Here is a 131,826-nt window from a genome sequence, read left to right as displayed (position 1 = left end):
TAGTGCACAAGTGCAGTACAACGAAATGTAGGCTTGCGGCTCCCGAGAGTGTACATTTAGATTAAGACATTTAAACATTCAACATACATTTGGCTTGTAATATATTAACATAAACATAACCATAATAAAGAGCATTGGCAGATGTGCAGGCTTTAGAGTTTATTTGTGGAGTTCAGTAGGATGACAGCCCTGGGAAAGAAGCTGTTCCTAAATCTGGTCGTACGGGTGCGAATGCATCTGTAGCGTCTCCCAGATGGCAGGAGGTCACTGATGCCTTATTACCTTTGTTACTCTCTGTCCCTTCCTGACCTACTCTGCTTATTTTTACCCAAAACTCTACTCTGCTCTAGTGCCTTGACATTTCTCTCGCTGCTTTTAAATTTACTCTTTCCTGAATCTGCCCATCCCCCTTCATTAGTTTAAAGCCTTATCTACTGCCCGAGTTACTCGGTTCGCCAGGATACTGGTCCCAGCCCGGTTTAAGTGGAGCCCGTCCCAATGGAACAGCTCACTCTTTCCCCAGTATTGGTGCCAGTGCCCCATGAACTGAAACCCCTTCCTCCCACACCACTCTTTGAGCCACGTATTTAAACCTCTAATCTGTTTGTCCCTATGCCGATTTGCGTGTGGCTCAGGTAACAATCCAGAGATTATTATCTTTGAGGTTCTGCTTTTTAATTTGGATCCTAGCTCCTCAAACTCCCTCAGCAGAACCTCATTCCTAGTTCTACCTATGTCGTTGGTTCCTACGTGGATCACGACAACTGGATCCTCCCCCTCCCAGTTCTCCTCCAGCCGCGAGGAGATGTCTTTAACTCTGGCACCAGGCAGGCAACACAACCTTCGGAACTCTCGGTAACGGCTGCAGAGAACAGTATCTATCCCCCTGACTATACTGTCCCCTACCACAACTACATTCCCTTTCACCTCCCCCCACTTGAATGGCCTCCTGCACCATGGTGCCATGGTCAACTTGCTCATCCATCCTGCAGGCTTTTCCCTCATCCACACAGGCAGCAAGAACCTCATACCTGTTGGACAAGGGAAAAGGCTGAGGCTCCTCCAGCACTGCACCCTTACCTGCTTGAGTTGCAGTCACACCCTCCTGTCCTTGCCCACTAGCCAGACCTGTACCACTACCTAACCAAGGGGTGTGACTGTTTCCTGGATCAAAGGTAACTCCCCATCCCTGATTCCCCGCAATGTCTGCACCTCAGACTCCAGCTCAAAAACTCCGAGCTGAAGTTCCTCAAGAGGTAGGCACTTACTGCAAACATGGTTGTCCGGGATCACAATGCTCTCCACAAACTCCCACATGCTGCAGTTGCGGCACGCCGCCTGCACTGCCATCTCTATATGACCTTATTTTATTTTATTTAATTTAATGTAATTTGTAATTAGGTAACTTAGTTTACAGTGTAGTTTCTTGACTACTTACTTGATCTAGACAAAGTTATGGGTACTGAAATTGAATGTCTGCTTGTAACACAAAGCACTACAAATAGTTTAGACAAAAAGCAGCAACTCCTTACCCAATACTTACCAGAAATTCCCACTCTTTCCATTTTCCCAAATAAAACATTCTGTTTAAGTACACTCCGTTTTAATCTTGCTCTGTGCTCTGACTGTATAAAACGTACTCGCTATGTAATTGCTATGAAACTGTCTATATTAGTATAAAGCCACTTAGACCGACATTAATGAATTTAGTTAAGAATGCCTGCTACATTATTCTCAGCATGGAAACTTGACAGTATTAAATTACAAATTGTAACGCTTGTTTCATTTTGTGATGTATTATCTGTATATACAGGTACAGGGTTACACAATTTTACTGCAACAGTGCAATGCACTTGTGGTATTCAGACACTTATCAACCGGCAGAGGCATGACCAGAATTGATAACCTGGTCAGGAAAATGGGGCAATAATCCTGATTCTAAATGTTACATTCCAACCTACTGGGCTCCAGAACAGCAGAAGCTAAATACAAACTAAAGTGGTCATTCTGCCTATTTTAGCTCATCCATTCAGCCAAAACAAACCTTACAATTCATCCCCCCCCCTCCCTTCTGTCATCCAACTGGAACTTGAGATTTTCGCCTCCACTACCCTTCTGCATGTTGATTGTTTTTGGTGTGACGATGCTCCTCTCGAGTGACTTGACCTTTTACCACATTTAGTCTATACACTTTGTTCTGATTCAGCAGTGCCATCAAGCAATACCTACCGACCAATAATCTACTGACTGACATTCCGTTCCGATTTTGTAAAAGCTACTGGGCTCCAGACCGCATCACAACCTTGATCCAGACATGAACGCAAGAGCTGAATGCCAAAGGAGAGATGCGAGTAGCTGCCCATGACCAAGGATGACACAAAACAACCCTTGCAACATTGAGGTTGAGGGCTGGGCAAAGAGAAACCCTCTAGTGGCTGGAATCATACCTGACACAAGGGAAGATGGTCATGGTTGCTGGAGGTCAATCATTGCAGCCGCAGGACATTGCTGCAGGAGTTCCCCAGGGAAACCTCCTCTGCTCAACTATCTTCAGCTCCTTCCATCCTTCATAAGGATAGCAGTTGAGTTGTCTGCTGAAGATTCTACAGCATTCAGCTCAATTCATAATTCCTCCAATTTTGAAGCAGCCCATGCCCAACAGGACTTTGACAACATCCAGGATTGGGCTGACAAGAGGCAGATAACATTTGTGCCAAATGAGTGCCAGACAATAACCATCTTCAACAAGAAAATGCTCAATACATCCCCTGACCTTCAGCAACATCATTATTACTGAGTCCTTCACCATTCACCTCTTAGGAGTCACCAGTGAGCAGAAGATTAACTAGACTAGCCATATCAACACTGTGCTACAAGAAGACATGGAGGCTGAGTACTCTATGACACGTGACTCACCTCATGACCCTGCAAAGCCTCTCCACCATCTACAAGACTCAAGTTGGGGCTATAATGGAATACTTATCATGGGCTTTGATAGGTTCAGCTGTAACAACACTCAAGAAGCTTTACACCATCCAGGACAGAGTGTTTTGCTTGATTGGCACTCCTGCTACGTACTTAATATTCATCCCCTCCATCACTGGCACGCTGTGGCTGCAGTATGTACTATCTACAGGATGTACTGCAGCAACTTAACAGGGTTACTTTGACATCACCTCGCTCGCCTGCAATCTCTACCACCAGGAAAGACACAACAGCAATGTCATCAGAATACCTTCATCTCCTAGTTTCCCTTCAAATTATACACCATGGTATACATATATATTGCAATTCCTTCATCATCGCCTGATCAATATGCTGGAATTCCCTAGATAAGACGATTGTAGGAGCACGATCATCACAAGGACTGCAATGGTTCAAGAAGAAAGCCCACCAACACCTTCTCAGGGCAACCAAGGATGGGCAATAAATGTGGTCTTGTCAGTGTCACCCACATGCCAAGAATAAATTTTAAAAAATGTAACCTGTTCAGTGCTGAGTCTACTGTCACCACCAAGTCTTTTTTAGTTTCATTTTTAACTAGCTGTGTACCATCCATAGTTTACATATGGCACCCATTTTACTTCCAATGTGCAGTACTTTACAGTGGTCCATATTAAGTTTCATCTGCCACTGATCTGTCCAGTTACAAATTTAATCCAGCTCATTTTAGAGGACGCTTCCTCATATTGACTGCCCTCTTAATTTAATATCACCTGTACATTTATAAAATTGCATTCAGTTTCTGAATTGGTCAATGATATAGTTTGGAAACAATAGGAGTCCCAGCAACTATTGCTGGGACTCCACTCAGCACGTCCCACCATCCTGACCCCTTTTCCCCGAGCACATATTCACTGCTTTTTTTCCTTCAGACAATTTCTCATCTATATTTACTTTGAACTCCTGCTACTTTCAACTTTTGTAGCAGCCTTTCCTGAGGAAGTTTATTAAAAGCTTTCTGGGCTATGTCATATAGTTTTTGTTATTTCCTCAAAAAAGTAAAGGAAGTTGGTTAGGCACGAACTCTTCGAAACCCATTTTTTGCTATTCATTTGCTATTATGATAATCCTCAAGTTTTCTCATGAATCGATTTCATTATATTAATAGTTATAGATGTAAGATTAACAGGGTTGCAGTTGCCTGGATTAGTTTATCGCCTTTTTAGATTAATTTTGGATACAATTTTAGCTCGTTTCCAATCCACCAGAACTCCCCAGCATTCTGGCTTCCTCATGATGACTGCCAACACATCATGAATCTCATCCCTTGTTTCTCTTAGTACCCCGTGATAAATATCACCTATCATCAAAAATTTAGCTGTTTTAATGTCTTTAAATCTGTCTAGAATTTCCATCTTGTTGATACCGAAGTCCTTAAACCTGGTTAGATTATCCCTGTTCATAGAAGGAATATTACTTAAAGGGTGAATTTCCTTAGGGCTTCTCCACTGTAAACCAGGTTTCCACCAAAGTTATGGTGGCAGAGGGGCAGAACCCAGAGGAAATTCACCCCATAGTCTTTTCTGTGAATACGTCAAGGAAGTAATTGTTGACTATGTTACCTATTCTCTGTTTGTCCTTGGTTTTGCCCCATTAGGATCCTCTGAGTTCTTTACCCAACCTGACAGTCCTCTTGATGCGTTGCTATTTTACATTTAGTTTTGAATTTAAAAAGAAAGAGTAATCCAGGTACAGGTACAATCCCATTTATTTGGGTAGCTTCTGCAGATATGCTCATTTTCAGTTATCTCTTTGCCCTTCTCCCCATCCTTTTAACATGTATCTGAAGTTTCTTATATCTTTTCAGGTGCATCCTTTCTCTCTCCGCACTTCGTGCAGATGATAATTCAAAGGATATATTCTCGCTCTTTCTTGTGTCATTTTTGTCTTTCTCTTCTTTTCTGCTTGTCTTTCATCATCTTTCTCTCTCTTCTGGTTCTCTCTTTTCTTTCCTACTATTCTCTCAGTAATCTTCATCTTCCACGCTCTCTTCTGTCCTTTCAAGTGAGAGATGTTAGGTGGTGTGCCAGGGAAGGCGGCATTTTTTGGTAGGGTGCTAGCCGGGGGAGGGATCTGGCCAGTGCTGCAGGCTGACAGGTCATGGGTGCCTTTTGCATCATTGGTGAGGAGAGGGATTCATGGGCTGCATTTTCTGCTGGTAATTATGAGGCGCTGGCTTGGGAGGGATACTGCCATGAGTGAGAGGCAGTAGGAAGGAGAGGCAAAGGGTGAGGTTTCAGAGGAAATGTGTGATCAGGAACAGACAAAGTAGGAGAACGAAGGAACGCCCTAACTGGCAATTGTCCTTTGAAATATGTGGGCGCAATTACCTAAAGGGCTGCCCCAGACTTTAGGGAAATCGCCGTTTTTAAACTGGAAATGTGTTAGGATACAGGAGCTTCCATTTAGGGAATCCTGCCCCACACTTCAAAAGCTGGTTCTCAATTAAGGCCAGGAGCCAGCTTTTGAAGTGAAGTGTAGAGTCCAGAAGGTTAAGAGCTGGGCTGGAACTGAGGTATTGGGCTCATAAGCTGCAGGTACAACTGGACGTGGGACAAGAAGGAGCAAGCCAGAGAACCAGGATAGTTCGGGGGTAAACGGGAGAAGCAAGAGTCAGTGACTGAAGAGCAGGGCCAGACCAAAGTATTAATTTAGGACAGAATGGGGCCAGAGGCCTAAGTGCAAAGGTGCTGGGGCAATGGCTTCTCTTTGCATCCCCACACCATTACCTCTGTAGTCCCACAAGGATCTATTGTTGGACCCCTCCTATTTCTCATCTGCACAATGCCCCTTGTCGACATCATCCAAAACCACGTTAGGTTCCACTGATATGCTGAAAACAACCAGCTCTACATCATCATCACCTCCCTCGACCCTTCCACTGCCTCTGTGTTGTCTGACATACAGCTCGGGAGGAGCAGAAATTTCCTCCAATTAAACATTAGGAAGACCAAAGGCATTATCTCTGGCCCCTGCCACAAACTCTGTTCCCTAGCCACTGATTCAATTCCCCTCCCTGGCCACTGCCTCAGGCTGAGACGGATGGTTTGCAACCTTGGCATCATACGTGACCCAGAGCTGTGCTTCTAACCCCATATCCTCTCCATCACAAAGACCGCCTACTTCCATCTCCGTAATATCACCTGTCTCTATCCCTGCCTTAGCCCATCTGCTACTGAAACCCTAATCCATGCTTGTGTTACCTCCAGGCTCGACAATCCCAATGCTCTCCTGGCCGGCCTCCCATCTTCCCCCCTCCATAAACTTGAGCTCATCCAAAACTCTGCTGCCATTCACCCTGTGCGCGCTGACCTACATTGGCTCCTGCTCCACCAACGCCTTGATTTTAAAATTCTCATGTTTGTGTTCAAATCCTTACATGGCCTTGCCCCTCCCTATCTCTGTAACCTCCTCCACCGCTACAAACCTTGGCGAACTCTGTGCTCCAACTCTGGCCTTTTGTGAATCGCCCAATTCTTTCACCCCACCATTGGTGACTGTACCTTCCTCCACCTGGGCCCTAAGCTCTGGATTTCACTCCCTAAGCCACTCTGCCTCTCTCTCCTCCTTTAAGATGCTCTTTAAATCCTACCTGTCACCCATTCTAATGTCTCCCTCTTTGGCTCGGTGTCAATTTTTGTCTGATTAAGCTACTGTGAAGCGCTTTGAGACATTTTCCTACGTTAAAGGTGCTATATAAATGCAAGTTGTTGATGCTACTGGGAATAGGGAGAAAGCATCCTGCCACCTACTGGTGGTAGGCCTGCAACTACATGACAGGTAAATAGGATTTTGTCATTAAAGATGTTGTCATGCTCTTTCTCCATTATAACATGTTGGCATCAACGAACAATTTTAAAACTATAAATGTTGACATAAAAATCATGACAATAGGAAGTAAGAGTAATGTGGACAGCAAGTGCAAACCATATGCTTTTAATATATTATATAAATTGTTACATCACAGGGACAGGAAAACACTGAATGCATTTGTTGCATCTTAGATATTGTTTTATTAAATCATGGTACACAAAGGAGTTTGAGTACCTTAAGCTATTAATGATATAACTGTCTGGCCTTCATCAGCTCCAAGCTCTGGCTGGTCATTCCAATCAGAACTTCAAACTAGTCAAACAAAGACGCAAGTCACCAAAGTTAGCTGCTGTAAAAGGATTGGTTCAGAGTGCAGCTCCAGCTCTATTGGTGTTTTGTGTAATATTCTTCACATTTTCCTCATCCTGTCAAAATTAATAGCTTCATTGCTCCAGATGATAGTGGCAGATTTCCTTTGTCCTATATTATGGTAGTGACCTAGTTTTGTTAGATAACCCAATTGTCTTGCCGCACTGTTAAAATCCTGGACACATATTTTAAAATTCATATATACAGAAGAAAATTGATTGCAATTTTTTTTGTAGTGTTCTGAATCACTATGTCCAGAAAGCCAGAAATCCTGCCAATCTCTAAATGCCATTCATATTTCTGCAGGAATGATTAACATTTTGCAGGCAAAAAGACATATCCCCCAATGGGGACAGCTTAGAAACTTAATTAAACAGTGATCAGCAAAATATCTCTTCCATGTCCCCTCACCACCCCATCCCCCCCAAAAAAGGAGCACAGTGTTCAAGTAGAACAGTAACAATAATAACTATTCCTGCCAGAATGCAACTGTAGGGTAACACAGAATAATTTTGCAGTATTTTTCTTAAGTTTCGTAATGTATTTGTATTACTATTGACTGCAAAAGCTCTCCTGAATCACACAAAACGTGTAAATGCCATATAAACAAAACACAAACAAAAAAATAAAAACATCCCAGCCATTGACAGGAAACACTCCTAATTCTTTTATATTGCCAATTAGGATGACAATTGCAGTAATGCCAACTCTCGCGAATTAGTTATGAGACATGCAATGTTAAATAAAAATTTACCCCAACTCGCGAAGGATGGTAATAATGGGTAGGATTTTAAAAAGATTTTTGTAAAGCATTTTCAGATGCAGTATTCAATGTTCCCCCTAATTTTTTTTTGGGGGGGGGGTGCGTGGCCCCTTTAAGGGGCTGCGTGGCCCATTCACAGTTCCACGCGAAATTTAACATTGCAAAAGCTGGTCCTGGGCTGCGCGGAACCGGCAGAGAGTTTCGTGTCCACGCAGCTTCAAGGGAACGTTGGCTGTAATATAGTTTTTGTAAAGAGCTGTTGTTAAGTCCGTGAATGATTGAGACACGGACTAGCAGGAGAGAAAACAAACACATCTTTACTGGTGAAAGGCATAAACGAAACTAAACAACAGAGACTCTCTAGAGCCTTTTATACAGGGGTGGTCACTGCCAGTACTGCAGTCTGAGACCAGTTATTCTCTTAAAGGTACATACACAACAATTCCTCCCCTTTTAGATAAACAGTACATTACATTCATTTAACAACTAAATGATAACGAATTACAATCACAATTACTGTTGCTAGATACATTGGTTAAGTTTAAGCAATTATAAGTTCAGTCTTTGAGGAGGCTTCCTGATTCTGTCTGGATAACGCCTCTTTGGGGTAACAGGTTCTTCTGGCAATGTTGAGTCGGAATCAATGTCGTTGTTTGGTTCATCTGCTTCCAATATTACCGGTTCTGCGGTAGCTGCAATTGGAACGTCGATTTCATTACCAGGTGTATCAGATCGTGGTGTGGAGTTGACATTTTCCAGTGACTCTAGAATCTGGTCAGCATGGCGTCTTACAATGCTCTCCCCAACGTCCACGGTATACATGAGAGGTCCTTGTCGTGTACAAATTGTTCCTGGCTGCCATTTCTCAGTGCGGTAGTCCCGGGCCAAAACTGGTTGCCCCATCTTAAAACTCCTGGTCGGCCTTTCATTCATATTCTGAAACTGCCCGTTCTCCACATCTCTTCGGACGTTTGGCTTAACCAAATCCAAGCGGCATCGTAGTCTTCGATTGAAGAACATCATGGCTGGAGTTTGGTTGGTAACCGCATGTGTCGCATTCCGGTAGGCAAACAAGAAGTTATCCACCTTGTGTTGTAGGGGTATCTCTTCATTACACATTGCCTTGATAGCCTTCTTGAATGTTTGGACAAACCTCTCGGCCAATCCATTAGTGGCTGGATGATATGGGGCAGATGTGTAATGCTTAACGCCATTGTTCTTTAAGAACCTCCGGAACTCTTCAGACACAAACTGTGGTCCATTGTCAGAGCAAATCTGTTCAGGCAGCCCATTCCTGGCGAATATGGTTCGTAAAACTGTGATAGTTTTTTCCGTGGTGGTTGAGGACATTTTTATTACCTCTGGCCACTTTGAATGTGCATCCACCGCAATTAAAAACATCGAGTCCATGAAGGGACCAGCAAAATCAATGTGCACCCTTTGCCATGGAGATGAGGGCCACTCCCATGGATGCAGAGGAGCTTGTGGTGGGGCGCTTTGGACCTTCTGGCATCCTGCACAGCTCTTGGTCATCTCTTCGATTTCTCTATCGATTCCCGGCCACCACACAAACGCTCTGGCTAAGCTCTTCATTTTTACCCCACCCAGATGACCCTCATGAAGCTCATTGAGCACTCTATCCGTCAACTTAGGTGGAATTACTACTCTGGATCCACACATCAAGGTTCCTCTGCACACTGACAGCTGTTCTCTTCTCTGCGAGAATGCTGGCAGCAGTGGTTCGCCATGTGCTGGCCATCCCTTCACCGTTAAATCATAGACCCGTGATAGTGTCAGGTCATTCCGTGTTTCCTTTTCTATGTTTGCATTCGTCACAGGAAGACATTCGACTATGGTCGAGTGGAATAACTCCATTGGATCCACTGCAAGGTCTTCTTCTTCCACCGTTGGCAACGGTAGACGTGACAATCCATCAGCATTTCCATGCTGTTTAGTTCCTTTGTACTCGATGTCATATTGGTGTGCCCCTAGGAAAAGGGACCATCTCTGCAGCCGTTGTGCTGTCATTATCGGTACGCCCTTCTGAGGGTTGAAAATGGAGACAAGAGGTTGATGATCGGTTAGTAGAGTAAATTTTTGACCGTGCAGATAGTGATTGAACTTCTTCACCCCCCACACTAGGCTGAGGGCCTCTCTGTCAATCTGGGCATAGTTACGCTCGGCAGAAGTTAACGAGTGTGACGCAAAAGCTATCGGCCTCTCCAAACCATCAAGAAATTTATATGACAGTACCGCCCCAATGCCGTAGGGAGACGCATCACACGCCAGCCTGATTGGCAGTGCTGGGTTGTAGTGAGCCAATACTTCCTTTGAAGTGATTAAGTCCTTACTCTTCCGAAAAGCACGCTTACAATCATCGCTCCATTTCCATGCTACCCCCGTTCGTAACAGGGCGTTCAGTGGGTGCAGAATTGTTGACAAATTCGGCAAAAACTTATGATAGTAATTCACCAACCCGAGGAATGACCTCAGTTGTGACACATTTTCAGGCGTTGGGGCCTTAACAACCGCTTCAATTTTGTCAGGGGACTTATGTAACCCCTCTTCATCAATCACGTGGCCACAATACGATATCTGTTTCTTAAAAAATTCGCACTTGGGGCGGTTGGCTCGCAGCCCATGTTCCCGTAGTCTAGTGAGCACCTGTTCTAGGTTGTTAAGGTGTTCACTGTCATCTTCACCTGTTACAAGGATGTCGTCCAAGTAACACTGAGTCCCCGGAATCCCTTGCAGGACTTGTTCCATCGCTCTTTGCCATATCGCCGGAGCCGATGCTACTCCGAATACCAATCGATGATACTGGTAAAGACCTTTGTGAGTGTTTATCGTGAGATACTTCCTAGAGGACTCTTCAACCTCCATCTGCAAATATGCTTGTGCCAGGTCAATTTTTGTAAAACGCTTTCCTCCAGACAGCGAGGCGAAGATGTCTTCTATCCTTGGAAGAGGATATTGTACTGTGCGAAGGACAGGGTTCACCGTCACCTTGAAATCCCCACAGATGCGAATCTTCCTTGGCTCTCCGGACTTATTGCTTAACGTTTTCTTCATGACAGGAACGATGGGTGTCGCCCACTCGCTCCAGTCGACCTTAGACAACACGCTCGCCTTCTCCAGATTCTCCAGCTCTGCCTCGACAGCTGGGCGAATTGCATATGGTACCGGTCTCGCTTTGAAAAACTTGGGAACTGCATTCTCTTCTATTTTTATCGAGGTGGTTACGCCTTTAAGCGTGCCCAGTTCTTGTTGAAATACCTCTTTGGCGTTAGCTAAGATTGTTGACAATCGTCCAGGAGTGACGTCTTCATCTTTTTTACCGTCCACCGTCATTGCATGAATGGAATGCCAATCTAAGTTTATCTTCCTGATCCATTCCCGTCCCAATAACGGTGGTCCACCATTTGGCAGTATGTAGAGATACAATTTCCGTATTTTCTTGCCATTGTATTCGACAGGCACCCTTATTTTTCCTCTGGGGTATACTTTTTGCCCTGTATACGTCGTCAAGACGATGGATGTCTCTCTCAAGGGTATGTGTGAAAATAGCCGCTCGTAGTCTCGTCGATTCATGACGGTTAGCGCTGATCCTGTATCCAATTCCATTTTAACTTGGGACCCTGCTATCGTGAGGGTGACCCAAATGGTTCGGTGATCCTCTTTTGCGATTACATTGTGAAGTTTGAGACAGCTTAATCTCCTGTTCTCGGATTCACTATCGCTCATCTGGTCTTCGGAACTACTGTCCGTCATCTTTTATACTTTCTTGTACGGTTCCTTAGTAGCCTTTTTGTTGTCGCTGGTCTTCTTCCCAGACCTACAAACTCATGCAATGTGTCCAATCTTCCCGCATTGTCTGCATATTTTGTCTTTGGACCAGCAGTCCTTCTGGTCATGGTTAGTTCTGCCGCAGCGATAACATTTTGCAAATCCCCGTGTCATTTCGTGGGTGCCGTATTCCTGTGGTTTTTGTTGAATTTCTGCAGCTCCCCTGGCTGCTGCTTCATACGATACTGCCACGCTGAAAGCCTTATCTAGCGTCAGCTCTTTTTCTGCGAGTAACTTCTTCTGTGTTCCTTCACTCAGGAGTCCACAGACAAATTTGTCCCGTAGGGTATCTGCCAGTCCTGCTCCGAACTGGCAGTGCTTTGATAGCTTGCGTAGTTCCGTAAAATACTCAGCATTGCTCTCATCTTTGTGCCGAGTTCTCCTGTGGAATTTAAATCTTTCTGCTATCAACAGCGGTGCAGGGTTTAAGTGTTCCTGTAGGACAGCAACAATTTCGTTAAAACTCTTCGCCTTCGGTTTGGCTGGAGTAATCAGGTCCCGCAATAGGCCGTACGTTCTAGCGCCCACTAAGTTTAACAATATCGATGCCTTTTTCCCCTCCGCTATATCGTTAGCCTTGAAATATACCTCGACTCTTTCCACATACGTGGTCCAGTCCTCTAATGTATTATCAAAAGCAGTGATACAGCCAGTCTTCGGCATCTTGCAAATCTAAAATGGCGCCTCCCGCGCTTTGCCTTCTTCCCCGATTTAACAAAATGGCACCTCCCACGCTTTGCCTTCTTCCCCGCTGTTGTTAGCGCTGCTTTCCACGGTTTCTTGCGCGTATTCTTTTTCTTTTATTATTTTCCCGTCGTGGAGCGGACCCTCTGGGACACTTCCCTCCCTCTTCTGAGGTCCGAACGCTGCCCAGCTTCGAAGCACCGGCTCCACCCTCTCTCTCTCTCTTTGCTTCCCGACTCGCTGCCCGGCCCCGTTGAAAAGCCACCCGATCGAGCTTCAGCCCGCCGCAGCCCAGGAAGGATCAGAGCACTACCTGCCACCAGCCCGATTAGCTGGGAAACCACGGACCGAGGAACCCAGCCTGGCTCTGGACAGTCTCTCCTGCAAGTTTTTAAATCGATGATTGACGGTCGACGCCCGTTTCTCGAGTTTCAATGGCCTCTTTTTTTTTCTGGCTCCGACCTTCAACAACGTCATCGGAGCTGCTGCTGAGTTGCAGGTAAGTTCGTTTCTTACTCGTCGCCAGTGTTAAGTCCGTGAATGATTGAGACACGGACTAGCAGGAGAGAAAACAAACACATCTTTACTGGTGAAAGGCATAAACGAAACTAAACAACAGAGGCTCTCTAGCGCCTTTTATACAGGGGTGGTCACTGCCAGTACTGCAGTCTGAGACCAGTTATTCTCTTAAAGGTACATACACAACAGCTGTGACCTGTTAGTGATTAAATAATGCCACTAATGAGGTTTATAAACCAAAAAATACCAACTCATGATTTCTTACCAAAACTCCTGATTTTTAAGCGTTTGTCTCCTGATTTATGAGAAGGTGGGCTTGGCATTATTGCAATTGTCAGCAACGAGTTAACAAGTGCCCCCTTTTTAAAGGGCCACCAAAAAATCAACTGTGCATTATAATTAAATTAAACATATTAAATTTAAAGTAAAATATTGTTCTTGGCGAGAACGATGCACTCCAGCCCTCCGGTCGTGGAACAGGATACACCTTTAACTGCAATCAATACAACTGAGCAAGTTATAAAAAGAAGCACATTGCTTGGGTGTGGCAAACTTTGCATTATAAAGATTGTCTTCGAAAACAGCCAGCTCCACAATGTAGCAGGAATTATTTCTCAGTTTGAAATGCAATGATTGCACCCTGCAAGCAATTGCCCCGCCCTGAAAGCTGCTGGGATTGCCGCCGTTTTGCTCCTCGTGATCTGAGTGCGGCTCTGACGGGCCGGGCTGGGCTCGGTTCGGCGAGTGCGTGGGTCTCTCAGGCCCACTGGTTCGGTTCGGCGAGTGCGTGGGTCTCTCAGGCCCACTCTTGGCCCTGGTTACGATGGCGCATAAAAAGCCGCTGAGGAACCCCTATTATTTCTTCATGATGGAGAAGATCCCGGAGCTGAGGCAGAAGGGAATCGAGGTGAAGGGGCTGAAGGACGCGGTCCCGCTCTGCAGCTCGGCCTGGATGGTAAGGATGCCGGCCTGGCCTGGGCGCCCCTACACTGCAGGGACTGGCCCTTCAGAGTGAGGAGGAGGAGGGAGGGAATTATCCCTGCCCCCATTTTTCATGCTGTATGATTTTGCCATTCCCATTTGCAACATTTTATTTTTCCTGCCTCTTACAAAAGTACAGGATGTTCTTTCAATTCCTTCCTCCCCTCCTAAACACCCCCCCCCCCCCTGTCTCTGCACCTGCTTAATATCTGTTACATCTCCAGCTTTTTCCAGTTCTGATGAAGGGTCCCAGACCTGAAACGTTAACTGTTTGTTTCTCTCTCCATGATGTTGCCTGGCCTGCTGAGTATTTCCAGCATTTTCTGTTGTTATTTCTGAGTTACAACAAAACTGGTTGAAAGCTGAGCACCAGCTTCAAGAAAAGCTGACCACTCCACTCCAAAAAAAAAAAATACTGAATCAAGACCAGTGACCCTGCTTCAAAATGATTGAATGTTAAATTATTTTTTATTTCATTGGATTTCAGGCTTTTTATTGCTGTTTTGGGATTACATTCAGGTTTGTTTTCCTGTGAAAACTGAATCCCAGTGTTATGATGTGTGATAGGAAACGTGGTTGCAATGGGAGTGCTTTGGGACATGGACTTAACATGACTTCGGCTGCACTATACCTAATGTTCCATCATGGCGGGGAGAGGATATCTAAAGACCACAAGTGCAATTTTGGCGGTGGGAATTTAGGATTTTTTAAAATGAAGTCTAGTGGTGTAAAGTCTATTTTCTAGGTGCATCTGAGGTGTATAAATATTTATATGTTGGTGAATTTTCCAGCATTTTGAGTGTACTCCGATTCTGCCATTGGGTTTTCAGAGTTAACAAAAGTGGCAGCAACACTATCTGCTGGACACTTCCCTTTGCTCTGCTCCTCATCAAAAACTTGACGTTTAAAATTAATTTAAAGGTGGATTTCATTTGAATTAGTTTGCCTCCTTTTGTGCTTGTACCTAGTATCTGTTATTTCCCGCTCACCCAGTAGGCTCCTGTCTTCGTGTGACGTACTAAGCAGTTGGAGACCATTTATTACTACAGGTAGACTATCCTTTATCCGAAAACCTCGGGACCAGCCGTGTTTCGGTTTTCGGAAAATTTCGGATTTCGGAAGGTATTTTATAAGACTGGGAAATTTGTCGGCGGGGGTCGGTCCGCGGGGGGGGTAGTCGGGGTCGGCGGGGGGGGGGGGGAGTCGGGGTCGGCGGGGGGTCATCAGCGGGGGTCGGGGTCGTGCGCCACTCTGGTCATGTCGTGCGCACGATTTACGCTGAACGAAAAAACCTTCGGTTTTTAGAGGGTTTCGGTTTTCGGAAGTTCGGACAAAGGGTAGTCTACCTGTATTTGTTGTTGTGGTTGTCTGATGTTGCAGAGGAGCCACTTCCAGTTATTTGGTGCCCTGGAAACTCATTACAGTAAATTCATTTTAGTAACATAATTTGTTGATGACAGCACAAAGCCATCCCCAAGTGATAATTGGTAATAAACAGTTTACAGGATTGGTTGGGCACACCTAATTTTGTTGAAGCAAAATCATGACACTGGAGAAAAAATTACATTATACCTTTGTGTGTTTGTAGTTCTCTTTCTTGCTAATCCTACATGTGTGTTTTTCTGTCTCCATGTGCATCTTTTGGTTCTGTGTCTGGAAGTCCCTCTATATATCTCTGCCACATTCTCTCCCTCCCCTTGTGTTTCTGCCCTCTTGCTCCCCCGCTCTCTTTTGTCTGAACTTGTTCTATCTCTCTTTCCTATCTTGACATAGCCTTTATTGAGAAGGTATGTTATAAGTGCCTTGAGCATTTTAGAAAGCTACCAGCAGAGCTAGAAACCTTGTTCGAGGAGCCACTATGACAACCAAGCAGATGGGTCCAAAATAGTGAATTGGCCGTTCTGAAGGCAGAGGGTTGGCATCTGTTACATTTTGCTGGCATTGCCAAGCACTGAGCTTCTCAACAAATACTGAGCTCTCTGACTAGTTATAGTTTAATGTCAGAAGGTGAGGATGCCATTGTCGCTTCTGACCTGCCATTAAAGTAACCAAACGTAAGTTTTTAAATGTGTATAATTTGCAGATGATATGAAACTTGGAGGACCAGTGGAATGAACCATACAAGTTTAGGCCCTTGTGTCTGTGATGGCTCTATGCTAGAGATATCCAGAACTAATCCCACTGCCTTGCTCTCTTCCCCAGCTTTTCTACTTCAAATATGTATCCAATTTTCCACAAAAAAGATTCGGTAGTCTTTGTCTCAACCATCTCCCTGTGACAAAGTGTTCCATACTCCAACAATTGTGGGGCAATGCTTCTTCCCTCCCCTGCTTCCCTCTACTCCCGCACATTGGTTCCATTATCCCCCACCCTTTATTCCTGCCTTAAATGAAAAATTCAAATTGGTCTCGACCAGCTATTTGCAACACCAAAGGAGATCGACTCGTTATAAAATAAAATACAACAGTAATTTCTGTTTCTAACTGTACCTCACACACACTAATGGTAACATTTTAGGCTCCTGCAGTCCAACTTTTGCTCAACCCTCACGACTTTGAAATAGATTTTGTTTTCCATTTATTGGTCACATGACTCAAGTTTGAGATGACAATCTTTTGGTCATAAAGGGTCAATTGGGACTTTGCTTTTAATCTAGTAATATAAAATCTCGGGCGGGGGGTGGAAGGGGTGGGAGGAATCCAGTGCTCCCACATGACAGCTGTCAAATGGATAAATTCCCAACTTTTTTTACATCAGTGTTTTTAAAAACTAAGAGAAGAACATGGATATTGCAATCTCTATACAGTGCTAATTGTATTTACTCTTTATTGAAGTCACTGACTGCACTGGAAAAAGAGAAGTTTGCACAGATGGCCCATCAATGGAAAGACAAAAGCAACAAGGCATTGAGCAAACCTACAAGAAAACAGGTCAGCGTGTTTTTATTGTTACCTTTGGAGGGCCGTTATAATAAACTACATTTTACAGGATGAGATTTACATTCCCTTTTTCCTGCCTCCACACCAGTTTTTTTTCTCCTGATTTTTAGCCATAAATTTGGGTAAATTCTAATTGGAGAGTTACAAAAGGTAATTCATTCATGGAGGATAAAGGAGATGTTTTTTAAAGTGTGCTTTTCCCCTCGCTCTCCTCCAAGCTTGCCCAATGTCTTGAGGAGTAACGGCACTGACTAGTGTAGTACGGAACCAAACACAACAGAAGGTTCCAGGTTCAGTTTCTGGTGTATGCTGACTGAGCTGGTCTAGTGTGGCTAGTAATTGTGACACTGCAGTTAACTCAGCGGTCACCGGCTAGGGAGGGGGAAGTTAGCTCGGCTTTCCTGTTCATCATCACTCTTCAGTGACTCCTGCTGAAATGTATGCTTGTCTGGACATTGAGTGGGGACAGAATTAAGGTTTGTTTGTGACACCTTCCACAGCTGAATATCCTGCAGACACACTATGCTCACGCATGAAGAATGGTCACTTGGGCAAAGTATCCACAATCCCCCTACCACTGCTAATCTGAATTCCCCTTCCTCAGCACTCCCTCCCTCTCCCCTCTTCCTCTCCCCTCTCTCTTTCCACCCGGCCCCTCCCCTTTCCTCTCCCTACGCCACAGATTAGTTCCATTATCTCCTACCCATTATCCTTGCTTGACCTGAAAAATTGAAATGGGCCTTGACTACCTGTTTGCACCCAAACAGGAGCTCGATTTAAAATAAATAAATAAATAAATAAAATCCAACACTACTTTCTATTTCTAACTGAAGGCAGCCTGTACCTCACACACACTAATTGTAAAATGTCAGGTCAGACTTTTTCACTCAACTCTCATGACATTAAAGTAGATGTTGTTTATATTTTTTTTCATTTATTGGTCAAATGTATCCTTGCAGAAGTCAGTGCCTTGGGATTAATTTTTTTTTTTTTTAAATCTTTCCTTTCTCCTCTTCTGATACCATTTGAATGCGACGTTGGAAGTGAGACCACCGCAAGAGGTGGGTTTTCACCCCATATGCTATATTTTGACTGTAGTATAACTGCAGCTCATAGAAAATGACTTTTAAAGTTCAGACATGAAGTTTAATGTCTGCACAAGTGACCTACTTTACTGTGTATGAATTTCTAATGTTAGAAAAAGAGATGATTATTCTGTCAACTCTCTCCAATATGAAAAAATGTAAAATCAGTTGAAGGCCGGTGAGCGCAGCTATGTACCTTCATTGAAGTATACAAGTACAGGGCTCCACTTTCTCTGAATTGAGTGGGATGAGTGCCATTTGCCCCATTTCCAGAAATGCTACAGATAATTGCAATGCCTGGTATAACTAGCCATTTGTCTTGACTGACATTCGTACCTCCCTGGAATAGAAATGTACAATGTGAACCCTGCAGACTGAGTGTAGCTTGCCACCTGTGTTTTCACATGGGGATGGTACACAGACCAGCAGGTTTTCCAGTTAGAATGAAAGTGATCAAAAAGGAGTTTTGGGGGGTGCGGGGTGGGGGGAGAGGAAAGTCAAAATGTAGTGTTAGTGGTGAAAACCCACCTCTTGCGGTGGACTCGATTCCAATGTCACATTCAATTGTATTAGAAGAGAAAAGTAGAAAAGGAAAGGGAATCCTAACTTTGAAAAGCTTCCTTAAAACCTAGCTCTTTGACCAAACCTTTGGTCACTTCCACTAATTTTTCTCCTAATGCTTTCAGCATCTATTTTTGCCTATGAATAGAACCCTGGGATGCTTTGTTAGGCTAAGAGAGCTCTAAGTGCATTTTGTTATGTATTACTGCACCTAATTAACATCATGAATGGGTACCATGGTGTCTGAGCAGACGATGGTTTTTGTGCCAACTCTCACCATAATTTGTTATTAATTTCTCTTACAGTTACAGAACCCCACATTCCCTGTAACAGCAAGGGGAATGTGCAATCCACCTACGTCCTGGTCTAGTGATGAAGGTATGCCACTTCATTAAATATAAGAGTTGCGCAATCTGATTTTTACGTTTAAAAATAAAAGCTGTGTTTAGTTTTGCTATTATAGTGCTCAATAAGCATATCTCCTTTTGTGATTATAATGCTGGGTTTTGACCCTGTAATAGAAATTACAGTGTAACATCACAATTTTATCCAGTGCTAATCATGCTTGGTCCCTGATGAATAGTTGAAGGCATTGCTTGATGTTACACAAAGCTCGGGTTCAATTTCCAATATGTCCCGAGTTAGCTGAGCTCAACAGGAGCAGGGGTACTGCAAATGTTCTCGGAGAGACCAGGGAAAGGATTTGTGAAGTATTAGTGATTTTGAAAAGTGCTTTCCACAGACTGTAAATAGGCAAATGCAGTTCCATTATTCAAGAAGGGCAACTGAGCCATACCTGACAACTACAGAGACCGTGGCCCTGATTTAGTGGTCAGCGGCGAAGAAACGACGCTCGTTGCTGGTGGGGGGTGGGGGCCAAAAAATCAGTCCACAAAGTTTTATAGGGCTCTAGAGTGCAGACTTTCCCTATTCTGACTTCACTTTGAATTTAGCGCCTTTTACAGGGGATCTGTGGTGTCCAGCAAAAGGGCAGGCAGCAGGTTGCCTAATTAGCCAATCAAATTGAAGAATTCTCAGACGCCAAAGTAGGAAGTAAAAAGCAGGGAATATAAATCACATTTCAATCATTGCACGGAAAGCGAAATAAAGATTGAGATATGCACATGGGGTTAAGGGAGAAATGTAAATATCAGAACACAAACTTTAAAAACATTTTTTTTTTTTTTTTTTAGTTAAATCTGCAATTTTTAAATCTTCTGAGGGAATGAGACTCCACACTTGTAAAATTAGATTTCAGGGCCAGTGAGGTTGTTCAGCAGTAATTATGACTTAGTATATCGTTAAAAACTCAGTTACTCTTGATTGAACAAGGCTTAGCTTTATCATTGCTCCTTACAGCGAGAATAGTGTGTAAGTAGTTAAAGTTCACAACAAATCAGTGATTTCTAGTTGATTCCATCTGCGAAGACGGCAGCAGCGTACCCTGTGGAGGGTTTCACTGACAGCAACTTCTGGATTTCTGCGTTAAACTGCGCATGTACAGATGCCAGAAGTTGCTGTCAGTTTTACACAGTAATGACGGAAAGCGCTGACAGCCTTGTCGTTATTACTACCACAAATTCTGGGTGACTTCAATAATTGGAAAACTAATGTAATCAATAATTGGAAATAAAATGGTTATCAAAATAACCTAACAAATAACAGCCAACGTGGCTTTGGAAGAGGTAGATCTTGCCTGAACAACCGCCTAGATATATATTTTTTGATGAGGTGACATCCAAAATTGATTGTGGTTGTGGGGGGTGGGGTGGGGTTGGGGGTGGGGAGGAAAGAACCAACTAAATAATCTCCAAAGAACATTTGATTAAAGTGTTGGCTGAGAAACCCCTCTGTTATGAACTCTGTCAATGGATATTAAAGTTAACAGCTGGATCTGGGTTAGTACTGGCTAAAGGGAAAAAATAGACTAATTGTAAGGGGAAGGGTATGTAGAAGATGCTGAATGAGGAGCTAGAATATGCTGAGGGGGAAGTTGAGAGAAAACTTGGATTTGGCTGATGCATCGTTTACTGTGACCAAACAATATGAGGCAGCAATAAAAAAGTGACTAGGATGCTAATTTATACTGCCAAATCAGTTGAGTTTAATTACCTAAACGTCATACTAAAGCTGCAGAATGCCCTCATAAGGTTGTATCTGGAGTACTGCGTCTGGTTGCTGCAACATAGAGGGCCCTCCAGGCCGTGGGTGGAGTACGGGGGAGAGGAAAGAGTCTGATTCATAATGTAAGAGGGAAGAGCTGCGAAGAATGGCTTATGAGCATGAGCTCTGAATCTAATGACGATAGGGTTGGTGTAGAGGAATGGTGCCGGGGGAGGGATTCAAGTTCCTGGGACATTGGAACCGGTTCTGGGGGAGGTGGGACCAGTTCAAACCGGACAGTTTGCACCTGGGCAGGGCTGGAACTGATGTCCTAGGGGGAGTGTTTGCTAGTGCTGTGGGGGAGGGTTTAAACTAAAATGGCAGGGGGTTGGGAACCTGAGCAGGGAGACAGAGGGAAGGGAAACGAGGATAAAAGCAAAAGATAGGAAGGAGAAAAACAAAAGTGGCAGTCAGAGAAATCAACGGTTTCAATCAAATGTGGCCACAGTAAATAATAATTCAAATAGGTCCAAGAGTGTTAAAAAAACAAGCCTGAAGGCTTTGTGTCTTAATGCGAGGAGCATTTGTAATAAGGTGGATGAATTGGCTGTGCAAATAGAAGTAAACGAATATGATTTGGTTGGGATTACCGAAACGTGGCTCTAGGATGGCCAAGACTGGGAACTCAACATCCAGGGGTATTCGATATTCAGGAAAGATAGGCAAAAAGGAAAGGGAGGTGGGGTAGCATTACTGGTTAAAGAAGGGATTAACACAATTGGAATGAAGGATGTTAGCTCTGATGATGTGGAATCTGTATGGGTAGAATTGAGAAATACTAAGGGGAAAAAAACGTTGGGAGTGGTATATAGACCTCCAAACAGTAAGGCGGAGGTTGGGGATGGCATTAAAAGGGAAATTAAAGAAGCGTGCAATAAGGGCACGGCAGTCATCATGGGTGACTTTAATTTACATATAGATTGGGCCAACCAAATTAGTTACAATACTGTGGAGGAGGAATTCCTGGAGTGTATACGGGATGGTTTCCTGGACCAATATGTCGAGAACCAACCAGAGATCAGGCCATCTTAGACTGGGTATTATGTAACAAGAAAGGATTAATTAGCAATCTTGTCGTACGAGGCCCCTTGGGTCGGAGCGATCATAATATGATCGAATTCTTCATTAAGATGGAGAATGAAGTAGTTGACTCAGAGACTAGGGTCCTCATTTAAATAAAGGAAACTACGATGGTCTGAGGAGCGAGTTGGGTAGGGTTGATTGGGGAATAGCACTCAAAGGGTTGACGGTGGATAGGCAATGGCAAACATTCAAAGACCGAATGGATGAGCTACAGAATTTGTCATTCCCAGTTTGGCATAAAAATAAAACAAAAACGGTGACTCAACCGTGGCTAACAAGGGAAATTAGGGATAGCATAAGATCCAAGGAGAGGACATATAAATTGGCCAGAAAAAGCAATAATCCTGAGGATTGGGAGCAGTTTAGGATTCAACAAAGGCGGACAAAGGGATTAATTAAGAAAGGGAAAATAGAATATGAGAGTAAGCTTGCAGGGAACATAAAAACTGACTGTAAAAGCTTTTATAGATATGTGAAGAGAAAAAGATTGGTGAAGTCAAGCGTAGGTCCCTTGCAGTCAGAATCGGGGGAATTTATAATGGGGAACAAAGAAATGGCAGACCAACTAAATACATATTTTGGTTCTGTCTTCACAAAGGAGGACACAAATAACCTCCCAGAGATGCTGGGGAACATGGGGTCTGATGAAAGGGTGGAACTGAAAGAAATCAGTATTTGTAGGGAAATGGTGTTAGGAAAATTAATGGGACTGAAGGCCGATTAAATCCCCAGGGCCTGATAATCTACATCCCAGGATACTTAAGGAAGTGGCCCTAGAAATAGTAGATGCATTGCTGGTCATCTTCCAGAACTCGATAGACTCTGGAACAGTACCCATGGATTGGAGGGTAGCTAATGTTACCCCACTATTCAAAAAAGGTGGTAGAGAAAAAGCGGGGAATTATAGACTGGTAAGCCTGACATCGGTAGTGGGGAAAATGCTAGAGTCCATTATAAAAGATGTAATAGCAGAGCACTTGGAAAGCAGTGACAGGATCGGACAAAGTCAACATGAATTTACAAAAGGTAAATCATGCTTGACTACTGGAATTTTTTGAGGATGTAACTGGTAAAATAGATAAGGGCGAACCAGTAGATGTTGTGTATTTGGACTTTCAGAAGGCTTTTGATAAGGTCCCGCATAAGAGATTAGCGTGCAAAATTAAGGCACATGGGATTGGGGGCAAGGTATTGAATTGGATAGAGAACTAGTTGGCGGACAGAAAGCAAAGAGTTGGAATAAACGGGTCGTTTTCAGAGTGGCAGGCAGTGACTAGTGGGGTACTGCAAGGATCGGTCCTAGGACCCCAGCTGTTCACAATATATAATGATCTGGACGAGGGAATTGGATGTAATATCTCCAAATTTGCAGACGAGCCAAAGCTGGGTGGGAGGGTATGCTGTGAGGAGGATGTCATGAAACTCCAGTACGATTTGGACAGGTTGGGTGATTGGGCAGAAACATGGCAAATGCACTATAATGTGGATAAATGTGAGGTTATCCACTTTGGTGGCAAAAACAGGAAGGCAGATTATTATTTGAATGGCAATAGATTGGGAGAAGGGGAAGTGCAAAGAGACCTGGGTGTTCTTGTGCACCAGTCGCTGAAGGTAAGCATGCAGGTGCAGCAGGCGGTTAAGAAGGCAAATGGTATGTTGGCCTTCGTAGCAAGAGGGTTCGAGTACAGGAACAAGGATGTCTTGCTACAGTTGTACAGGGCCTTGGTGAGACCACACCTTGAGTATTGTGTGCAGTTTTGGTCGCCTTACCTGAGGAAGGACGTTCTTGCCATGGAAGGAGTGCAGCGAAGATTCACCAGGCTGATACCTGGGATGGCAGGAATGACTTATGAGGAGAGATTGTGTCGATTGGGCTTATACTCACTGGAGTTTAGAAGATTGAGAGGGGATCTCGTCGAAACCTATAAAATTCTGTCAGGCCTGGACAGACTAGATGCAGGAAGGATGTTTCTGATGGCTGGAGAGTCCAGAACCAGGGGTCATAGTCTAAGGATAAGGGGTAAGCCATTTAGGACTGAAATGAGGAGGAATTTCTTCACCCAGAGAGTGGTGAACCTGTGGAATTCTCTGTCACAGAGGGCGGTGGAGGCCAGTTCATTAAATATATTCAAGAAAGAGTTGGATATATTTCTTAAGGCTAAAGGGATCAAGGGATATGGGGAGAAGGCAGGGACAGGGTACTGAGTTTGGATGATCAGCCATGATCTCATTGAATGGCAGAGCAGGCTCGAAGGGCCGAATGGCCTACTCCTGCTCCTATCTTCTGTGTTTCTATGTTCTTGTGAGGATGAAATAAAATGGGTTGTTTCAAATATGATTTTGATAAAGTTAACACATTTAACCAAAAACCATGTATCGATGGGCTTTAAAGACTTTTTCAAAATGATCAAACTTGTTACAATTTACATTACAGGCACCACTTGCCGTAAGTAGAAAGTACTGAACAATAATTGTAACATGAGAAAAATGGTATTGGGATTACTTTACTCTTTGGTGATCATCATAAGGATGATCCTAGGGAGATGAGCTGTTTTCATGATGGTTCAGTGGCAGTTGTAACTTGAATATAACATTCCTCAGGTAACTTTTGTGAGATTTTAAACTTGATTGCCTTAATTATAATTCTCAATTTTACATCGGATATACGGCACAGAAACCGGCCATTTGGCCCAACCAGTCCATGCTGGCGTTTATGTTCCGCTCGAGCCTTCTCCGGTCTTTCCTCATCTAAAGCTATCACCATAACCCTCTATTTCCTTCTCCCTCATATGTTTGTCCAGCCTCCCCTTAAATGCATCAAAATATTTGCTTCAACTGCTCCCTGTGGTAGCGAGTTCCACATTCTCGCCATTCTTTGGGTAAAGAAGATTCTTCTGAATTCCCCATTGGATTTCTTGGTGACTATCTTATATTGATGGTCTCTAGTTATGCTCTTCCCCACAAGTGGAAACATTCTCTCGGTATCCACTCTTATCACAACCTTTCATAATTTTAAAGACCTTTTATTGGGTCACCCCTCAGCCTTTTTTCAAGAGAAGAGAGACCCAGCCTGTTCATCCTTTCCTGATATGTATACCCTTGCATTTCTGGTATCATCCTTGTAAATCTTCTCTGCACCCTCTCCAGTGCCTAGCATAACTTCCCTACTTTTCAGTTCTATCTCTCTAGAAATAAACCCTAGTGCTTGGTTTGTGCTTTTTATGGCCTTGCTGACCTGTGTCACAACTTTTAGTGATTTGTGTATTTGTACTCCTAGATCCCTTTGTTCCTCTACCCCACCTAGACTCGCACCCTCCAAGTGATAAGTGACCTCCCTATTCTTCCGACCAAAATGTAATACCTCACATTTATCTGTGTTGAGTTTCATTTGCCCATTCTGCAAGTTTATTAATATCCTCCTGTAACTTGTTGAAGTCCTCCTCAGTACAGGAAACTTTGATATCCGGCACTGACGGGACCGAGCTGTTGCCGTCCCATCAAAACTGCCGGACAAACCAGCGCAAATGTTGAAACATACGGAGCTCCGTATCTGGCAACAAACCCAGCTTCTAAACAGTCGGCCGTACCTTGCAAGCGTCTCTGTAGCTTAGCAACAGCTTCAGCGAGACCTTGCAGAGCCTGACTGGTGGGGAAAAAAAAGCAACGAAAAGAAAAAAAAACTAACGAAACGGCTCCTGATTTTTGCCGGTGGCTCGAGCATTCCGGACAGTTAACCTCTGGATAAACCAAATTTTCCTGTATTGCCTCCCCCCCCCCCCCCAAATTTGATGTCATCTGCAAATTTATAAATTGTGTTTTTCATTCCTAAGTCTAAATTGTTAATGTAAATTGTGAGCAGCAGTTCATATTCACAAAAATACATGGCTATAACCTCTTCACCAAAGTGAACAATAATTCAGATACTGGATGTCATCTTTTCGTGTTACCTGGACCTCCTGACACATTGGTATTGAACTAGCCTTGTTCATCTGCGTATTTAAATCAGTTACTGTTGAAATGTGTTTTGTAATTGTGACTGGTTATTGAAACAGTCTTTATATATTTTTTATTATCTTGATGCAACATTCCTATAAATGGTGTGTCATTGTAAAATAATTCAATTTAGCTTAAAAATAGCTACCTTGCGTAACATTTCTATACAGATAATGATGAAAATCACAACTGTTTTTCCCTCTCCCAAAGGGGTTTGTGATGAGACTTTCCATTTTGTCAGTTTTCTGAGCCTGGCAGATCTTCCCCCAAGCTGTGAACAACGCTTTCTGCCTTGTGAGATGGCTTGTGTTAAATATTCAATGAAGAATGGCATTATCAGTGAGTTTCATTGCTTCATTGATCCAGGTGAGTAACAATGCACTTTGTTCCGTACTTATGGAATAAGGGAAATGTAGTCTTGTTCTTTGCCATAGTTTGGGATGAGAAAAGTTTGCTTATAATAGATTTCTCACTAACAGGGATGGTTATACCATTATTGGATAATGAAACAAATTGGGGCTCGGGAACTAAAACCGGTCATTTTATACATTTATATCCAAACCCACTCCTCTGCCAAGTACTGTTGTACATTAGTCTCGTGGTGGAAGGGGGGAAGTAAACATTGCTCGCATTCTGCTGTGCAGTACAACATTCCATAAGGTTTTGCTTTATAAATCAGAAGTAACTTGTGCATCTCCTGCAGTATTGCTTATGAAACTATGAGGGTATATTAGTTCTAAGCAACTCCGCCTTGGTGAATGGCGTCACCGTAAGTAGATTTATATATATTTTGCGGTATTCTGTAACCACAACTATTAAACCTGTTTAATTAGGCCTTGGAGGGAATGGCTGGGCCTCGACCTGGGCACAGCATTTTGGTGGGACTGGACTTGGGCAGGGATCAGAGCACTTGGGTGGGTCTCTGCCAGCAATTGTTCCACGTCTCCGAACGCATGGGGTGGGATCCTGCTCTCTCCAGGAGAGACGGAGTAGGAAGAGCAAGTGGCCTAATGAATGAGTCTTGTGGGGTTGGGATCAGATAATGGGGAGATGGCTGTGGGTGGAGACTGTAGATGGATGCTATCTAGGGAGGCTGAGGAGTAGGGGCTGGGAGAGAAATTAGGAATTGGTCTGTGGCAAGTCTAACCAATAATACTAATGTTTGTGCTTTTTGCGCACACCTGTTGGATCACTAGAAAGTGACGTACTGAATGTGGCCATTAAGTGGCTAGAAGAGTGCCCAAAATATACTTTATAATAACTCTCATGGACTTTAAAAAAAAAAAAAAAAAAAAAAAACCTCTTGTGGAAATTGTATTGCATAGTTACCAAGCTCAATTTGAACATAGTAATGCTGTACTTCTTGGAGTGAAGTGCAGAATGGAAAATGCATTAGACAACTTCAAGCTATGATCTTTACACTGGTGGGCAATTGACAGAAGATATTTTTTCCTAACTCAGCTCTTGGTAAAATTGCTGATATGTGGGGAAGCTTTTCTCTGTACAGTTCAAGAAATATGTTTTATTTTATTATACATGGTGCATGAAGTACATCTTCCCTGATAGTGATTTGAAAAAAAATCTCACTTTAATTTATTGCTCAACCATGGCAACTAGTGAACATGCATTTAAAACTAAATCATGTGGCTGCTTGCCATTCTTCAGCAGATTGCTCTTCATTTGAGCATAAGAGTGGTGAAGAGGGTTATTCTTGGCAGTCATCATGTGATGTGTTGCTGCTGCAATTGATTTACTGCCACATTACTTTTTTTTGCTGGGGTAACAGGCCTTTCAGGATAGTGGATTTACATATGCGTTAATTAAACATGGGTAATTTTATAGATTTAAAATTTATTTTGAAATATAGTGGTTTGTTTGTGGTCAATGAATTAGGCAATTGTAAGAATGTTGTTTCTTGCACATTTAGCTTTTGTATATTATTAGTGCTTCAAGGAAGAACTGATCCTTTTATGTAGTATTTATTTATTTTTAAATGGGATTTGGAAATGAGAATTGAAGCCAGTAATCTGTGTGTGTTTTTATATGGACTGTAGAACTATGTAAAATTGATTTTCTTACCAGGCATGTAGAAGTCTTCTATCCTTGTTGAAATCGAAGGAGAATTTTGGCTTTAAACCACCATGATGTCCCAATTCCTAACATTTTCCTGAAATTGTTTTGCAAAAATAAAAGTGCAAATGTGTACTGTCTACTACACAAACTCTTAAAGTTACTTATTGTTCTTTTGTTTCCTCCTCTCCCTCCCCCGTCCCAGGCATGATCCCGTGTGGTTTTCGGTACCATTGCCAGGTATCAAGTAAGTAATTGAAAATTCCTGTGTATGAAATAATTGCTATTTAGGTAAACATCTATAGAAATTGCTACAAGATAGAGATTTCCAGGTTTACAGTTAAGACAAGAAACCAGGATGACTAAATAATTAATTGCACCGATTGACTCGGAATCTGTGCATACTGATTAAATAGATGAAACCCGAGTTGCTTAAGTGTTTCTATGTAAGTATGAAATACAGCCACCAGAATTCACTTTAGCTCTATTCCTATTATAGTAGAACCTGTCAAGTTCATCATTGTGGAAAGAGTGTATTTATTTGCTTTGATCCTAGTATAGTGTCCAGAGGTTTGTATTTTTACTCTAGATTTAAAAATTATTTACATAAAGGCTCTTTTTGCAGACTGGTAGAACAGCACTGGGAGTGAGGAGTTGAAGCACATTAGTGGAGGAACATGGTAATTTTATATGGCATGGTGTATAAATTTGGTCAGGCTGGAGGAATGTTGGTGTACTTTCTAACAACGGTAGTCCAAAATCTATTGGGGATGAAATTCATCTTAGCTTTTGCCCATTTTGCTTTACTGCCAAATTGGCAGCCCGTTTTACACCCTGCTGGATTTTCATCAATTTGACTACATGAATAATGGTTGAGTAACATTGTATTCTTAAATCCCATTTCCATTGCCTGGATAGGTTGTGGAAGCCCTTCAGCAGAGTCCAGCAAGGGTTCTGAGAATTTTAGTGGCTTGCTGCATCATCTGTAATTTGGCCTCTACAAGGGGATTGGGTCTGCCATCTGCAAAAACGGAAAGAGAAAGAACATCCCTGATCATGATGAGAATGACCAGGAGAGAGGGGAGCATGCCAGCAGCACGGGCCATTAGGCAGGAAATCATCAACTTTTTCCACTAGAAAGAGTGCATTGCACGTTCAAAACACAAAAAAGCCTTGATTATCCCTTGGTCTCATAACCGTTACCCAACTCCGATACCTCTTGATCTCCTTTCTGAGACAGTACTTGCAAATATGAATTGCCATATAATAAAGATAACAGGAAGCCTCCATTGAAGTAATACATAGACACACTGAATTGCCAAGTATTTAAATTGTTCCATCTAATTTGTCCATTCATTATGCTTTACATGATTATTTCTCATCATCATGACTACCAGTTTTGCCTAAAAATCTTTTCATGTGTGACCCTAACCTCTTAATCCTATGCAATACATCCTTAGTGTTAGGAGATTGATGTTTGTGGCTTAGATTGTATCAATGGACTGTATCAACTCGAGGAATGAGGTGACAGCGATGCTGCTGTTCTTGCCGAACCTGCTTCTGGTGTCATGTTGCTTGTGCATCCAGTGTCTGCTGGGCTCAGGCCAGAAATGCCTTCCTGTGCTGGCATTTTAGGAAGCTCTATTGATCCGGTTGCATTGTTGCTATCATGAGCTATTGCAACTTTGACCACTCCTTGTGGCCCATGGGCTCAGTTGGGCTGCATGAGACCAGGCTGAATAGTCCCAATTAAGTTCTGAAAGCCCTGAGCTAGGGTGCTCTTCAGGTCATCTATGGAAACAGTTGTCGCTGGCTCTCTGAAAGCATCAGTTGCCCTCTACCACCTCACATCTGGATCCAGCAGAAATCTGTTGGATTGCTACAGTTTCAGGGTGTTCTTCATCTCATGGAATGTCTGTCATGATGCTTCAGATGCAGTTCATGGACTCCTTCAACTTATCCACTATCTGCAACACATGAGAGGAGACTGCATGCCTGAACCTCACCGCATCCTCTGACTTCTCCATCGGCCTCTATGTCTGCCTCCTTGGTTTGTCTGCAGAGGAGTTATTGAGCTTCTTGCAGTTCTCTGGTCTGATGGCTGCCGTTTTTCTATCTATTGTACTCCTTTGCCTATAATTATACACATTCTTCTTTGCAAAGCAAACAAAAATTTAAACAGGCTACTGCCTAATTTACAATTTTATTTCATCCAGATGTCTGCAGACATTCTGTTCTAATTATTTTGGATGCAGGCAATGCAGCAAATTTAATTCTTTCACTCAACAACGGCAGGAAATGTGATATGATCTAGTGGAATGGTAGGGGTGGCTGAGATGGCACTGACTGCCTGAGTCACCTCTTCCAAATTGCATATATCTCCTTTTTTAAGAACGTAATAATTAGGAGCAGGAGTAGGCCATATGGCCCCTCGATCCTGCTCCGCCATTCAAAAGATCATGGCTGATCTTTGACCTCAACTCCACTTTCCTGCCCTATCCTCACATCCTTTAATTCCTCGAGTCCAAAAATCTATCTATTTCAGCCTTGAATATACTCGACGACTGAGCATCCGCAGCACTTTGGGGCAGAGAATTCCAAAGATTCACAACCCTGAGTGAGTGAAGAAATTCCTCCTCATCTCCGTCTTTAAAAGGCCAGCCCCTATCCTGAGACTATGCCCCCTAGTTCTAGATTCTCCAGCTAGGGGAAACAACCTCTCAGCATCTACCCTGTCAATCCCCCTCAGAATCTTATATGTTTCAATGAGATCACCTCTCATTCTTCTAAACTCCAGAGTATAGGCCCAATCTACTCGATCTCTCCTCATAGGACAACCCTCTCATCCCAGGGATCAATTTAGTGAACCTTCGTTGCACTGCCTCCAAGGCAAGTATATCCTTCCTTAAATAAGGAGAGCAAAACCGTGCACAGTACTCCAGGTGTGGTCTCACCAGAGCCCTGTACAATTGTAGCAAGACTTCCTTACTCTTGTACTCCAACCCTCTAGCAATAAAGGCCAACATGTCATTTGCCTTCCTAATTGCTTGCTGTACCTGCAGGCTAACTCTGTTTCTTGTACTAGGTCACCCAAATCTCTCTGAACACCAACATTTAATAGTTTCCCACCATTTTAAAAAGATTCTGTTTTTCTATTTTTCCTACCAAAGTGAATAACCTCACATTTCCCCACATTATACTCTATCTGCCACCTTATTGCCCACTCACCTGTCTATATCTCTGCAGGCTCTTTGTGTCTTCCTCACATCTTACTTTTCCACCTAGCTTTGTATCATCAGCAAACTTGGATACATTCACTCGGTCCCTTCATCTAAGTCATTAATATAGATTGTGAATAGCTGAGGCCCAATCACTGATCCTTGCGACACCCCACTAGTTACAGCCTGCCAATCTAAAAATGACCTGTTTATCCCTACTCTCTGTTTTCTGTCTGTTAACCAACCCTCTATCCATGCTAATACCTTACCCCAACCCCATGTGCCCATATCTTGCTTAACAACCTTTTATGTGGCACCTTATCGAATGGCTTTTGGAAATCCAAATATACTACATCCACTGGTTCCCCTTTATCTACCCTGTTAGTTACATCCTCAAACAACTCTAATAAATTTGTTAAACACGATTTACCTTTCATAAAACCATGTTGACTCTGCCTAATCATATTATGATTTTCTAAGTACAGGAAACTTTGTGCTATCCGGCACCGACGGGACCGAGCTGTTGCCGTTCCCTCAAAACTGCCGGACACTCCAGCTCTAATGTTGAAGCATACGGAGGTTTTCATCTCCGTATCTGACAACAAACACTGTTGCTTAGCAACAGCTTCTAAACAATCAGCTGCAGCTGCAAGCGTCTCTAGCTGAAGCTGTTGCTATAGCTACAGACCTTGCAGTGCCTGACTTTGGTGGTGGGGGGGGAAAGCAACGAGAAGAAACGAAAAGAAAAAAACGGCTCCTGATTTTTGCTGGTGGCTCGAGCTTGCCAGACATTTAGCCTCCGGATAACACACAGTTTCCTGTACCCTGTTACCACTTTCTTAATAATGGATTCCAGCATTTTCCCGACGACTGAAGTCAGGCTAACTGGCCTGTAGTTCCCTGTTTTCTCTCTTCCCTCCTTTCTTGAATAGTGGAGTTACATTTGCTACCTTCCAATCTGCTGGGACCTTTCTTGAATCTGGGGAATTTTGGAAGATCACAACCAATACATCCACTCTCTCTGCAACCACCTCTTTTAGAACCCTAGGATGTAGGCCATCAGGTCCAGGGGATTTGTCGGCTTTTAGTCCCATTAGTTTCTCAAGTACTTTTTCTCTACTGATATTAATTACTTTAAGTTCCTTTCTCTCATTAACCCCTTGATTTCCCACTATTTTTGGTATGCTTTTTATGTCTTCTACTGTGAAGACAGATACAAATTATTTGTTTAAAACCTCAACCATTTCTTTGTTCCCCAATATAATTTCTCCTGTGTCAGCCTCTAAGGGACCAACACTTTTGCTACTCTTCCTTTTTACATATTTTTCTGGGATTTCCTTTTCCTAGCCTTTCACTTCTTGCCCATGTCTCCACAATATCCATCATTGCTTCAGAAAACCTTGGTGCTTTGGCCAGTGCAGACTCTCCCAATGTTGCTTCTCATTCTGCCATTGCAATTCTTACTTGAATGCTCTCTTTTCTCCCTCTTCCTCATTTGAGAGTACAGGCTCTATCTTGCGCTCTCTCCTAATTGAAATGCTGTAGTTAGAGGCGTGTGAGCTGCTGCAGTGAGTCTGGATTCTCCCCCCACCCAGCAGCTGAGGACCAGTCAGGAGCAGGATTCCCATTTTCCACACAATTATTTCCCCCCCCCCCCCCCCCCCCCGGCCCGGAGAAAAATGCAGTCAGATGCTGGTAGGATCCCATGGACAGGCAGAAGGCCTGGCACCTTGGCACCTCTCCAAGTACAGGAAACTCCAGGAAATATGGCAGCATGGATAGGAAGTTACTTAAAAAAAAAAAAAAAAAAATAGTAAAGTGAGAGTGACCGAGTTAACATTTCAGGTCGACGACCTTTCGTCAGAACTGGAAAAAAGCAGGAAATGGAACAGATGTTTAAGCAAGTGTAGGGGCTGGGAAAAGGGGGAGGGGATATGTGGAACACTCTTATGTTCCAGTCCTACTCGTGTCCCCTCCATCACTTTTTTCCGGTACATTGATGACTGTATTGGGCCCGTTTCCTGCTCTCGCCCTGAACTAGATAATTTCCTTCACTTTGCTTCCAATTTCCGCCCTTCCCTCATCTTCACATGGTCCATCGCCGACCCTTCCCTTCCCTTCCTCGACTTCTCTGTCTCCATCTCTGGGGATAGGTTATTGACAAACATTCACTACTAGCCCACTGACTCCCACAGCCACCTGGACTACACTTCCTCCCACCCCGCTTCCTGTAAGGACTCTATTCCATTCTCCCAGTTTCTCTGTCTCTGCTGCATCTACTCTGACGATGCCACCTTCCATACCAGTGCTTCTGACATGTCTTCCTTTTTCCTCAACCGAGGATTCCCCTCTACTGTGGTTGACACGGCCCTTGACCGTGTCCGTTCTATCTCCCGCGCTTCTGCCCTCGCCCCTGCCCCTCCCTCCCGGAACCACAGTAGAGTTCCCTTTGTCCTTACCTTTCACCCCACCAGCCTCCATATTCAATGGATCATCCTCCGCCATTTCCGCCACCTCCAGCGTGATCCCACCACCAAACACATCTTCCCGTCACCTCCCCTTTCAGCATTCCGAAGGGACCGCTCCCTCCGCGACACCCCTTCCCCTTCACCCAGCGCCTTCCCGTGCAAGCGCAGGGGATGCAACACATGCCCTTATACCTCCCCCCTTCCCGCTGTCTAGGGCCCCAAACACCCCTTCCAGGTGAAACAGTGATTTACTTGTACTTCTTGCAATTTAGTATACTGTATTCGTTGCTCACGATGCGGTCTCCTCTACACTGGGGAGACCAAACGCAGATTGGGTGACCGTTTTGCAGAACACCTCCGTTCGGTCCGTAAGGGGGGCCCCGAGCTTCCGGTTGCCTGTCACTTTAATTCTCCACTCCACTCCCACTCAGACCTCGCCGTCCTCGGCCTCTTGCATTGTTCCACGGAAATTCAGTGTAAGCTCGAGGAACAGCACCTCATCTTTCGATTAGGCACTTTACAGCTTTCTGGACGCAACAGAGTTCAACAATTTCAGATCATAACCTTGGCCCCTATCATATATATATATATATATATATATATATATAATTTTTATTCACACTTTTTGTCTGTGTCTTTTTTACTTCTCTCCCACATGGCAGCTGTCTTTCATTCTGCCAGCGCAATTTACACTTCATCTAGAGCCATCCTTTTGTTTCTTAACCGGTCCCATTACCACCTCCTTTTTGCCTTGAATATTTCTTAATGTCTCTTAAGCTCTCCTGCCTTCTATCCTATCACAGACCTTCCCTTTTGTTCTTTCATCCCCTCCCCCCTTTCCCAGCCCCTAAACTTGCTTTAAAAACCTGTTCCATTTCCTGCTTTTTTCCAGTTCTGACGAAAGGTCATCGACCTGAAACGTTAACTCTGTTTCTCGCTTCACAGATGCTGCCCGACCTGCTGAGTATCTCCAGCATTTTCTGTTTTTATATCAGATTTCCAGCATCTGCAGTATTTTCTTTTTGTAGTAAAGTGAGAGTAGTGAGAATTTAAATATCAAATGGAATTTAAGACATAAGTGCATTGATACATTTCAAGATGGAAGAATAATAAGATGGATTTTGCATTCGTTAAGGAACGGCACTTGCTGTTCACCCTGCTGATAGCTGCCCACAATGAGGTCACCGGCAGAGCAGAGACTTCCTGCCATTGGGTGTCTGATCCAGCGTGGCACCTTCTACAGGGATCTGTGGTGTCTGTGAGCAGGACAAGGAACAGTGAGGCTCTTCAACCAATCAGATTGAAGAACCCTCACTGAGCCATGCAGAGTCCAAACCAGGAAGTATAATGCAAAAAATATAAATTAGGTTTAAATTATGTACAGAAAGTAAAATAAAGGTTGGGAAATACAGATGGGATTAAGGGAGAGAGATAAAAGAGCCAGGCAGACTTTATATTTAAAAAAAAAAAAAAAAAATCTCCAACACTAATTTTCTTCCGAGGGAATGAGACTCAACACTTGTAAAATGAATTTTTCAGGGCCAGAGAGGTCATTCAGCAATAATTATCATTTATCACACTTAAAAACTCAATTACTCCTGAATGCACAAGCCCTAACTTTCAGCCATCGTTAGTGGGGAACTAGTGGGCAAGTACCCCAAGTTTACGCCATTGCAGTCATTTCAATGCCGAGTCTATCGGCAAGGACTGTAGCAGCGCACCCTGTGGAGGCGCAGGGTATCTGTGATAGCAACTTCTCGTTTTCTGCGTTTAAATGCACGCCAGAAGTTGCAGTCCGATTTACCCCATAACAGTGAGCACTGATAGCATCACCATTATTATTACAGCAAAATCGGGGCCAACGTCTTTAAAAGTGGGAGGACAAGTTGATGATGCTGCTTTTTTAAAAAAAAGGTTAGTGAGATCCTAGGTTTTAAAATAGAATCATAGAGGACAGAAGCAAAGAGGCAATTGGTTCAGTTGCAGTTAAAATTGTGTCCAGTTTTGGGCTCCTCATTTTAGGAAGAATGTTGAGGCCATGTTCCAGGTGAGTCAGTAATTAGAGGGCGTACATTTAAGATCATTCAAAAGAACAAAGCAAAAGATTAGGTGAAATTTGCAGAAGGTTATTAGGATGTGGAATGCTGTACCAGAAATGGTAGTGGAAGCAGAAGTTTTAAAAGGGAAGTGGAGAAATATTTTAAACAGAAAAATGTAAAAGGGTATGCGGAAAGGGCAAAGGAACAGGACTAAGTGTATAATTCTTTCATAACGATGCCACAAGGTGCCCTGCTGTGCTGTAAATTTCTATGATTCTGAGACCGGGAAAATTCCTGTCTCCCTTGGTTGACTTTTATTTTCAAGTCCATCTTACACTGATACCAAATTGAGCCGTAATATAGAAATAAAGCTACTCCAGTATCAAAAGCTTTATTATTGTAATAACTTTACTAAATTTAAAACCTAAAATATTTTAAGTAAAACATTTTAAATACTTTTCCCCCTTTTCCTCTTCTCTCCCCTTTCTGATCTTTCTCTTACTTTAATTATACTTTTACTATTTCTGACTAATATACCTTATTCTAACTATTCTGTACCTTTTTAAACTTGAAAGCACTTGGCTGTTTTTCTGTCTCCCAAGTTCCAGTGTCTATTTTAGAGGTGAGACCAACATTGGAACAATTGGCCTTTGGCTGTAAACTGTCTTCAGGGTCAGTTTTTCTGCCAATTAAGTGCCAGAGCTTGATTGGAAATGGTCAAAATAAATATTTTTAGAAATTATAAAAGTTTTCAGTTCATTGTGACATAGAATGGAAAAGCAACAGGAGGAATCTTTGGCATGTCACTGTTGACTAAATCTAGGTGACCTTGTTTATGTAAAAATAAGCTGATACAATAATAAATACATTTCCTTTGCTAGGTGGCGCCACTCACAAAATACCACTTTCAAACTTTGAACTTGCAAGTTCCAATTACAGTGAGATCTTTCAACAGTTCGTCGTGTTTCTGAGGCCAGTAAGAAGCAACGGTGTCCTTCCAGTTTACTGTAAGGTAATACTGATATAATTTTGCATGGGAAAATCCCACTTTTTTTTACTTTAGGAACTATCTGTTGCCATATGGAGGGGGAAGGTTGAGTTGCAAAGACCAAGCTTTGCTCCTGGTAGCCTCATGAGAGCCATGTGACTTGCTTATCACATTAGTCCTCAGTAAGAACATTAGCTGTTGCTTTCTTCAGGGCCCTTGTTGCTAATTTCATTTGATGAATTGATTGCTCAAAAACATTGTAATTTGAGTGTCTCTGTCCCTGTGGACCCTTTTGGAAATTTGTTGTGGCCTGCCAGAAATTTGGTTGAGACCCAAAATCAATTTTCCTCGGTACCAGGCAGAGTGGATAAATGACAGTGTCACTGGACATTGAGACTCTCCTTGCTTCTTCAATAATAAGGTATTAATAGCAATGATGAACATTTATGTGTTGAAGTATGGAAAGTCTGTTTTACAGGTGGGGGAAGCGTCCTGAAAGACGGCAACTGTAAGTGTGGAAACTCTATTACCAGGACATTCTTCAAATAAGGCTGCCAAATTAGTACACTAATTGATATTATACACGCTGCAAAAGTACTGCAGTAGTCTACTGTTGATGCAATACACTGGCTAGTTCATCTTGTTTGTTCATGTATCTGGCTGGCTGGAATTTCCATAGTTGCAGGAGGACTTCCAGGCAAGGTAACTGAAATATCCCTACAAAGGGAATGTTTCTTTGAGAACTAGGTTGAGGAGAAATTGGAGCTTTTTAAGAAGTTCAGTCATGCCAAATATGGCCAAAGGGAGCACGCAGCTGGAAGTATTTTTTACTTTGTGGAAAATGAATGAAATAAATTCAGCCTTTTATGCCCTTGCACACTATACAGCTATTATCTAACAGTGCACACACTCGTGGAAGGTACTCGATATTGTAAGTTTCAAAGCAGTGAGTTTTCTTGTTCTGATGTGAAGGTTTAGCATCAGATTTTGAAGATTTTGAGCATTCAGTCCCACTCTGATGTTTGCCTGGGCAGTCCATGCTGCAGTGTAAGTGATGCAGTCTGTAGCAGATCTATTTCGAGACGCGACTGCCAGGACACAAGGGTTTCCTTCATCCCAAGAGGCTCATACCAACACACAGCAGTCGGCAACATCGCACACTCCTGCCACTGTGGAGTAGCATCTCGAAGAAGCAGAAGGCTAGGAGTATCTGTGTCATACACAGTTACCTGGTAGAACATGTTTAATTATTAAATAGCTGGTATCACTAATGATTTTGTGTGCAGAGCGTTCTTGTAAACCAAGTTTCATTAGGTGGCATGAAAGAGATTTATGAGTTGTGTGGAAAGCATATGGCGTGGAGGGCCTGGGGAGATCTAGACAGGACTATAATTGAGTAATTCAAGTTAAAAGCCCCTTGAATGAGAGCTACTCAAATGGCTCTTGCAGCTAGTGACAGATTCAGTTCTGTAGGCTGCTCCTCTTGCTCAGTCTTTCCTCTGGGATCTCATCTTTTCAAGGCTACATTATGTAGCAGATTATCAAAAATATTGAAACTTTAAGCCAAGATTGATCTGAATACTTGAAGCGCTCCTTTGGCATACAGGTGATGTACTTAATGATTACCCTGACTGTTCCATGCACCTTACTATACCTGTGCTCAGCTCATGGCCCAGGATACCACAGAGGAGTCATGGCTGCAGAAGCTAGTCTTGATTACTATGGGGCTATCCTGAGATTTGCCTTTGTGGATTAACTATTGGTGGCTTTGTAGAATGGTTTAAAATGAAGGCATTGTGACACTTGCCTGTGAAATGAGCATGGACTTTTCTCCAAAGACTCAGTTGAAACAGTCTAAAAAGGAGTTAAAGATTTCACATACTATTATCAAAACAGTTCAAAATAAGATGGATATCATTGATTATCTGCTGCGCTATTTTGTTTCTATGCAATTAAAAATCGTGTAAATAAATTTGATCACTAGTTTTAGCCTGAACAATATAATTTTACAATTTGGTGTTTGCCACTTCTGGAGAGGATTGAAGTATATGGTGGGAAGCCCATAAAACCTCTGCTGTGAATTAATTCAGCAGTAATAGGGTAACTTAATCCCGGGGTAATGCTGCTCTCGTTTACTGCAACACGAGAGTGTACGTTTCGGATCACAGATTCGCAGGACTGCCTATGGAACCTGCATTTTGCTGTGAACATGAGAGAGTGTAAGTTGGGGGAGAGATTCAATTGAAACAAACTTACTAGACAGAGTCGACTTCTAATATAATACAACAGGTATACAGACCTGCCACTGGGGAGAGCATTAATACAAAGAAATGTTAACGGCTAGACAAATATTAAACCAGATTATTTATCATTCTGCAACTGCTTCAACAAACTCCATGTTCTGTAAGGAATCTTTACTACGTATAGCAATTGGTGCATTTCAATTATACGCAAGATGCTTTGAGCTGTTTTGAGAGGCCTGAGATGCTGCATAAATGCAGGTCTCTTTTTCAACTAGTGAAACCTGTTTAAATTAGCCTTTACCAAAGAAGCAAAGTTAGTAAAGATTTCACCTTCACCTGAAGAGTTTGTTATTGAAATAACTACATGATTAAGCATGTCTTCTGTTTTCCTTTCCTCTGATTTTATAATCCCTGTACCCAATTTTACTGCTGGATCAAGCAGGAACTATAATATCGTACATAGTGCCAGAGACATATCAATTGTCTCTCTCTGAATTTTTAACTGAAAATTAAATTGTTGATCAATTGGTTCTAATTTATCTCTGTACTTTCCACTGATATTAGTCAAGACACTTGATTGAGCACTGGCCTGGCAGTTTTGGTAGAGAAAGGCTATTCATGTATAAGCTTGTGTGTATCTTAAATGTTCAATGTTCATTTCTTCAAAATTGAAATCAGTTTATTTTCAATTCTAGTTGGCTGAGTGCTTCAAAGTGAATTGGTGTCTGAACTGGTTAGCCAGCAAAGCAGGTACGTTATTTATTGTATTTTTCTTACCAATTTATTTTTTAGACAAGTATGAGAATATATTTATCACAATGAACAGAAAGACCTTTATTAGAATTTTCCTGATTTGTAAGATTCAAAACGTTATTGCTTTTGTTCTTGTGATTTATTGAATTTTCAATTTTAACATGAAAAATTCAACTGTGCAATTAAGGGTTTTCTTGGGGAAAGCTAGTACTAGTTTAATTGTGGTTGTGGGGGTATTTCCTGTGAGGAACTAATAAACTGTATATATGTGAGCAATATGCATTGTAAGTTAGAGAATATAAACTGCTAGGGGATACAGATGAGTAAGCAGTGTTGAATTCCAGATATTTTGCCTATGAAATCTTACAGTATAATCCTCAACTTAAAAGGAGATGAGTATTATATGTTAATTGTGCTGCAATTTCTGTGTCAATGCACAGAAATAGAGAAGAATCTAGTTTTGAGGCCACTGATCTGTGTGTGATCTGACATTTGTCAAGTGTGTCATTTTGATGGCTAACACTAGCTTTAACCTGTGCAAAACCATCTTTCTGAACTTCATTTTAATCTTTACAAGACCCAGGGAGCCCTCAGGATTGCTTGTACATCTCTAGTGCTAATAAAACATTCAGGACAGCGGCTTATTACTGACAGTAAAAAAATTCACCAGCCAGAGTACTAAGATGTGTATGCAACGGTTTTTATCCCCAGTTTGAGTGGTGTGCTGTCTAACTTGGTGCACCATTCTAAAATTCTTACTGGTGTCAAACTGGTATGGTAATGTTACCAACGTGGTGGGCATAGAGCTGGAATTTGTGGTACAGGAAACTTTGGTTCATCCGGAGGTTAACTGTCCGGAATGCTCGAGCCACCGGCAAAAATCAGGAGCCGTTTCGTTAGGTTTTTTTTCTTTTCGCTGCTTTTTTTTCACCAGTCAGGCTCTGCAAGGTCTCGCTGAAACTGTTGCTAAGCTACAGAGACGCTTGCAAGGTACGGCCGACTGTTTAGAAGCTGTTGCAACAGGGTTTGTTGCCAGATACGGAGCTCAAAATCTCCGTATGTTTCAACATTAGCGCTGGTTTGTCCGGCAGTTTTGATGGGACGGCAACAGCTCGGTGCCGGATAGCACAAAGTTTCCTGTATCTTGATAATTGGAAAAAATTATACATTTGCAGAATCTGATTTGATTTTTTCAAAGTCCCAAATTTTATGCTTACCTGGCTATTAACATACGTTGCCATACTGTGGTACAGCAAAAGTGGCACAGCACTCATATAGCGCCATTAATGTAGAAAAACTTCCCATGATGCTTCAGTTGTAAGGAATGAATGGATGCCAAGCTAAAGAAGGAAAGATTGAGGCATGACCTGAAGTGTGGTCAAAGGGGTGGGTTTTAAAGAGGGTCTTAAAGGAAGAGAGGGGCACAGAGGCATTCATTGAGTGAATTCCGGACTGTGGGACCTCGGTGACTGAAAGTTCGGTCGCCAGTGGTGAATTGAAGGGTAAGAGGTAGTTTGACTTTCACGGCACTCCCTTTCAGTTGAGGAGGGCTCTTCCAAAGTCCAGAATTTCTTTAACTCATTCTTAACTTTATTTCTTGTTAGTTACAGAGGTCTCTTTTATGGATGCAATGTACCTTATGGTTGACCACTTCTTACAGAATATCCTATATTTGTGCTTTTTCCCCATATAAATTATTGTGGTGGCTGAGACAATGTTCCATTGCTGACTTCAGCGTCAGTCAATTCCCTAATTTTATAAATTTTTATAACAGGCAGTAGCACTCCAGTGAATGTTTTTGAGCTGGAAGAACTGATCGTGAAACTTTACGAGCACAAACTAAAAGAAAAACCTTCAAAAGCCAGTGTGGAGAGAATGCTGGATGTAATGGTTTGGGATTATGCCTCTAATACCAGGTATGTGCATTAAAAAATACACCCCTTTAAATTACATTACATAAGAATATAAGAAATGATAGTGAGGAAAAGCCATTCAGCCAGGTGTAATGAGGCTCTGGTGTAATGTGTCCGCTGTGGCTCAGTTGGTAGCACACACGCCTCGGAGTCAGAAGGTTGTGGGTTCAAGTCCCACTCCAGGAACTTGAGCACAAAAATCTAGGCTGACGCTCCAGTGCAGTGCTGAAGGAGTGCTGCACTGTCGGAGGTGCTGTCTGTGCTCTCGTGGATGTAAAAGATCCCATGGCACTATTTTGAAGAGGAGCCAGGGGAGTTATCCCCAGTGTCCTGGCCAATATTTATCCCTCAACCAACATAACAAAAAAAACTGGATTATCTGGTCATTATCACATTGCTGTTTGTGGGAGCTTGCTGTGTGCAAAGTGGCTGCCGCGTTTCCTACATTACAACAGTGACTACACTCAAAGTGCTTCATTGGCTGTAAAGCGCTTTGAGACGTCTGGTGGTCATGAAAGGCGCTATATAAATGCAAGTCTTTCATTCTTTTCCCTCTTAATCTGCCATCTTGAATAGTTCTGCTCTTAAATGGTTAATGGCTGCTCTCCTTATACACAGTCCCAACTTATTCTAAGTTTGTGAAAATGCTCCTAAAAAGGGCATGCAGCATTATTCTCCAAAGTTAGGGCCAGACTGTTCTACCACTGGGTTCTGGATAGGAAGAGATTTAAAGATGCAACCAAACACCCATTGGACAGCAATAGGATGAAAATGCAGGATATAAGTGCCTCAGTACTTTATGAAGATCAAAGAAATGAAAAATTAATTTGAGGAAAGGATGCTCAACTTTCTCGAACTCTCAGCACTTTTAAGGATCAGATTAAGCCCACTTCCTGATCCATGCCACAAACTGACTTTCACTGACTGGGGAGAATCATAAACTACACACACAATTCCATGTGATCTCCCCAGTGATTTGTACAAAGCTATAAATCCCTTTGCCCTTCTTTAAACTAACCACTTAATTGATCAAGATTCTGTTTAATGCTACATCTGTTCGTAATCCTTCAGTGTCTCATTAGCTCAGGGGTCAGCAATTATTTGGGCTGAAGGGTCACTTAACAAGTTTTGGTGAGCTGTTGAGGGTCGCGCACCAATCACGAGGTCCCGTGCAGCCCGCTCACCAGCTCCTGCTGCTGGAAGAGATACTGCGCATGCAAATTTTTAAAAAAATTAGAGGAAACATTGCATAAACATAAACATTGCATAAACATAAATTCAGATAGTAGTTAGATACTATCTTAAATACACAAAATGTAGTGTAAAATAGTAAAATCTTCCATTATTAAATGAAGTGATTGATTGATCATGTTGTACTGAAAGTCTATGTGGCTCGAGGCTTCCGATGTGAGAGGTGTTCTCTTTTCAGTGTGCTGAATACGGGAACCTGAGGCTTCGTAAGGCCTGAACTACAATTGCAGCCATTACCTGGAGTCCTTGTGCTCCGGGATCCACTCCTGTGTCTAAGACGGTGATGAGAACTCCCCTGCTGTCGTACTCTAGGGACCGGGAGTGGAGCAAACCATTCTTTTTGCCATCTAAATAGTATTGTATATGTAATTAGTAATATTGGAAAATAATATTGTTTGAAAATTTATTCCTACAATGATGTATTTTAAAATCTCCTGCAGTAATAGAACTAGCATTATATGTGATAGCAATCAGAATGGCAGGATGAATGTCCTAGTGATTGAGTGTGTCTCATTTGTAGGTTTACATTATAATATTTAAAACTTAAACTGACCATAAAATGTAATGTTATTCATATTTGAAAAAGAACTGATTACTCACATTTGCCAATTATTGCCTTCCATTTGCAGCGTTTAAAGACTTGGTGATTGGTGCAGATATGATGCAAGGTTTTTTTGTGCAACCTATGTAACATATAGAATTTTTTGCAGTTTACTATTTCATTGGATTAATTTGTCAAGAGGATTGTATATACATATAGTAAACCCATATCTGTTTTGGAGAGCAAAGACGCAGCGCCAGTCTCTTCGGTTAAACTAAGAGTTGTTGAGATGAGCAGCCATGACTCAACGGAGGAGGAGCGCACACAGCAGTGCCCCCATCAGCCAGCGATGAGCGGCGGATTTGGTGGGTTTTTGAAAAGTGGTTCATGGAGCCAGAGCAGGAGAGAGCCGCAGACATATGTTAGTCTGGCTCCAAGACACAAAAGGGAAGTAGATCTGCAGCAGACATATAGCAGCAGTTCTGCAGTTTTTTTAAAAAATTGCCCCGGTTGAGTGTTGTAGCCTACTCCCAGGCCACAGTAACCCTGAGCAAGCTCTCCTAGGGGACCCCTTGCTAGACTCAGACGACTGTAGCTTAAGCTCCAGCAGGCCGGATAGAATGAACTAGCGGGCTGGATTTTGCCCAACCCTGCATTAGCTACTTAAGAAACACTGAATTGATATAAATATTGAATATTGAAATGCTTGTTGATCGAACTTTGGAATGCTGAGTTTCTGTTGAGATTATCTCAACAGCAGTCTCGTTTTTAACAACTAGGCCTTGCAAGTCCTCATCGACTCTGTAATGGAGCACTGTAAGGTTGTATTTGGTTGGGGGAACAGCCCCAGAATGCAGAGGAAGACACTAGTATGAAAGTATGCACATATCCACCCACTGATTATGCTCATGTGCACAAAATTGTGTCATGACAATGCTGTACTGATGCAGATAACTGCTGTACTGTTACAATTAAGTGTGCTTGTTTATTCATAATGTACTACCTGCCAAAGAGCAGTGTAAACAGCCATGCAGTTAAAACCACTCAATACAGCACTGTCAGCATCAATAACTCAATCTGTCACTAACACAGACAACACCAACTGTATTTTTAAGATCGTAGTGAAGTTGAGGATAAAACAAAAGGTGAGGCACAGAGCAGTGATGAGGAGGTAGCAGTAGTGATACTGGTGGTTGATGGGCCAACTGATGCATGGTGGAGTTCCAGCAAGCTAAGAACACCTACTGTGTTGTGTGGGGTAGAGACTTCAATGAGCCTGTTTTTAAAATGAAGACTGGCACACCAACAGGACCATATTGAATAGCCACCTACCTTCTGTACAAGAGTGGAAGGTGGCCAGGGTAGTGTGGGTGAGTTTAACACCCAAGTATGTACTGCCATTTTCCATATTAGTAATATTGGAGCAATGGTTGTCTGCATTGTAGTCTGCCATTTGACAACAAGACAACATCAGTGGCACCTGCAGTGAGGCCATATGGCACAAACCAAGCAGGAAGGTGTGATTCCAAGACTTCATACATGCTCACTGTTCTATGCTCAGGCTGATCATTGAGGATGGTGAGGAAACTCCCTCTAGCAGTGATGAGCCCGGAGTAATAGAGGAAAAGCTGCCTGCACTTGTTTCAATAACAGGTGCTTCAGAAAGTAATGAGCCCATAGCAGCCCTATGAAGGGGATGTCCGCACTGATGCAGGTGTATTAGTGTTAATTGCAGATACAGGTAGTGGGCCTTCTGTATTGCTCTAACTAGTTAGTTAGCTATGCAACCACCAACAATACTATTCAGGTAGAGGAACACTAGGAATAGGGCATATGCACAACAAGCACAGAAAAGTTCTTCAAACGTAAGAGGCAACATATTAGGATGACATTAAACACATACACTGGTATCACTGCAATTTAATAAAGTTAGTTAATTTTCACTAGATTTTTCTTTGTCATTCACTTATGCAGAAAAGGTGTCAATTGTTCAAAAAGCAAACCAGTTGCTGCGATGATGTCTGGAAGGACAGTGGTGTCCTTCACTGTTACCGGAAGTGCATTGCAGATGGCTCACTTTCCCTTGCAGGTCTTTGTAGATCAGCTTGTACACATTCCATTGAGAAATAAAAACTCCACGGGAAAAGTGATCCATCCATGGCTAACTAAAGAAGTTAAGGATAGTATTAGATTAAAAGAAGAGGCTTATAATGTTGTGAAGAATAGTAGTAAACCTGAGGATTGGTAGAGCTTTAGAAACCATCAAAGAATGCTTCTACAAGTATGTAAAAAGGAAGAGAGTAACAAAAGTAAACGTTGGTCCCTTAGAGGCTGAGACAGGTGAAATTACAATGGGGAATAAGGAAATGGCAGAGACTTTATACAATTATTTTATATCTGCCTTCACAATAGGAGACACAAAAAGCATACCAAAAATAGTGTGGAACCAAGGGGCTAATAAGAGTGAGGAACTTAAAGTAATTAATATCAGTAGAGAAAAAATACTTGAGAACCAAATGGAACTAAAAGCCGACAAATCCCCTGGACCTGATGGCCTACATCCTAGGGTTTAAAAAGAGGTGGCTGCAGAGATAGTGGATGTATTGGTTGTGATCTTCCAAAATTCCCTAGATTCTAGAACGGTTCCAGCGAATTGGAAAGTACAGGAAACTTCGCGATATACGGGACTGAGCTGGTGCCATTAGATCAAAACTTTCGGATAGACCAGCGCTAATGTTGAAGGATACGGAGGTTTTCATCTCCGTATCTGACAACAAACACTGTTGCTTAGCAACAGCTTGTAAACACTCGGCCCGTATCTTGGAAGCGTCTCTGAAGCTGTTGCTAAGCTACAGAGACGCTTTCCACAGCCTGACTGTTTTATAAAAAAAAAATTAAAAAAAAAAAAAAAAAATGCTAGGGGAAGAAAAAAAAACTAACAAAACGGCTGCTGATTTCTGCCGTTAGATCGAGGTTTCCGGACATACAACCTCCGGATAAACCAAAGATTCCTGTAGCAAATGTAACCCCACTATTCAAGGAAGGAGGGAGAGAAAGCATGGAACTTCAGGTCAGTTGGCCTGACTTCAGTCATCAGGAAAATGCTGGAATCCATTATTAAGAAAGCGGTAACAGGGCACTTAAAAATCATAATATGATTAGGCAGAGTCAACATGGTTTTATGAAAGGTAAATCGTGTTTAACAAATTTATTAATAGTTTTTTGAGGATATAACTAACGGTAGATAAAGGGGAACCAGTGGATGTAGTATATTTGGATTCCCAAAAGGCATTCAATAAGGTGCCACATAAAAGGTTGCTACGCAAGATCAGGGTTCATGGGGTTGGGGGTAATATATTAGCATGGATAAAGGATTGGTTAATGGACAGAAAACAAAAAGTAGGGATAAATGGGTCATTTTCCGATTGACAGGCTGTAACTAATGGGAATAAAGACAGAAAATGCTGGAAATACTCAGCAGGTCAGGCAGCATCAGTGGAGAGAGAAACGGAGTTAACGTTTCAGGTCGATGACCTTTTGTCAGAGTTCTGACAAAGGGTCATTGACCTGAAACATTAACTCCGCTTCTCTCTCCACTGATGCCTGACCTGCTGAGTATTTCTGGCATTTTCAGTTTTTATTTCAGATTTCTGGCATCCGCAGTATTTTGCTTTTGTGTAACTAATGGGATGCCGCAAGGATCAGTACTTGGGCCTCAGCTATTTACAATCTACATTAATTACTTAGATGAAGGGACTGAGTATAATGTATCCAAGTTTGCTGACAATATAAAGCTAGGTGGGAAAGTAAGCTGTGAGGAGGACATCAATAGCCTGCAAAGAGATATAGATTATAGATACGTTAAGTGAGTGGGCAATAAGGTGACAGATGGAATATAATGGGCCAGAAATTCGTGACCAAATGCGTGAGTACGGTCGGGGTACTCGCGCATCTGGCCGTTGGAAATGCCGGCGTTCAGCATGCACAGCGCATGCGGGGAACGCCGGCATTTCCAGTCCTCGGAACGAAGGGGTTCATAGGCACAGCGCGTGCGACTGCACAGGCAGCGCTTGCGCAGTGAACTTCGTAGATTTCATTCATGGATTCAGTGAGGGTAAGTCCTTACAAGTTACACTTGAAAAAAGCAGGTGTAAAGTTGTTCCAAGGCTGCGGAGGAAGATATATTTTATCGTGGAGCTTCTGAAAGGCAATATTTTTGTTTGGGAAAGGGAGGGAAGTTATTTTAAGAAATTTTAAGTAAGTTTTAAATTTAAAATTTTTTTAAACGGGTTTTCAGAACGGTAGGTAGAAGGAGCAATTGTGGCTGTGTGAATGGAATGTGAAAATGAGTGTTCTAAAATGAGTAATGTAACATTTCCAGCACTTTTAAGAAAGAAACTTTTCATCAGTAATAAGTAATTATGTATGTATGTCCGCATATATTCCTTTACGTATATGTATGTATGTTTTATATTCCTTTACTTATGTGTATGAATGTATGTTTTTAATTATGATTTTCCAATAAGTTACTTTCTCAGTCATAATTAAATAATACATTCATACACAAGTAAAGGAATATATACATAACACGCAAAGGAATATATACAGACATACATACTTTCAGAAGCTCCACGATAAGAAATATCTTCCGGAGCAACTGTGCCCATGCTTTTTTCATGTGTAAGTTGTAAGGACTTGACCTCACTGAAAGCATGAATGAAAGCGGCGAATTTTACTGCGCACGCGTTCTGCCTCTGAACCCCTTCGTTCAGAGGACAGGAAATGCCGGTTTTCCCCGCATGCGCTGTGCATGCTGAAAACCGGCATTTCCTCCGGCCAGACGCGTAAGTACCCCGACCGTACTCGTGCATTTGGAAGGGAATTACTGGGCCAACATTTTACATGTCAATAAAATGAAAAATTTAACAATTGCACGATTTGCCCCCTCGCATCTGCGACTGAGGGTCCAAGGAGGTGCATTGCGCAAGAGGTCATCGTCGTACATATCCTCACACTGTTCCCTTTCGGGAACTGTATGAAGTGGTGGAAGGATTTATGGTCGTGATTAACGCTCATTCTGTGACCGTAACCATCTTTGAACCAGGTATTAGGGTGGTTAGTCCTATGGCGTGAGGGTTTTACGGGCTCCCACCCCCCATCTGAGGGGGGGGGGGGCCGCCCACACCCACGGACGCAAGTATCCCGCTGGATGTCCACCCAGAATTTATAGTTGGAGCTCCGACTCCACTTGCCGGGACTGTCTGGAGTGGGGTTCGAAACCCTACTCCTTCTGGCCCAGCGGCGGGGATGCTTACTGCTACGCAAAAGGCCCACTCTGCACAAAAGGTGACACCCATACGTTTCCTGCGCCTTTTTCCCTCCCCGTGACTGGAGCCCTATGCTGCCACTTGAAAGACCAAGCTATCATCTGCCCTTTTTGCGGCGCCTTTGACTTCTCATTACCAATGATGAGCAGGCGCTGCGCCTCCACCTCCTTGAGGAGATTGCTGAGGTCATCATCAGTTCAATTGTGAGTTCTTTTAATGCCGTGAATTGTGCTCATTCCAGCCATTTCACGTTGCTAATCGGATTGGGCCTTTGGCATAGCGGTAGGATCCCCGCCGCTGGGCCAGATCAGGGTAGGGTTTCGAACCCCGCTCCAGACAGTCCCGGCAAGTGGAGTCGGAGCTCCGGCTCTAAATTCTGGGTTGACCTCCAGTGGGATATTTGCGTCCGTGGGTGTGGGTGGCCCCCTCCTTGTATAGCTTGTGGGAGCCCGTAAAACCCTCCCGCCATAGGACTAACCGCCCTAATGGCTGGTTCAAAGATGGTTACGGTCACGGAATGAGCGTTAATCATGGCCATAAATCCTTCCACCACTTCATACAGTTCCCCAAAGGGAACAGTGTGAAGACACGTATGACGACGACATTGCTAAATAAATAAATGGAATTAAAAAAATTCTTTTAGGGCTTTTAAAAGTCTTTAAATTGCTTTAATTCTGTTTAAAACTACTTCAGATTCTTCAAAATAATGTAAACATTTTTAAAAGTTTATAAAAGTTACCAAAATCTTCAAAAAACTTCCAAAAACCTATTTAAACTGCTGCTTTGCATGTAAAAATGCTTAGCAGCTTGGCAGAAACATTGGGGGCGTGTCCTGTGAAACGGAGACCTCAAGGGGCGTGTCTCAGTTGCACTGCACGCTCCTGGCTTCGCGCTGGCTGCACTCCTGGGCGGCGTGACGTCATACGCTGCCCGGGATTCTTCTTTTTGAAACACGAATTCCAGGCGTCCCTGGAGGTGATCGGCAGGCGCGTCGGGTAAGTGCAAATCGGGACCTTGCACGCGCGGCAAGCCCCGTTCACGAATTTCTGGCCCAATGTTAGGGAAATAATGAGGTTATTCACTTTTTGGTAGGAAGAATCGAAAAACAATATTTAAGTGGTGAGGAGCTATTAAATGTTGGTGTTCAGAGAGATTTCGCTGTCCTCGTACAGAAAACACAAAGCATGCAGGTACAGCAATCAATTAGGAAGACAAATGGCATGTTGGCCTTTATTGCAAGGGGGTTGGAGTACAAGAGTAAGGAAGTCTTACTACAATTGTACGGGGCTTTGGTGAGACCACACCTGGAGTACTGTGCACAGTTTTGGTCTCATCTGAGGAAGGACATAAATGCCTTGGAGGCGGTGCAACAAAGGCTCACTAAATTGATCCCTGGGCTGAGAGGATTGTCCTATCTGAGGGAGATTGACAGGGTAAATGCTGAGAGGTTGTTTCCCCTGACTGAAGAGTCTGGAACAAGCAAGGACTGCAACATCTATTCTTTCTGAGTAATAAAGAACTTCTGTGTACTACTCAGTTCTGCTGGATTCTCCCAGGATGTTTCTGGTCACCTAGTTTACTAATGCTAGGTCTGACCTGCAGTACATAACTTTTCAATTTATGCAGCCCCAACTAACAAAAATGAGCTATTTTCCTCACTTTACATTAAATTTAATTTACTAATGGAGGATAGGAATGATCAGAGCACTTCTAAACATGGATCAATAGTCCATTGGTGGTTTCTACCTTCATTTCACTACTTTTTACTCCAATTTGTGGTTTGCTAAAATTAGTGCAGCTGAGAATTTCAACACTTTTTATCCCTGCAACTAATTCGATGGATATTGGTTTCAAAGGCTGAAAAATACTTGTTTTGAAATCTAGCTTATTGACAGACTAAAATGTATTAACTGACACTTCAACATGTCGTAATATTATGTCATTTAAAATGTTGAATAGTGTCAATGTGATTCTTGGGACTTTATCATGCCTACAAATGTTTACCTTTTTCTTCCCCCCCCCCCCCCCCCAGGTGTAAATGGCACGATGAGCATGACCTAGTGTATTGTGCATTAGCAACAACCAAGAAATATGCGTAAGTGAGATCCTTACATTTTCTCTGGGAAAATTGCTGGTTATAAATGTTCTTTGTGGAATGTGGATAAGGTGGTCAATAAAACTATGACATTGTGGGAGCTTGTATCACTTTAACAACATTTCAGTCAATATCCCTGTACATTCCTTTTCCCATGCCCTGTATTAGTGGGGCATTTTCAATTTATCGCCTACATCTTGCAGCAACCAATTGTACCTGATTCCTATTTGCGAGAGGACATTTCCTTTTATGGTACTGCAACCATTTTTTGCCAATGATTTCCTCTTCTAATAGTTGCATCCAATATCTCTGAATCATGACTCACCAGGAGGTAGAAGAAAGCATCAGGTGCTGCATTTTCCTCAGTTTGAGAAATAGTGAATAACCATTTAAAATCAAAAGTTACACCTGGCTAAAAAAGCCAGGGAGTTATGCAGTTTATTGGTGCGGTTGAGTAATTCGGTAATCTGTGCCTGCTATATAAGGCACGACAGTAAAGTTGCTAGAATAGCTTTGAAAGGCTTTTTGTTTCCATTCATAGGCCTATACCATGCCATAGCAATTCTATGGGTAACAGTAGCTGTGATGGAATCATGGATTTCAGTGCAGCACCTGCACTACTCTAATCATTGCATTAGGCTACTTTTTGTGTTGTACCCACAGTGCATTGCATCATTCTTCGTGAATGCACAGGTAGCTTCCAGTCAAGGATCTATCGTGCAGTGGTATTTGAGTAAAATGGAGTGGTTAAGATGGCCACAAAAAATAGATATGCACTATATATTTGAAGCAGATTATTGATCATTTTTACTGCTCATTTTAGGTACTGCATCAGTGATTCTTTGGCTTCCATCTATGAATTTGAAATTACACCAGCCCATATCCCAAAAAAAGAGCTGTCGTATGGCACGAAGTTGAACCCTAAAGTATTAGTACTGGATCGTTACTACCAGGTATTCCTTTAATAGTTTCAACTACTCTGGGATTATATTTTTCTGATTTAAAGTTTTTTTGTGGTCAAGTACATAAGAACATAAGAAATAGGAGCAGGAATAGGCCACTTGGCCACTCGAGCCTGCTCCGCCATTCAATAAGATCATGGCTGATCTAAGGCTCAAAGCCACTTCCCAGCCTGCTCCCCATAACCCTTCACTCCCTTATCTTGCAAAAATTTGTCTATCTCCACTTTAAATGTATTTAATGACCCAGCCTCCACAGCTCTCTGGGGCAGAGAATTCCACAGATTTACAACCCTCGAGAGAAGAAGTTCCTCCTCATCTCAGTTCTAAAAGGGCGACCCTTTTATTCTGAAACTGTGCCCCTGAGTTCTAGATTTTCCCATGAGGGGAAACATCCTCTCTGCATCTACCTTGTCGAGCCCCCTCAGTATCTTATGTTTCGATAAGATCACCCCTCATTCTTCTAAATTCCAATGAGCATAGGCCCAGCCTGCTCAACCTTTCCTCATAAGTCAACCCCCTCATCTCTGGAATTAACCTAGTGAATCGTCTCTGAACTGCTTCCAATGCAAGTATATCCTTTAAATAAGGAGACCAAAACTGTACGCAGTACTCAAGGTGTGGCCTCACCAATACCCTGTACAGTTGTAGCAGGACTTCCCTGCTTTTATACTCCAACCCCCTTGAAATAAAGGCCAACATTCCATTTGCCTTTTTGATTACTTGCTGCACCTGCACGCTAACGTTTTGTGTTTCATGCACAAGGACCCCCAGGTCCCTCTGAACTGTGGCATTTTGTAATCTCCATTTAAATAATAGTTTGCTTTTTTATTTTTCCTGCCAAAGTGGATAACCTCACACTTTCCCACATTATACTCCATCTGCCAAATGTTTGCCCACTCACCTAGCCTGTCTATATCCCTTTGCAGATTCTTTGAGTCTTCTGCACAACTTGCTTTCCCACCCATTTTTGTATCATCCGTAAACTTGGCTACATTACACTCGATCCCTTCATCCAAGTCATTATTGTAAATATTTGGAGCCCCCGCACCGATCCCTGTGGCACCCTACTAGTTACCATTTGCCAACCAGAAAATGACCCATTTATCCCAACTCTGCTTTCTGTTAGTTAGCCAATTCTCTATCCATGCTCTGTGAGCTCTTACCTTATGCAGTAACCTTTTATGTGGCACCTTATCGAATGCCTTCTGGAAATCCAAATACACCACATCCACTGGCTCACCCTTGCCCACCCTGCTTGTTACATCCTCAAAGCACTCCAGCAAATTTGTTAAACATGATTTCCCTTTCCTAAAACCATGCTGACTCTGTTTGACTGCAGTATGTTTTTCTAAATGCCCTGCTACTGCTTCCTTAATGAAGGACTCCAGCATTTTCCCAACGACATGTTAGGCTAACTGGTATATAGTTTCCTGCTTTCTGTCTCCCTCCTTTCTTAAATAGGGGTTTTACATTAGCGATTTTCCAATCCGCTGGGACCTCTCCAGAGTCCAGGGAATTTTGGTATATTGCAACCAATGCATCCACTATCTCTGCAGCCACTTTAAGACCCTGGGATACAGGCCATCTGGTCCAGGGGACTTGTCTTTTAGTCCCATCATTTTACCGAGTACTATTTCCTTGGTGATAGTGATTGCCTTTAGTTCCCCACTCCCTGTGGCCCCTTGATTATCCATTATTGGGATGTTGTTGGTTTCTCCTACAGTGAAGACAGATACAAAATATTTGTTCAGAGCCTCTGCCATTTCCCCGTTCCCCATTATTAACTCCCCAGTCTCCTCCTCTAAGGGACCAATGTTTACTTTAGCTACTCTCTCTTCCTTTTTATATACCTGTAGAAGCTCCTACTATCTGTTTTAATGTTTCTTGCCAGCTTACTCTCATAATTCATCTCTTTTTTAGTTATGCTTTGCTGGTTTTTAAAAATTTTCCAATCCTCTGGTCTCCCACCAATCTTGGCAACATTGTCTGCCTTTGTTTTCAATTTGATACCATCCTTTACTTCCTTAATTAGCCACGGATGGTGCTCCCTTCTCTTAAAATCTTTCTTCCTTTGAACAAATTAATTTTAAACATAAAATGCAGTAGATTTTTTCCCATTTGGAAGAAAAAATTTGACCGCGAATGTAATAATTTGAAAACCTTTTAACAAGACAGTTCTATATCACTGCTATCTTGATGCCTCCTCAAAGGATCTTAAATGATAGCATTTTATAATAGTGATTATAGCACAGGTAAAGCATCTTTTCTAGTTGTTGGGGGTTCCCTTTATAATCCAAGATAGTCTTGACCCAGTATTACTGGATGGTAGTTCACAGTGCAGAACTGGCCATAATTCTGAGCCAGAGACCATAGAGATGACTTTTGAGAGAAATGAAGTTGCCACACTTGTTAAGTGGCTCTTCTAAGATGGGTGCCCGAGGATGAGGGGTGTGTTGCTATTGAATACCTAATGCTGGATTGTTTGATAACAAATTTCACTTATTGTGCCTAATGTTGTGGTTGCTATTACTGGCATTCATTGCTAAGCCTCTACCACCAGCAACCTCTCGCCTGTATAAAAATAATTTTATAAAGAGAATTCCCATGTGCCTGGGAGTCAGAATTTTTCAAGTATATTGCAGTCCACTTTCTGTGTTGCAAATATACGGACTTTTCATTGTACATGAAGGGCTCGATTTTAATAGCCCCGAGGAGGCGGGTCGGCAGTGAAAATCGGAAAAAATGGCTTCAGACTGCCAACCCGCCGCCATCCACCCCCACGCGATTTTTGTGAGTGTTGGGTCAGCCGCTCCTAAACTGACCTGACAGGAACCGGTGGGACAGGTAGTTAAGGCAGTTAAAAGCTGTTAACTGCCTTGCTAATCCTATTTTTGTAGTGGTTTCCCATTTTCGTTCTTCTGGTTCCTGTTTCCCGCCTTGTCAGAAACACGCCAGCTGCAAGGAGATGAGTTTCTCGAGGATATGATTTGTTTTCATTGGTGCAGTACTTTAAAAGCGCTCCAGTAACAAGGCTGACTTTCAAATGCAACATTATTGTTAGAGATTTGGGATAAGATTTTGCAAATCTACTGACCTTGTGACTGTTCAAGCTGACACCCATCTGCAGTGTTACCTGATTGGAATAATTTCAGGCCACTTTGAGTGTGAGCTTCTTGCCTCAACAGAAATCTAGAGCAACGGGGTGGGAACCATTTATATCCTCTCATCCTGGTCGACATTTGGAGGAAGAGCAGTCGCGGCAGCACCACAACCAGCCACAACAGCAGCACCAGGAGCGCCAACCACCTCCTGACCCACCTGAAGCAGCACTGGATATAGGGCATCAGCCCCTGACAAAATTGCTGGCCGGGAGGCCAGTGCTGCCATCCCCATGGCCAGATTTTCTTCTCTTGATGCTGTAAACCCTGGCTGCCACATGATGCGCCAGGTTGACACCATCCCACACCAGCACCGTGAAGCATCCCTTTAATATTCATGCCATTCCATGCACACACATCATTATAGCTTGGGGGGGAGGTTAGGCTATCAGTGGAACTCAGTAAGACACTTCTCAATATGCGCTCAGATCTGTGGAAGCACTTTTGGAAGTGTGTGTGTGTAAACCTACCGGGACGATTGCTGGCACAATTAATTCTTAAAACATGGTGCTCCACATCTTCAGATCTATTAAACAATCACTGTAATGGCTCACTGGATAAACACACCAGATGCAGTAATGCAGACCAGAAAGGTTCCAGATCCAAATCCCAGATCTATGTTGAGTTAGCAGATCTGTGCAGGAGTGGCATTATCAATACTAGAGAGGGGAAAAATCAACCAGGATTTCCTGCATTTCCCCAGTGGAATATACAAGCGAGCTTTGCTAAAGATGGGATTGGGCTCAATTGTGATGTCTCCCATGCCAATCCTTCCGTAGGTTCTTATGCCGAGAACAACTAATTAGGTGAGATATCCGGTACAAGCACCTGTGCCCAGAACATTGGTGAGAAAAAGGATGATAATTTAGGAGGGGGAGATTACTCTATATATAAGCTGTCAGAAAGGAATTTTAAATGAGAATCATTTAGCAAAAAACTGGCAAAATTGAACAAATAATTCTCTGATCTTTTTAAAAGCAATCAAAACCCGCTGAGAATATGACCAGCCGATACTTCCATTCACCCATTGAAGCTACAGCTTCTAGCATCTCCAGTGGTAAGCAGAAATTAGTTTTCCTGAATACCTAATTAACTGATTTAATTATCCTAAACTTCAATTTAGTGCAAAGAATGTATGGGATTTACTGTATACTCAAAACATTGACTTTAATAGAATTGTTCCCATTAGACCTAGGTGGACATTTTTCTCTCCTAAAATGGCATTTTACTCAGTTCAGTAAACAAAATCTCAGTCCCGTGGCCATTAGTAGCAATTCATCACTAAAAAAAAATGTTTAAGATCCTGCTGCTTCCAATATGCTGCAAACTGTTGGTTGAATGCTGTGGCCACCAGACATTTTTGGATTGGCTAATTGGTTGCGAATGGCTTTTTCAGCTGTGACCTAGCTCTGGGCTTCAGAAAGTTATAGCCATTGATTCAAGAGACAGTTAAACGCTGTGATGGATTCTGTGGTGAGCTAAATGGCTGAATTGCCTCCTTCATCTTCATGAACTTCTGAATGTTCAACAAATTATTTTTAGCAGAGAAACACCATGCTGAAACCTTGAATCATGAAATAGATATGTTTATAATTCAATTTTGAGATGATCTCATGTACAGGTATTATTTTGAAAGAATCAACTTGGTAGGATTCTAAAATAGTCAAAACAGTTCACAATTGATTCCAGTAACTAGACAACAAAGTGTGAGATTCATCCAGCGTATAGGTAAATGTGCTCCATTGCCCAGAAACTTGTATATGGTTTTTGATAATGTATGTATAGTAGTGGAATCTATAATGGTGAACCAATTTGGTTCAAAAACAGAACGAGGTAGGGGCCAGTGATTTGTCAGTAATTAGTTTTGCTTTCACAACCGTTTGAGAATTAAAATGCATTATATATTGAACAAATTGTGTCGTGCCCTCAAATAATACCTTTTTTGTATACCATAGATAAAAGTTGTGGTTCAGTGTCCAATTTGAGGGATTACCCTATTGCAGCACAGTTTGGGAGAGGAAGAGGTGCTCTGGCTGCATGGCTGAATTTCCCATCCCGCCCACCACCAGGATTTCAACAATAGATGCATTTAACAATATTCAAGACTGTTACAAAGAAAAGCACTTCATATAGTTGTTGGTTTTAACTTAATGTTTGTAGTATAAGTAATACATCAGATGTAGTAATGCCCCAATATCACAGCGTAAAACCTGGTATTGAGCTGTTTATCGGGAATAGCATTTGCAATGATTACAATTGCATGATTGTAACAAGTTAAGATCCTAATTTGTTTTGTAAAATTTAAAGATCAATGTTCATAGAAAAATGCACAAACCTGATATGATTTGAAGAGAAATGCATATTTAAAAAAATCCTGTTCTTTAACTAAAAATGTGGAGATTTTGGTTTGCTGGAGAAATTACACGAAATTCCTCACTATGTTCATTGTGTTCTAAATGATTGTTCCTGTTAAACTTGTTAAATAAAAAATAATTTGAGCTTAACATAAGCATGTTATTTTGTGATTGTGATGCAAATAAGGCAAGTTTGGAAAATGTTTATTTTATAAAAAAAAAAGCAAACCTCACTGCTAAATAATGTTCTACCAATTAGCTAACGCTAAATTTTGAGTTTGCATGTTTTAGCCAGCCAGAGACAGAACGAGATACGTGAAGAAAGTATCAAATGCTGTTGAGCCAAATAGATGAGTTACCTTTTGTTTTTCTCCAGGAAAAGATGTTTTATTACTACTCGGTGCTTTTCCTAAATGGCAAACTAACATGTATAACTTGTTTCTTCATTTTGTGATGATTGCTATGACCATGAAATGCCGTTTCACAGCTTGGCTGAAAACTGCTGGTGCTGTCTCCTTTTAGGAAACAATACATCAAATATTTTGTATAAAATGTGGTGGGTTTTTATTTTCAAACAAACAATGTATAGAAATCTACAGTTTGAATTGATGCAAAGTCTAGAGATGAGCAAACTCCCTAGATTTAAATGAAAGAAGAGAATGGTATGATTGTAATACAGATGATAAAATGTACTATACAGTGAGGCAGAATACTATAATCCATAGGATTAATCAGGAGTATGCAGCTGGAAAAGAAACAGTCTTCACAGGATAGTGAAGCCACCTTGTTACTTAAAGGGTTGACGGTGGATAGGCAATGGCAAACATTTAAAGATCGCATGGATGAACTACAGAATTTGTTCATCCCTGTTTAGCATAAAAATAAAACAAAAAAGGTGACTCAACCGTGACTAACGAGGGAAATTAGGGATAGCATAAGATCCAAGGAGGGGACATATAAATTGGCCAGAAAAAGCAGCAAACCTGAGGATTGGGAGCAGTTTAGGATTCAGCAAAGGAGGACAAAAGGATTGATTTAAGAGGGAGAAAATAGAATATGAGAGTAAGCTTTCAGGGAACATAAAAACTGACACAAAGCTTCTATAGATATGTGAAGAGAAAAAGATTGGTGAAGTCAAGCGTAGGTCAGATTCAGGGGAATTTATAATGGGGAACAAAGAAATGGCAGACCAATTAAATACATACTTTGGTTCTGTCTTCACAAAGGAGGACACAAATAACCTTCCACAGATGTCGGGGAACATAGGGTCTAATGAGAGGGAGGAATTAAATGAAATCAGTATTTGTAGGGAAATGGTGTTAGGGAAATTGACGGCATTGAAGGCCGATAAATCCCCAGGGCCTGATAATCTACGTCCCAGGGTACTTAAGGAAGTGGCCCTAGAAATAGTAGATGCATTGCTGGTCATCTTCCAAAATTCTATAGACTCTGGGACAGTTCCCATGGATTGGAGGGTCGCTAATGTAACCCCACTATTTAAAAAACATGGTAGAGAGAAAATGGGGAATTATAGACTGGTAAGCCTGACATCGGTAGTGGGGAAAATGCTAGTGTCCATTATAAAAGATGTAATAGCAGAGCACTTGGAAAACAGTGACCGGATCGGACAAAGTGAACATGGATTTACAAAAGGTAAATCATGCTTGACTAATCTACTGGAATTTTTTGCGGATGTAACTGGTAGAATAGATAAGGGAGAACCAGTGGATGTGGTGTATTGGACTTTCAGAAGGCTTTCGATAAAGTCCCGCATAAGCGATTGGCATGCAAAGTTAAAGCACATGGGATTGGGGGTAAGGTACTGACTTGGATAGAGAACTGGCTGGCAGACAGGAAGCAGAGTTGGAATAAATGGGTCTTTCTCCAAGTGGCGGGCAGTGACTAGTGGGGTACCGCCAGGATAGGTGCTAGGACCCCAGCTATTCACAATATATGTTAATGATCTAGACGAGGGAACTAGATGTAATATCTCCAAGTTTACAGATGACACAAAGCTGGGTAGGCATGTGTGCTGTGAGGAGGATGTCGAGAAACTCCAGTATGATTTGGACAGGTTGGGTGATATGGCAGATGCAGTATAATGTGGATAAATGCAAGGTTATCCACTTTGGTGGCAAAAACAGGAAGACAGATTATTATCTGAACGGCAATAGATTGGGAAGAGGGGAAGTGCAACGAGACCTGGGTGTCCTTGTGCACCTTATGTAGGAATGATACCCAGAGCCCAGTGGTTAAATTAAGAGATTACACAAACTAGGGTTGTATTCCCTGGTATTTTAGAAGGCTAAGGGGTGATTTGATCAAAGTTTTCAAGATAAAGGGGAACAAATAGGGTAGATAGACTCCCTGACCAGCGGAAATAGTTTTTAAGACTAGGGGGTATAGTCTAAGAATTAGAGCCAAACCTTCCAGGAGTGAAATTACGAAACACTTCTGCACACAAAGGGTGGTAGAAGTTTGGAACTCTCTTCCGCAAACAGCAATTGACGCAAGATCAATTGTTAATTTTAAATCTGAGATTGATGAGATTTTTGTCAACCAAAGGTATTAAGGGATATGGGGCAAAAGCGGGGATCTGGAGTTAGGTCGCAGATCAGCCATGATCTCATTGAATGGTGGAACAGGCTCGAGGGGCTCAATGGCCTACTCCCGTTCCTATGTCCTATGAAGTTGTCTCCACCATGTGCAAGTCACGCATTCGATGGGATACTAACCACTTGCCGAGATGGGTGTGACTGCAACAAAATCTGAGCCAATTAGAATTTCCGGGGCATGACTGAATGAGACTTCAGTTCAGTTCTGATTAGGCTTATATTAGGAGACAAACTGTTATGCACTACTGGCCTGGATGGCAAAATGCTGAAATTTTCAGGTCCCATCAAAAATTAAAACCTAATGCCTTCAAAATGTCAAGTAGAGTCTATAAAACATTTATTAAAAGACATTTATACAATGCAATCAATAAAATTAAGGCAAAAGTTGAACCCACATGTATCTGTATAAATGCATTACATTTTATAATACCACGGAACACTGACAATGTGTGAAATTACTTTAGAACATTAACTTTTATTGGCACAAATGATCAATTTGTAAACTGCCATTTTTGAAAGCAAAGGATAATTTCCAAATCCAGTATTTATTTTAATGAGTGATTTCATACTTGATTTCTTCCACTAGATTGGTAGAATATACAGCATATCTTTGTAAAAGTTCAAATTTCAGTGTTAACAGAATTATTGAAGTATTACTGTACCCCCATATCATACTGGATGTAAATATTGAAGTTAAGAATGGCAATTCCCAATTGTCCAACTTTAGCACAAACTACAACTTGGATAACATTAACAGGTCTCTTCAAATCACTATGTTCATTTTCTTATTCAATGATTAAGATGTCACATTTGTACAGCATTTAGGAGCTAAACACAAAAAAATGTACAACTCAAATTCAAATTTCAGCAGCAATGAACAAGGCAAGCAATTTTCAAAACTGCCACTGGAATTTCATAGTGATTCATTTTACTAGATCACAATTGGTTTGTGAAACCAGTAAACTCTGAAGGCATTTTACCCAAGACCCTTTTAATAGACAAATTCTTTACAATAGTTAAAAAAAAATGGTAATTATACAAATTGTTATTTATAACAAACTGTTTTAGAATGGTAGAAAACTTACAACCACAGTACATGCATGATGTCTTAATATCAAAAAGTTCCTTATTCTGCCAACCATGATAGAATACCAGCAAGTTATATTTCATTAGTGCTAGTAAGCCGATCAAACCAATTTCAGTTTTTTTTTAAAAAAAAGAAAGTTATAAAGTATATTATAAAGAATACAAACTCGTCGATAGAAACAGGACCTGTTGGAACTTCTGGTACTCACAACTTTGACATGGTTTGAGATGAGAGCCTCTCCATTCAATTACTCCCCCAATACTATATATTAATATAACCTTATGACTCATGAATAATGTGTTAAACAGGTAATCCTTACCAATGAAATTAAAAATTAAGTTCCCATTAAATAGCTCTTTCAAAGACATGATGGGCCATATGGCATCCTATGCTGCATGATTCTATAATTCTATTCTATAATACTTAATGTTTGGCTAAAAATCCAATAGTTTCTTCTTCTAAACATGCCCAGAAACAGTTAACCGTATGATAGCTTGCTGTGGTATCAGTAGTGACGTGGCATCACAAGTGTGGTATTTACAACTGTCAAAAATACATCAGTTTGAAAATATCACGTGTGGCTTCTTGTAGCATAAGAATTTAGGAATGGGAAGAGGTCATTTAGTTTATCCATCTCACTGATTCATTCAGATCATTTTTCACAAACACACTGACCACTCCAAACCTCTTGTCTAAGTCCTTCATGATTTTAAACGCCTCTATCAAATCTCCGCATAGTCTGCTCGGCTTTCATTTAACAAAATAAACTCTGAAGCGTTTCTCCGACGAGCCCTGCGAGTTCCCCATATGGTTCTGTAAAAAGAGAAGCGGACACATTCCAATTGCAACCAAGGTACTCAGACCACTGTAAAATAGCCATTTTCCAGATTATCTTTGATTTTGTTACAGGACATTCTAAGTTATTTGACTAAAACTATTCAGTAGCCAACATTTGAACATAATTTTTATTTTAAAGAAACAATTACTTTCCTTTAAAAAAAAAGTACTAGACTAAAAAGCAGCAAAATACTACTGTTGATTTGAAATGGTGAAAATGACTTAGATTTTCCACTTTCAAGAGGGAACTGAAATCCAAAGAGATACTTGGAAGACTGCAAAACCTGTAGAAAAGGTACATTTAAAAAAAATGAATCTTTTGTCTACTTGTATTATTATATGAAACCATCATAATAGCTCACTATTTAATTTTGTAGTTTCAAGACCCAAATTATTTCACCCATTGAACTAAAGCTACTACCCTGTATTAGAGAACAGCTTGTTTTACACATCATAATTCTCTGGCACATATTTTGGTTTATTTGGAGGTGCCAATGGAACTTCTACAGTAGAACGGGGATAGTTCTCGTCATCATTCTCATAAGGAACTTCATCATAGTACTCTCCCCGATGACCACGCTTTGCAGAATCTCGCTCCGGTAACTCCTCTTCCTCCTCTTCGCCTTCCCTCCTGTACTGTGGATCCCTGTAAAACACATCAACAGTATTAACCCCTTTAACATAAGGAAAGTAACATAAGGAAAATGTGGAACATGCTAAATTTACTTGTTCATGAAGTTCACTCCTCTTAGGAGATGTGGAGTTTGACAATACACAAGGCGGAAAATATTAAGGGCTGGATTTTACGAACCTCGGCGGGTCCCGACCCCGCTGCTGTCTACCCCGGCCTCTGAAATTATTTTCCTGAGATTGGGCTCGTTAAGCCCGCCCAGCACATTTACCGGCCAATTAAAGGAAGCAGGTCTGATGATATCATTTGATGATGCGTCATCAGCCGGTTTCCTTAAAGGGACCATGGCCAATTTTATGTTGACATTTGTGCTGTCAGTGTTCTACAACATTGAGGTGCTGCAAACACTGACAAGCACTGCACAGAGGTGCAGGGCTGCACCCAGGCTCTCCCATGACTCCCTCCATATGCTTATGGAGGGAGTCACAGCACGCGAGGTCCTCTTCCCTTCCCTTCCCTTCCCTTCCCATGGGCGGAAGAGACCTCCCCTGGAGAGCAACACAGCCTGGTTGCACATTGCAGAGGAGGGCACAAGCAGGGTTGTGGTCAGGAGGACCTGGGTGCAGTGCCGTAAACGTTTCAATGACCTCAGTAGATCACAAAACATTAGTACAAAGCCACACACAACCTCATCCTGCTGTGCCTCTCATCACATCCCCAACACTCTGCCTTCCTTACCCTACTCCTGCACATCCTTACACCAACTTACCTTGCACCTCCACCGATCCCCCTCTACCTACATTATCACATCCCCATCTCACTAGCCACCCCTCACACTCACCCTCATCCTAGTGCAATCATACCAACTAACAACACACAAGCGTAGGCACTTGGGTGTTTTATGCAATGTTCATGTAAAGTTTGTGTTAATGTGGTGTCAAACATTGAAACCTTTATTTTCAACACTTTGCATTCTTGGACAGATTTGTGTGCACCTTTGGAAGTGGCTTAGTGAGTTGCAGTGAATGGTGAGCCATAACGGTACCCCTCGCAATGGTGATGAGTGTGAAAGGAATGGCTTGGACATTGTAGGGATGCTTTACAGTGTTGGTGTGGGGTGGTGCCAACCTGACGCATTATGTGGCAGCCAGGGTGTACAGCGTCAAGTGAAGTACATCTGGCCATGGTGAGGCCATCCCTGGCCTCCCAAGAAGCAATGTGCTTGGGTGCTGATGCCCTGTTCAGCTTCAGTTGATTGCGGAGAAGGTTGGTGTTGTTGGTGCTGCTGGTTTGCCTGGTGCTGCTGGTGTTGGGGCTGCTCGTGGTGGGATTCTGAGGACCAAGGTGAGAGAGTTTAGGGTCCCCATGCTGATGGAATAGATGGCAGGTGAAGTAGAGATGACAGAAGCGATCTGTCAATAGTGGGAGAGGTAATGAGGTCAGACTGGATGGAGACTTGTGTGAAGACTTGCAGCATCCTGAATCTGTAGTGGAAATGCAGTTCAGATAAGCTAGTGGTTAAGGGAACATTTCTCAATCAGCTGGGAGCTCTGACTTGACATTTGAAGCTGTCAACTCATCAGCTGATTCAATGGCCACTGACCTCCTGCCTCAGCCTCACAGACGAGGTCGAGGCACAGCGGGAAACCAGTGGGCGACCTGTCAAATCCAAAAAGCTGGGATAAAACCAGTGTTAATTGCCTCTCCCACCACTGTGTGTCGGATCTGCTCAGCGCTGATGGACGCGACATCGGGGAAAGGCGCGTGGAGGCGTGTTCACAGCAGGGTCCCGACCCGCCACCAATCGTGCCCGTTGACTCCCCACAAAATCCAGCCCAAAGAGTCAGTTTGGGAGTTCAGGTGACATCACCACCTGTACACCTGTAATTTTTTTTTTTAAAAGAGGGTTCACAATTCCTTTTAATTTTTCTAATGAACCTGCGGTCGTGTTTGGCATTTCCCAAAGACGAGCACACTGCTTTCCCAACTTGGTACATCTTGGGTCAGTTGCTAGGCAGAGGGGGCCAGGTCTCCGCTGCAACAACCTCACACTACATAAGGGCTCCAGAGTGTCCCCAGAGCCTTTCAACATTTAAAAAAAAACAGAACTCAAAATTCTGAAGCTTGGCTCTCCAATTCACCGCATTCTGCTAGCGCCAAAAGAGGAACAGAAAACGGAAGGGAAAAAGACGTTAAAAAAAATACCCAAAAGCAAACGGAGGCAGAGGAAGTCAAAGCTGAATTTGCATTTTTTTTTAAAAAGGCCTCGGCAGAGGAAAACAGAAGAAATGAGACTCTGCACCCCTCCACCCCCCCAACCCACACACAAACAGTGCAACAAAGGGCACTTCTGCCAGCATTTAAAAAAGAGCAGTCACTCACCCGAAGAGGTGAGCAAGGAAGAGCCCACATACTTACCTTGAACAGCCCCACCAGCAGTCTCAGTCACACAGACCACAACGGAGCTACCACAGCTGTTGAGAACAGACCATCTGCCTCTCCCAGTGATCCTCTCCAAACTTTCAGCCAAGCTGGGTCACTCATCCCCTCACAGCTGACCCTAGTCCCCAGTACAGAACTCCCTGGTAGGAATGAGCTCCATAATGGGTAACCCTAGCCTCAACAGTACACTGATACTTCAGTTCTGCAGGAGTAGGCACACTTTTTTTTGTAGCAAAATCCTGACACTCTGTTGCAAACGTATAATGGCCCAGTAATTCCTCTCCCAATGCGTGAGTACGGACGGGGTACTCACGCGTGTGCCCGGAGGAATTGCCGGTTTTCAGCATGCACAGCGCATGCGGGGAAAACCGGCATTTCCTCTCCTCTGACCCAAGGGGTTAAGAGGCTGAACGCGTGCGGCTACACAGGCAGCGCGTGCGACTTGGATTTCCTTTATTTTTAGAGAGTTGCACATGTGCAAAGGCCTCCAGTTTTTACGCATTGAAAAACCACACGTAAGTACTTAGTTTTACAGGTAAGTGGTCTATTAATACAATTTATACATTTTTTTTTTCCACAGGTTTATTATTTTTAAAGAATTTACAGTAAGGTAAGTTTAGTTTTAGCCCCAATTTTTTATATAATAATTTTTTCAAATTTTAAAATTATTGTTTAAAATAGTTTTTTACAGTTATTTATGGTTCATTTAAGTAGTGCAATGTTTTTTAAAATTTTCTTTCAAGTTTAAGTAGTGTTTTGGGGCCAGGAGTTTTCATGAGTTTGACAGCTCTCACTATCAAACTCATGAATGAACTTTTGCAGCCTCCCATTGGTTGCCCTGTGCTCACGTGATCCCAGCCAGCTCATTGCACTAAGTACGCCGCTGGGTCACGCACGCACAGCGCGGTAGGACCTGAAGCGGGCCAGTGAGAGGAAATGCAATGCGGGCCAGGATTGAAATGTCAGCGCGCCGGGTAAGTGCACATCGGGGGCTTGCACGCACGGCAAGCTCCCGATCCTAATTTCAGGGCCATTATGCCGATTATATATTTTTTAAGCCCACATTTGAGCGCAGCTCACTCACGCAACAGGTAATACTTGACGACAAGCAAAGCAAAAAAAAAAAAAATCAATCTAATTCAGCATTTCGGAAAACATTTTGCAATCAGCCGAGTCCTCCAAAATAATTTCAGCTACTCATGCCAACTCTGGTTGGACGCATTCCTGGAGATTTCATGACAAGATCTCCCACCTCCAACCATCCCGCCCAGTCAAACAGCCTTTATTACCATCGCCAGGAATGTTTTATAACTAAGGAACAAAAGCGTTTGAAGAAAATGGGAAAAATACATAATTTATTTTAATGCTCCTCTGATTTTTCTCTCGGGTTGCTTGCAGCAGTGTCCAGGAGATTAATCCTTAATTCTTGGAGACTCCAGGACAATCCTGGAGGGTTGGCAACCCTACGTGTCCCTCTAACTAAGGATACTGGAAAATCGGAAAGAAATTGCTCCGGCTCTCTTTCACACATTTCTATTTCATTTTACTTCTCCACTTCAGTTTGTATCTATCTCCTTTCATAGAAAGCCAGTGAAATCAGGCAGCTAAAGGAGAAGGGAGAAAGCGAAGAGGCAGGACGCTAACAACACTGAGGACAGGGATAAAGCCAGAAAACTCTCAGCAGGTAAGCAGGCATCTGTGGAGCGAGAGAGAGAAACGGAGTTACTCATTCAGGCCGATGACCTTTTTTGTTTCAGATTTCCTGCATCTGCAGTATTTTGCTTTTGATTGAGGACAGGGAGTTGCGGGAGGTGTATGGCTGGGGACACTTGCAACACAATGCGGCTCCGGCTAAAATTCGCTAGGTTCAAAATTATACGGGAACCTGAAAATAAATCAAACACGCATGACAATGGCTTAACTAAATTGCAGCCAATCAAACAGCCCAGTCATCCAGTGCCTCACACCAGTATTATTCAAGTTCAGTTAGTTTATTTTTGAAACGCCTTCACCATTTCTCTGATGCGTAAAAAAGGATCTGCAACTGGATGTGGTTGAGATGTCACTCTGAGGTTCTACTCAGGCAGATGTTAAAGATTTCATGGCACTATTTCAAGAACGCAGAGTATTATCATTATCAGGGTTCAATTGTAATTTCTACTTACTCCATTTCATAATCTTCAGGTGTTTTTCCATTATCACGACAACAGCAACAGTAAACAATGATGCCAAGGATTATTAAGGCACCTACTGCAGCCCCAATAATTCCTGCATAAAAGGCAATGTTCATTGATGCTAAAAAAAAAGAAAAAAAGATTCATACATAGAACGACGTTACTTTCCATTAAATACGGTTCATACAACTTGTATTGATTTTTTTTGTACAAGTACTTACACAAAGACTCCCTCTAAGTTACTACAATTAAAAATAGAAGCAACCATGCATTGAGAAAAGGACATATGGTCTACCAGGAGAGTTTCTTCCAAAGACCACACATCAACTCCACCCACCCATTTTAACTCCTTAGGAAAAGTTCTACAATGTTTCTCATGGTTCCTCCCAAAGGTAAAACGCCAAAATACTATCCAACCTTTCATCCTACATTATTCCATGTTGCCTTCCTCAGCATTGCGTTCGGTTCACATGACATTCTATCATCTCTACTGGCGCCTACCCTTACCCAAGATCCCTTTCTAAAAAAGATTTTTCGACAGCACCTCGCAAACCCGCGACCTCTACCGCCTAGAAGGACAAGGGCAGCAGGCACATGGGAACACCACCACCTCCAAGTTCCACACCATCCTGACTTGGAAATATATCGCCGTTCCTTCATCGTTGCTGGGTCAAAATCCTGGAACTCCCTACCTAACAGCACTGAGAGTACCTTCACCACACGGACTGCAGCGTTTCAAGGCGGCGGCTCACCACCACCTTCGAGGGCAATTAGGGATGGGCAATAAATGCTGGCCTTGCCAGTGACGCCCACATCCCGTGAATGAATAAAAAAAGATACATGTTAATTCTTGGCGGTATTGTTGATATTAGTGATCGACAAAGAAATACAAGAGATTTGGAAGCAGAGGAAGCGGATCCCATGCCAGCTCCCATCATCCTCAAGTGCTTAACTCCATCACCCTTCCACATAGCACTTCCCACCTAAATCCGCCACTTTTCTGCCCATGCTCTGAACTAATGGTGAGCGGTGCTTTGGGAAATCTACGTTAAAAAAAAAACTCTACAAATCCAGACAATAAAGCTATTGCATTCATTGACATTACATGCTGTCTGGAATAAGGAATCAGAGCTAAGTTGATGTGCTGCAGTCTCATTCATCTTATATCCACAATAAAAATGGTGGCTCCACTAGCACGCTACTCCACTTGAAACTATCCTCTAACCCAGCAGAATGCTGGCAACAGGAATGCAATATAACTAATTTGAATTAACTAACAATTAAGACAAATTTATTTCTACTGAAGTGATGTAATCACAGCACATTTTTTGAAGAAAAATCTAATAAAAATACTGATTTACTATGCCACAGTAATTGTCTAGCCCAATAGTTTTGTTTTATATATATATTATGAAATAAAAGTCTCAATAAAAATAGAAGTGCTACACTTGATTTTACATTACAATAAGTTCATCGCAATTGCATAACAATTAAAATCAAGTCACATTAAATTGGCTTATCTTAGGCATGGTACTTACGAGGCATTACTGCTAAGGTTATGTTACAGGAGACTGCTCTGATTTTATTTTTCGAGGTGCATATGAAGAATCCAGAAGTATCAGTTGAAATATTGTTTAGTGTTAGCCCATCTAAATCTGAGGAAAAAAAAATAAGAATTATTTTTTAAAGCTGTAATATGTTAGGATAGCTTAAGTTGTTTTTACTGAACTCAAACTAAAAAAGGTATTGGAGTACTTAATGGACCTCAGCAATTAAATTCACCATTCTTGAAGAGTTTTGACAATTCTCAGATGGACCAACAAATGGAACACTACTCGTTAACAAGGTATTCTATCTCATGCAAGGCAGAGAAGAACCATTTGAAAATGTAACTCATCTTACATTGGCAGCCGATAGAAGAACTATGTAATGTTGGCCAGGGAGATGGCTACTGCTTAAAACTACTTTCCTGCCACAGGATTCTGCATCGACACAAATGGAGCTGTGAGAAGCCGCTGGAGAGTGTTTTTTACCCTCAGAGGGAATTCAGCTTTGGAGGTGCAATTAGACAAGAGTTTCTTTTCCTATAATTAACACTTGCGTAAAGTGAGTAAGCAGTTTGCTTCTTGAAGGTTTAGTGCTAATGGTAGTTCAGGTTAACACTATTTGCATTAGACACAAAGGGATGGCAGTGCAGGGAACCCTCATGTGCGCTGCAATATTTGAACCACCATGGATCATCAATGTATCCAGGTGCAGAACATTCGCACCAAGTGTCAGATGATGGAGTCTCTGTTGCGGAGGACATCTAAGCTTGAGCAATAATTGGCCACACTCCGCAGGGTCAGGAAGGTGAAGGGTTTCTGGATTGTACTCTCCACGATGTGGTCACCCAAGAGGCAGTGCTGGACAGTTCAGAACACGGAGTGTAGATAGAGTGGGTGACCATGTGAACGTACAGTAGAGGAAGACAGAATTCACCAGTGTAAGAAGTCCCTCAGTTATTAGAATTCTCCAATAGATACTTAGGGGGCGATTTTGTCAATGGGGGTGCGTTGGAGGCGTGACTGCTGCTGGTCAGGTTTTAGTCCCGCCTCCATCGACTTGTGGCCAACCCACGCTATTTTTCCTTGATTGACCTTGTTAAGCCCGCCCAACGGGCTCAGCAGGCCAATTAAGGGGAAGCCAGTTACAGAGAACATTTTGACAGATGAATTGTCATCGTTTGACAGCTCTGTGAAGCTGTCAAACACTGACATTCTATGTTGTTTGATGAGTTCTTGTATTCAAGACTCATCAGACCCCTTTCTTTAGCAGAAATTAGATGGATGTTGCAGTGGAGAATGCAGCAGCCATCGGTCATCTCTGCCGGTGAGATGCGAGACTCTCCGCATCCCCAACTGTTGAAGCCTGCAGGAAGAAACAAAGGTAAGTAAACATTTTCTATCACTTTCCACTCACCTCAACACTTACCTCTCCACACTTGCACCCATCACAGCGCACTTTTGCACCCCTCCGACTCCCTCCTCACCTCGGTGACCCTGGCGGGGTTTCCCGACGTCGGGAAGCCCGCGCCTCTGTTGGAAAAATGGGGATAATCCTCTTAACTGCCTGTTAACTACCTGTTAACAGGCAGTTAAGTGGCTGTAATCCCCTTCCCGCCTCCAGGAGATGGGACCCGGCGTGGGTTGGCTACCCGCCTCCTGGGAAGATGGCACGGAGGCGGGGTGGGATGGGCACCCGCCCACAGATTCTGCCATTTTCCTGGCAGTCTCGCTTCCAAACCCGCCTCCCCAGGGCTGGCAAGATCGCGCCCCTTGTGTTGTACAAGTCTGAGGTGGACAGTGACAATAGGAGGAGGATCCTGAGCAATAATGTGGATTCGTGGATCACCACCTGATGGGGTGAAAGGGAGTTAGACTAAAAGAATAGGAGAGTGCTAGTACTGGAGAATTCTATAGTTAGGGGCAGCTTTTGCAGTCATAATTGGAAGTCCCTAGTGCTATGTTGCCTGAGTGGTGAAGGACATCACTGGCTGGTGCAGGAAGGAAGGGGCACTGCTGAAAGTTCTAGAACGTTATACCAAAGGGATTTGCATTAATTGAGAATCCATATAGTCAGAGTTAAGTATTAGGAAGGGAAATGGTACAATTCTTGTTGTGCATTACAGGCCATCAAACAGTGGAGATGAGATAGAAGTAGAGATCTGCAGACAGCTCAAAGAGATATGGAAGAACAGAGCAACAATACAGGGTGATTTTAACTATTTCAAGACAGACTGGAATAAAGGTAATGCATGTGGTCAAAGTGAAGAATGCATCCACAACTGCTTCCTAGGTCAATTTGTTTCTAGTCCAATAAGAAGCACTGCATGATTTAGTGCAGGGAAATGAAGGGTAGGATAACAATTTGTAAATTAGTAAATAGTAGCAGAGAGCAGGATTAAAACGGAGTGTACTTAAACAGAGTGTTTTAATTGGGAATTTGGAAAGAGTGGGAATTCGGAGAAGAGGGGGAAGGAGTTGCTGCTTTTTGCCTACACTAAGTGTAGTGCTTTGTGTTACAGGTAGATATTTAATTTCAGTACCCATAACTTATTCTAGGTCGAGTAAGTAGTCAACAAACTACACTAAATTAAAGGTACCTAATTACAAATTTTAAAACAAGGTCATATAGGGATGGCAGTGCAGGTGGTGTGCCGCAACTGCAGCATGTGAGAGTTTGTAGAGAGCATTGTGACCCCGGACAACCACGTTTGCAGTAAGTGCATCTTGAGGAACTTCAGCTCAGAGTTTTTGAGCTGGAATCCGAGGTGCAGACATTGCGGGGCATCAGGGATGGGGAGAGTTACCTGGACACTTTGATCCAGGCAGTCACACCCCTTAGGTTAGGTAGTGGGTACAGGTCTGGTTAGTGGTAAGGGACAGGAGGGTGTGACTGCAACTCAGGCAGGTAAGGGGATCCCAGCTGCAGTGCTGGAGGAGCCTCAGCCTTTGCCCTTGTCCAACAGGTACGAGGTTCTTGCTGCCTGTGTGGATGAGGGAAAAGCCTGCAGGATGGATGAGCAAGCTGACCATGGTACCATGGTGCAGGAGGCCATTCAAGTCAGGGAGTGAAAGGGAATGTAGTTGTGGTAGGGGACAGTATAGTCAGGGGGATAGAAACTGTTCTCTGCAGCTGCGACCAAGAGTTCCGAAGGTTGTGTTGCCTGCCTGGTGCCAGAGTTAAAGTCAGCTCCTCGAGGCTGGAGGAGAACTTGGAGTGGGAGGGGGAGGATCCAGTTGTCGTGGTCCACATAGGTAGAACTAGGAATGAGGTTCTGCTGAGGAAGTTTGAGGAGCTAGGATCCAAAATAAAAAGCAGAACCTCAAAAGGTAATAATCTCTGGATTGTTACCTGAGCCACGTGCAAATTGACATAGCGACAAACAGATTAGAGGATTAAATGCGTGGCTCAAAGTGTGGTGTGGGAGGAAGGGGTTTCAGTTCATGGGGCACTGGCACCAGTACAGGGGAAAGAGGGAGCTGTGCCGTTGGGACGGGCTCCACTTAAACCGGGCTGGGACCAGTGTCCTGGCGAACTGAATAACTAGGGCAGTCAACAGGACTTTAAACTAATGAAGGGGGGTGAGAGGATTCAGGAAAAAGAGTAAATTTAAAAGCAGTGAGAGAAATGGCAAATCTCTAGAGTGGAGTAGAGTTTTGGGTAAAAATAAGCAGAGTGAGTCAGGAAGGGACAGAGAGGAACAAAGGTAATAAGGCATCAGTGACTAAGGTGACATCAGGGAAAAATAGAAATAAGTCAAAGCTAAAGGCACTATATCTGAATGCGCGAAGCATTCACAACAAAATAGATGAATTAATAGAGCAGATAGAAATTAATAGGTTTGATCTAATAGCCATTATGGAGATGTGGTTGCAAAGCGACCAAGGTTGGGAACTAAATATTCCAGGATACTTAACTTTTAGAGGAGATAGGCAAAATGGAAAAGGAGGAGGGGTAGCCCTGATAATAAAGGATGGGATAAAGACAGTAGAAAGGATCTTAGCTCCGAAAATCAAGAAGTAGAATCTGTTTGGGTGGAGCTAAGAAACAGCAAGGGGCAGAAAACATTGGTGGGAGTTGTTTATAGGCCCCCAAACAGTAGTTGTGATGTACGACAGAGTATAAATCAGGAAATTAGAGGCACATGTAACAAGGGTAATACAGTAATCATGGGGGACTTTAATCTACATATAGACTGCGCAAACCAAATTTGCAGTAATAGTGTGGAGGACAAATTCATGGAATGCATGCATGATAGTTTTCTAGATCAGTATGTTGAGGAACCAATTAGGGAACAGGCTATTTTACATCTAGTATTGTGCAACACGAATGGGTTAATTAATAACCTTGTGGTAAAGGTGCCTTTAGGGAAGAGTGACCATAATATGATAGAATTTTATATCGAGTTTGAAAGTGATTTAGTTAAATCTGAAAGTAGGGTCTTAAATCTAAACAAAGCAAACTACAGGAAACTTTTGATTAACCGGCCCCTAAATAACCGGAAATGTCGGTTAACTGGCAAAATTCAGGAGTCAGTTTCAGCTAACTTTTATTACTTGCACAGCAACAACTTGAGGAAGGCAAGGGTTTGGCTGCAGCTGTTGCTAAGCTACAGAGACGCTTGCAACTTGTGGACGTTCTTCTGAAGCTAAGCAACAGGGTTTATTGCTTCATACGGAGCTCTAAGGTCCGTATCTTTCACTATAGCGTTCGGTTATCCGGAATTGTTGCTGAACCGGCACCACGTCGGTCCCGTCCGTGCCGGATACCAGAAAGTTTCCTGTATGTAGTTATGAGGGGCGAGTTGGCTAAAGTAGATTGGGAAACCACGTTAAAAAGGTATGATGGTAGAGAAGCAATGGCTAGCATTTAAAGAATTAATACATAATTTACAACAAATATACATTCCTTTAAGGCACAAAAACCCCACAGGAAAAGTGGTCCAACTGTGGTTAACAAGAGAAGTTAAAGATAGTATTAGATCAAAGGAAGAGGCTTATAATGTTGCCAAAAAGAGTAGTAAGCCTGACGATTGGGAGGATTATAGAATTCAACAAAGGAGGACCAAAAAATTGATAAAGAAAGGGAACATAGAATATGAGAGTAAACTAGCGAGAGACATAAAAACAGACTGCAAAAGCTTCTATAGGTATGTAAAAAAGAAAAGATTAGCGAAAGTAATGTGGGTCCCTTACAGGCTGAGACAGGAGAAATTATAATGGGGAATAAGGAAAAGGCAGAGAAATTAAACAAATACTTTGGCCCCGATTTTCTGGTTGCCGTTGGGCGGCTTTTCATGCGGCCGGGGGCCGAAAATCGGCGAAAAAGCGGGTCGGGACCCCCCCCCCCCGCCTGATTCCCCGCCCCGTCCGACTTTCGGCCTGCCGTTTCCCCGCGCCCCGCTTCAGTCCCAGCCGCCGCTGGCGGGACTGGTCGTCGGAGCACTAACAAGCAATTATCTGCTTCTTGAAGTTGATTTTCCCGTGCCATTGCGACTTTGGGGCTTTCCCCACCTGAAACCCGCCTGCGGGGAACCCCGCTGCTGAGAGCTGGTGTGAAGCTTGCTAGCTGTCAGCTGCAGGTAAGGAGAAGCTGCGCTTTAAAGGGCCAGCACTTGTATGTTGAAGGACCTTGTTGTTGCAGGTTTGGGGCTACTTCTTCAAGGCTTAGGCACAGCTGTGGAAGGTTGGAGCCTCACACACTTCTCCAATGCGATCTCCTGGGAAGCCCCTCTCGCCACCCTCAGCGCTTCCTCAGCGGAGCCATCTACGAGAAGCGTGGGATGACTTTTTTTCCTTCCCTTCTTGCCATTACAGGAACTCCAGCAGCAGAGGCGGCAGCAGCAGAACCAGGAACAGCATGATGAGCACCAGGAGCACCAGGCTGCTGCTCACTCACCTGAAGCTGCACAGGCCAGAGGGGGCCAGCGTTTGGAAGTGGCTTGAGAGCACCTTGCTGCGCTTTAGGGGGCCATGGGGACCCGTATCTGCACTGGCAGTCCTACTCAGAAGGACTTCCAGGAGGATCTGGTTTCTCTGATCAACAGATGGCCAATGCTCCTCAAGAGATGTCATTTTCTTATGTGCACTCACCATGTTTTCCGTACCCTGGCGAGTTATCTCCTCCATGGAGCTTGCCAACCTTTCCATGGTGATGCGTTCATGCGCCAATGACTCCACAAAGGCTCTGCTCATGGTCGCTTGGGACTCCTCCATTCGCTCCACACTCGCAGCGACCCTGGAGACAAAACCTGCCAGAGACTCCTGCATTTGTGCATGGAGATCCATCACCTCTTCTCTTGCGGATGGACCCAGAGGCAGAGGGTCGACATGCAGCTCAGCTGAGCTGAGCTGGCAGAGTCCTGCGCCCTCCGACGAGGACTCTCCACTGCTGTTCCTGTCTCCAGAATCTGCTGAGGCTCACTGGTGAGCTGTGAAACACCAGGTGACAACACTACTCTATGTCCCGAAGGTCCCCTCGAGGTGCGAGTGTCTGCGCTGGTGCTGGGTGCGCTTACTTCTGCTGACGCTGCGCCCTCAGAGGTTGGAGCTTCCTCTGAGGAGTCTGGCTGCACAGCCTCTTCCTCCTCCACAGTGAGGATGGGGGCTCTGGATGGTACTGTGGGGGAGTAAAGGAAGGAGTTACAGATGTAATGCCAAGGTTCTTCTGGTGACTCCCAGCGAGTTGGCATCTGCTGACACCTGCATCCATGCAGCATTGGTCTCAGTGGGAGGCCTCTTCCTCCTTGACCTAGGGAGGAGGACCTCCCTGTGGGCCCTAACCCCATCCAATAATGCCTGCAGTGAAGCCTTGTCAAATTTGGAGGCAGCTCGGGGTCTGGCACTGGCCACAGCTGCTGCAGGCTACTCTGCCATCCTGTGTGGTTCATTTGGAAGCCTTCAGAGGATGCAGTGCTTGCCATGGACCTTGAAAGCACCACGAATGATGACATCATACTGTGGGGATTTCTGACTCAAATTGGACAATTAGCAAGGCTTCCCACATGCTGGGAATTAATTGGCCACTTGAGGGAAAATTGCGTGGAGCTGGCTGACACTTTTTTATGTGTGTCAGAAACCTCACATTCGGGGAAGTCCAACCATTCCCCACACAAGCCGAAAATCGGGGTCTTTGTGTCTGTTTTCACGGAAGATGACGCAATAAGCTTCCCAGAAATAGTGGAGAACCAAGGGTCTAGTGAGAATGAGGAACTGAAAGAAGTTAGTATTAGCGAAAAAGTAGTATTGGAGAAATTAGAAAGGAGGGAGAGAGAAAACGGGGAACTACAGACCAGTTAGCCTGACATCAGTAGTAGGGAAAATGCTAGAATCTATTATTAAGGACTTGGTAACAGGGCGCTTAGAAAATAATAATAGGATTGGGCAGAGTCAACATGAATTTATGAAAGGGAAATCGTGTTTGATAAACCTGTTAGAGTTTTTTGAGGTTGTAACTAGCAGAACAACAGTGGATGTGGTGTATTTGGATTTTCAGAAGGCATTCGATAAAGTGCCACACAAGAGTTTATTAAACAAAATTAAGGCTCATGGGATTGGGGGTAATATACTAGCATGGACTGAGGATTGGTAAACGGACAGAAAACAGAGAGTAGGAATAAACGGGTCATTTTCAGGTTAGCTGGCTATAACTAGTGGGGTACCATAAGGATCAGTGCTTGGGCCTCAGCTATTCACAATCTACATCAATGATTTGGATGAGGGGACTAAATGTAATATATCCAAGTTTGCTGATGATACAAAGCTGGTGGGAATGTAAGTTGTGAGGTGGATGCAAAGAGGCTTCAAGGGGATATAGACGAGCTAAGTGAGTGGGCAAGAACATAGCAAATGGAATATAATGTGGAGAAATGCGAAGTTATCCACATTGGTCGGAAAAATAGAAAAGCAGAGTATTTTTTAAATGGTGAGAGATTGGGAAATGTTGGTGTTCAGAGTGACCTGGGTGTCCTTGTACACGAATCACAAAGTTAACATGCAGGTACAGCAAGCAATTAGGAAAGCAAATGGTATGTTGGCCTTTATTACAAAAGGATTTGAGTATAAGAGTAAAGACATCTTACTGCAATTATATAGGGCCCCGGTGAGACCACAGCTGGAGTATAATGTGCAGTTTTGGTCTCCTTACCTAAGGAAGGATAGACTTGCCATAGAGGGAGTGCAACGAAGGTTCGCCAGACTGATTCCTGTGTTGGGGGGATTGTCCTATGAGGAGAGATTGAGTAGACTAGGCCTATATTCTCTGGAGTTTAGAAGAATGAGAGCTGATCTCATTGAAACATACAAAATTCTTACAGGGCTCGACAGGGTAGATGCAGGGAGGATGTTTCCCCTGGCTGGGGAGTCTAGAACCAGGGGTCACAGTCTCAGAATAAGGAGTCGGCCATTTAGGACTGAATGAAGGGAAATTTCTTCACTCAGAGGGTGGTGAATCTTTGGAATTCTCTACCCCAGAGGCCTGTGGAAGCTCAGTCGTTGAGTATATTCAAGACAGAGATCGTTAGATTTTTGGATATTAAGGGACTCAAGGGGTATGGGGATAGTGCAGGAAAGTGGAGTTGAGGTGGAAGATCAGCCATGATCTTATTGAATGGCGGAGCAGGCTCGAGGAGCCAAATGGCCTACTCCTGCTCCTATTTCTTATGTTGTTATGTTCTTATATAACCACAACAGTTAGGTTTAATGTAGGAATTGAAAGGACAATGATAATGGTGCTAGACCAGAAAAGCATGAAGCTCAGCAAGATACGAGGGAATCTGCCCCAAATTAACTGGACAGAAAAGTTAGCACAGATTGACAGATCAGCAGTGGGAAATCTTCATATACGAGATGCATAGAGCACAAAATAAATACATTCCATCAAGGTATAGAGTTCCATGAATAAATAGAAAGATTAAAACTAAAATTTAAGAGGTATATGATAACGTTAGAGCTAACAATGTTAAAGATAGTCTTGAATAGAGAGTATAGTGAGGTCGTGAAACAGGAGATTAGATAGACTAAAAGGGAATACAAAAAAACTAGCAAATAATACAAAAGGAAATAGTAAGGACTTCTTTAAACAGAATTAAAAAATATAGGACTACTGAGGGATGAAGGAGATAGTTTAATTACAGATGATGAAGGTACAACAGAGACATTATGGCATGGGACTGTAGAGTAGCTAATGTAGCACCTTTATTCAAAAGAGAAAGAAGGATAAACTGGACAACTACAGAGCAGTTAGTCTATCATCTGTTGTGGGCAAATGCTTAGATTCCCTAATTCAAAATCAAATTTGTAAGCATTTAGAATTGCATAGGTTAATAGAGGACAGCAAAATGGATTTGTGAAAGACAAATTGTATTTGAAAAATATAAAATAAATTAATACAAATCACGAAATGTATAGATAAAGGGAATGCAGTTCGAATACTGTGTGCAGTTTTGGGCACCCCATTATATATAGGACATTAAAGCCATAGTGAGCATACAATGTAGATTAAACAAAACACTAAGTGTATTTCCACTAAAGGAGAGAAAGCCAAGAAGAAATTTGAGAGCGGTTTTTTTTTAAGATTATGAAGGGTTTTGATAGATTTAAAAGGGAAAGTCAATTTTCTCTGGATCTGGAGCTGGCAATCAGAGGTCATCAATTTAAAACGATCACTGAGAAAGTGAGGAGAAAGTGAGGAGAAATTTCTGTCCAGAGAGAGTTACTGGCGCATGGAATGCTTTGCATCAGGGAATGGTTGAATCAGAGACCATTGCTTCTTTTAAGATAGATATTTGAAGCAGAGGCAGGTATAATAAGGCTATTGGGAGACCAGGGGGCAATGAGATTAGTTTTGGATTGCTCTACCAAAATGACATGATGGGATGAGTGATCTATGCACTGCTTACCAAGCTTTGGGAAGGTTCTGAATTTACTTAATTTAAAAAAAATTTACACAATTCAAACACAGTTCACCAATTAGTCATTTTGAAAGCTTTTCCCTCCTTTGTTGCACACCAAAAAAGATGCTATGGCTCATACACTGACCCTGCACCGTGTGAAATTTTAAGAGGAAATTACATTCAGTGCAAATCGAGTTCCCCCGATCTTTTGCGCTAGTTTAAAAAGCTGGCCCCGCCCACAAAACTGGCCATGCCCCGAATTAATCACCATTGCGAGTTTCCACTAATTGCGCTCGTTTGCGGGCTCTTAAAATTAAGCTGGTTCTTTTGGGCGCAAGGACACTAATAGGTACGTTTTAAAATCTTTTGAGTATCATTTTTTTTTAAGTTACCAAGAAACTGACTACTGTACACCAATATAACTAGCAAATGGTTCGGTATAGTTTTTAAAGTTATTTTCAGTTATTTAAAATCGGGTTACTCACAGGTGGTAGACTAGACACTTATTTTGGCTTATTTTTTGCGGTAAACCCGTTTTCAGCTGTATCAATCAAACTGTGCCAAGTTAACACTCTTAAATACATCAACGAATGTTTTTTGAAAGCAAAATTTACATTCTAAAACGCTGGTTAATGGCAGATTTTACGTTCGGTGATATGCAAATAAGTTTGAGTGGAAACTTGAGAAAGAAAAACACTTCTCAAAAAGGGTGCTGTTTTGGACACAATTTGTGCCCAGGTCGCTGATTATGCTCACAGTGGAAACTCTACTCCGCTATGTTTAACATAATAGACCTGGAGATGTAAAGACAAGGCATAGATCTGTGATAAGAACACAAGAAATAGGAGCAGGGATAGGCCACTTGGCCCCTCGAGCCTGCTCCGCCATTCAAGATGATCATGGCTGATCTTGGGCTCAAAGCCACTTCCCTGCCACTCCCTTATCTTGCAAAAATCTGTCTATCTCCACTTTAAATGTATTTAATGACCCAGCCTCCACGGCTCTCTGGGGCAGAGAATTCCACAGATTTATGACCCTCTGAGAAGAAATTCCTCCTCATCTCAGTCCTAAAAGGTCGACCCTTTATTCGGAAACTATGTCCCCAAGTTCTAGATTTCCCCACGAGGGGAAACATCCTCTCTGTATCTACCTTGTTGAGCCCCCCTCAGTATCTTATATGTTTCAATAAGATCACCTCTCATTCTTCTAAATTCCAATGAGTATAGGCCCAACCTTTCTTCATAAGTCAAACCCCTCATCTCTGGAATTAACCTAGTGAATCGTCTCTGAACTGCCTCCAATGCAAGTATATCCTTCCTTAAATAAGGAGACCAAAACTGTATGCAGTACTCAAGGTGTGGCCTCACCAATACCCTGTACAGTTGTAGCAGGACCTCCCTGCTTTTATACTCCAACCCCCTTGCAATAAAGGCCAATATTCCATTTGCCTTTTTGATTACTTGCTGTACCTGCATGCTAACTTTATGTTTCATGCACAAGGACCCCCAGGTCCCTCTGAACTGTAGCATTTTGTAATCTCTCTCTATTTAAATAATAGTTTGCTTTTTTATTTTTCCTGCCAAAGTGGATAACCTTGCACTTTCCCACATTATACTCCATCTGCCAAATGTTTGCCCACTCACTTAGCCTGTCTATATCCCTTTGCAGATTCTTTGAGTCCTCTGCACAACTTGCTTTCCCATCCATCTTTGTGATAGCTATCATTATAAAGAAGAGTTTTGGTAAAGAGCCAAAAGCCAGTTTTTCAGCGAATGAAGAAAAGTCTAAAGATTGAAAAATTCATAACATGAGACGTGGTCACCTATCACATCAGAAAAGGCAGTTGTAGCAAAATTTATCTCATTAATGATGCCAGCAGGCAGGTCACAACTGGATAAGATAACTCTTATAATAAAATCATTGGCATTGAAATAAAGTAAGTTAGCATCTGGTTAACAGGGGAAGCTACTTTGGAATATTGATAAGAAAGGCTGAACATATCCAAATTTAGATATCATTTACACCAAGTGCTACTAACTCTGAACAGACGTTTGGGGCAACGGTCTTTGCTGATTCTGTCCATTGAAACTCTGCCAGGAGTAGACTGGTTTTGGAGATCCTTCCTCGGAGTGACAGGTCAGCTTAACAGTTTGTCCAAATTCGGCTGTTCCCTCAATTGCACAAATCGGTTTTGAAGGAGGTACTGCAAGTCAAAGTCAGTATAGATTACTCAGGAGTTGTTTCATTTACCTCTCAAAGCAGTTGCCATGACAAAATTAATAAAATTTATACAGTATCATAGATGTGAAACTGTTTTCAATTTTCTGAGGTGCAGCATACAACAACCTACATATAGTGCCGTTAACATAGTAAAACATCCCAAGGCATTTCACAGGAACGATTATCAGACAAAATTTGACACCAAACCACATGAGACATTAGGACAGGTGAACAAAAGCTTGGTCGAAGAGGTAGGTATTAAGGGGCATCTTAAAAGGAGGAGAAAGAGGCGGAGAGATTTAGGGAGGGAATGCCAGTGCTTGGGACCCAGGCAGCTAAAGGCACGGTCACCAATGGTGGGGCAAAACAAAATCGGGGATGCACAAGAGGGCTAAGCTCTTGGGAGTTTTGTAGGGCTGGAGGAGGTCACAGAGATGGGAAGGGGCGAGACCATAGAGGGATTTGAACATTATTTGTAAGTCTTGGGCAGATTTGACCGAACTGTAACTTTGAACAGGTGCAAACTGTAAGGGATTAAAATTTCTGTCATTTTTGATACAAATGAATCATAAATAGTACAAGAGTAACACAAGAATGACCAACAACAAAATATATATTTTACTGCACATGATCCAAGTTATTAAACTCTCATTTTAAAAATGCCCAAGATCAGGTACTGGGAGGAAACTGCATTGGTTTGTGGGGGATAGGGAGAAAGAAAGGAGGAAGATAAAACATTGGGCTGAATTTTAATGGGGAAGGCGGGTTGGGGGCAGGGGGCTCCGAGGCAGTCAGGAAACTCGGGGGGGGGGAGAAACGGGTTTCCTGCAGGCCTTCTGACTTTAACGGCAGGGCCTGATTTGAATGGGAAGCCTCTGTTTCCTACCTGCAGCCAGCCAGATTGTGAGGCTGCACAGAGGGAGGGAAGGATCGCATTGGGGCCGGCCAGAGAAGCGTGGGGGGTGGGTGGAGGCATTGGATGAGGATCGCAGGCTGGGGGGCAGCCAGAACAGCACGGGATGGGGGTGTGGGAGTCTGGAGGGGTGGGGGGCGGGGAACAGCACAGGGGTGAAAATTGTAGGTCTGGCTGGAGGGGGGGGGGGGAGCTTCGTGGTGGGGAAATCGCAGGCCTGCGGGGGGGGGGGGGATTGGTGGCCTCGTAGTGGGGATCATAGGCCGGGGGGGGGGGGGCGGGGGGGAGGGGAAACGGAGGCCTCGGAGGGGTCTCCGATCTTTGCTGGGGCTGGGGGGGGGGGTTAAATACTTTTTAAACAACCCCCACGCCTCTAACCCACTGGGTTTTTAGGCTAAAATTCCCCCATTGTTTTGCTTTTCTTTCCTCTTTGAAGATAGCAAAAGTAATATTGCTCACCAGTACCAGACTGATAAAAACAGAATACACGTAACCTTTGAATGCAGACAGTATCCAAATACCCAGTGAGACCTAAATTGTGTCATTAGGACAACAGTTAATATTTTTAGTATTCTATAACTGAAAATTATCTGTGCTTCCACGAACGACTTGTAAGAGCTGAAAATATTTGAGACAGGTATGTTTTGCAGAATCAGGAACCTGGCACTTAGTTGCACAAAACATTAAGCATCAGATCTGTTGGCTAGAAATACAGGCCCAGAAATCGGGCTGCAACCAGGCGCACCACACCTGAATGGAGAGCCAGCATCTGGAGAGCCTTGGGCCTCAATTCAATGTTGCCGGCAAAGCGTGAAGAACCCGCCAGTGAAAAGGAGCTCAAGTTTGTGCCGCTGCTCGTGTCGCAGCAGCCCTCAGGCAAGTGTTGTTGGGGGAATTGGGGCTTGAGTTAGGGCTGGAACAGAGGGGAGGTCTGCATTGGGAGCAGCAATGATGAAGGGTGGCGGGAGGGTCACGGGGATTTGGAAAGTGGCGATCAGTTCCTTTAACATGGGGTCAGGAGGAGCACTCCTGCTCCTTTCAGTTCCAGATTCGGTTAAGTTACTTACCTTCTTTGTTGCAGGCAACCCCCAGGGCTGATTTCCCAGAGTGCAGCTGGTGCCAGCAAACCAATCTTAGAGGGGAAGGCTCAAACAGGCTTAAGGCCCCTTACTTGCATATGCAAAGAGCCCAACGCCAGTTTCAAGTGTACATAAAGGACGTTTCTTGTTTTTACCGAAGATGGTAGGTGGCGCACTTCCAGGTGGAAATGTGCGCGCGCTGCCTGTCTGCTATATTGGGGCCTCAGTAGTCCAAGCAGCGCCCAGAAAATTGTTCTTAACGAATATGGTAGGCGGCACACTTCCAGGCCCAAAAAATTGGGTGCTGCACAGACCAATATCTAGGCCACAGGGTCAATGATTGCAATGTGGAACAGCATTTTTCCTGATACTGGCACTTTAATTTTAATCAGGAGAATGTTTAAAGTGTTAATACCTCTGCCTCTGTATGCTCACTTCACTGTACAAGAAGTTACCAGTTGGTACAATAAACAGCTGCTGTTGTAGTCAAATGTCTGCTCTGCTCCACTTATTGGCGCTGAGGTATTGTGTCAGTAAGCAAAGTGAGGCGCAATGTTAACTAATACCAGCTGTTTACACCATCGTGCTCAGGTGGCCAAGGAAAGGATGAGCAATGTTGCTTTAAACAAGCTCCTGATCAAAGTGCTGGTGAGAGGAGAAACACAATTACAGATTGCGACATCTAAAACAGCCTATAGCATTCATCAACCTGAAACTATTTTAAAATCATAAGATATAGTAATTTTACACATATTAAAGCGGCTGCTTTAAAGCTGCTGTGTCCTGTAAAAAAAAAAATTATACAAACTTTTATATGACATTGCATATGCATTTTACAGCAGTCACCCAAGTTAACATTTTATTTTGCCCGATTTGTTTATTATGCTTAAAAATAAGTTAAATGATTTGGCACATTTTCTACTCCCACCATTTTCCTCCCATTCTGAAGATGATGATTCCATGAGTGCCAGGCATTCTCTCGCACAGTGTCAACTATTCATGTGCGAGTCTGCATAGGGTACGATGGGACACACACACACACACACACACACACACACACACACACTAAGGATACATAATAAAATAATAAAGACTAGAATAGTGTTTACATAAAAGCTAATAACATTACTACTTACATAAGCAGAAACAATTTTTTTTAAATGTCCTTACCCAATACAGTCACTTCTATTCTGCCTGTCCGCTGGCCTTCCAAGTCATAAGGCATTTTAACTTCAACCTCATAGGTTCCACTGTCAGTCATAAGTGTCTTCTTGATCATGAATGAACAATCATCCTTATCAACGTCTCCTGTAAAATTCGCTCTGCCCTTGTACAGGTCTCCAGCATCATAGATTCCACCCAAAAAGTATTGGACTACTCCAGTCTTTAAAAAAAGTAGAACAGCGACACTTAGAATTAGCAAAGTCCTGTTTACAATTCCTGTACTGGTATATGCATAGTTCTTATTATAATTTCAGGTTTTTACAGGACTGCTTCCTCTTTCAGTACCTTTTCAATAATCTCCCTTGTGGAACTGCATGATCTCGAAGATTAAGAATTATCTTATTGCAGTAATATGCTTGCTGGATTAAAGTAGGTCTCATGCTACCAATTACATCTCTTCTAATTGGAGTGTATTAAACACAGATCACATTTTCAGGCTGTAACTAATATTTAGTTACAATTAATATTGAGATACAAAGCACAAAACCTTTGGCACATAGTAGACTGTACATATATAAAATAAATACAACTAGGAAAATCCACAGTGGACTAATTATCCCTCGTGGCACTTGCTTCAACAGTTTATGCTTAGACAGAGAACATTAACGCATGACTTGCCTTACGGATACAATGGTGGTGAAATTGCTCTTTTGCAAAAGAACAAAACGGGCGATAGCAACTCGGCAGCCCGTTTTGCACCATGCTCAATTGAGGTCAATGGAAAAGAAAATCATGTGCAATGGACAGCCGATTTGCACTACTGCCTGAAATTAATTTCACCTCCAAAGTCTTGACTACTAGCAAAGTGAATACAATAGGTTTCACCTTCTCATATTATCGTTGTATTGGCATGTCAGCTGGAATTGAAATATGTCGAATGTAATACAAGTCACATGTTACAGCATTCTCTGTCTGACCAGATACCAGGAGGAAACTGCTGCATTTCCAGCTTCAGCTTTTAATTTCCTCAACTCTTTTGAAGTTGCGATTCTCAGATTACCCTGATGAAAATACATCCAAAAAGATAGTAACGCTCATACGATATACAAATAAATACATATATGGTAGCTTGTCGGATTTCTCATGATCCAATCAGCAAGAAAATAAAATGATATCTGCTAAATGCAAACACCATTCCATTGAAACAACAATGTACACACTCAACGTACAAAATTCCAGACAAATTCAATTGTTCACTAGGGGCGATAAGAAGTTCACAATAGAAATTTTTTACAGGCCCACCTGAATATTGCATCAGGTGGGCCTTGGGTTGAGGCACCCCCTCCTCCACAACCTCCCCTCCACGCCCCCCCCCCCCCGCCCCTGCCGTCATTTTTCAACTCCTGGCCGCCCATTTTTCAGACGCAAAACGGATGGCTAAGAGTTGATTATATCCCCCTTTGTCAGATGGTCAATTAGCAGAAATTGCTATGGACCTAATATGCAAGCTAGATTGCTTAGGTTTAACCATAACTTAACTGGAATTTCTTCTCATCAATATTCTCTTCGTAGTTTTTGTTTAAACTGTTCATGACATCATTGATCAAAATGACTTGGAAAGGTTACCAAGATCAACAATGGCCTGGATGTTGCACCGAGAATAACGGTGAGGCTAACAGCGCTCACCGTTATTATAGAAACATAGAAGATGGGAGCAGGAGTAGGCCGTTCGGCCCCTCGAGCCTGCTCCGCCATTTAATAAGATCATGGCTGATCATCCAAATTCAGTACCCTGTCCCTGCTTTCTCCCCATATCCCTTGATCCCTTTAGCCTTAAGAAATATATCTAACTCCTTCTTGAATATATTTAAAAAATTGGCCTCAACTGCCTTCTGTGGTAGAGAATTCCACAGGTTCACCACTCTCTGGGTGAAGAAATTCCTCCTCATCTCGGTCCTAAATGGCTTACCCCTTATCCTTAGACTGTGACCCCTGGTTCTGGAATCCCCCGCCATCGGGAACAGCCTTCCTGCATCTGGTCTGTCTAGTCCTGTTAGAATTTTATAAGTTTCAATGAGATCCCCTCTCATTCTTCTAAACTCTATGAATATAAGCCTGATCGACCCAATCTCTCTTCATACATCATTCCTGCCATCCCAGGTATCAGTCTGGTGAATCTTCGCTGCACTCCCTCCATGGCAAGAACATCCTTCCTCAGATAAGGCGACCAAAACTGCACACAATACTCAAGGTGTGGTCTCACCAAGGCCCTGTACAACTGCAGCAAGACATCATTGCTCCTGTACTCGAATCCTCTCGCTATGAAGGCCAACGTACCATTTACCTTCTTAACTGCCTGCTGCACCTGCATGCTTACCTTCAGCAACTGGTGCACAAGGACACCCAGGTCTCGTTGCACTTCCCCTTTTCTCAATCTATTGCTAGTCAGATAATAATCTGCCTTCCTGTTTTTGCCACCAAAGTGGATAACCTCGCATTTATCCACATTATACTGCATCTGCCCAATCACCCAACCTGTCCAAATCATACTGGAGTTTCTCTGCATCCTCCTCACAGCACACACGCCCACCCAGCTTTGTGTCATCTGCAAACTTGGAGATATTACATCTAGTTTCCTCGTCTAGATCATTAATATATATTGTGAATAGCTGGGGTCCTAGCACTGATCCTTGTGGTACCCCACTAGTCACTGCCTGCCACTCGGAAAAAGACCCGTTTATTCCAACTCTTTGCTTCCTGTCTGCCAACCAGTTCTCTATCCAAGTCAGTACCTTACCCCCAATCCCATGTGCTTTAACGTTGCACGCTCATCTCTTATGTGGGACCTTATCAAAAGCCTTCTGAAAGTCCAAATACACCACATCCACTGGTTCTCCCTGATTTATTTTACCAGTTACATCCTCAAAAAATTCCAGTAGATCAGTCAAGCATGATTTAGCTTTTGTAAATCCATGTTGACTTTGTCCGATCCTGTCACTGGTTTCCAAGTGCTCTGCTATTACATCTTTTATAATGGACTCTAGCATTTTCCCCACTGTCGATGTCAGGCTTACCAGTGTATAATTCCCCGTTTTCTCTCGACCACCTTTTTAAAATAGTGGGGTTACATTAGCTACCCTCCAATCCATGGGAACTGTTCCAAATCTATAGAATTTTGGAGGATGACCAGCAATACATCTACTATTTCTAGGGCCACTTCCTTAAGTACCCTAGGATGTAGATTATCAGGCCCTGGGGATTTATCGGCTTTCAATCCCATCAATTTCCCTACAAATACTGATTTCATTCAGTTCCTCCCTCTCTTTAGACCCTATGTTCCCCGACATCTCTGGGAGGTTATTTGTGTCCTCCTTTGTGAAGACAGAACCAAAGTATGTATTTAATTGATCAGCCATTTCTTTGTTCCCCATTATAAATTCCCCTGATTCTGACTGCAAGGGACCTACGCTTGACTTCACCATACTTTTTCTCTTTGCATATCTTTAGAAGCTTTTACAGTCAGTTGTTATGTTCCCTGCAAGCTTACACTCATACTCTATTTTCCCCCTCTTAATTAATCCCTTTGTCCTCCTTTGCTGAATCGTAAACTGCTCCCAATCCTCAGTTTTGCTGCTTTTTCTGGCCAATTTGTATGTCCTCTCCTTGGATCTTATGCTATTCCTAATTTCTCTTGTTAGCCACAGTTGAGTCACCTTTTTTGTTTTATTTTTATGCCAGACAGGGATGAACAAATTCTGTAGTTCATCCATGTGATCTTTAAATGTTTGCCATTGCCTATCCACCGTCAACCCTTTAAGTAACATTCCCCAATCCATCCTAGCCAACTTGCGCCTCATACCATCATAGTTTCCTTTATATTTATTCAGGACCCTAGTCTCTGAGTCAACTACTTCACTCCTCCATCTTAATGAAGAATTCTGCCATATTATGATCGTTCCTCCCCAAGGGGCCTCGCACAACAACATTGCTAATTAATCCTTTCTCATTACATAATACCCAGTCTAAGATGGCCTGATCTCTAGTTGGTTCCTCGACATATTGGTCCAGGAAACCATCCCATATACACTCTAGGAATTTCTCCTCCACGGTGTTGTTACTAATTTGGTTAGCCCAATCTATATGTAGATTAAAGTCACCCATGATAACTGCTGTGCCCTTATTGCACACATCTCTAATTTCCCATTTAATGCCATCCCCAACCTCAGCATTACCGTTTGGGGGTCTGTATACAACTCCCACTAACGTTTTCTGCCCCATGGTATTTCTCAGCTCCAGCCATACAGATTCCACATCATCAGAGCCAATATCCTTCCTTACTATTGTGTTAATCTCCTCTTTATCCAGCAATGCTACCCCACCTCCTTTACCTTTTTGCCCATCCTTCCCGAATATTGAATACCCCTGGATGTTAAATTCCAGCCTTGGTTACCCTGGAGCCATGTCTCCGTAATCCCAATGATATCATATCCGTTCACATCTATTTGCGCAGCTAATTCATCCACCTTATTACGAATGCTCCTCGCATTAAGACACAAAGCCTTCAGGCTTATTTTTTTTTTTTAACACTCTTTGTCCTTTTATAATTATTATTTACTGTGGCCCTGTTTGATTTACACCCTTGGTTTCTCTGCCTTCCACTTTTGCTTTTCGCCTTCCTATCTTTTGCTTCCCTTTCCTCTGTCTCCCTGCACAGGTTCCCAACCCCCTGCCATTTTAGTTAAAACCCTCCCCAACAGCACTAGCAAACACTCCCCCTAGGACATTGGTCCTGGTACTGCCCAGATGCAAACCATCCAGTTTGTACTGGTCCCACCTCCCCCAGAACCGGTTCCAATGTCCCAGGAATTTGAATCCCTCCCATTCCTCTAGCCACATATTCATCTGAAATATCCTTCTACTTCTACTCTGACTAGCATGTTGCACTGGTAGCAATTCTGAAATTACTACCTTTGAGGTCCTGTTTTTTAATTTATCTCCTAACTCCCTATATTCAGCTTTTAGGACCTCATCCTGTTTTTACCTATATCGTTGGTGCCTATATGCACCATGACAAAAGGAGTAAATTGGACAGCAACTTCCAGAGACCACACTTGCGCAGTTAAATGCGGAAATCTGGAAGTTGCAATCAGAGTTACCCTGCTCCTTCACAGGTTGGACTAAACTGGCACCTCACCAATAGATTCGACATTGAAATCCATGTAAGGGCGTAAAGTTGCGCTACTTACCCACGAAACACACCAAAAAAGGTTTGGGCTGGTGCATTCAGGTGTAAATGAATTTAACGGTGTGATAAGTCATAATTACTGCCAACTAATCTCTCTGGCACTGAAAATTTAATTTTATAAGTGTGGAGTCTCATTCCTTCAGAATTTAATTATTGTTGGTGATTTAAAAAGAACTTTTTTTTAAAACTTTTTCCGTCTGTCCCTTTTTTCTCTCTTAATCCCATCTTTCTTTCCCTCTCTTCATTTCACTTTCTGTACATGATTTAAATCTAATTTATACTTCCTGGTTTATACTTTCTGGTTTAAACACTGCGTGTTTCAGTGGAGTTTCTTCAATCTGATTGGTTGAAGAGCCACGCTGTTGTTTTCCCTGCTCACACATGCCACAGATCCCCTGTAAAGGGCATCATGCTGGGTCAGATGCCCAATGACAGCAAGTCTCCGCTCAAAAGTCCACAAAAACTCTGAGAAGCTGTCAGCGTAGTGAACAGCCATTGTTTCGGCGCTGACCGCAAAAATCCAGGCCATTATGAAAGAGCTGAATTGGCATATTACTGAGGGTAAATCATGACTATTGCTAATTTTAATTCAGCGCACTTGCAGTAATTCTTTCAATTCAGTACCTTAAATGAGTAAAAAAACAATGTTAGCATTGATTATAATTTTTGTAACCATTTAATTTCAGCACGGTGGCATAGTGGTTAGCACTGTTGCCTCACAGCGCCAGGGACCCGGGTTCGAATCCGGCCTCAGGTGACTGTCTGTGTGGAGTTTGCACATTCTCCCCGTGTTTGCGTGGGTTTCCTCCGGGTGCTCCGGTTTCCTCCCACAGCCCAAAGATGTGTGGGTTAGGTTGATTGGCTATGATAAATTGACCCTTAGTGTTAGGGGGATTAAATATGTGGGGTTACGGGGATAGGGTGGGGTATGTGTTGGTGTAGGGGTTATGGGGATCGGGTGGGATATGTGTCGGTGCAGGCTCGATGGGCCAAAATGGCCTCTATCTGCACTGTGGGGTTTCTGTGATTCTGTGATTCTGTGAAAACCACACCTTCCCCTTTATGACTTATACTTACCAGTTGTCCATCTGGATCATCTGGGAGTAGATACCATTCAATATTAAGTCCTGTTTTAGCCGTCACTGTAGTTGTATAATGACATTTTATCTGCAAATCATCACCTCTACCAACCTCTACTTGAGACTGAGGGACATCGACACTCATTGCATTCATAGCTGTTAGCACTGTAGATTAAAAAAAGGGGAGAAAAATCAGTCAACTTTATTAGGTCCAACTGAATCTGTACCACATCATTTGCTATTCCCTTCAACCAGATCAAAAAACTGGTCCATTGTTTGCTACAACACTTATACAATCCTGATTATGAGAATATAGAATGCAAAAATAAGGTAACAACTCGCTCCGCATGGCCAAGGACCCTGCCAACCTAAAATGGAGGACCCTGTTAGCCTAAAATGGTGGTGCAATGTCGACATCGCTGAGTCACTTGCATATTGTGAGAGATGATCATGTTAATTCAAGAAACTGAAGGCAGCAGGAAGTAAAATGCTAATATGGCTGGCACCCACGATGTCACACCTTGCTGGTGGAACAATGTAGGGTGGAGTGCAAAGGGTATACTGACAATAGGCGATCCGAAAACACATTACCATGCATTACCATAATGATTAGGTGATCGTGAAACCATTACCTGCATATTTTCTATATTATAAACCATTCAGTGAACTGTGACTTCTTTATTTCAAACTGCCAGGCCAGGACATCACTTTAAACTGTGTACATGCCTCGCTCGGGATTGGTGTAGAATGTACGATGTGTTAATGTCTTTTCAAAAGTAAAGCATAATAATGTGACCCACTGTATGAAAGATTGCTTGCTCTGGTGGAACCTGTCGAGACTCTGCTGGAGTCAGAACGGTGCTGTATCAGAGTAAGTCTCCCGGGACAACAGAATAAAACAACTGTTGAACTAAACCAGTATTCGACTCAGTGTTTGTACTGAACCAGATTGAGGACCAAAAAAATCCGTTTCAACATTTGGTGTCAGAAGTGGGATCTCAACGGACGATCACCGAGAATTCGCGAAATTAAGAGCCGAACTAGTTTTGGACGTGAGAGGAGGAAATGGGCCCCCGGAGTGAGTATGTTTAAATTTACCACTTCGGTTTTCCTCTGATCCGTAAGTCCGATAAAAGTTTTGCCACTCGCTAATTCTTGTGTGGTGTCCCGACGAGATCTGGGTCAATCTGGCGAATACTGTGTAAACTTAGGAAATAAGTATCCAAGTCGGGTAAAGCGCCGGCCTCGTATTTCACTTGGCCCGCTCAGGCTCCGATTGGACTAAAAAGTAGATAAGTGATTTTAAAGAAAGAGAAAAGGAATACTTGAAAGAAAGTAAAAAGAGAGAGTCGGGGACTCTAGAGCTATAGCAACTTGTACTCGGGGAGTGCAAGATAAGGGTCGTATAAGTAGAATAATTAGGCTAAGAATACCTGTACCAGGTGGTGACAGAGGCTAAGAATACCTGTACCAGGCGGTGACAGAGGCTAAATTTACGATTTGAATAATTAGGCTAAGAATACCTGTACCAGGCGGTGACAGAGGCTAAAATTACTATTTGACTATAGACGACTCACTGTGTTTTTGTTAAGTCTAAGTGTTGTACTGTGTTTTTGTTAAGTCTAAGTATTGTAAGTATTGTAGTGTTGCGTTTCATTTTGTGTGCCGGTATCCGTGAAATATATAAGACACGTGCAAAAAGTAACTCGAATCCTGAAAAAGAACCCTTAGTGTAAGAGAACCATGGGTAATTACCTAGATACCACAAGTGATGAGGGCAGTGCCTTACAAACCTTATGTGACCAATACCCGGACAAAGCCCAACAATTGAGACAACTCTCAGGGGGTTTAAATAAAAAGTTAGGCAGCGAACAATGGCCACTAGGGGGTCCCAAAAGCTTAGAAACGGTTAAACAAGCTCAAGAAGTGATTTGGAAAAAGAATATGGGAAGTAAGACTAAGAAATTAATTGGACTCTGGCGACAGTATTGCCAAGAAATTAAAGACAGTTCCCTATTAGCCAGCTGGCAAGAGAATGCTGTTAAGTTAGGAATAAAGCTAACTGAAGGAGGGAATCCTAAACCCATTGAAATACTTAAGAAAGAATGTGCACATGAGAAAAGGTCTAAATCTGAAATGGCGCCAGATAAAAAGGATAAAAATGAACTACGTAGTTCAATGGTTGGCCTTAGGTTGAAAGAGGGAGACGGAACAGATGAGGACTTAAACAATTGGACAATTAGAACTCCTACCGCGCCACCTCCTCAGCCACCCCAATATAATAACATTTATCCCGACCAACCTCTTACAAATCAGACTGGCTTGATCCCTATTACGTCCGTTACCAGTCCACCGACACCCTCCCTTACTGTCCCAAGTCACTCCCCAATCACGCCGATTTCTGATGTTTATATAGACCCTGTTGCTTGTCGAACCCGATCGAAAGATCCAACAAATCCCAAGAAAGACGTGAAACCGGGGAATACCCCTAGTCTGAATTGGCAGAAGAAGAAACGTAGACCCAGACAATTAGTACAACATAAACCAGCAAAAGCAGATGACACTGACTCATGTAGTGACCTTACTGATTCTGAAGACAACCTTTCACCCTTAAACAGTTCCGACTCAGAACCCGAAATTAGCCTTACTAAACCAAAATGAACGCCCAGAAATCTGCCGGTAAGAACAATGCCAAACCCGAATGCAGCGGCTGCCGCAGCCAACCCCACCATAGATGTATTTTTCCCTTGGAAACCTAATGAGATAATGGCTATCCTAACCGGTATGCCAGACAGGAAAAAGGCGCCGGCTAGGTTTGTGGACTTTCTTCGAACCACGATACAGGTGTACAATGCAGACTCCCGAGATCTATGGGCTTTGATTCAACAAGTTTTAACTCCTTCCGAACGCCTGACTCACCCTAATCATGCCGCTTTAGAGGCCGCCCACGCCCTCACAGCTGATAGGGAGCGACGCATGTTTGCAGCACTCAATGCTACACTCCAAAAACCTATCAATATATCTAATGTCCTAGATACTAAGCCAAAGAAAGATGAGGGACCTGAGGAATTTTTGGAAAGATTCTGTGAGGTTTATCAGGGACAGTCAGGGGACACCAATTACCAAGCAGGAGCCAATTCACCCCAATTCTGCGCCATTCTGATGAACTGTCTCCCGGCTGCTGTGGCGACAGCCGTTAAAACCAATAATATGAACTGGGCAGAAAATACTCCAACTCAAATGGCTAGAGCCGTAAAGTATCATTGGAAAGAGGGTAAAGGAGGGGGGAACCAACCCCAGAAGACAGTCAAAACAGAATATGTCGTGAAGGAAGTCCCAATTCAACCACACATGATAGACAAGACAGGGTATCAGATGGAACCTCAATACTGTAACCCTGGAGGGGTAGACTCTCAGAATTATGGATATTACCCTCATCCAAACGGCTTCAATGCTACTGCATACGGCCAACCCTACGCCACTCCACAACAGAATTACGGAGGTAGAGGAAGGGGTAGAGGACAAGGACGGGGATACCAAGGTCAAAGACAAGGGCAGTGTTATAACTGTGGAAAGGATGGACATTGGGTCAGAGACTGCCCATCCTTAGCCTCTGGAGACCCACCTAGGAGAGGCAGGGGAGGATGGAGAAGAAACGGAGGAGGACCTAGAGGCAGGGGAGGATATACCAATTTCTCCCAGAACAATCCATTCCCACAGAATTGACTAGCTAATCTAGTGGTCAGCACTTTACATTCGGACCGAGAACCCTTATTAATGTTGCAAATCCAGGATCAATGGTACCCCTTTTTAGTAGACACTGGAGCCGCCATGTCCTCTGTCCAATCGGACCTTAAACTTCCCCGATCCAACAAGACCCAGGAATTATCAGGCTTCCAAGGTCAAAGGACCAAGTATGCTATGTCAGAACCAGTTCAGGTGACCTACAAAAATCAATCTGCAACCCACCAATTTGTAATAACTACCGGCTTGGACTGCAATTTAATGGCCAGAGACTTACTATGTGCATTCCAACTCAAACTTGATTGTGGTGATGAAGGAATAGCAATAGGACATTGGGCAAATAAAAGGCAATGTTATGTTTCGACGACACCTCAATGGTGGTCACTCGACCTCAATGCATCCTCCTATCATGTGACACTGGCATATGATCGAAGTGGAAAGGATAGGACCCTTGAGGAGTATTTTAAAAATCAGGAAGGTACGGAATGGACAATCTACCTCAAGGCTGTAGTAACTGGACCTGAGGGAAAAGCAGAGTTTGTGCAGGTCCCCTTACACTTGTGGAAGCAGCCTTCGACAGTGGCCCCTCATATCACGCGGGAAGTTAACCAGTCTTTCCACGCCAAAGATTTGGGGCCCATGGTAAAACGAGCGATCGATCAGGCAAACCCTGAATGCCACCAGCCGCAACAGTTACCCGGAGATCTGATGGTCCAATTTTACCAAAACCCTGAGCCTAGCCTGACAGTGGTGCACCGTCATGTAGGGAAAGATATACTGGAGTATGTGAATCCCCAGGTATGGGCCGAAGACCCAACGCATGTAGGTCTAACCGGCATACAACCCATTGAGATCCCAGTGAAGGAAAATGTGACCTTGCCAACGGTACGACAATACCCTTTGAAGCAGCAAGCTATTCCGAGTATAGATAGACTCATTAAGGGATTGTTGGAGCAGGGGATTTTGGTAACATGCCAATCCAGTTGTAATACACCCATCCTAGCTGTTCCGAAAACTGGTAAGCCTGACCAGTATCGCCTAGTGCAGGATTTACGAACAATAAATGCAATTGTTCAGCCACTTCATGCACTGGTACCTAATCCAGCACACATCTTGGCCTCGATACCTGCTGATGCTAAAGTTTTTGCGGTAGTCGACCTCCAGCATGCCTTTTTCTCCCTGCCACTGGCCGCTACTAGCCAATACCTTTTTGCCTTCACGTACAATGGCCAGCAGTATACGTGGACTCGATTACCCCAGGGCTTTGTGAATTCACCCACCCTGTTTTCGCGGTGCCTTCAACAGCAATTACAGACACTGACATTAAATCGTGGCTCTAATCTGATCCAGTATGTGGATGACCTTCTCATTGCCAGCCCTGATGAGCTAAGTAACAGAGAGGACACTATTCAGTTGTTGAACTATCTCTCAGAATTGGGATATGTGGTATCTCCAGCTAAAGTACTAGTGGCTAAGAAGACAGTTAAATTTCTTGGAGTTATGTTATCAGCAGAGAACCGCAGTCTGGAAACCAGTAGAATACAGCCAATATGCGAGACACCAGCCCCTAAAACGGCCAAACAAGTCAGACAGTGGCTGGGAATGGTTAATTATTGTCGACAGTGGATACCTAATATTGCAGTATTAACCAAACATCTGACTCCCTACACGGCTAAAGAGGGAGAGTTTGAGCTGGAACTAGAGGCACAGCAGGCATTTGAGGAATTAAAACAGGATCTGGTCCAAGCACCAGCCCTGGGACGACCCCTGTACGATAGACCATTCCAGTTATACTGCACAGTAATAAACGATTGCTCAACAGCAGTCCTGACCCAGAAGCATGGAGATAAGCATCGACCGGTAGCTTATTATTCATCAAAAATGGATCCGGTAGCTTTAGGACATCCCTATTGCACCCAGATCCTTACAGCCGTCTACAACAGTCTACAGTCAGCCGCTAACATGACACTTCAGCAGGATATTACTGTGTATAGCTGTCACTCAGTCACTGCGTTACTGGGGCAATTGCAGACCCAACACCTGACTACCGCCAGGCAAAATAAGTATGAAATATACTTACTGAACAATCCTAGGCTTACATTTAAACACTGTAGCATTATCAACCCTGCCAGTTTCATTGCAAACCCGCCTTCCGAGAGTGATGAACCAAGCCATGATTGCTTACACCTCATTAAGGATGATACCTCAGTCCGACCTGATTTGTTTGACACTCCTATTACGGATCCCGGTATTACCATGTATACGGATGGCAGTTCTTCAATTGATGACATGGGAAAACGAATTTCTGGTTATGCAATTGTAAATCAGGAAGGTGTCACCTTAGAATCAGCAGCCTTTGAATCCCCTTTTTCTGCCCAGCAAGCCGAACTGTTTGCACTCATACGAGCTTGTACTTTGGGAGAAGGATTACGAATCAATGTATATACAAACTCTAGATATGCCTTTAGAGTAGTTCACGACTTTGGAAAATTGTGGAAAAATAGAGGATTTCTAACCTCCTCGGGCAGTCCGATCTCACACCGTCAGTTAGTTTCAGACCTCCTGCAAGCCCTTTTACTCCCCAAACAGATAGCTGTGATTAAATGCTCTGCCCATACCACTGGCCAAAACCCAGTAGATATAGAGGCGGCCAAAATTGCTTCTAGGAGTCACCAAATGATTGTGCCCCGAATTATGAGGCAGACTAAAAATTCCAACAAGAATCAGTCTACCTCGGAAAAACTAATGCCAACCATCCAAGAGGTGATTAAGTTGCAGGAGGACGCTCCTAATAGTGATAAGCATTTGTGGGGAGAATTGGGATGTGTATATAACCCTTTATCAAAACTCTGGACTACTCCCGCGGAACAGGCTTGCATGTCTGATGAGCTAGCTCTTTGGGTTATTGAATGTGTACACTTTGCAACTCATTGTGGTGCCAGGGCAGTGAGTGATGTGCTTCTAAGTACTTGGTGGCATCCAAGGCTTCAAGCAATAGCACAGAACATTAGCGATCGATGCCTGACTTGTCAACAACACAACCCTGGAAAGGGAGTGTCTTGCGAATGGGGAAAAACCCCTTTACCGGAGGGTCCCTTTGAGACCCTGCAAATGGACTACATTGAGTTGGAAAGATGTCAGTGTTACAAATACGTACTTGTCATTGTAGATGTATTTAGTAAATGGATCGAGGCATATCCAACCACAGACAATAAAGCCTCTACTGTTGTTAAGGTATTGCTGAGAGAGATCATACCTCGGTATGGTATTCCAACTCGGTTAAGTTCTGACAACGGTCCTCACTTCACTGCCAAAGTGAACAAGGAACTTTGTAGCCAGTTGAACATTCATCAGCAATTGCATTGTGCTTATCGACCACAGGCTGCAGGACTTGTCGAAAGAACCAATCAGACTCTGAAGAACAAACTTGCTAAACTGGTAGCCGAAACCGGCTTAACCTGGTTGAAATTGCTTCCTGTGGCTCTCTTTCAGATCCGCACCACACCCGCGGGTAAAGCACGACTTACCCCTGCTGAGATTATCTATGGTAAACCACTCAAGACTCCCTGGAACCAAAATGCTGCTACAACGGTGCATTTTCACCATATGACTGAAGAAATGACGACCTATGTCTTGGCTCTTACTAAGGTTTTACGTGGGCTGCATTCACAAGTCCGTGCTGCATATGGTGAACTTCCTGACTTATCTGGTTCTCTAAAAATTGAACCAGGTTCGTATGTGATGGTTAAGAACTGGACTTGTAAAAGTCTAGATCCAAGGTGGGAAGGTCCATATCAGGTCTTACTAACAACCCCGACTGCAGCTAAGGTCGAGGGAAGAAGCGCATGGGTGCACTTCCACCATTGTAAATTGATTGGAGAAACCAATCAAAAGGGGGGGGAGATAATCAGTAGATTTCAGTACAGTATAGAGTAGATTTTACGAACAATCATTAATTTTATTTTAATTGATAAGAGACTACAGAACTCACGCTCGGCCTTGATAAAGGTGACTGCAGTTTTACGAGGTCTGGTGTTGTGTTTGGATTGTTTTGGCCTGCCAAAATCCTACTTTTATTATACTTATTATACGATTTCTAATTTTTAATTTTTAAAATTTTAGCTTTAAGTTTTTAACTTTGGATCTTGTGTAAGCAGTTTGTTTTCCAGATTAATAACTAATAAGTCGCATTGATTGATCATGGAGGATCAAGATGAGGACCTTATTACTGCTTCTGAGCGTTATCCTGCTCGCGGGCGGGGCGTTCAATCAACTGAAGAAATGCAAGAAAATCACACCTGGAAAAACCGTCCACCTGTGCCGAAGAGATATTCTCCAGTACAAAGACAAGAATCTTAAAGCTTTCGGATCCTGGAACGTGACTAAATGGGACTTCTGTAATGGACTATTAAAAAAGGAAATCAGCATCAGAGGAAATTGAACTACCAAGTATAGAGGGTGAAGCGAGTGAGATGTTAAAGGAGCAAGTCGAGAAAGAATTAATGGAGGAGGAGTATAATAGACTCAATAAAGTAGAGATGGACCAGTAGGATGAAGCCCAGAATCACAGGGTACCTTAGATGGTTATCATGGAATGATAAAAGGGGGGAATGAGAATATAGAATGCAAAAATAAGGTAACAACTCGCTCCGCATGGCCAAGGACCCTGCCAACCTAAAATGGAGGACCCTGTTAGCCTAAAATGGTGGTGCAATGTCGACATCGCTGAGTCACTTGCATATTGTGAGAGATGATCATGTTAATTCAAGAAACTGAAGGCAGCAGGAAGTAAAATGCTAATATGGCTGGCACCCACGATGTCACACCTTGCTGGTGGAACAATGTAGGGTGGAGTGCAAAGGGTATACTGACAATAGGCGATCCGAAAACACATTACCATGCATTACCATAATGATTAGGTGATCGTGAAACCATTACCTGCATATTTTCTATATTATAAACCATTCAGTGAACTGTGACTTCTTTATTTCAAACTGCCAGGCCAGGACATCACTTTAAACTGTGTACATGCCTCGCTCGGGATTGGTGTAGAATGTACGATGTGTTAATGTCTTTTCAAAAGTAAAGCATAATAATGTGACCCACTGTATGAAAGATTGCTTGCTCTGGTGGAACCTGTCGAGACTCTGCTGGAGTCAGAACGGTGCTGTATCAGAGTAAGTCTCCCGGGACAACAGAATAAAACAACTGTTGAACTAAACCAGTATTCGACTCAGTGTTTGTACTGAACCAGATTGAGGACCAAAAAAATCCGTTTCAACAATTACAGATGCTTTCCTCCAATTATTGTTGCGAATACTCGACATAATATCACGTAGCAGGGTGAATAAGGGCTCTGGTCCCCGAGAAAGAGTATGACCCCTTTAAAAACTTCCCCATTAAAAATAATAGCACCTGGATTGGGAGGAGACTTGCCCCAGCCAGATGAACATAAAAGGGGAGGTTCGGGGGCAGGGGCATTGAGTAAGCAGGAGTAAAGAAAGGCTGGGAGTTGAAGAGTTAAAAGATGCATTGTGTGAGCTTGCTTTGTGTAATGTGCATTAAAAGATGTTTGGCAATTGGCTTGGTCAAGGACTACTGTTTGTGAAGGAAAGGAGGCCTCAAGATGGTAGGACCGTGTAACATGAAAGAGCGAAGGCCCTAAGATTGTAGGTGTAGTGTATGTGCCTTTAAGTCAGAACTACTTTTACAGCTCCTGTATACTGTAGTACCGGCAGTGACCACACCTGTATATAAGCTTTGCGCATGCCTCTGTACCCCCAGTCTTGAGACTACCCTCCTCCAGTAAAGACCTGTTTATTGTTGATTTACAGCATCCGTGTGATTATTGAATAACAGCATATCCTCAGAATCACGGATCTAACAGTGGCGACGAGTGTCAATTCGAATCTACCTGCAACATAAAAAAAAAGTTGACGCCAGGAACACGGGCGTCGACCACGAGCAACCGCCCAGCCATCAGGCAGAGAGTGAACATCGCAGGGGAGGCTGTGGAGAGCCGGGCTTGGTTCCCCAGCCACAACGATCAGCAAGAGACCGACGACAGGTCCAGCGCAGACCCTTCCCGAGCAGCGGCGGCTGGAGCCGACCGACAGCGGAGAGAAAGCCGAGCAGCGTCGATGGGGTAAGACAGAGGGTGAAGCGCGTAGGGCGCAGCCGGGGGTTGGACACCGAGCGGCGTCGAGAAAAAGAAAACAAACCGGAGAGAGAGAGGGTAAAGAAACAGCTGGGTTCAAGACTGAGCGGCGTCGAAAATTTTTTAAAAAAGAGAAAAACGCGCAGAGCACAGCCAGGGCTCACGGGCTGAACAGGGTCCACGGGGAGAAGAGGGAAGAGCACGGGAGACGCCATTGAGAAGGAAGAGCGTGGGAGACGCCATTTTTAGAAGCCGCAGCGGGGAAGAAGGGCGAGCGCGGGAAGGAAGGAAAGCGCGGGAGATGCCATTTTGTGCCAGCGGAGAAGAAGGGGAAGCGCGGGAGATGCCATTTTTGACAGTTAACTCACACCCAGGGATGCCGAAGAGTGGCAGTATCTCTACGTTCGACAATGAAGTCGAAGATTGGGCGACATATGTGGAACGTATTGAGGTGTACTGCAGGGCGAATGAAGTGCCAGATGCTAATAAAGCACTGGTTTTGTTAAATTCCATGGGTGCAAAAACTTATGGGTTACTGCGAAATCTAATAACCCCAGAGAAGCCGGTGAACAAGAATTTCGAAAACATAGTAGAAATCCTACAGGACCACTTAAACCCCACACCGCTGCTGATAGCAGAACGATTTAAGTTCCATAAAAGGAACCAACACAAAGACGAAAGCAATGCTGAGTACCTAACGGAACTGCACAAGCTATCGAAACACTGCCAGTTTGGAGTGGGACTAGCAGATATGTTAAGGGACAAGTTTGTGTGTGGGCTACAAAGTGAAGGAACCCAGAAATGGCTTCTATCAGAAAAGGATCTTACGCTGGACAAAGCTTTCAGTATGGCAGTATCACACGAAGCAGCCGCAAGGGGCGCTGCAGAGATACAACGGAGACCGCAAGAATATGGCACCAATGAAATGTCCAATGGAACAGGGAAGTGCTATCGCTGCGGCAGAACAACACATGACCAGAAAGATTGTTGGTTCAAGGAACAAGTGTGCAGACAGTGTGGGAAAGCAGGACACATAGCAAGAGTCTGCAGGTTTGGGAAGAAAAACAACAGTAAGAAATCTCCACAGGAGAAGTACAAAAAGGTACACCAGGTGATGGACAGTGGTTCAGACGAACAGAAAAGTGACACAGACTCCGGAAGCAAGGAGCTGGGTTGTCTGAAACTACATAAGGTAACCGAAAGGAAGATCACCAGACTATCTGGGTTACACTCAAGATAGATGGAGTCCCAGTGAAAATGGAATTGGACACAGGATCAGCTCTAACAGTCATAAATCAAAGAGACTACAAGCGGCTATTTTCACACATACCCTTGAAAGCTACAGAGATTGTCTTGAAGACGTATACAGGGCAAAAAGTCTACCCCAAAGGGAAAATAAGGGTGAAAGTGATATATAAAGGCCAGGAAATACCTAAAATGGATATATATGTATTGCCAGATGGAGGACCACCACTGCTAGGACGTGAATGGATCCGGAAGATGCAATTAGATTGGCATTCTATACAGGCACTGAAGGTTGAGGCCAAAAAGGATGACGACGTCACACCTGGACGACTGTCAAAAATGCTAACTGACGCACAAGAAGTGTTCCAGGAGGGACTCAGAACACTAAAAGGCATAACAGCAACGATTAAAATAGAGGAAAATGCAAGCCCAAAGTTTCTGAAGGCCAGACCAGTGCTTTATGCGATCAGACCAGCTGTTGAAGCAGAGCTGGAAGGGTTGGAACTTTCAGGAGTACTGTCCAAAGTGGACTGGAGCGAGTGGGCTACACCCATCGTTCCTGTAATGAAGAGGTCGTTGAGTAATACGCCTGGGGAACCAAAGAAGGTCCGCATCTGTGGGGATTTTAAGGTGACAGTGAACCCAGTCCTTCACACGGTACAATATCCGCTTCCACGAATTGAGGATATTTTCGCCTCGCTATCTGGAGGTAAACGCATCACCAAAATTGATCTAGCCCAGGCGTACTTGCAAATGGAGGTAGAAGAAGCTTCGAAACAATATCTTACGATTAACACTCATAAAGGTCTCTATCAATACAACCGGTTGGTGTTTGGAGTAGCCTCGGCTCCGGCTATCTGGCAAAGGGCGATGGATCAGAAAATGACAGTGATCACCTCGCCAACTTGGAGAAGGTGCTCACCAGATTAAAGGAGTATGGGCTACGAGCTAATCGCCACAAGTGTGAGTTTTTCCAGAAACAGATCTCGTATTGTGGCCACGTCATCGATGAAGAGGGGTTACATAAGTCCCCTGACAAGATTGAGGCAGTAGTCAAGGCTCCAGCACCGGAAAATTTGTCACAACTGAGGTCGTTCCTCGGGCTGGGAAACTACTACCACAAGTTCTTACCAAATTTGTCCACGGTATTACACCCACTGAACACCCGACTGCAAACAGGGGTACCATGGAAGTGGGATGATGAACGTAGACGAGCTTTCCTGAAGTGTAAAGAATTGATCACATCAAAAGAGGTGTTGGCCCATTTCAACCCAGCACTACCAATTCGTTTGGCATGTGATGCATCACCCTATAGTATTGGAGTGGTGCTGTCGCACAAATTCCCAGACGGGTTGGAGAGGCCAGTAGCCTTTGCGTCTCGGTCACTAACCTCAGCCGAGCGCAACTATGCCCAGATTGACAAGGAGGCCCTCAGCCTAGTATGGGGAGTAAAAAAATTCAACCACTATCTGCATGGGCAGAAGTTCACCTTGCTGACTGACCACCAACCACTTGTCTCCATCTTTAATTCTAAGAAGGGCGTTCCAGTGATGACTGCACACCTGTTACAAAGATGGTCCCTGTTTCTAGGGGCGAATCAATATGAGATAGAATATAAAGGCACGAAACAGCATGGGAATGCTGATGGGCTATCGCGCCTGCCACTGCCTACTGTGGAGGAAGCACCAGCAGTGGACCCTATCGAGATATTTTATTCGTCAATAATTGAACGATTGCCAGTAACGAACGCGGATATAGAGAAGGAGACCCGCAATGATCCGACGCTGTCTCGGGTATATGATTTGACGGTGAGGGGATGGCCAACACATGGCGACTCACTGTTGCCAGCATTCTCATCCAGAAGAGAACAGCTGTCAATATGCCAGGGGACAGTGATGTGTGGAGCCAGAGTGGTGATTCCACCCAAGTTAAGGGAGAGAGTGCTAAATGAGATACATGAAGGTCATCTGGGGGGAGTGAAAATGAAAAGCCTTGCTAGGGTTTATGTGTGGTGGCCGGGAATCGATCAACAAATCGAAGACCTAACTAAGAGCTGCTTAGGATGCCAGAAGGTCCAAAATGCACCACCACATGCCCCTCTACACCCGTGGGAGTGGCCCTCCTCTCCATGGCAACGGGTGCATATTGATTTCGCTGGTCCATTCATGGACTCAATGTTCTTAATAGCAGTGGATGCTCATTCAAAGTGGCCTCAGGTGATAAAAATGTCTTCAACCACTACAGAGAAAACGATTGCAGTCCTACGGACCATCTTTGCCAGAAACGGTTTGCCAGAGCAGATTTGCTCTGATAATGGACCACAGTTTGTGTCCGACGAGTTTCAAAAATTTATGAGAAGGAATGGGGTAAGGCATTACACATCCGACCCGTATCATCCAGCCACAAATGGATTGGCTGAGAGGTTCGTACAAACCTTTAAGAAGGCGATAAAGGCCATGTGCGACGATGAAATTCCACTACAGCATAAGATGGACAATTTCTTATTAGCCTACCGAAACGCGACACATGCAGTTACCAACCAGACCCCGGCCATGATGTTCTTTAACCGAAGGTTGAGATCTCGTCTGGGCTTGCTCAGACCAAATGTGCGAAGAAATGTTGAGGACAAACAATTCCAGCACATCAATGAGAAGCCGACAAGGAGCTTCAATGTAGGGCAACCAGTCTTGGCCCGTGACTATCGAACAGAGAAATGGCAACCTGGAACGATATGTACAAGGCAGGGGCCATTAATGTACACAGTGGATGTCGGGGAGAACATTGTGAGACGCCACGTCGATCAGATCTTAACGTCACAGGAACGCGTCAACCCCATGTCTCGAGTACCTGGGGATGAACCCGACATACCGGTAGCATCTACCTCAGACCCAGTAGCAGTGGAACCCGATGAACTACCCGATGAAAAGGGGTCAGAATCGCCTCTGTACCAAGAACAAGAACCTCCGGAAAGGCACTATCCCGAAAGGGTCAGGAAGCCGCCCCAAAGACTGAATCTATAAATGGACTTTTGTTGTTTAATGTACATGTTAAAATGTTAATTGTTATTTGAATATTAGGGGTACTACTAATCTAAAAGGGGAGGAATTGTAGTGTATGTGCCTTTAAGTCAGAACTACTTTTACAGCTCCTGTATACTGTAGTACCGGCAGTGACCACACCTGTATATAAGCTTTGCGCATGCCTCTGTACCCCCAGTCTTGAGACTACCCTCCTCCAGTAAAGACCTGTTTATTGTTGATTTACAGCATCCGTGTGATTATTGAATAACAGCATATCCTCAGAATCACGGATCTAACAGTAGGGCCATGTAATAATTATTAATCCAATTTATTTTCTGGATTTGTGTGCTGGTAGTCACCCAGATTTGCCACCAGTTAGGATGCAGTTGAACTGTTTTAAAACTAGGTTGTTATATTAAACAAATGTTAAAACTTCTCTGCACATCACTTTACTCCATTTTAAGCTTAATTCACAGTGATCACAGGCAAGCAGAAGTGGCTGACTCTTCAAATTCTGGCAGCGATCAGCTCAAGTAGGCATCATAGGGAAGGGATTTTTAAATTGGGCTACTACTTCAAGGTTTGGTAAACATTTGATGCAACAATTAAAAAAAATACAAAAGCAAGATACAGTGGATGCTGGAAATCTGAAATAGAAGTGGAAAATGCTGGAAATACTCAGCCGGTCAGGCAGCATCTGTGGAGAGAGAAAGACTTAGGCCTAGAAATTCAGTCTGGACACTTTTGGGGCGCTAAAGTCGGGCGCTCGCTAAAGTTAGCGCCCGCCGGAAAGTGTAGGCCACATCGCCGAAATTCAGTAGAGTTGGCCCTAAGTTTGGCCGAGCGCTGAAACTGGCGTTGAAATGCTGTGTTCCGGTGCTAAGCCGGCGATGCGGCCTAATAACGCCGAAGCCGGGCGCAGCGCAGGTGCGGTCATGTTTTGATTGACAGCAGACACCCTGACGCCGGCCAGCTCTAAAAGGGGGAAGGGTCAACTTTGACTGCTGCCACGCCCTGCATACTGGAGCCCTGCAGCTAGGCCTCAGCACTACTGGTGTGCCAAAATAGCGCCTGGAGCAATGGAGAGGGCCCGTGAGCGAGCGCAGCCCTTCTCAGAGCATGCTCTGAGTGTGCTCATTCATGGTGTGGAGAAGAGAAGAGAGATCCTGTGCCCGGACAGTGGCAGGAAGGCTCCCAAGAGCCAGTACAGGAGAGCCTGGGGCAAAATCGCCCGCAGGGTGTCATCCACCCGTGATGTCCCCAGGAGTGCGGACCAATGCCACAAGAAGTTCAACGACCTCACTCGGATGGTGAAGGTGAGTACCCTTTCCAGTGTCCCCCTCATCCTTGCATGTGCACCTCACATTATGGGCAAAGGGACCTCAAAGGCCTAATGGGCAGCCCTCCTCCCGCAGCAATGGCACTTGCATGTTCATCAATAGCACTTTCTGCACTTAACACACTGGCCAAGCTATTCGACCATGGGAGGCAGTGCACCCAGCAACAGGGCACCACACTGGCCAAGCTATTCCACCATGGGAGGCAGTGCACCCAGCAACAGGGCACCACACTGGCCAAGCTAGTCCACCATGGGAGGCAGTGCACCCAGCAACAGGGCACCACACAGGCCAAGCTATTCCACCATGGGAGGCAGTGCACCCAGCGACAGGGCACCACACTGTACTTAGAGGCCGTCCTTTCTCTTGCAGGCCAAGCTGGCGAGCAATGTAAGGAGCCAGGCTGTCACTGGTGGAGGCCGTCCCGAGTACCAGGCGCTCACTGATCTGGAGGAGAGCGTGGCACGACTCATGCGTGGCCGGGTGACTGGCCCTGTCGCGATCGGCGAGGCGGACCCTGTACTGGTACCCACTGGTAAGGACATGACCGGTTGCACCTCTCTCGTTGCCCTTGCGCTTCAGATCTACATCCTTTCCCACTGACCGACAAATGCGCATAATGCACCACTCAGGCCTCCCTCGCTGACGGCCTGTCCTCACTCTAAAGCTACTCTTGTGCCTTCCTGCTTTCAGCTGGTGAGGAGGAGGTGGTCCCTGAAGCGCAGAGAGCCAGGCCCTTGGAGGAGGAGGACGTCGAGGACCAGGAGGAAGGCGGCACATCGGGGGAACCCTCCTCCGCGCCAGGGGATGGCAATGGAGGGGAGACGTCTGGCCTGCAGGAGAGCCAGGGGGAGGTGTTGGAGGGGAGGGCCGAAGCTGGTCCCAGTAGGGTGGACGCACGCGGGAAGTGTCCGGCAGCACGCCAGCCTTCTCCCCAGAGGGGGGAGGTGTTGGAGGGGAGGGCCGAAGCTGGTCCCAGTAGGGTGGACGCACGCGGGAAGGCTCCGGCAGCACGCCGGCCTTCTGCCCAGAGGGGGGAGGTGTTGGAGGGGAGGGCACAGCCTGGCCCAAGTGGGGTCGACGCACGCGGGAAGGGTCGGCCAGCTCGGCGGCCTTCTCCCCGGAGGGAGAGTCCGCCCTCCAGTCCGGACACGGTCCTCGCCCAGGAGGTGCGCGTCCTCGATGAGATGTCGGCGGCGTCTGAGCGGCGCCACCAAGAGTTCATGGGGGTGGTCGAACAGATGCCTCACGCCATTGAGTCCCTGGCTCAGAGTGTGGTGGCTTTCGGGGAATCACAGGCCAGGGGGTTCGAACAACTCACGGCAGCGCACGACAGGGGTGTCCAGCAACTGGCCGCAGCGCACGACAGGGGTGTGCAGCAACTGGCGGCAGCGCAGGACGCGGGTGTGCAGCAACTGGCGGCAGCGCAGGACGCGGGTGTGCAGCAACTGGCGGCAGCGCAGGACGCGGCTCGTGAGATGAGTGGTGCCGTCCACACACTGGCAGAGCTGATGCGGGCACATACCAGGGCAGTACGGGCACTCGCTTCTGCCACACTCGCTGTGGCACGGAGGCATCGCCATGGCACCCGCCGCCCTGCTGCAGCACAGCGGTCTGGCCTCCCCCAGATTGCTGCGCTTGCTACACTGCCAGCCCGGCCGAGTGCCAGTGTCTCTGGCGAGCAGCGCGCACCTGCCATCAGCCAGCTTGCCCCCAATGGTGCTGCCGACACTGCCACTCCCCCAGCCAAGGTGCGACGAGCTGCTGCTAAGACTGATGCTGCCCAGCCACAGCTGCAGCAGTCAGCAGGCGGCCCCTCCAGGGCCAGGCCTCGTCTAGGCCGACCCCCAAGGGCATCTGCCGACACGCTTTGTGGCCCTCATGAGCCTTCCCCCAGCCTCGCCACACCCGCAGGGCCCAGGTTGAGGCGGACCAGCAGGTCGGCCAGGGGCCGGAGAAGCCTGTCTAAGGACTCGCCCTCTCGGCACACCCATTAGAGTGTGGTGAGAGCGGTTTATTTTATATTGGGGGGCTTGTGTTGTGGGGGGCATTATTTTGTTAAGGCCGAGGATCAAGGCATTTTTTGTTTTCATGGGGGTGTCTCTGTTGTGGCGGGGGGGCTTATTTTTGTAAGGCCGCTGTTGAAGGCCTTTTGGATGGGCAAGTTTTGTTAGTCCTCCCCAGGTTTTGGGAGTGACAGATGTTTTTGACTGTTTTTTGGGGGTCTTGTCTGTTTTTCTGTTTCATGTGGGAAGGGCCCTGAGTTTGTGAAATAAAGCTTTTGATTTATTCAGCATGTCCAGGTGTCATGTTTGAAGTGGTTGTTGCGTTAACCGGCTGAGGGCTTGCGGAGCGGCTGCCTCAGGTGCGTTCATTGCCACAGGCCATTCCCTGACAGGGGGCCTAGAAGTGTCGATCAATAAGCCCCCGGCGGACGGCCCTTGGCCCTTGTCGCTCCCTCCTGGGCTGGTCCTCCTCCTCCTCCTCCTCCTCCTCCCGAGGTGGTGGTGCAATGCCAGGTGGCAGTGCCTGAGTCCTGCGGATAGCCAGGTTGTGCAGCATGCAGCACACGACGACGAACTGGGAGACTCTATCCGGCGAATACTGAAGAGATCCTCCGGAACGATCCAGGCAGCGGAACCATTGCTTGAGGACGCCTATCGTTTGCTCGATGATGTTCCTTGTGGCTTGATGGCTTTCGTTGTATGCCTCCTCCGCTGGGGTCCTGGGCGCGCGGAGCGGGGTCATGAGCCATGTACACAAAGGGTAGCCCTTGTCCCCAATAAGCCATCCCCTTGGTGGAGGCTGTGCCTCGAACATGTCAGCCACAGTAGTCTGGCGCAGGATAAATGCATCGTGGCTGCTTCCTGGGAAGCGGGCATTGACAGCTAGGATGCGCTGTCTGTGGTCACACATCAGCTGTACATTTACGGAATGGTAGCCCTTCCGGTTGCGGTAATCCTCGGCATTGTGGATAGGTGCCCGCATAGCCACATGCGTGCAGTCAATGGCGCCCTGCACCATGGGGAAGCCCGCGATCCTGCCAAATCCGACTGCACGCTGCTCCTGCCTCTCTAGGGTCATGGGGAAGGAGATGAATTGGTGTCTCCTCGCGTAAAGTGCATCGGTGACCTGCCGGATGCAGCGATGCGCGGCGAACTGGGAGATGTTCGCTATGTCCGCAGCAGCGGCTTGGAAGGAGCCGCTTGCATAAAAGTTCAGAGCCACCGTGACCTTCACTTCCACCGAGAGAGACGTCCTGCACATCAGCTGTGGACGCAGATCTGTGTGAAGCAGCTGGCAGATCTCTGCAACTACCTCCCTTCTGAAGCGCAGCCTCTTCACACAATGCGCCGCAGTCATGGTGAGATAGGACACCTGCTGCCGGTATTGCCCGAGTGGGTAAGGCCTACATTGCCGACGCCTGATGGCCCCTCTGCGTCTAGGCATGGCTGGCCCTCTCTCACAGCGTCTGCGAGCCCTTCGCACATAATGCTGCAACTGAGGGTTGGCCCCCCATACAGCCCCCATAATAAAGTTGAGAACAGATAAATCACAATGAATAAAATGTCAAAGCACTGGCCAGAAGCCAAAAATACCTCTCCTATGTTGTCCCAAATCAGTAACCTCTGTCCCTTGGTCTCTGTCCAGAAATCCAAAGCAGTAAAGTCATTGCAGCAAAATGGCTGGGCTTTATAGGTCAGTGTAAGTGCCCTTTAATTTGCGCTCCCCGAGGCCCACAGGGCCTCTTTTGCGTTCCACCTCACAGTTCTTAGCAGCGCCACACCCACATTGGGCGGGCGCCACTGAATTTCCGGTTTGGGGCGCACAAACAGCGTTGCGCGACGATATGACGTCATAAGCTGCGCGCGCACCTGAGCGGGCGCAAACACTTTGCGCCGGCGCTAAAACTCAACTGAATTTGGGCGTCGGTGCAGATCGGACTGCGTTCAGGCGCTAAGTGTCTAGCGCCGGAAATATAGCCCTTTTATGGCGTTAGCGGCTGGCGCAACCCACTGAATTTCTAGGCCTTAATGTTTCAGGTCGATGCCCTTTCGTCAAAAGAAAAAAAGAGGAATGGTGCAAGGGGGAGGGATTCAAATTCCTGGGACATTGGAACCAGTTCTAGGGGAGGTGGGACCGTTACAAACTGGACGGTTTGCACCTGGGCAGGACCGGGACCGATGTCCTAAGGGGAGCATTTACTAGTGCTGTTGGGGAGGGTTTAAACTAAAATGGCAGGGGGTTGGGAACCTGTGCAGGGAGACAGAGGAAAGGGAAGCAAGGATAGAAACAAAAGACAGGAAGGAGAAAAGCAAAAGTGGAAGGCAGAGAAATCAAAGGTGTAAATGAAACAGGGCTACATTAAATAATAATTCTAAAAGGACAAAGAGTGTTAAAAAAACAAGCCTGAAGGCTTTGTGTCTTAATGCGAGGAGCATTCGTAATAAGGTGGATGAATTAGCTGCGCAAATAGATGTAAACAGATATGATGTAATTGGAGTTATGGAGACATGGTTCCAGGGTGACCAAGGCTGGGAATTCAACATCCAGGGGTATTCAATATTCAGGAAGGACAGGCAAAAAGGAAAAGGAGTAGTCATTGCTGGTTAAAGAAGAGATTAACACAATAGTAAGGAAGAATATTAGCTCTGATGATGTAGAATCTGTATGGGTAGAGCTGAGAAATACCATGGGGCTGGAAATGTTAGTGGGAGTTGTATACAGACCCACAAACAGTAATGCGGAGGTTGGGGATGACATTAAATGGGAAATTAGAGACGCATATAATAAGGGCACAGCAGTTATCATGGGTGACTTTAATCTACATATAGATTGGGCTAACCAAATTAGTAACAATACTGTGGAGGAGGAATTCCTAGAGTGTATATGGGATGGTTTCCTGGACCAATATGTCGAGGAACCAACTAGAGATCAGGCCATCTTAGACTGGGTATTATGTAATGAGAAAGGATTAATTAGCAATGTTGTTGTGCGAGGCCCCTTGGGGAGGAGCGATCATAATATGGCAGAATTCTTCATTAAGATGGAGAGTGAAGTAGTTGACTCAGAGACTAGGGTCCTGAATAAATATAAAGGAAACTATGATGGTATGAGGCGCAAGTTGGCTAGGATGGATTGGGGAATGTTACTTAAAGGGTTGACGGTGGATAGGCAATGGCAAACATTTAAAGATCACATGGATGAACTACAGAATTTGTTCATCCCTGTCTGGCATAAAAATAAAACAAAAAAGGTGACTCAACTGTGGCTAACAAGAGAAATTAGGAATAGCATAAGATCCAAGGAGAGGACATATAAATTGGCCAGAAAAAGCAGCAAAACTGAGGATTGGGAGCAGTTTAGGATTCAGCAAAGGAGGACAAAGGGATTAATTAAGAGGGGGAAAATAGAGTATGAGTGTAAGCTTGCAGGGAACATAGCAACTGACTGTAAAAGCTTCTAAAGATATGCAAAGAGAAAAAGAATGGTGAAGTGAAGCGTAGGTCCCTTGCAGTCAGAATCAGGGGAATTTATAATGGGGAACAAAGAAATGGCAGATCAATTAAATACATACTTTGGTTCTGTCTCCACAAAGGAGGACACAAATAACCTCCCAGAGATGTCGGGGAACATAGGGTCTAAAGAGAGGGAGGAATTGAATTAAATCAGTATTTGTAGGGAAATGGGGTTAGGGAAATTGACGGCATTGAAGGCCGATAAATCCCTAGGGCCTGATAATCTACATTCTAGGGTACTTAAGGAAGTGGCCCTAGAAATAGTAGATGCATTGCTGGTCATCTTCCAAAATTCTATAGACTCTGGAATAGTTCCCATGGATTGGAGGGTAGCTAATGTAACCCCCACTATTTAAAAAAGGTGGTAGAGAGAAAATGGGGAATTATAGATCAGTAAGCCTGACATCAATAGTGGGGAAAATGCTAGAGTCCATTATAAAAGATGTAATAGCAGAGCACTTGGAAAACAGTGACAGGATCGGACAAAGTCAACATGGATTTACAAAAGGTAAATCATGCTTGACTAATCTACTGGAATTTTTTGAGGATGTAACTGGTAGGATAAGGGAGAACCAGTGGATGTGGTGTATTTGGATTTTCAGAAGGCTTTCGATAAGGTCCCGCATAAGAGATTGGCGTGCAAAGTTAAAGCACATGGGATTGGGGGTAAGGTACTGACTTGGATAGAGAACTGATTGGCAGACAGGAAGCAAAGAGTTGGAATAAACGGGTCTTTTTCCGAGTGGTAGACAGTGACTAGTGGGGTACCGCAGGGATCGGTCCTAGGACCCCAGCTATTCACAATATATATTAATGATCTAGATGAGGGAACTAGATGTAATATCTCCAAGTTTGCAGACGACACAATGCTGGGTGGGCGTGTGTGCTGTGAGGCGGATGCAGAGAAACTCCAGTATGATTTGGACAGGTTGGGTGATTATACTGCATCTGCCATGCATCTGCCCAATCTGGATAAATGCAAGGTTATCCACTTTGGTGGCAAAAAGAGGAAGACAGATTATTATTTGAACGGCAATAGATTGGGAAAAGCAGAAGTGCAACGAGACCTGGGTGTCCTTGTGCACCAGTCGCTGAAGGTAAGCATGCAGGTGCAGCAGGCGGTTAAGAAGGCAAATGTTATGTTGGCCTTCACAGCGAGAGGGTTTGAGTACAGGAGCAAGGATGTCTTGCTGCAGTTGTACAGGGCCTTGGTGAGACCACACCTTGAGTATTGTGTGCAGTTTTGGTCACCTTATCTGAGGAAGGATGTTCTTGCCATGGAGGGAGTGCAGCGAAGATTCACCAGACTGATACCTGGGATGGCAGGAATGACGTATGAAGAGAGATAGGGTCGATTAGGCTTATATTCGCTAGAGTTTAAAAGAATGAGAGGGGATCTCATTGAAACTTATAAAATTCTAACAGGACTAGACAGACTAGATGCAGGAAGGATGTTCCCGATGGCGGGGGAGTCCAGAACCAGGGGACACAGTCTAAGGATAAGGGGTAAGCCATTTAGGACTGAGATGAGGAGGAATTTCTTCACCCAGAGTGTGGTGAACCTGTGGAATTCTCTACCACAGAAGGCAGTTGAGGCCAACTTATTAAATATATTCAAGAAGGAGTTAGATATATTTCTTAAGGCTAAAGGGATCAAGGGATATGGGGAGAAAGCAGGGACAGGGTACTGAGTTTGGATGATCAGCCATGATCTCATTAAATAGCGGAACAGGCTTGAGGGGCCGAATGGCCTACTCCTGCTTCTATCTTCTATGTTTCTATGTTTCTGTTTTAATTTTTAAAAAGTTGCATTGAAATACATCACTTGTATTTGAATAAAAATTATACAGCTCTTTCTTCACAAACAAGACAAATGGCCAAACACTTATTGCTTTCTTTTTTAAACTTAGAATCTCAAGTAAATATTAAGATCCTATTTTTTTTCCCCAATACAATTATCTTCCCTCTTAAAGGCATTACTGCCTTGCTGGAGTATGGTTCCATGGACACTGGTACCTTATCCAAGTGGCAATTATTCACGTGAACCCTGATGGTGAGTATTGGCAGGTCATTTGACCACAGGAGACATTGTGGCTGAGTTTGAACCTATCCTCATCCAACATCAATACAGGGGGCATGAAATTCAATCAGTATCAGAAACCTAGGCTGATTCTGCCTTCCCTATCCCATGGACATTGACTCTCATGGACACCAAATTCAATTAGAAAGGCATTTGACAAAGTTCCAAATTAAAGGCTATTGATTTATTGAGCTCAAAGCTCTGTGGATTGATGGTAAATCTTGGGAATGGAGAAGAAAGTGGCTAAAGTGTAGAATACAAATGCTTGAAGTTATTTGGCTGGCGGGGGGGGGAGAGGGGGTGTACTCAGTGGCTTGGTGTTGGGACTTGTACTGTTTCTAATTTACATCAACAACTTGGGGCTGCATTTTGCCAATGGGGAGCTTTTGGAGGCGGGACTCCCACTTGTCGGGTTTTAGTCCCGCCTCCATCAACTTCTGGCCAACCCACGCTATTTTCCCTTGAATCCCCCGCCCAAATTTTTGACAGATGAATTGTCATCGTTTGACAGCTCTGTGAAGCTGTCAAACACTGACATTCTCTGTAGTTTGATGAGTTCTTGTGTTCAAGAGTCATCAAACCTCTTTCTTTAGCAGAAATTAGATGGTTGTTGCATTGGAGAATGCAGCAGCCATCTGTCATCTCTGCCGCAGGGATGCGAGACTCTCCGCATCCCTAACGATTGAAGCCTGCAGGAAGAAACAAAGGTAAGTAAACTTTTTCTAACACTTTCCACTCACCTCACATACTTACCTCTCCACACTTGCACCCATCACTTACCTTCACAGCGCACTTTTGCACCCCTCTGACCCCCGCAGACCCACTGCTCGCCTCAGTGATCCTGGCGGGGTTCGCAGCCTTCAGGAAGCCCGCACTTGTGTGGGTAAAATGGGGATAATCCTCTTATCTGCCTGTTAACTACCTGTTAACAGGCAGTTAAGTGGCTGTAATCCCCTTCCCACCTCCTGGAGACGGGACCTGGCGTGGGTTGGCTACCCGCCTCCTGGGAAGATGGCACAGAGGCAGGATGGGCACCCACCCCCAGATTCTGCCATTTTCCTGGCAGTCCCGCCTCCCCAGGGCTGGCAAGATCGCGCCCATAGATTAAAATACTCAATGCAAAATGGTGCAATTTGCCAATTATAACAAACTAGGAGCAGCAATGGAACCAGAGGAGGCAATCCAAAAATAAGAATGAGTTGGGCAAAATATATGGGGCAGACAGAACAATGGGAAATTAAATTGAGTGTGGACAAGTCTGAAGTGCTGTACATAGGCAGGAAAAATGAGCCACATATACTCCATTAATGGCGTTCAAACAGCTAAGGATGATGTTGAATTAGATCGAGAGATCTTAGTAGACTCAATGCTCATCATCATGTCCAACCAACATGCAACAATCAACAAAACCAGTGAAAGTCAAAAAGTTATGATCAGACTTTATAGTGCTCTGGTCAGACCACACTGAGTGCGGTGTCTCGCTCTGGTCACTAAGACACAAGGGAGACATTAAACTGCTGGAGGCAGTGCAGTGAAAAGCACAAAGCCAGTACCAATGATTTGTGTTCCGAGAAAAGGCTGAACTTTTTCTCAGCCTTGGAAGGAGGTATCTGAGCAATGATCTTATAAAGGTATATATGATGGTAAATGGTATAGAAAAGGTAAAAAGAGTAAGACAAGGGGTACACAGATTCAAACTAGTAAAAGACAAATTTAAGACAGATATCAGGAAATTCTGATCACTTCACTGAACGGACTCCTGAAAGAACAGAAGCAAAAATACTGGGCTCCTTTCAAGAACTAGACCATTTCTGACAGTTGAGTTTATGTGAAGGTTTATTTTCAAAGATAGCTGTCAATTTCTTTTTTGAAAGGAGGTAGTCCCTACTTGAATACATTAATTAGCTTTATCTGAGCATCCTTTAAATGTACTACAGAATTAGCAGGATTTGGAAATAAGTGAAAATGGAATGGTGACAAGTTTATTTAATTTAAAATATTGCACACACTCTTATTTAAGATTTTACTACAGTATACTTTAATGTATGACACAGATAGTTAGCTGATTTGTGGAAAGTTATATTCAGTAGCTTTGAAAGTTGTACTCCATTTGTGTACCTGCTCGTGGTACCATGCAGTAAACAGGGAGAGCCCATAATATCTATTAGTAAGGTCAACCTTCACAAGGAAATGTGAGGAGTAATAATCAAATGAGATCATTATAGATTACAAACCCCAGACTGAGGTTGTCAGGACCACCACCTTAGAGCACAAAATTTAGACCCACGTTTTCACGCATTTTAGTTTTCTTCCAAAGGATTTCAACATGCAATGGCTTTTATTTCCAGTTCAAGAAAATAAATCTTTTTTTGAAATTACTGTTGGTGACAGCAAACAAACACTTAATCAGTGGCATTCCTCTGTCTGCTATATTAATGGAGATTAAGGTTTGGGTGTGGTGATTCTTCAGATTTGGCTTTAAGGTTTTGTTTCCATGATATCAGATCGCCCTTAAGCCTCATAAAGGTACTTAAAAATAAAGACTATTTCTTGTAAATGATTATTCAGCATACCTGTAACTCATGCAATCCCACACCTAATTCTGGTTGGCATGGAGTGGGGAACAATACAGATGTAATGAAACCATTTTGTTTTGTGCCTGTAGAATGCACTATTTGGGATGATTGGGTTATAAAAGATTTCAGTTCACAAATTCACATTGTATCTGAGGTGAAAGGAAGTGAACCCTTTCAAGCAGTATTGAAGGCCCCAAACCTATTTTTTTTAAATATCTAATTCTTCTAGGAGAAGTTCCAGTAATTAGAGAAGCTGGGATGGTTCTCCTTGGAGCAGAGAAGGTTAAGGGGAGGTTTAATAGAGGTGTTCAAAGTCATGAAGGGTTTTGATAGAGTAAATAAGGAGAAACTGTTTCCAGTGGCTGATGGGTCGGTAACCGGACGGCACAGATAATTGGCAAAAGAGCCAGAGGTGACACGAGGACAACGATTTTTAGGCAGTGAGTTGTTGTGATCTGGATGCACTGCCTGAAAGGGCGGTGGAAACAGATTCAATAATAACTTTCAAAAGGGAATTGGATAAATACTTGAAGGGGGAAAAACTTGCAAGGCTATGGGGAAAGAGCAGGGGAGTCAGACTAACTGGAGAGCTCTACCAAAGAGCCAGTACATGCACAATGGGCCGAATGGCTTCCTTCTGTGCTATCATTTTGATTCCAAGTTATTTTTTGGCTTGCATGTTAAATTGTCAACTAATGTTGACAAAAGTGATAAAATAAGCTGCATTTTAGTCACGAAATTATTCAATTTCTTGGTGCAAAATGTGAAAAAGTACCATGTTTTACAAAGTGCTATTGCATAATACCACAAGTTTCAGTCACACCCAGTTTCTGGCATCATACTGTGTTTCACTCTCGACCACTAATACACTGTAATACACCAGTCAGTGGCAAAAATAAAGAAATGGGAAAGAACATTCTTGTTCAGTAAAGTACTGAAGGCGTGCTACACTGCTGGAGGTGCCATCTTTCAGAGGGCCTTCGTTTAACATCGCCTATCCCTCGGGTGAAAAGGGAACAATCCCTTGGCACTATTCAAAGAAGAGCAGGGAAGTTCTTCCAATGTTTTGGCCAACATTCATCCCTCTATCAACACCACGAGAAACAGATTATCTGGTCATTTATCTCATTGTTGTTTCTGGGACCTCACTGTGAGGAAATTGACTGCCATGTTTCCCTACATTACAATAGTGACTACTCTTCAATAATACCTCGTTGACTGTAAAGCATTTTGGAACATCCTGAGGTGGTGAAAGGCGCTATTTAAATGCAAGTTCTTTCTTTTGTTGCAAGTTACAGGATTCCCTCGCCATCCCACCCAGCTATCTAAAATCTTAGATATCAGATATTTAAAATTACATTTACCAGGTTTATAAACAATGTTGCAATTACATTGAGTCCTTGGTCAAATCAGCCCTATCAATGAAACTTTTGAATTGTTAAGGTTGGTACAAGTGTAGTAACTAACAGGTTAATACAAGTGTTGGCTGAAATGTCAGGTAATAGAACCCAGGGGAAGTTGTAATTTTTGACCAACAGTGGGCAGGAGTTAAGCTCTTAGCCCCAAACCCAAGAGCAACGCAGTATTGTGGAGAGTTGAGGCAAGAATGTTAATAAATAGAAGGAATTGAGCCCAAACATTCCTATAATAAAACAATGCATTACGGGGGACATCAAATAACAGTTAAGAAAATAATTTAAGTTTCAAAGTTAATACAAGAACAGTTAACTAAATACAAGGAATTCGTAAGAAAGTAACCCTCTAATGTGGTGTTGGACAAGGAAACGTGAAGTCGGATGTTTTGAGAATGTCTGTACTATGGGAGACTCAGACGATTAATAGAATAAGTTAGTATGACCTAGCTGAGGCTAAATCCAACAAGTGAGAGGTGAGTCGGAATGGTTAAAAATACGCCGATTTAAAAAGTGTGGGACTTGACACATTATATATTTCCGATTGTCACTCTCCTGTGTCCTTCCTCCCCACCCACGTCCAAAACCAGCAGAAGCAGGGTATGGGTTGCACACTCGGTGAGATCATGACATGAATTCTGACGAAAGTTCATTTTAAGCCTTAACATTAATCACCACGATCTCTATACCGTGAATACATTTTATAACATCGACTGCAGTGCAACCTTTCCTGGCAGTCAATATGGCAAATCAGATCACAACTCTTCAGTAACACCACCCCCCCCACCGCGTTTAATGGTGTTGGTTTTACTGATTCTTAATAAATATAAAAACGGCTTCGGATTAGCCCCTCTCTTTCGCCAGGTGTGCTCCAGGGAAGAAACACACAATAGCGCTGGTCTGGTTTAGTGGCTTTCTCGAATAACGAAGCAGAGTTGCCGAAAAAGGAGGGGGGAGGGGGGGTGCACAGAAACGGCGTGTGGGCGCCGATGCCAAATTGGAGCGTCAAACAATAAAAAGGAACGGAGGAGAGTTAATATTTGTGCAGTCACAACTAACTAATGCAATAAATACAGTTCACGCTCTCTGACCAAACTCCGTTCTCGGGTGAATTCGAAACCGAGTTCCTTTCAGTAACTTGTATGCAAGGTGTGGCCACCAGCCATGATCCCAGGTACAGAGACCGATTCATAAAAACACCTACCAGAAAACAGCGCCAGGCCAACTTCAGCAATCATTCTTCTGTTATGATCGAGAGATATTTTTAAAAAATCCTTCTAAAAGCGTGTGTAAACCTTCTAAACTGAGGGTGTTGATTTTGTGATAACCCTTCCAACCTTGTTCCTGTACTGACCTCCACTCCGCCAGGTAGTTTCCTCCCGGAAGATTAGGAACCTGTCAATCATATCACCAACTGTCCCATTGGAGCACCTGAGACCTCCTTCACTTTGCCTGGAGCGAAGTGGCTGTTTCTTCTCTACAGAAGCAGAAGTAAACACTCGTGATTTGAAAAACCCCTCTCATTTTTAACATATATACAGATGCTTACATCCTTGTCAATCATAGAGTCATAGTCATAGAGTCATAGAGTAATACAGCACGGATAGAGGCCCTTCGGCCCATCGTGTCCGCGCCGGCCATCAAGCCCTGTCTAATCTAATCCCATATTCCAGCATTTGGCCCGTAGCCTTGTATGCTGTGGCATTTCAAGTGCACATCCAAATGCTTCTTAAATGTTGTGAGGGTTCCTGCCTCCACAACCCTTTCAGGCAGTGAGTTCCAGACTCCAACCACCCTCTGGGTGAAAAAGTTCTTTCTCAAATCCCCTCTAAACCCCCCGCCCTTTACCTTGAATCTATGCCCCCTAGTTATTGACCCCTCTACTAAGGGAAAAAGCTCCTCAGCATCCATCCTATCTATGCCCCTCATAATTTTGTACACCTCAATCATGTCCCCCCTCAGCCTCCTCAGCTCCAAGGAAAACAAACCCAATCTGCCCAGTCTCTCTTCATAGCTGAAGCGCTCCAGCCCTGGTAACATCCTGGTGAACCTCCTCTGCACCGTCTCTAACGCGATCACATCCTTCCTGTAGTGTGGCGACCAGAACTGCACACAGTATTCCAGCTGTGGCCTAACCAGTGTTTTATACAGCTCCATCATAACCTCCTTGCTCTTATATTCAATGCCTCGGCTAATGAAGGCAAGTATCCCATATGCCTTTTTTACCACCTTATCCACCTGTTCCGCCGCCTTCAGGGATCTGTGTACTTGCACACCCAGATCCCTCTGACCCTCCGTCTTGCCTAGGGTCTTTCCATTCATTCATTGATTTATGCGGAACAGTTAAGCCGAATTTTTCAATATGCCCAGCACATCTAGAAATAAGTTTATGAAAATAGTTCAAATCTTTTCACTGGGCGTTCTTACAGTGTTGTAATTAAATGAATAAAGCACAGAAGAATGTTTTCGTTATACGGCATGCTACCTGATTTTATTTTTGGTTACGTGAATGAGGAGATGTAAAAAACACCAGCCCAGATTTTGCTCTCAGGGCCAGCCCTTCATTACACTTAGACTTGCCCACAGACTTGCTGTGGAGTTTTGCACTGGAGCTTGCTGTAATTAGAAAGCCATCTACAGGAGATCTGGAACCTGTGTAAACTGTGTATCTCCTTAACCAATCAGATTGAAGTATCGTTAATGAGCAGCCCAGAGTCTGAACCAGGAAATGTTAGTTAGAATATTTAATTCAATGTCAAATCAGATACAGAAAGTGAAATAAAGAGGGAAAGAAAGATGGGATTGAGACAGATAAGAGACAAAGAAAAAGTTTTTAAAAACATATTTTATTTTTTATTTTTTTAAATCTCCAACAATAAGTAAAATCAGAAGGAATGAGATGCCACGCTTGTAAAAGTTAACTTTCAATACCAGAGAGGTTGTTTGGCAGTAATTAAGATTTATCACACTGTTAAAAATTTACTTAGACTGGAATGGACAAGTGAGTTTAGTGGGTATATATCACATAAGTACCGCAACTTCACACCGTTCCATATGTTTCAATGCCGAGTCTCTCCACAAGATACTGTTATAGTGAAGCTTCTGGAGGAGCAGGGCAACCTGGACAGCAATTTCCGCGTTTAACTGCGCATGTGCGGTTGCTAGAATTTATAATGGGGAACAAAGAAATGGCAGACCAATTAAATACATATTTTGGTTCTGTCTTCACAAAGGAAGACACAAATAACCTCCCAGAGATGTCGGGGAACATAGGGTCTGATGAAAGGGAGGAACTGAAAGAAATCAGTATTTGTAGGGAAATGGTGTTCGGGAAATTGACGGGATTGAAGGCCGATAAATCCCCAGGGCCTGATAATCTACATCCTAGGGTACTTAAGGAAGTGGCCCTAGAAATATTAGATGCATTGCTGATCATCTTCCAAAATTCGATAGAATCTGGAACAGTACCCATGGATTGGAGGGTAGCTAATGTTACCCCACTATTCAAAAAAGGTGGTAGAGAGAAAATGGGGAATTACAGACCGGTAAGCCTGACATCGGTAGTGAGGAAAATGTTAGAGTCCATTATAAAAGATGTAATAGCAGAGCACTTGGTAAACAGTGACAGGATCGGACAAAGTCAACATGGATTTACAAAAGGTAAATCGTGCTTGACTAATCCACTGGAATTTTTTGAGGATGTAACTGATAAAATAGATAAGTGAGAACCAGTGGATGTGGTGTATTTGGACTTTCAGAAGGCTTTCGATAAGGTCCCGCATAAGAGATTAGTGTGTAAAGTTAAGGCACATGGGATTGGGGGCAAGGTATTGACTTGGATAGAGAACTGGTTGGCAGAAAGAAAACAAAGAGTTGGAATAAATGGGTCTTTTTCCGAATGGCAGGCAGTGACTAGTGGGGTACCGCAGGAATCGGTCCTTGGATCCCAGCTATTCACAATATATATTAATGATCTAGACGAGAGAACTAGATGTAATATCTCCAAGTTTGCAGATGACACAAAGCTGGGTGGGCGTGTGTGCTGTGAGGAGGATGACGAGAAACTCCAGTATGATTTGGACAGGTTGGGTGATTGGGCAGAAGCATGGCAGATGCAATATAACGTGGATAAATGCAAGGTTATCCACTTTGGTGTCAAAAACAGGAAGGCAGATTATTATCTGAATGGCAATAGATTGGGAGAATGGGAAGTGCAACGAGACCTGGGTGTCCTTGTGCATCAGTCGCTGAAGGTAAGCATGCAGGTGCAGCAGGCGGTTAAGCAGGCAAATGGTATGTTGGCCTTCGTAGCGAGAGGGTTTGAGTACAGGAACAAGGATGTCTTGCTGCAGTTGTACAGGGCCTTGCTGAGACCACATCTTGAGTATTGTGTGCAGTTTTGGTTGCCTTATCTGAGGAAGGATGTTCTTGCCATGGAGAGAGTGCAGCGAAGATTCACCAGGCTGATACCTGGGATGGCAGGAATGACGTATGAGGAGAGATTGGGTCGATTGAGCTTATACTCGCTGGAGTTTAGAAGACTGAGAGGGGATCTCATTGAAACTTATAAAATTCTGACAGGACTGGGCAGACTAGATGCAGGAAGGATTTTCCCGATGGTCGGGGAGTCCAGAACCAGGGGTCACAGTCTAAGGATAAGGGGTAAGCCATTTAGGACAGAGATGAGGAGGAATTTCTTCGCCCAGAGAGTGGTGAACCTGTGGAATTCTCTACCACAGAAGGCAGTAGAGGCCAATTCATTAAATATATTCAAGAAGGAGTTGGATATATTTCTTAAGGCTAAAGGGATCAAGGGATATGGGGAGAAAGCAGGGACAGGGTACTGAATTTGGATGATCAGCCATGATCGCATTGAATGGCGGAGCAGGCTCGAGGGGCCAAATGGCCTACTCCTGCTCCTATCTTCTATGTTTCTATGTTTCTATGCTGTCTGATTTACTCTTTAATAGTGGGAAGCACCGATGGCATCACCATTATTTTAATGCAAAATCTGGGCCTAATGAAAGTAGATGCTGTGCTTGGTATCGTAATCGGAATTTGGTTTATTATTAAATTGTTATTTTAACAGGCAGAAAAAGAATAGCTCAATTAAGGAGGGTTTAAACTAATTTGGCGGGGGGATGGGCACCAGGATGTAACATTAGAAAGGGGAAATAAAGTGCTCAAAGGAGAGGCAGAGAGCACGAAAGTAAGAAATAGTAAGGTATTAGTTGGGTTCCAACTAAGAGAGAATACAGGATGGTCTAAGATGGGTTTACAGTGTATGTATGTGAACACACGAAGTGTAGTAAACAAAGTAAGTGAGCTGCAGACACAAATAGCCACATGGAATATGATGTTGTGGCAATAGCTGAGACCTGGCTCAAAAAAGGGCAGGATTGGATAGTAAATATTCTTGGTTATAAGGCGTTCAGGAAAGATAGGAGGTGGTGTGGCAGTATTGGTTAAGGAGAATGTTACAGTGCTGGAGAGGGAGGATGTCCTGGAGGGGTCAAGGACAGAATCTATATGGCTAGAGTTAAGAAATAATAGAGGTGCCATTACACGACTATGTGCATTCTATAGACCACCAAATAGTGGGAAAGATATGGAGCAAATTTGCAGAGAAATTACAAAGAGGTGCAAAAACTATAGCGTAGTAATAATGGGGGATTTCAACTATCCTAATAAAGACTGGGATTGTAATAGAGTTAAGGGCAGAGAAGGGGAAGAATTTCTGAAGTTCAAGAGAACTTTCTCGATCAGTATGTTTCTGGCCCGACGAGGGAGGAGGCATTGCTGGATCTAGTTCTGGGGAATGAGGTAGGTCAGGTGGAGCAAGTGTCAGTAGGTGAACATTTAGGCAACAGTGATCATAATATCATAAGGTTTAGATTAGCTATGGAAAAGGACAGGGAGCAATCTAGAGTGAAAATGTTTCACTGGGGGCAGGTCAATTTCAGTGGGATGAGAATGGACCTGGCCCGGTAAACTGGAATCAAAGATTGGCAGGCAAAACTATAGTGGAACAATGGGCTGCCTTTAAAGAGGAAATAGTTCAGGTACAGTTGAGGTACATTCCCAGTAGGGGGAAAGGCAGGGCAACTAAAATCAGAGCTCCCTGGATGACAAAACAGATAGAGAATGTGGTGAAGCAGAAAAAGAGCGCGTATGACAGATGTCAGGTTGCAAATACATCAGGCTATATACAGAAAGGTCAGAGGAGAAGTGAAAAAGAAAATAAGAGGGGCAAAGAGAGGATATGAGTATAGAATGGCAGCCAACATAAAAGGTAATCCAAAAGTCTTCTATAGGCATATAAATAGTAAAAGGGTAGTAAGACAGGTGGTGAGAGAAGCAACACGAGGGAAAAACCTACTTGACCTCGTCCGCACCAATCTACCTGTCGCAGATGCATCTGTCCATGACAGCATTGGTAGCAGTGACCACCGCACTGTCATTGTGGAGACAAAGTCCCATCTTCACACTGAGGACACCCTCCATCATGTTGTGTGGCACTACCACCGTGCTAAACGGGATAGATTCAGAACAGATCTAGCAGCTCAAAACTGGGCATCCATGAGATGCTGTGGGCCATCAGCAGCAGCAGAATTATATTCCATCACAATCTGTAACCTCATGGCCCAGCATATCCCTCACTCAACCATTACCATCAAGCCAGGGGACCAACCCTAGTTCACTGAGGAGTGCAGAAGAGCATGCCAGGAGCAGCACCAGGCATACCTAAAAATACCAACCTGGGGAAGCTGCAACACAGGACTACATGCATGCTAAAAAGCAGAAGCAGCATGCTATAGACAGAGCTAAGCGATCCCACAATCAACAGATCAGATCAAAGCTCTGCAGTCCTGCCACATCCAGTCGTGAATGGTGGTGGACCATTAAACAACTAGTGGGAGGAGGAGGCTCCATGAATATTCCCATCCTCAATGATGGTGGAGCCCAGCACTGAGTGCAAAAGACAAAGCTGAAGCGTTTGCAACCATCTTCAGCCAGAAGTGCCGAGTGGATAATCCATATCGGCCTCCTCCTGAGGTCCCCACCACCACAGAAGCCAGTCTTCAGGCAATTTGATTCACTCTACATGATATCAAGAAAGGGCTGGGTCCACTGGATACAGCAAAGGATGTGGGCCCCGACAATATCCCGGCTGTCGTGCTGAAGGCTTGTGCTCCAGAACTAGCCGTGACTCTAGCCAAGCTGTTCCTGTACAGCTATAACACTGGCATCTACCCAACAATGTGGAAAACTGCCCAGGTACGTCCTGTCCACAAAAAGCAGGACAAATCCAATCCGGCCAATTACCGCCCATTAGTCTACTCTCAATCATCAGCAAAGTGTCGTCAACAGTGCTATCAAGCGGCACTTCCTCACCAATAACCTGCTCACTGAAGCCCAGTTTGGGTTCCGCCAGGACCACTCAGCTCCAGACCTCATTACAGCCTTGGTCCAAACATGGACAAAAGAGCTGAATTCCAGAGGTGAGGTGAGAGTGACTGCCCTTGACATCAAGGTAGCATTTGACCGAGTGTGGCATCAAGGAGCCCTAGTAAAACTGAAGTCAATGGGAATCAGGGGGAAAACGCTCCACTGACTGGAGTCATACCTAGCACAAAGGAAGATGGTTGTCATGGTTGGAGGTTAATCATCACAGCTCCAGGACATCGCTGCAGGAGTTCCTTAGGGCAGTGTCCTAAGCCGAACAATCTTCAGCTGCTTCATCAATGACCTTTCCGCCATCATAAGGTCAGAAGTGGGGATATTCGCTGATGATTGCACAGTGTTCGGTGCCATTCGCAACTCCTCAGATAATGAAGCAGTCCATGCCCACATGCTGCAAGACCTGGACAACATTCAGGCTTGGGCTGATAAGTGGCAGGTAACATTCTCACCACACAAGTGCCAGGCAATGACTATCTCCAACAAGCGAGTGTCTAACGACAGCCCCTTGACATTCAATGGCATTACCATCGCCGAATCCCCCACCATCAATATCCTGGTGGTCACCATCATTAGATCCGAATTCGGAGAAACTCTAGACTGAGACGGAATTGAGAATAAAGTAAAAGTTTTATTAGTAAATAGCTAAAAAGCTTGTGCACAAGGGAGAGAGGCTGATTTCCCCAGAATCGAACCTTTCCTCTCAACGAAATACAATCTATAAGCCTTGATATACCTTTCGATAGGTAACGCCCATTAGGTTGCAAAAGTAGGCGTACACATACAAACAGCGTCAATACCGTCACTCCCTTATTGGTTGGCGTGATTAGTCACTCAATGTCGGGAGCCGCCCTGAAGTGTTCTGACATACAGCATAACAGTTTCTAGCTTCTGTGAGTAAGGTCGCTTAATTCTTGAGATGATAAACAATGTCCGCTTTTGGTTGCGAGCAGACATTACAAAGGAAGATAAGGTGTTTGAGGCAGAGATAGAAATGGCCGACTCCCTATTGTAATGTATGTACCTTTAAGGGGAGAACTACTTTTTACAGCTCCTGTATACTGTAGTACCGGCAGTGACCACACCTGTATATAAACCCTGAGTAGTGATCTGTATAGTTAGTTCTAGAGTAACCCTCATTCAGTAAACACCTGTTGATCGTTCCTTGCAGTCTTTTGTCTGATTATTGAAGGACACAACATTAAGATACACGGATCTAACATTGGCGACGATGCAGGTTCGAACCTACCTGCAACTCTGCATCACCGCCCAGGGATTCTCTCCTGGAGAACAGTGGAAGCAGGTCGAGTCCAGAAGCACGGGCGTCGACCACGGGCAACCGCCCAGTCATCCAGCAGAGATTTGCGCATCGCAGGGGAGGCTGTCGAGATCCAGGCTTGGCTTTCCAGTCACGGTGGTCCAGCGAAACGGGTTGGCAACAGGTACTGTGCAGACCCTTCCCGGACAGTGGCGGCTAGAGTCGACCGAGCGGCACAGAAAAAGGCCGAGCAGCGTTGACGGGGGAGAGAGAGAGGGCAGAGCGCACAGTGCGCAGCGGGTGTTCAGGACCGAGCGGCATCAACGGGGAGAGAGACGAGAGAGAGCAGAGCGCAGCCAGTGTTCAAGGGCCAAGCAGCGTCAACGGGGGAGAGAGGCGAGAGAGAGCAGAGTGCAGCCGGTGTTCAAGGGCCGAGCAGTGTCAGCGGGGGAGAGAGGCGCGCAGGAAAACGCGAGGCACTGCCATTGCCACGAGGACCGCAGAGAGCGGCATTGGCAGCAGCGCAGGAGCAGCGCACGAAACCCACAGGGCGTCGCCATTTGCCACGAGGACCGCCGAGAGCGGCGTTGGCAGCAGCGCGGGAGACGCCATTTTAAGCCGCAGCGGGGAAGAAAGGAAAGCGCGGGAGATGCCATTTTAAGCCGCAGCGGGGAAGAAAGGAAAGCGCAGGAGACGCCATTTTAAGCCAGTCTAACCACACCCAGGGATGCCGAAGAGTGGCAGTGTCACAGCGTTCGACAATGAAGTCGAAGATTGGATGACATATGTCGAACGCATAGAAGTATACCGCAAGGCAAATGAAGTGCCAGATGACAAGAAAGCGCTGGTATTGTTGAATTCAATGGGTGCAAAAACGTATGGCTTACTACGAAACCTAGTAACCCCAGAGAAGCCAGTAGAAAAGGATTTTGAAAACATAGTGTCAATCCTACAGGACCACTTAAACCCCACACCGCTGCTGATAGCAGAAAGATTTAAGTTTCACAAAAGGAACCAGCATAAAGATGAAAGTAATGCTGAGTATTTAACGGAACTGCGCAAGCTATTGAAACACTGCCAGTTTGGAACGGGACTAGCAGATACTTTAAGGGACCAGTTTGTGTGTGGGCTTCAAAGTGAAGGAACCCAGAAACGGCTTCTATCAGAAAAGGATCTTACACTGGACAAGGCTTTCAGCATTGCAGTATCACATGAAGCAGCCGCACGGGGCGCTGCAGAGATACAACGGAGACCGCAAGAATATGGCACAAATGAAATGTCATACGGAACAGTGAAGTGCTATCACTGCGGCAGAACAACACACGACCATAATGATTGCTGGTTCAAGGACAAAGTGTGCAGACAGTGTGGAAAAGTAGGACACATAGCAAGAGTCTGCAGGTCGGGAAAGAAAACCAGCAGCAAGAAATCTCCACAGGAGAAGTACAAGAAGGTACATAAGGTGACGGAGAGTAGTTCAGACGAACAGAAAAGTGATACAGAAGCAAGGAGCTGGGTTGTCTGAAACTACATAATGTGATCAAAATGGAGGATCACCAAACTATCTGGGTCACGCTCAAGATAGCAGGAGTCCAAGTGAAAATGGAATTGGACACAGGATCAGCTCTAACAGTCATAAACCGAAGGGACTACAAGCGGCTATTCTCACATATACCCTTGAGAGATACAAAGATTGTCTTGAAGACGTACACGGGGCAAAAAGTCTACCCCAAAGGAAAAATAAGGGTGAACATTATATATAACGGCAAGGAAACACCAAAAATGGACCTATATGTATTGCCAGATGGAGGACCACCACTACTAGGACGTGAATGGATCCGGAAGATACAGCTAGATTGGCATTCCATACAAGCACTGACTGTAGATGCGAAAAAGGATGACGATGTCACACCTGGACGACTGTCAAAAATGCTAACTGACGCACAAGAAGTGTTCCAGCAGGGACTCGGAACACTAAAAGGCATAACAGCGACGATCAAAATAGAGGAAAAGGCAAGCCCAAAGTTTTTTAAGGCCAGACCGGTACCTTATGCGATCCGCCCAGCCGTCGAAGCAGAGCTGGAAGGTTTGGAACGTTCAGGAGTACTGTCCAAAGTGTACTGGAGTGAGTGGGCTACACCCATCGTTCCTGTAATGAAGAGGTCGTTGAGTAATATGCCTGGGGAACCAAAGGAGGTTCGCATCTGTGGGGACTTTAAGGTGACAGTGAACCCAATCCTTCACACTGTACAATATCCGCTTCCGCGGATTGAAGATATTTTCGCCTCGCTATCTGGAGGGAAACGCTTCACTAAGATTGATCTGGCCCAGGCGTACCTGCAAATGGAGGTAGAAGAAGCCTCGAAACAGTACCTCACGATCAACACTCATAAAGGTCTCTACCAATATAACCGGCTGGTGTTCGGGGTAGCATCAGCTCCAACTATTTGGCAAAGGGCAATGGAACAAGTCCTGCAAGGGATTCCAGGGACCCAGTGTTATTTGGACGACATCCTGGTCACGGGCGAAAATGACAGTGATCACCTCGCCAACCTGGAGCAGGTGCTCACTAGATTGAAGGAATATGGACTCCGAGCTAATCGCCACAAATGCGAGTTTTTCCAGAAGCAGATCTCGTATTGTGGCCACGTTATTGATAAAGAGGGGTTACATAAGTCCCCTGAAAAGATTGAGGCAGTAGTCAAGGCTCCAGCACTGGAAAATGTGTCACAACTGAGGTCGTTCCTCGGGTTGGTGAATTACTACCATAAGTTCTTGCCGAATTTGTCTACCGTACTACACCCACTGAACACCCTACTGCAAACGGGGGTACCATGGAAGTGGAGTGACGAATGTAAACGAGGTTTCCAGAAGAGCAAAGCATTGATCACATCAAAAGAGGTGTTGGCTCATTTCAACCCAGCACTACCAATTCGATTGGCGTGTGATGCATCACCCTATGGCATTGGAGCGGTGCTGTCGCACAAATTCCCGGATGGCTCGGAGAGGCCAGTAGCCTTTGCGTCTCGGTCACTAACCTCAGCCGAGCGTAACTACGCCCAGATTGACAGGGAGGCCCTCAGCCCAGTGTGGGGAGTGAAAAAGTTCAATCACTATCTGCACGGGCAGAAGTTCACCTTGCTGACTGACCACCAACCACTTGTCTCCATCTTTAATCCAAAGAAGGGCGTTCCGGTGATGACTGCGCAACGGCTACAAAGATGGTCCCTTTTTCTAGGGGCGCACCAATATGAAATTGAGCATAAGGGCACGAAACAGCATGGAAATGCTGATGGGCTATCACGCCTGCCACTGCCTACTGCGGAGGAAGCACCAGCAGTGGATCCTGTCGAAATATTTCATTCGACTATAATTGAATGCTTGCCAGTAACTAACGCTGGTATAGAGGAGACCCGAAATGACCCGACGCTGTCTCGGGTATATGATTTGACGGTGAAGGGATGGCCAGCACATGGCAACTCATTGTTGCCAGCATTCTCATCCAGAAGAGAACAGCTGTCAGTATGCCAGGGGACCTTGATGTGTGGATCCCGAGTGGTAATTCCACCCAAGTTAAGGGAGAGAGTGCTCAATGAGCTTCACGAAGGTCATCTGGGAGGGGTGAAAATGAAAAGCCTTGCTAGGGCTTATGTGTGGTGGCCGGGGATCGATCAGCAAGTCGAGGACCTGACAAAAAGCTGCTCAGGATGCCAGAAGGTCCAAAATGCACCACCACATGCCCCTCTACACCCATGGGAGTGGCCCTCATCTCCATGGCTACGGGTGCATATTGATTTTGCTGGTCCATTCATGGACTCAATATTTTTAATAGCCGTGGATGCGCACACGAAATGGCCTGAGGTGATCAAAATGTCCTCCACCACCACGGAGAAAACTATTGCAGTCCTACGGACCATTTTTGCCAGGAACGGCTTGCCAGAGCAGATTTGCTCTGATAACGGACCACAGTTTGTGTCCGAAGAGTTTCGAAGATTTATGAAAAGGAATGGAGTAAGGCATTACACATCCGCCCCGTATCATCCAGCCACAAATGGATTGGCTGAGAGGCTTGTACAAACCTTTAAAAAAGCAGTAAAGGCCATGTGCGATGACGACATTCCACTGCAGCATAAGGTGGACAATTTCCTGTTAGCCTACAGAAATGCGACACATGCAGTCACCAACCAGGCCCCGGCCATGATGTTCTTTAACCGAAGGTTGAGATCTCGTCTGGATTTGCTCAGACCAAATGTACGAAGAGATGTTGAGAGTAAGCAATTCCAGCACATCAATGAGAAGCCGACAAGGAGCTTCAATGTAGGGCAACCAGTCTTGGCCCGCGACTACCGAACAGAGAAATGGCAACTAGGAACGATATGCACACGGCAGGGGCCACTAATGTACACAGTGGATGTTGGGGAGAACATTGTGAGACGCCATGCTGACCAGATCCTAGAGTCACAGGAACGAGTCAACCCCATGTCTCGGCCATATGTACCTGGTGAGGAACCCGACGTACAGGTCGCATCTACCTCAGAAACAGTAGCATCGGAAGCTGATGAACCAACTGACGACAGGGGGCCAGAATCGCCTCCGCACCAAGAGCAAGACACTCGGGAAAGGCACTATCCAGAAAGGATCAGGAAGCCTCCCCAAAGACTGAATTTATAAATAGACTATTTTCAGCTAATGTTGCATGTTAAAAGTGTTAATTGTAATTAGTTGATATTTAATTGTTAAATGAGTGTTATGGTACTGTTAATCTAAAAGGGGAGGAATTGTAATGTATTTACCTTTAAGGGGAGAACTACTTTTTACAGCTCCTGTATACTGTAGTACCGGCAGTGACCACGCCTGTATATAAACCCTGAGTAGTGATCTGTAGAGTTAGTTCTAGAGTAACCCTCATTCAGTAAACACCTGTTGATCATTCCCTGCAGTCTTTTGTCTGATTATTGAAGGACACAACATTAAGATACACGGATCTAACACCTATGAAGTTCAGTTCCCCATATCTCTCAGAAGGCCAGCTGCATTAAACACTGCTTCTGTAACACTGTTAACAACAAAGACAGAGACTAAGAGTGTAGTAAATATGTTATTTCTACCGTGCTTGGTTAAGAGGGTTAATATGATGGTCAAGTATCCCATCATGCTTCGCAGCTACCTAAATGCTACATGTTCATTTTATATATATTTCCTAATATGTGAAGCTAAACATCCTTTGAATATGATTTCTAGTACTACAGCCCTCCCTACAGCTTTGATTAATACATTTAAAGACTAGAGGATTCAGGCTTTGATTCACAGGCCTATTTTTTGCAATCCAACACCATTGACCAGAAACTTAACTGGACCAGCCACATAAATACTGTGGCAACAACAGCAGGTCAGAGGCTGGGTATTCTGTGGCAAGGCTCACCTCCTGACTCCTCAAACCATCTACAAGGCACAAGTTAGGAGTGTGATGGAATACTCTCCACTTGCCTAGATGAGTGCAGCTCCAACAACACTCAAGAAGCTCGACACCAAGACAAAGTAGCCCAGCTTGATTGGCACCCCATCCACCACCTTAAACATTCACTCCCTCCACCACCGGCATACAGTGGCTGCAGTATGTACCATCTACAAGATGCACTGCAGCAACTCGCCAAGGCTTCTTCGGCAGCACTTCCCAAATCCCCGACCTCTGCCACCTAGAAGGACAAGGGCAGCAGGCGCACGGGAACACCACCACCTCCAAGTTCCCCTCCAAGTCACACACCATCCTGACTTGGAAGTATATCGCCGTTCCTTCAATGTCGCTGGGTCAAAATCCTGGAACTCCCTCCTTAACAGCACTGTGGGAGTACCATCACCACACGGACTGCAGCGGTTCAAGAAGGCGGCTCACCACCACCTTCTCAGGGGCA

General features: G+C 44.0%; 2 protein-coding genes across 4 annotated transcripts; one reads left to right on the top strand and one right to left on the bottom strand.

Moving 5' to 3' along the window:
* Window positions 1–13,540: 13,540 nt before the first annotated feature.
* LOC147107658 (protein maelstrom homolog) lies at window positions 13,541–57,337 on the top strand. 3 transcript variants are annotated; one of them, XM_086006878.1, is made up of 12 exons: window positions 13,543–13,952; window positions 16,813–16,908; window positions 18,869–18,941; window positions 26,013–26,168; window positions 28,078–28,119; window positions 36,479–36,609; window positions 39,524–39,578; window positions 41,356–41,497; window positions 50,646–50,708; window positions 51,532–51,661; window positions 55,807–55,885; window positions 56,784–57,337. In XM_086006878.1, exons 1-12 carry the CDS (start codon window positions 13,821–13,823, stop codon window positions 56,909–56,911), a joined length of 1,227 nt encoding a protein of 408 aa, XP_085863004.1. In that variant the 5' UTR covers window positions 13,543–13,820; the 3' UTR covers window positions 56,912–57,337. The 3 variants fall into 3 exon arrangements, with proteins under 3 accessions (XP_085863006.1, XP_085863004.1, XP_085863005.1); XM_086006879.1 differs by lacking the exon at window positions 13,543–13,952 and adding an exon at window positions 17,962–17,978; XM_086006880.1 differs by lacking the exon at window positions 55,807–55,885 and having other exon boundaries at window positions 13,541–13,952; window positions 56,784–56,898.
* Window positions 57,338–60,117: 2,780 nt separating this feature from the next.
* gpa33a (glycoprotein A33 (transmembrane), paralog a) lies at window positions 60,118–118,568 on the bottom strand. The gene is made up of 7 exons (XM_086006881.1): window positions 118,400–118,568; window positions 90,104–90,270; window positions 83,788–84,001; window positions 80,444–80,608; window positions 68,507–68,623; window positions 66,960–67,089; window positions 60,118–62,367 (listed from the first exon to the last, which is right to left on the bottom strand). Exons 1-7 carry the CDS (start codon window positions 118,431–118,433, stop codon window positions 62,166–62,168), a joined length of 1,029 nt encoding a protein of 342 aa, XP_085863007.1. The 5' UTR covers window positions 118,434–118,568; the 3' UTR covers window positions 60,118–62,165.
* Between the last annotated feature and the right edge of the window lie 13,258 nt (window positions 118,569–131,826).

The sequence above is a fragment of the Somniosus microcephalus genome, chromosome 14 (assembly GCF_052327205.1).
Source record: "Somniosus microcephalus isolate GS21.2 chromosome 14, FLI_Smic_1.0, whole genome shotgun sequence".
NCBI lineage: Eukaryota > Metazoa > Chordata > Chondrichthyes > Squaliformes > Somniosidae > Somniosus > Somniosus microcephalus.
The sequence above is the reverse complement of the archived record's forward strand: the minus strand, read 5'-3'. Positions and strand labels throughout refer to the sequence as shown.

Bases quoted from the DNA above. Each gene is read 5' to 3' on its own strand.
- gpa33a (XM_086006881.1), bottom strand. From the start codon at position 118,433: ATGATTGCTGAAGTTGGCCTGGCGCTGTTTTCTG. The intron at 84,002-90,103 runs GTAAGTATAAGT...CTTTTTTTAAAG, and splicing joins ATGATCCAGATGGACAACTG to ACTGGAGTAGTCCAATACTT. The intron at 67,090-68,506 runs GTAAGTACCATG...CTTTTTTTTTAG, and splicing joins AACCTTAGCAGTAATGCCTC to CATCAATGAACATTGCCTTT.
- LOC147107658 (XM_086006878.1), top strand. From the start codon at position 13,821: ATGGCGCATAAAAAGCCGCTGAGGAACCCCTATTATTTCTTCATGATG. The intron at 28,120-36,478 runs GTAAGTAATTGA...TTCCTTTGCTAG, and splicing joins GTACCATTGCCAGGTATCAA to GTGGCGCCACTCACAAAATA. The intron at 36,610-39,523 runs GTAATACTGATA...TTTCAATTCTAG, and splicing joins TCCTTCCAGTTTACTGTAAG to TTGGCTGAGTGCTTCAAAGT.